This window comes from Microtus oregoni, unplaced genomic scaffold (genome assembly GCF_018167655.1).
Source record: "Microtus oregoni isolate MIOR12 unplaced genomic scaffold, Mior012 000017F_ref0000208, whole genome shotgun sequence".
NCBI classification, from domain to species: domain Eukaryota; kingdom Metazoa; phylum Chordata; class Mammalia; order Rodentia; family Cricetidae; genus Microtus; species Microtus oregoni.
This window is the reverse complement of record NW_024543076.1, coordinates 29,870,884-30,015,062: the sequence shown is the minus strand read 5'-3', so window position 1 is coordinate 30,015,062 and position 144,179 is coordinate 29,870,884.

Sequence of the window (144,179 nt, the reverse complement as noted above, 5' to 3'; positions counted from 1 at the left end):
GCTCAGCCACCCATCTCAAACAGCCAATCAAACGAGACTAAAAGTGAAAAAGCAGATTAAGGACATTTTTTCTGTGTGGCTGTGTTGTGGAAAGGGACAAAGAGATGGGGTATACTTCTTCCCTAGGCCATCTCTTTTGTTCTCGTTTGAGGGTAAGGCTTAAGTGGACAGCAAGAGATTAGCTGATCAACTATGCAACCTGCGAGAGTGTGGCCCATGGTTGTCTCACCCAAGCTTCTTCTGGACACTCTACGTCTTTCTCCAGGAGACAAGTTATTCCCCCGGCTAACACCTCATTCCCACATCCCTCGGCTTCAGACTTTTCTTCTTCAGCACAAGATTCTTTTTTTAAAAAATTATTTGTTTTTCCCATCCATACTGCAGCCTCCCTTCCCTCCTCTTTCCCCACCCTCTATCCCCACCTAAATCTGTCCCGTCTCCCTGTTCACTCCCATGGGCAGCAGCAAAACATGGCATATCTAGCTGCCTCAAGACCAAGCATCCCCTCCTCTTTTCAATCTGGGCAAGGCAATCCAGCATGAGGAACAGGTTCCTCCCAAAACCAGTCAATGCACCGGGGACAGCCCCTGCTCCCGTTTTCAGGATTCCCACAAATACACCAAGCTACACAAGGGTCACATACAGGCAGAGGGCCTAGATCAGTCACATGCAGGCATCCTAGTTGTTGGTTCACACTCTTTGAGTTCCCATGAGCCAGACTAGTCATTTCTGTGAGCTTTCCTTCAATGTCCTTGACCCCCTGGCTCCTACAATCCCTCCTCCTTCTCTTTAGTCAGACTCCCCTAGTTAGGTCCAATGTTTGGCTGTGAATCTGCCCCTCAGTCACTGGATGAAGGCTTTCCAATGACAATTGGGGTAGTCACCAGTCCGATAACAGGGCATGGCCAGTTCAAGCTATGTATCCATTGCTGCCAGGAGACTTAACTAGGGCCATCCTTGTAGACTCATAGAAGGGCAGAGACCCCTTTTCAGTCTTTTCTCTTAGCACTCTCCTCCTCTGCCCAGACCCCCAACCTGATCCCTCACACTTCCATACCTCCCAGTCCCAGTCCAACCAGGAACTTCCCTCCATTTCCCCTACCCAGGAAGATCCAAGCGTCGGTTCTTGGGCCCTCCTTGCTGCCTAGCTTCCCTGGATCTGTAGTACAGTCCACGGTTGTCCTTTGCTTTATGGCTAATATCCACTTAAAAGTGAGTACCTATCATGTTTGTCTTTTCTGGGTCTGGGTTACCTCATGCAAGATGAGTTTTTTCCTAGTTTCTTTCATTCGCCTAGCAGAAGATTCTTGTGGAAGGCCTAATTTCTTGGGGGTTGTTGTTTTAATAGTCTGATAGCCAAAGAGAGGGGCACAAGAGTCTCTTTAGAATGTATTCCTTCCTCCCAGGAAGGCCATTTACTGCATCCCTGATTCCAGGTTCTGGGATACCCAGTATTCTGAGGATGGTGCAACAGCACATGCCCATCCTACCACCTATCAGGAGAGCTTCCATTTGGTGCTTCAAATCCCCACTCAGATGCCACCTACAAGAATATTTTCTCTGCTTATGAAGAGGCAATAATGCTTTCTTTCGCTGCATTCCAACATCATTCAAACCTCCATTGTGTTACTGGTGATGGCAAAATGGTCAAGTACTGGGACACCATTATCTCCTCTCCTGAGACCGTGCTCTTACTGGCCACACTGGGTATCACTGTTTTAGGTTCAGTAGTTTGTACAACAAGGGATACCCATGGTATCCATATGTGGGGAAGTTCTGAGGATCATGAGGTCAGAGGCTTAAGAACAGTGATCTCACCCCCAAGATTAGTGGGACTCAGAGCGCTGCAGAGAGTGATTCTGTTCCTTCCATGGGTTTCAAATGTTACTCTTCAGAGAGCATTGCACTACTTAGGAGAGCAGGGTGTGAGACCCATGGGAGAGAAGAGAGTATTCCTCTGGGAACTAGGCCATCTTAGTCTTATTTCTGTTCTTAGTCTTGAAGTGATACTGAGTGGGTTATTTTGCACATCTGAGTTTTGTTTTCCCGACATCGGAATGTTTCCCATTCACTTTGCCCTAGGGCTGCTCTCCCAAGCTCTCAAAGACCTCTCCCCTCATTTATTATCAAAGTCTATCTTCCATCTTCACCAGGTATCAGCCAGGGAGTCTCAGTTTGAGGGGAATACTTTCCTTTGTTTGATGTCACACTGAGTAAGGTCAGGAAGACAGGGTTTGGCTCTGAAAACTCCGACTCTATCTAGATGTGATGTATGTGCTTATACGCTCAGTACCCAAAGTCTGAGGCAGGAGGAGAGCAAGCTCAAGACCAGCTTAGGCTACATAGTAAGATACAGAGAGATATAAATATTGATGGATAGTTCTTCAGCTGTGAGTTATGTTTGAGGTCCCTGTAGTGGGATGCTGAGAGTCAGTGAGTTATATTTATATTTGGTCTTTTTTTTTTTTGCCATGAGAACGGCCCTCCTCACAGGCCATGAGGGTGGCCACGATTATATCCAAATTTACTTCTTACTTTATCATATCTTTAATTTTTTTTTTTTGGTTTTTCGAGACAGGGTTTTTCTGTAGCTTTGGAGCCTGTCCTGGAACTCCCTTTGTAGACCAGGCTGGCCTCAAACTCACAGAGATCCGCCTGCCTCTGCCTCCCGAGTGCTGGGATTAAAGGCGTGCGCCACCACCGCCCGGCTATATCTTTAATTTTTTAACTTAAATTTTATTTATGCATATGAGTGTCTGCTTGCATGTATGCAGGTGCACTGTATGCATGCTTTATGCCGCCCATGTATGCCAGAGAGCTATATGGATTCTCTGGAACTGGAATTACATTTCTAAGCTGCCATGTGGGTGTAGGGGTGTTGAACCCAGACCCTCGGAAAAAGCAACCATTGCTCTAACCAGTGAGCCATCTCTGCAGCCCTGTTTACCATGTCCTGACAATCAAGGAAGTTGTGGAATGAGCAGGCAGACGTTTCTGTTGGCTCTTGCATCCTCTCTTCATAGGGCAAGACAGTTGATGACTTCCCAGATCCTTTCTGCATGGATGTGCTGCGGCTTGAGGAAAGGTAAGATGAGCATACTGTACGCAATGCGTCCAGAGAGACTGCTGCCACCAACATTGAGTGTTTCGGGGATGAAAGCCTGAATCCAGGGGTCCATGCTGCGGAGTGAAGGGTGTGAGGGGGCACAGGGACCATTTGGGACCCGCCAAGGATGGGAAATGAGGGGATATGCTCAAAACCCACCCCACAATGGCATGAAAATGACTTTATTTTACCTAGATCAATAGAATATAAAACATTTAACTTTTTTTTTGAACTCGGAAGGGAGAGAGATATGAAAAAGAGGATCTGTGAGTTCAGGAGCAAAACACAGATTAAAGCTACTTGTTGTATGATATAAGTCAGTAGTCTGGGTGGAAGGATAGGCAATGGGGACTTTGCTCATGGGTAGTTCTGGGCAAACACATTTCTTTTGGGCATGAGAAACTTAGAAAAGTTTTAGAAGTCACAATTGTTAGGAATTATCTTAAGATGAGCCTCTCCGCCAACTCAAATAATTCCAATCAGACCAAATTCAACTGAATCAATGCCCACGTTTACTGCGGTGCTTCTGGGTGGAGGGAAAGGCATGGAGGGAAAAGAGAGAGAGAAACAGAAGGGGGGGGCACACAAAACCCAAAGACCACCTGTTATTTTTCTCGGTGGCAGCCTAAATAGCCTGTGGGAATGCTCATGACCCTCCCTGGGGAGGAATCATCACTTGGTGGGCTTTTCTGGAGGTGGAGTCCCTACCAACACAGCTCCCATGGGAAGGGGGCTTGAGATGGAGCTTTCTGCTCCATTGGCACTCCACTGGAACCCCAAGGATGAATGTCAGGGGCTGGGGTGATCCTTCCAATTATCCCAGACTCCTTGGAAATAGGGGTGTAAGAGGGCTGGGGTCTCACTTTTAATCAAACAGCAATGTCAAGAATGGCAACTATGCTGGTCACTGAGCATCACGTGAGCATCAATTTTCCTAGAATCCTTTTCTCAGTTTCCTTAGTTCTGTTTACTGATTTCTCTTCTGTCATTGTATTTTAACATTTAGTTTATTTTTAATTGTGTTTGTGTGTGGGGGGGGGGAGTGTTCAGGGGGTGTAAAAGCCTTCAGAGACCTTAGGTTCTTCTGGAGCTGGGTTTGTGGGTGTTGGGAAAAGAACTGGGGTCCTGCACAGCTCTTAACAGCAGAGCCCTCTCTACAATCCTTCTTCTTTCTTTCTTATTTTGTTATTATAATAATGTATGTGTTTTGCTATAACAAAACACTAGGGATAATAAAATTCTCTACAGTAAGGGTTGAAACTAGGTATGGTGACACACAACTGTAATCTCAAGACTGGGATGCAGAGGCAGGAAGATGGTTACAAATTCCTGGCCAGCCAGGACTGAATAGATGAAAAAAAAAAAAGACTGGGTCTGTGGCTTCCTTGGTTGCATGCTCAGCATGCATGAAGCCCTGGACTGGATCTTCAGTGAATTATCCCCTAGGCATGGTGGTACATGCTTATAATCACAGCACTTGGCAGATGGAGGGAGAAAAAAATTCAGTTCATCCTTGGTCAGCCTTGAATACCGGAGACCTGGCTAAAACATTCAGTATCTGATAGAAGACATATCTGTGGTATTTGTCTTTATTTCAGTGAACACCATCAGCTCCATCCTTTTCCTGCAATTAGTATGTGTTTTTTTTACGACCGAATCATATTGCATTCATTGAGTATGTAAGTTTCATTTTCCTTAATGCATTCAAACTTGATGGACATAGGGACTGAGCCTAAGACCTTGGAATGATGCTGCAATAGTCTTGAGTAAGCAGGGATCCCTGGTTTTCTCAAACTTTGGTTTCTTTGTGTATTTACCTGAAGTTGATACAGTCAGCCCAATGGTAGCTGCTGTTGTAAGGAAACAGTCAAACAGTTATGTAATAAACAAATATGATTGTTTACAAATGTGTAAACTCAGATGACGACCTGCGGGACTTGGTTCTCTCCTTCTGCTTAGGGATCAGACTCAAGTTGTTGGCTTTTGCCAGAAGTGCCACAATTTCAATAATTTTGCCATCTCACAGTCCTAGTTTGAATTGTCTTTTCAGGAGCGTCCATATTGATTTTCATGGTGAGAGAGCTAATTTATGGTCCTTGTTCTCTGTGCCTTTGGCAGCATCTGTGTGTCGTTTAATGTTTTCTTGGTAATAATCTATTCTGCATGGCCGGACTTTAGTGGAGTTTCAGTTGCTGCTGCTCTGATGGCTGAAGATGCTGAACATTTTTTTTTTTTTTGCATATTGCTTGACCATTTGAACTTTGTTTAAAACACGCTTGTTCAATTTATTTGCTTGCTAATTGGCTAAAATACATATTATTTTTGTTTTTAAGTTTTCAAATTCTTCATGTATTCTGCATATTGTCCTCTGCTAGATGAGTAGCTGGCACTTCCCCCCGCCATTCTGCAGGCTGTTTGTTCATTCTGCAGTTTCTTTTGTGGCATGAAAGCATTTGATTTAATGCAATCTCATCTCTGAATTCTCACTATCACTTCTTAAGCAACTGATGGCTATTTGAAAAGTCCTTGCCTTTCAAAGTTTCCATTCTTTTTTTTTTTATTGAGAAAAGGAGAAAAAAAAAACAAGTTTCCACCTCCTCCCAGCCTCCCATTTCCCTCCCCCTCCTCCCTCCCTACGCCCCCTCCTCCCACCCTTCTCCCCCTCCCCCCACTCCTTTCCCCCTCCCTCTCCAGTCCAAAGAGCAGTCAGGGTTTTCTGCCCTGTGGTAAGACCTAGGACCTCCCACCTCCGTCCATATCTAGGAAGGTGAACATCCAAACTGGCTGGGCTCCCACAAAGCCATCACATTACGTAGGATCAAACCCCCGTGCCATTGTCCTTTGCGTCTCATCAGCCCTCATAGTTCACCATGTTCAGAGAGTCCAGTTTTATCCCATGCTTTAAACAATGACTTCTCGAATTTTGCATGCAAATGGACTTCTCGAATTTTGCATGCAAATGGATGGAAATAGAAAACACTATCCTGAGTGAGGTATCCCAGACCCAAAAAGATGAACATGGGATGTACTCACTCATAATTGGTTTCTAGCCATAAATAAGGGTCACGGAGTCTACAATAGGTGAATCTAAAGAAGCTAAGTAAGAAGGGGAACCCAAGGAAAAACATATAGTTATCCTCTTGGCTAAGGGAAGTAGACAAAATTGCCGGGGAGAAAATTGGGATCTTGGGGTGGGGTGGGTTGGGGGTAAGGGGAGATGGGGAGAGAAAAGTTAGAAGGGAAGGAGGTCGGGCCTTGGGAAAGCAGGAGGATTGGGATACAGGAAGGTTGGACAGGGGAGCACGGAACCACAATTCTTAGTTAAGGGAACCACTTTAGGGTTGGCAAGAGACCTGACCCTAGAGGGGCTCCCAGGTGCCCAAGCTGAGGTCCCCAGTTAGTTCCTTGGGCAGTTGAGAATAGGGAACCTGAAATGACCCTATCCTTGAGCAATACTGACGAATATCTTGCATATCATCATAGAACCTTCATCTGGTGATGGATGGAGATAGAGACAGAGACCCACACTGGAGCACTGGACTGAGCTCCCAAAGTCCCAATGAGGAGCAGAAGGAGGGAGAACATGAGCAAAGAAGTCGGGACCACGAGGGATGCACCCACCCACTTGAGACAGTGGAGCTGATCTATTGAGAGCTCACCAAGACCAGCTGGACTGTGACTGAAAAAGCAAAGTTTCCATTCTTTATTAGGGACTTTGATCCACTCCAGGAGTGAGAGATAGGGATCTAGTTGATTCCTATGAGAGGACATCCTGGTTTTCTAGACCCATTTGTAGCGAGATCTTTATCCAGTGCACGCTTCTGACCCCTTTGTCCAGAACGAGATGGCTGTAGCTGTGTGAGCTTACTGATAGGTCTTGCATGGGCTCCACTTTGTTACATTTTGTGCCAGTGGCATGCTGTTTTGTGACTATGGTTTTGTGGCAGAGTCGATACTGGGTTTCTGACATTGTCCTTTTGATTTGGGATTGCTTTGGCTGCTAGAGGACTTTTGGGGTTATATATGAATTTGTGATTTTTTTTCTATTCCTGTGAGCAATGTCATTAGAACTTTGGAGATTACAGTGAATCTGCAGATGATTTTTGCTAATATGACCTTTTAACAATATTAAATCTCCACATGATTGGGAGGCATGTCTGCTAGCATCTTCTGTCATTGCTTCAGGGTTTTACAAGTTTCATTGTACAGTTGGGTTTTTTTATTATTATTATTTCCTTGGGTTAGGTTTGTTTCTCCATGAGCCCATTGAGAAGAGAACTGCTTTGTGGCTCTTTCCTCGGCACGTCTCCTATTGGCGTGTGTCTGAGTTCAGTTTCTTTCCCGTTGTGGTAGAACAATGGATGGTTGATGGATCTGTGCTGCCGTCTCTCCCAGGTGCACTGCTCACCATCTTTTTCTATTATCTTTCTCTGCTGTCCCCGGGCTCCGGCTAACTTCCCCTGACCAAAAATTTACATAGTATTAGAGGAAATGCAAACGCCGAAATGATACACACAGATTGGCTCCCAGCTTGTAAAGCAATGTGTGAGAAGACAGATGTGTCTATTGCTAACGGTTCTTAAGATGTAGTTTATATTTTTTATATTTATTTCTGTATCCCTAAAAATCATTTTCATTGATCCCTTATTTGTTTAGAAGGCTTTCCAAATAAAAACGGACATCGCCAATGCAAATCAAGGGCCTGGAGATTTCTAGGCGTAAATCTTGAATAAATCTTGACAGAACAGTAGCTCTAACACAGTAAGTAGGAACCCGGTGGAGTTAATTTCCTGGCCTCTCTGAAGGTGCCAGGCTGCTGGTGGTTGTCAATTTCACACATACAATTTCTCCCCATTCAGAGCTGACAGCTTGGATTTCCCCTTCCATTGTGAGGTCTGTTCTGGTTTCTGGCTTCCTCAGGCTTGCATTTGGTAACCTTTGCCCTCTTATTTGGTACAAGGCAAAATGCCATCTTTGGAAAACTAATGTACCAGAGAAAATGGTAGCATGAAGCCACGTAACCTACTGTTCTTTGCCTTTCTGCCTGTGAAGGTTATTATTAGAAATGATTTTAGTGAATTTCAAATCCATTCAAAGTATCATGGCTTTAAATTTCTCTAATGGAAGCAAAGCTTTTGATGTTTGGGTTTTAGAAGCCTGTCTGGCTTCTTTAGAGCTCAAATTTTTACACATTGGCACAATTGATCAAAGACTGTTTTTAGGCAGAGGGAAAAGGCAATTTACTTTACCTATGGTTGTTTTGTGATCTCCACATTATTATACCTTTTTTCCCCGAACCCTCTTTCTGTTTGAAGATCTAGGTTTCCACTCACATACGCTGGCCTCATCTTCTTTTTGATCAGGCTGAGAAACCATCTGGAAACAATTGAGAGTGACGTCACAAATCCAGCATTATGATTTCGATGTAGTCTAAAAGAAGAGAAGGAACAAACGAAAGAGCCAGAAAGGTTGATTTGATCTTTAAACACAAATATCACATTACTGATGGACACTGAAGTAAGTAAGGGTTTGCCTTCGGGTCTCAATAAATATGCTGATCCTCATTACTATTAGTTATGGAAAAAACAGCAAACATTCATTCAGGGATACGGCTGAACATTGATGCCAAAGCTCAAAAGGCATTGTAGCATTGGGCTTGGCAGAGTGTCCCGCAGTTAAACGCGGGAGACTATGAAAAGTCTTAAACTGGGGCTAAAGGTCATAGGCAAGGACAATAGGCCTGGAATTTGGAAGAATTCGTACTCCACTGAAGAATTCCCAGACCACTCACGAAAACAACAGGTTGTCTAACTCATCAGAGAACACTAAACCCAAACTAAGCCCTCCACTGGAGAGCAAGAAAATGATTAGAAGCGGGTGGGGGGGGGGCATCTCAGCCAAGAGGGTGTGAGCCTAGAATTTCCATGTAAATGACTCTGACATCATAGCTAATGCAAGGAGTGATTTCTGCTTGCTTCTAGAAACACTTTGTTTCTGAAACTAGCTCATTCTGGAGTGAAATGTATGTTTCTTTTTGGCTTGAACAGTCCTTCCCCTGCCTCTGGATTTCAGCCAGAAGCCACGGGAGGTGCACAAATTCCAGGCTATACTATGGAGCTGGCAGGATGGTAAGGACTTTCCTGTGCAGAAGTCAGAGAGTAGCAACTGCAGACTTCTTTTCCTGGTCTTTAAATCAGCGGTCTTCTATTTTCTGGGATCGTTCCCAAATATAATGTACTAGAGTTGTATATCTTTTTAGTAAAGGTGATTCATATTAAAATTCCTTGAATGCTTCTTAATTTTAATCTTTGCAAAATGCCTTCTACCAATAAATTTAGTTGTTTGCTTAAAAAATTATTATGGGATCCTATGTTATGATTTCAACCTGGAAAATATGGTCAGTATACTAGTTGATGGACTTCCTTTGACCACCCAGCTGTGCCCAGAGAGGCCCCCCTCTGTTGCAGTTACTCTTCTTATTGGCCACCATTGAATTCAAGTGTGCTAGTGACATCTCTCATCCGATGCAAAGCAAATGCTTCCAGCCCTTGATTTTCTGTTGTCTCTCTTTACTTAACTACCATATACACTATATGAGACAATAAAAGCTCCTTTTTATAGTAAAAACAGCAACAACAACAAAACCCACGAGCTATCATGGGGCTGGGGCAATGTCTTGGTGAGTAAAGGGCTTGCTGTACAAGCATGAAGACTTGGGTTAGGATCCTCAGCACTCAATTCAACAAAGGGAAGAGAGGATGGCGGGGGAGGGCAGAGAGGCATAGCAGCTTGTAATCTTAACACTGGGCAGATGGAGAGAAGAGAGTTGCTGGGGCTTGCTGGCCAGCCAGACTTGCCAGATTGCTATGCTTCAGGTTTGGTGAAAGACACTGTCTTAAAACACAAGGTGGAGAGCAATTGACGAAGTCATGCAATGTTGACTTCTGTTCTTCCCATCCCTCCCACACAAATGCACACAAAAGTGGTCATATCTACAGAAAAATAACCTTCAGAGGAAGTGTGCACATAACCAGATTCTACTGCCCTTAGTTTGATGTGGGAGTTTTGAAAAGAACTTTGGGAAGACAGATGCAGGCCCTGTGCCCCTACTTCATGAATTGGAAAGCTCAGTTTTGTGAACCTATCTCAGCCTTGCATATTCTTCTCAAGACAGCACACCTTAATTGCTAACAGTTGCCAGCAATTAACCCTATCTGGGTTTAAAGGGAAAATGTCACTTAGTTTGATAAATTTGGAGAAAGATATATAATATTTTATTTAGAAATGAATTGATTTCTTATTTTCATTTAGTGTCTTTATAAATTTATATGTAAGATGTTCCTAGTTTATAAATACTGCACTTGTAGGTTGTTAAAAGCTTATAATCTCACTTGTTGCTGCAGGCTGCATTGGCTGAACTTGAGGGCCGACCAACTCAGCTATCACCCAGGCCCAGAACCAGGGCTAAGGGTTGGCCTACCCCAACATTGACCAAATCTATGAACTGTTGGAGCGTGTGAAGGGAACACATGTACACACCCAAAACAGCAGGATCTCCATGACAGAGGACAACAGGATATCCAAGAGGAGCCCAAGTGAGAGCCCATTGCCAGTGGTGGAGCAGAAGCCAGAGACCTTGAGCCAGACCAATGACTCATGGCAATGAGCCCTTGCAAGTAAAGGTGAATGGGCTTCAGGGTAAACTGTATCTCAATAGGCCACACTGCAGCTTCCACAAGATTCTTCTCCCTCCCCTCTTTTCTTTTTTTGATTTTGTTTTGTTCTGTTCTGATTCTTATAATTGGAATTGTTTAGTTCTTGTTTTTGATTTGGGAGGGGGAGGTTGCAAGGGCAGAGGGGAGATAAGTGGGAACAGAATGCATGATGTGAAATCTACAAAAAATTAATAAAAGTTAAAAAATTATAGTCTATGCAGCAACAGTTTGGATTAAGAGGACAGAGAGAATGGGCAGAATATGTTTCCCCAACTTTTATCCTTAGAACAAAATACTTAAGAAGCATTGGATAGAATGACACATTTCAGGCTTCGAGTTTCTTCTTCATTATGTATAAAATGATGTAATTCTTAAGAAAAACTTGTTATCTCATTTGTAAAGTGAGATTGTTTACAAAATTAAATATGGTACTTAGGTAATGCTTTCCACTTAGCCCATGGAAAAGGACAGGAGGCTGGTTAAACAGCAAGAGGTATTTGTGCTCCTGCGGAAATAAATTCTTAGTTCACCCTAAACTTTAGCAAATACAAAGGGAGCAAAGTAGGTAGGTGATTTTAGATCGGTCTCCCGCTGCTCCTCCAAATCTAATTTCTCAGTCTCATGCTCAGCAATGTGGCAGATCACCCCCTGTGGCCTCCACTCTTTCTCTGTTCCTGTTACCAGGGGACTAAGCAGTTCCTGGTAGCATGTCATCCTTTCCTCCCTCCTTAGACCCCCTCTAGCTTATCTCCATCCCTACATGTCAGTTCTAAGAAATAGAGCTAAGAAACCGTTCTTTCCAGCATGCCCAGAGGCTACAATTGGCAGGATCTAAGAAGCATCCCCTGCCAGATGATCCACAACTACCATATTCTTCCCTACCAGAGAGGGCAACAAAAACCACGAAACAAAACACACACCTGACAAAGACAAGACCAGGTTTTAGCAGCTAGAATTGCAATTGCCCCAAACCTATGTGCCTAGACACCAGTTTAAAAACACAATCCAAACAGCCAGGACAATAGGACTCCTCTAAAGCACTGCAACCCTGCTATAGCAGTAGGACCACTAAAGCCAAATATAGCTAAAGCACAAGACAAAGACTTCAAAATAGTCTTCATAAATATGTTAGAGGTCTTTAAAAAGGAAATAAATAAATCCACAAAAGAAATCAATGAAAAAACAGAGGAAGAAAATGAAGAAATCACTTTAAGACATGAAAGTAGAAATATAACTAACAATGAAAATCCTGAACTGAGAGATTTCTGTCAAGGAAAACTTTAGGAACTTGAACAGGAATCACAGAGGCAAGCTTCACCAACAGAGCACAAGCGATGGAAGATAGAATCTCAATCATTGGAGTCAAAATAGAAGAAATAGGTACCTCAGTTAAAGAAAATGCTAAATCTCAAAAAAAATCATGCAAAAGACTTCCAAGAAACCTAAGACACTATAAAAAGACCATAAATCTAAAAATAATAGGAATAGAGAAAAGAGAAGAAACCCAGATCAAAGGCACAGAAGATATTTTCAACATCATAGAAGAAGATTTATCTAGCCTCAAGAAGGAGATGCCTATTAAAGTACAAGAAGCATACTGAAGAACGCCAAATAGACTAGACTATAAAAGAAACCCTTGGCATACAATAATCAAAACACTAACTATACAAAACAAGAAAGAATATTAAAAACTGCAAAGTACAAAGAACAAATTACATATAAAGAAAGACCTATCAGAATAACTTTTCAGTAGACTCTAAAATTCAGAAGGTCCTCGACAGATGTTTTACAAACTCTAAGAGATTGCAGATGACAGTCCACACTATTACACCCAGAAAAATTTTCACTCACAATAGATGGAAAACAAGACATTTTATGATAAGGACAAATTCAAGTAGTATTTATTTATAGATCCAATTATATAAAAGGTGTTGAAGGAAAACTTCAACCTAAAGAGGTTAACCATATGCAAGACAACACAAGGAGTAAATCTTATCAGAACAGCAACCACCTGTAATAAGATATGATGCCAACTTCTGGCCTGTAGGAACACATGCAAGAAGATTATTGCATACATAATAAATAAATATCTTAAAAAAGAATGAAGACTGTGTAGCCATTTTAGTATCTATCCAAATAGACTTCAAACCAAACCACATGAAGACCCAACAAAGAAAGAATTACAGACTGATTTCCCTTATGAACACAGATAGAAAAATTCCCAATAAAATACTTACAAACTTGAATCCAAGAACACATCATAAAGATCATCCACCATCAAGTAGGTTGCATTTCAGAGATGCAGGCATGGTTCAGTAATATAACTTAATGGATATAATCTACCCCACAAACAAACTAAAAGAAACAACAACATTATTCAGTAGATGCACAAAAGGCCTTTGACATAATCCAACATCCCTTCATGAGAAAGAGTCCTAGAGAGACTAGCAATATAAGGGACATACCTTAACACAATAATGGCAGTTTATGCAAGCCTACAGTTACCATCTTCTTAAATGAAGAGAATCTCAAAGCAATTTTACTAAAATCAAGAACAAAATAAAGTTATCCACTTTCTCCATACATATTCAAAATAGTGCTTGAAATCATAGCTAGAGAAATGAGACAACTGAAGGAGATTAAGAGGATACAATAGGAAAGGAAGAAATCAAAGAATCCTTATTTGCAAATTATATGACAATAGAATAACTGTTCCTAAAAACTCCCCCAGAAAAGTCTTACAGTTGATAAACACTTCCAACAGAGTAGCTGGATACAAACTTAACTCACAAAAATCAGGCTTCCTATATACAAATGGCAAATGTTCTGAGAAATAATTCAGAAAAGCAACACCTTTCACAATAGCCTTAAAAAATCATATGTCTTGACATAACTCTAACCTAGCAAGTGAAAGACATGTTCGATAAAACTTTAAGACACTAAAGAAAGAAGTGGAAGAAGACTTTAGAGGATGGACTGATTTTCCATGCTCATGGATCAATAGGATTAACATAGTAAAAATGGCCATCCTTATTGTCTCTGCTACTGGGGTTATACTTAGGAAGTGGTCTCCTGTGCCCATGTGTTGCAGGCTACTTCCCACTTTCTCCTCTATCAGGTTCATTGTGGTCAGGTTTATATTGAGGTCTTTAATCCATTTGGACATGAGTTTTGTGAATGGTGATAGATTGGATCTATTTTCATTCTTCTACAGGTTGACATCCAGTTATGCCAGCACCATTTGTTGAAGATGCTTTCTTTCTTTCTTCCATTGTATACTTTTAGCTCCCTTGTAGAAAATCAGGTATTCATAGGGTTGTGGGTTAATATTGGGTCTTCTATTCTGGTCAATAGGTTGACTTCTCTGTTTTTATGCCAATACCAAACTGTTTTCAGTACTGTAGCTTTGTAATAGAGTTTGATGTTAGGGATGGTAATGACTCCAGAAGTTTCTTTATTGTATAAAATTGTTTTGCCTATTCTGTTTTTTTTCCCCATATGAAGTTGATTATCGCTTATTCAAGGTCTGTGAAGAATTGTGCTGGGATTTTGATGGGGATTGCATTGAATGCATAGATTGCTTCTGGTAGGATAGCCATTTTTACTATGTTGATTCTTCCTATCCAAGAGCATGGGAGACCTGCTGAAACTGAGAAGCTTCTATAAAGTAAAGGACACAGTCAATAAGACAAAAAGGCAACCTACTGAATGGGAGAAGATCTTCACCAACCGCACATCAGACAAAGGACTGATCTCCAAAATATATAAAGAACTCAAGATATTAGACATTAAAAATCTAAATAACCCAATTAAAAAATGGTGAACTGAACTAAACAGAGACTTCTCAACAGAAGAATTTCAAATGGTCAAAAAATACTTAAGAACATGTTCAACTTCCTTAGCTATCAGGGAAATGCAAATCAAAACAACTTTGAGATACCATCTTACACCTTTCAGAATGGCTAAAATCAAAAACACTAATAATAGCTTATGCTGGAGAAGATGTGGAGTAAGGGGACCACTCCATTGCTGGAGGGAATGCAAACTTGTGCAACCAGTTTGGAAATCAGTGTGGCGGTTTCTCAGAATATTGGGAATCAACCTACCTCAGGATCCAACAATACCACTCTTGGGCATATACTCAAAAGATGCTCAATCACACTACAAAAGCATTGTTTAACTATGTTCATAGTAGAACTATTTGTAATAGCCAGATTTGGAAACAACCTAGGTGCCCCTTAACAAAAGAATGCATAAAGAAATTATGGCACATCTACACATTAGAGCACTACTCAGTGGTAAAAAACAATGACATCTTGAATTTTGCATGCAAATGGATGGAATTAGAAAACACTATCCTGAGTGAGGTAAACCAGACCCCCCAAAATGAATATGATATGTAATCGTTCATTAGTGGATTCTAGCCATAAACAAAGGACATTGAGCCTATAGTTCATGATCCTAGAGAAGCTAACTAATAAGGTGAACCTAAAGAAAAACATATATAGATCCACCTGGAAATTGGAAGCAGACAAGATCGTCTGACAAAATTTGGGAGCATGGGGTTGGGGGCAGAAGAGGGAAGGAGAGAAGGGAAAGAGGAGGAGAGATGGGGAAGGTTGGGGAGAGCTTGAGGGAATAGGATAGTTGAGATGGAGGAAGGACAGATATGAGAGCAAGGAAAGAGCTATCTTGATTGAGGGAGCCTTTTGGGGGTTAGGGAGAAACCTGGCTCTAGAAAAATTCCCAGGAATCCACAAGGATGACCCCAGCTAAGACCCTAAGCAATAGAGGAGAGAGTGCTTGAACTGGCCTTTCCCTGTAGTCAGACTGATGATGGACTGAGCTCCCAAGGTCCAGTTGAAGAGTGGAAGGAGTGATGTTATGAACAAGGAGGTCAAGACCATGAGGGATTCACCCATTGAGACAATGTGCCTGAGCTAATGGGAGCTCACCATCTCAAATTGGACTGGGAATGAATAATCATGGGATCAAACTAGTCCCTGTGAATATAGTTGACAGTTGGGCCAGAGTTTGTGGCCAATGACAATGGCACTGGGATTTGTCTTTACTGCATGTACTGGCTTTTTGGGATCCTATTCTCTTTAAATGTATACCTTAGTCAACCTAGATGTAGTGGGGAGGGCCTTGGACTTTCCACAGTGCAGGGTGCCTTGGCCTCCCTTAAGATTGGAGGGGGGTGAGGGGAAAGGTGTGTGGAAGGAGTGGGAGGGGAGGGGGGAGAGGGGAGGAAGTGGAAATTTGGATTTGGTATTTTTTTAAAGTAATAAAAAAGAATAAAAACAAAAAGCAAGCAAACAAACAAAAATGGCCATCCTACCAAAAGCAATCTACAGATTCAAAGCAATTTCCTTAAAAACACCAACACAATTCTTCACAGATCTTGAAAAGATAATTTTCAGCTTTATACAGAATCACAAAAAGCCCAGGATAGCTAAAAACAATACAAAATATTAAAGATCCACTGGAGGTATCCCATCTCTAATCTCAATTTGTACTATGAGCTGTAGTAATAAGACAGTAGGGTATTGGCACAAAGCTGATATGTTGATCGATGGATAATAATTGAAGACCCAGACATAAATTCACACATCTATAGACACTTGAGGGTTTTTTTAAATAAAGAATTTAGAACTATATACTGAAAAAAAGGATCTTCAAGAAATGGTGTTGGTCAAATTGTACGGTTGCATGTAGAAGAATCCACACAGTCCCATACTTATTACCTTGCACAAAACTCAGCTCCAAATGGATCACAGACTTCAATATAAAACCTGATACAATGAACCTGACAGAAGAGAAAGTAGAAAATCACTTTGAACTCATCATCATGGTAGACAATGTCCTGAACAGGACAGTAGCAGCACAGGCACTAAGATAGACAATTCATCAGCTACACAACAAAGGACTGCCATCATTTGGATAAAGTGGCTGCCTTCAGGATGGGAAAAGGTATTTAACAAGTATATATCTGATAGAGAGTTAATATCCAAAATATATAAAGAACTCAAAAAACTAGATATTAAGAACACAACTAACCCAATTTAAACATGGATTACAGATGTAATAGATAATTCTCAAAAGAAACTCAAATGGTCAAGAAATAAATGTTCAACATCCTTAGCCATCAGGGGAATGCAAATCAAAACTCCTTTGAGACTTCATCTTACATCTGTCAGAATTGCTGAGATCAATAAGATAAGTGACAGCTCATGCTGGCAAGGATGTTGAATGAGGGGAACCCTCCTTTGCTGCTGAGATCCAGAAGGCTCTAGTGGACCCATGGGTGACTTGGGAGGATCAGATGACAGGGTTGAGCATGTCTTGTCCTTGACTCAACCCATGTGGGACACAGACACCAACCAAGTTAGGGGACTTGAAGCTGGTGGCCAGGCCCTACTGACCAGAATGAGAGCACCTGCTAGAGACCATCTAATTTCTCTAAAGTGTCTGTAATTATTCAAATTAGTTAGGAGTCCCCTGCTGTGTTCCTGGAGAGGCGCCAATGTGTTTACTGAGAATATACCTCAATTGATTCAGACCAGCAGTCCAGTAGGCTATCAATATTGCCTTTGTGATTCTGTCAGCTCCAGGTATTCACAGAAGCTACAGAAACTGGAGGAGTTTGAAGGGATGACTAGGTCACAGTTACTGGGAAAAGCAAAAGCCTTTAACAGTAGAGACAGCCAAAGAAGAGAGCCAGGGACAATAGACTAGCAAAAACAACGGTGGTTTCTTCCAGGGACCTGGATCTTTGAGGTTGAAGGACAGTCCAATCAGCCTGAAAATCGTGAAAAAATGAACAAAAGAGGAAGGCACCACCACATAGAACAAAACCATCACTGGGCAGTGGTGGTGCATGCCTTTAATCCCAGGCAGATCTCTGTAAGTTCAAGACCAGCCTGGTCTATAAGAACTAGTTCCAGGACAGTGAGGGCTGTTACACAGAGAAATCCTGTCTTGAAAAACCAAATAAATAAATAAATAAATAAATAAATAAATAAATAAAAATAAAAAATAAAAGAACTTAAACTGCTTAAACTGGAACTGACTTCCACAGTTCAAAGCCTTCGACTCCTAACAGTTGGCAATCCCCCAATCATACAGAGGGTCGGTTTACATCCCCCAGGACTAAGCTCACGCAACAGACGAGAGCTCAGTAAGTGACCCTCCCTTTAGACATGTTCCCAGAATTAGAGGCATTCAGACAAATACACAATGGAACAAACTATCCTGTCCTCAACCTGGGGAACAGCTGTTGGCTTTGTTGAGATCTAAGGTTTTGGTCTTGGTAGTCTGGAACTCTGTAACAGCAGCAGTTGGCCAACACGTAAACAACTCTGTAGTATCTTTGGAGCTTCTTTGTTTTGTAATATTGTCATGTTTGTTTGTTGCTGGTGTTTTGTTTTTAGCCTTACAGGTCTTTTGCAGATATGTTCTTGACTCTGGCTTCATGTTTTTATGGGATTCCTTCAACCTCAAAGATCCAGGTCCCTGGAAGAAACCACTGTTGTTTTTGCTAGTCTTTTGTCCCTGTGTGTGTGTACAGGAAAGTGTGTATCTCTGCATTTATATGTATTTCTTGTGTTTTCCTTTGGGTCTTTTTCTTGTATGATTGTTTCGTCCTATTTTAATTTGTTTGTTTTTAATCTTTTCTTATTGTATGTTATTTTATTATTATTCCTCACAAGTCTGTGTTGTTTTCTAACGAGTGACAGAAAGGGTGTGGTTCAGGTTCCGAGGGGAAATGAACAGGAACTGGGAAAAGGGGAGGAGAAATCAGAATGTATTATATTAAAAATTAATCTATGTTAGATAAAAGAAAAAATAAGAAAGGATTATTGACATTTAAAATTTTTCTAAATAGATGCATCTGAATATTAAATATATTAATTCAATACTGATTATTTAAAAGAATATATACTAAAAATTAGAAGCATTGGTCTTTAAGGTCTTCTTAATTCTTAACAATTTGTTAAGCAATTTTCTTTCTTTGGGTTTTCAGTTGCTCATATGCAAAATGATGATGCAAAGATCTTCATATATATATATATAATTGCTGTGACAAATACCATGGGCCAAAAGCAAATTAGGGGAGGACAGGGTTTACTTTTGCTTATAGGTTTCAGCCCATTATTAAGGGAAGTCAGATCCGGAACTCAAGCAGGAACTTGAAGGCAGAAGTCATTGCCGCTTGCTCATCCCAAACTTATGCTGAGCAAGCTTCATATACAGTCCACGCCACCAGCCCAGGGAACAGTGTCACACTTCTCCACAGTGGACTGGGCATTCCTACATCAATTAACAATCAAGAGAATTCCCCACAAGTATATCCACAGGCCTGTCTGATCTGGGCAAGCTTTCAGGTGTAACTTCCTCCTCAAATGGCCCTACCCTGTGTCAAGTCGACAATTTATCATTTTCTATGAGGAGGATTTAGAAATTGGAAAATGAGGGAACTAAGCTCCGCCCACGTACCCTTCCATCCCTCCATGGATTCCTTCCCAGCCCCCTTTCCAAGCATTTGCAGTTGCCCTCTCCCTCACACACTAGCATATCCAGGATACTCAGATTCAAATCTAATCTGTAGTAGTGTGAAATTTACATGCAAATCCAAGAGAAATGGAAACATTTGTCCACAAAAGACTCAGGAATAAATGTTCATTCAAAGGTTAAGGTTGCTGTTTGGGTTTGACAGTTTCTCACGAGGTCCATGTCATAACCTTGGTCCACAGCTTGGCACCATGGGAAAATGGTAGAACATTTAGATGCGGGACCTCCTATAGTGAAGTTAGATTATAGGGAGTGTGCCCCTGATGCAACATCCCAAGCCTTTCCAGTCTTCCTCTTTACCTCCCAGCTGCCACGGTGTGAGCGGTTTCCCTCAACGTGTGCGTCTACCGCAATTCGCTGATGCAAAGGCTCAAAGTGTGGGGTCATGGGATCACAGAATGAAACCATGAAAACAGTGAGATAAAATTATTCCTCTAACACTTTCATTTTTTAAAAGACAAAGTCTCGGTTTACAGGCTTAGCGGGCCTAGAACTCAATGTGTAGACCAGACTGGCCTCAAATGGCTACAAATATACAGAGACTCACCTGCCTGTGTCTCCTCGTCCTGGGATTAAAGGCACGTGCTACCACACCCTGCCCACCGGCACCTTGTCAATCTCTAGTATTTTGTCTGGATAATGCAATAACCAAAAGATGGAAACAACCTAATGTGCCTCAATTGTTGAATTGATAAAAAATAGCATAACCATACAATGAAATATTAATTAGCCATAAAGGGAATAGAGAGCTGATACATGCTTTAACATGGCTGGGCCTCGAGAACACTGCTGAGTGAGAGAAGACAGGCACAAAAGGGCGAGTATTGCTTGATTCCATTTATATAATATATCCAGAATAAGTAACTCTGTGGAGACAGGAAGTAGATGAGGGGTCGCAATGAGCTGACTGAGAAGGAGGCAGGAATGACGGCTAATGGATGTGGGTTTCTCCTGGGGCTGAGGAAGACGGTCGGAGAATTGATTGAAATGATGTTTACACAAATCTGCCAACACACCATCTGCTTTTACGGTGCGCATTTTTAAAGGGGGAATTATGTGGTGTGTGGATTGTATCTCAGTGCAGAAGCTATTTTAACAATCTATTTTGGAAGATGCCAGGGACAGAATTGTGACTCACTCAGCTCCTAGGTGAGTCTCAGAAGAACTTGTCATAGAAAACAAACAATCTAAAAATGTCTGTAAGTCAACAATGAGTCAGGGAATGTATTTCTGGAGTGTTCTATTAAGGACAAAAGAAATTATTGAAGAGGGAAGGGTAGTAGGGGGCAAATTAAATCTTTCCCTGGAAAGGTTAAGGGGCATAGCCAAACAGCTATGCATCAACTGTTACTGGGACTGCAAAAAAATGAATCTGCTTTAAGAATTCTATATACCTTTGCTCCACCTAAATTTAGAACTTCAAAGTATTTTCTTGTAAATCTTAGAAATTTTTTCCTTAATTAAATAATATTTTATTATCTCTCTCCCCCCCCCTCAGTGTGTGTGTGAGAGAGAGTGCACATGTACATATAAATACTTGCATTTCCAGAAGCCAGGAGAAGGTGATGAATCCTCCAGAGCTGGAATTACAAGTGGGTGGGAGTCACCAAATGGTGCTGGGAACTGAACTGCAGGGGCAGCAAATACTCTTATGCACTAAGGCACGTCTCCAGCCCCTCTTAAACCTGTTCTGATCTTCAAAATTTTCCACTATTGGGAGAGAAAGAGTGTTCAGCAGATATGGTCCTTTTTCATTGAAGCTTGACAACCCTGGTTCCATCCCTGGGATCCTGGTAGAGAAAACTGATTCCACAACGTTGTTCGCTGCCACACATGCAGTAATAATGATGATGATGATGATTCAAAATCTCTCTGTTACTAAGACCACCCCAAGCAATCTGTGAATTTGGAATGATATGGTTAGTAAATTTCCTCCTCTCTGCGTACAGACAAACTGTCATCAAATGTTGGCATCATTAACTTCTGGCTTAGCATTTATTTTTTTTTCACACCTACCTTACAGACTCATTGTAATGTCATTTTATTTATCTGGGTGTAGCTAGCACTTGAGAATCACCTGTCCATTAATTTCCTAAAGATCTACGGACTCTTTCCTAATTATTAGGTACCCACACTGGATGAAAAGCAAACTCTTAGGAAACCTGAGTGGTAAGCCCCATCCAACTCATATGTAAGGAAAAAGACTGAAATATAGGGAGCTCTGCTATTAGTCTTACAAAGAGAACTAGGGAAAGACAGAGTCGTGTGGAGCCTGATGTCCAGGTGGAAGCTTGAATGACCAAGCCAAACTGGACATTTTTCTTTTTCTTCCCCTCCTTGGCATCAGGGAAGGAACCACTTATCTTTAGGATTTTTCAACCTTATGGCGGAGAGTCCTGAGGATGACTTTACCTGCCACCATTCTTAATTTGTATGGTGCTGTACATCAAACTCAGTATCTAGTGCATACTGCCAACTAAGCAACATCTCTAAACCCCTTGGCATAGTTTTAGGCTGATGCCCTATGCTGCTCACTTAGTCTTGCTTTCTGGACCTCTCAGCCTAATACATATATACCTGTAACTATGCATAGTGGAAATCTACCTGTAACTATATTTAGTCCATATATGTCTGTAACTATACATAGTTGATATATACCTGTAACTATACATAGTCCATGTATGCCTGCCTTTATCTACATTTGTATATGAGTTTCATCTCCTTCAACTTCTCTTTCTTGGAGACCTATCTTCCTTTTCTTCTATGGATATGTATTTTATATTTGCATACATATTTAAATTTATAAGAGACTGAGAACATTATTTTGTGTTTCCAAAATTCATTTGAAAAGCATACTATTCTTATTACACAGTTATGCAATTTTATGTGATTTCATCAAAAATATCAAATGTAGGTTGGGTGTGGTGATGCACACCCATAATTCCAATACTTGGGAGGCAGCATCAGGCAGATTTCTGAGAGTTCAAGATCTATACAGTAAGTTTTATGTAAGCTAAGGCTACATAGTGAGACATCCTCTCTCTCTCTCTCTTCTCTCTCTCTTCTCTCTCTCTCTCTCTCTCTCTCTCTCCCTCTCTCTCTCTCTCTCTGTGTGTGTGTGTGTGTCTTTCTGTCTCTCAAGACAGGGTTTCTTTCTGTAGCCTGGGCTGTCCTAGAACTCTCTCTGTAGACCAGGCCTCAAACTCACAAAGATCTGCCTTCCTCTGCCTCAAGAGTGCTAGAATTAAAGGAGTGTTCTACACCAACTGGCCAAACAATCAAGCAATAAATAAATAAAATAAAATTAAGGAAAGTATCAAGTTCAATTTTTTTTTTTTAAAACTTTCCCTTTACACGGTGTCAGTTTTCAAGTTGTCTGTTGGTCCTGTGGCCTCACTGTCCTCAAATGGCACATGTTCCATGTTGCCTATTGCATATTGGATGGTGGGTCTCTGGGAAGATTTGGCAACTGTCGTCACCATTGGTGGCCTGGACAGGATCTGTTTGTGTGTTCATAGTTCTAATAGAAAATCTCAATCTTCTTGTGCTACTCAGACTCTAGAAGATGACTTCCAGATCCTTACTGTGGTTTTTGGGGGCTGAAAGTGGGTAGGAGAGAGGAAGTCTGGTTCTCCAGCTTCTCCTCCAACAATCTGGGCCTGCTGATCTTATTGTTAGGCCCAAATCCTCCAACAAGGAAACTGAGTCCCATATGTAAAAGCAAAGAGCCTTTATTTTAATCAAGTTTGCAAACTCAGTCTCTATGCATGTCCAATGTATTGGAATAACCAAAGAGCCCCAAGCTTAGTTAGAATTGGGCTTTTATAGTAGTAAAGGTGGGGGTGAGGGGTCTCGGAGGTTCAGGACCCCTGATTGGCTGACATTTGTCTAGGGTGTCCTGGTGAATATGCACTGGCAGGTGTTTCTATCCAGGAATTTCTTTTGAATGGTCTGCTCCTGGGTGGTGGTTGGATAATCTCAGCTTGTAGTTCTTTTCCTGCTACCAGATATTGCTTCAGAGTAAACTACTGAGACTCAGGCCTCTTATTAAATTTATCAGGGCCGAGTTCTAGTTTGGCAGGTGATAATGGTTGGAAATAAAGAATTTCCTTTGCGTGACCTGTTCATACTTAGCTTATCATGTCTGACCCCCACACTTATCCTAGGGAATCTTCTGATAACCTGGCTCCGGTCTCCAGCCACGGTAGTATGAGGGTCATCGGTTGTAAGGTGTGGGAGAACACATGTGGCTGAGCATCTTTCCAGGCTTTCAACTGTCTTTGCTTATGTTGTGTGATTTCCATCTATCCCACTTCCAGAAGTCCCCAGTGTCATGGCATTCTGAGCCCATGAGGGAATCGTATGCAACGTTAAAACAGGTCCCATCCTGCTTTCTCTCTACTGGCTCAGAAGTCATTTGTTTTGTTTTTCATGAGATGGCTCTCTCATCTGCTTTTTTTTTTCCCTCTCAGTTTTTGTTTGTTTTGTTTTATTTCTTTTGTTTTTTTTTTCTTTTTAAAGAAGGCTTTCTCTGTTTAGCCCTGGCTGTCCTGAAACTTGCTCTGTAGACCAGACTTGTCTCAAACTCAGAGATCTGCCTGCTTCTGCCTCCCAAGTGCTGGGATTAAAGGCTTGACATTTCTCCTCTTTTTAAACCTTTGATATTCGTGTTTTCTTTCCTGTCTTTTATAATTTTGCTGGTTTGTATGTTAAAGAAAATTTCAGCTGAGCAGTGGTGGCACATGCCTTTAATCCCAGCACTTGGGAGGCAGAGGCAGGCAGATTTCTGTGAATTCGAGGCCAGCTTAGTCTACAAGAGCTAGTTCTAGGACAGGATCCAAAGGTACAGAGAAACCCTGTCTTGAAAAAACTAAACAAAACAAAACAAAAACAAACATCTTCATTCATACTGAAGGCCAGTTTGGGGAGGGACAAGTAGGCTTAGATGTTTAACTCACCATCTTTTTTTCTAATGTGACTTGTGTGTCACATAAAGAGCCCGGCACAAAACTATCACACAAATATGTACAAGTTTAAGTTGTGATAAACAAGTAAGCTTGCAACATTGAGAATTGTTACTATATTTGAGACAGAACTTTGCTCTTTAGTCCACGTTGACCTGTAACCCATAATCAGCATAGCAGGTGGGCTGGCTGCAGATCTTCGTCTCTCCCCACCATTGCTCCAAGTCCAGTACCCTGACCAGTCCAGTACCCTGACTAACCTCCATCTATGTAGCAGACCACTTGTTGTGACCTCACCTCACTCTTTGCCCCCATTCCTAGGAAACTAAGCAGATTCTGGAGGAGCATCTTCCTTCCCTCCCTCCCTCCTTCCAGTGGTTACCTCAGCACCCACTCCTAGCCCATCCTATTCATAAGTGTCAGCTCTCAATGCCTAGAAACATGTTTTCCCTGGAAACCCACAGTATCTACACCCATCAGGATACCAAAAGAATTTCTAACCAGGCAACACACAGATACCACACTCTCCTAAAAACCAGAGAGGAAACAAAAACCAAGGAAGTAAACACCCACCCAGCAAAGACAAGACAAATATCAGCACCTAGATTTACAACCTTCCCAAACCAAGATGCTTAGAAGCAAGAGAAAAAATCCCTAGTCATCAAGTACTGCGGACTGGGTTATATATGATTGATTTGTTGTCCCAAAGGACCCATGGAATCCCCAAGCAATCTAGGCTGCTGCAAGTCACTCTCCACAGATTGCTAGCAACATCCCACTGCTGAAGAAGTTACTACACAACTCACTGGACGTGGAGATGTTTAACTGGTGCCCATGTAGAGCCTTTACCCTACTTTCTAGAGTCTTTTATTCAGGAAGGTCCTATACAGGCTACCAAGAGAGAAATGTAAACAGCCACAAACCCTTTGATCTATAATGCTGTCCTGTCCTCAAGATATGGGAGGGAAATTGTAGCACAAAGCTTGTAGGAGTAATCAACCTATATCTGATTTTACTTAAGGCCCACAGCACAAGATGGAACCCATATCTGACACTGCTTGGGTGACCAAAAACCTGAGGCTAGATGTCCCAGAGACCTAGGATAAAACCAAATACTACTGTTCTAAGAAAACAATTGTAGCAAAAAGATGACATTTCGCTATACCCCATAGGTCAGTGCCTTGCTCAGCCATGATCAGAGAAACTTCCTCCTGCAGCAAATGTGAACAAATATAGAGATTCACAGCCAATGTGCAGAGAGTGAGAGACCTTAGGACATTCAACCCTAAATGGAATGTTTCTATCATATCCTTCCCCTGAGGATTCAGGTAACCTAGTGGAAGAGGAGGGAGAAAGAATGTAAAAGTCAGAAGATACGGAGGACACCAAGAAAACAAAACATGATCAAAGCATGTATGAACCCGCAGCATGCACAGGGCCTGCCTGTACCAGATGCTCTCTGTATACATTATAGCTTCCAGGTCAGTGTTTGCATGGGATTCCTGAATGTGCAAATTGTGGAGACCCAACAAATGTGAGCCTATTTCCACCTTGTCTGAAGGTCAGAGAATTTCAACTTGCTAAAAGTTGTTACCAACAAGTGTAGCTACATACTCTGACCTTGAGTGTGGTTACTTGGTGTTTTGAATATTAAGATGGCCCATTCAGGTAGATCTACCCCACCCTGACCAAAGGTCAGGGAATTCTAGCATACTTCTGCTCCTCCTTTTGAATTAAGAGATTTGACATAAGGAGTGACTGTGTTCAGAATGCTTGGTTTAGGGTGGGTTCACTGCCTAAACAATAGAATGCTCTTCTCATGAATTCATGACTTGATGGCACACAGTATAGAAGCAAGCACCTGTTTTAGTTGTCCTTTGTATGGAAAATTGAACCCACGTGGATTTCCGTATTCCCTGGAACTCCCTCCGGGTACTATCCTATGTTTCTGTTTTATTATTTTCACTCACGTCTTCATTCTCTTTACTTATTTTTCTAATCCTCATGCCCCTGCCCTGGTAAGTGGTATACTTGTCGAAGCTGGTCTCTGACAGCAAATAATTGGGTCTCTGATTCTCTCCTCTTCTCTTGAGCTCTTTCCTTCTGTTTCTTTGTTTTGCTCAATTCCAATTTGTTAGTTTTGTCTCTTATCATATTTTATTATTGTCCCTTAGAGGCATGTTTGTTTTCTAATCACAGAAAGGGAGTGGATCTGGATGAGAGGGGAGGCGTGTAGGAAATGGGAAGAGTAGAGGGAGGGGAATCTTTAGTTAGGATATAGTATGTGAGGGAGGAAAATCGGGTTTATTTTCTTTTTTTATATCAATTAATTTAATTTTACATCCTGACCACAGTTTCCTCTCCTCCCATTGCTTCCCCCCACTTTCTCTTTGCCCATCCCCCAATCCACTTCTCTGTTTTTGTTCAGAAAAGGGCAGGCCTTCCATGGATATCAACAAAACTTATCACATCAACAAAAGGTATCAAGTTGCAGTAGGACCAAGCTTCTCTTCTTATATTAAGGCTAGGCAAGGATTCCCAGTATGAAGAATAGGTTTCCAAAAGCCAGCCAAAGCCTTGGGGACAGTCTTAACTCCCACTGTTAGGAGTCCCACAAGTAGACCAAGCTACAGAACTGTCATGTGTATGTAAAGGGCCTACGTCAGTCCCATGCAGGTTCACTGGTTGTCAGTCAGACTCTGTAAGCTCCTATGAACTCAGGTTAGTTGACTCTGTGGGTTTTCTTGTGATGATCTTAACCCTTCTGGCTCTTTCAATCCTTCCTCCCCCTCTTCAGCAGGATTTCCCCAAGCTTAGCCTAATGTTTGTCTGTAGGTTTCTGCATCTGTTTCCATCAGTTGCCAGATGATGTCTTTATGATAACAATCGGGCTATGCACCAATCTATGAATATAGCAGAATATCATTACATTGCCATTTTTTTTCTCCAATTGTATTTGGTTCTATCCTAGGTATCTGGGCCATCCAACCTCTGGATCCTGACCCTCTAGACAGTGTTGGGGGTGGGTCACTCTCATAGCATGGGTCTCAGGCTGGATCAGTCATTGGTTGAAAACTCCCACAACCTCTGTACCACCCTTACCCCAGCACACCCCATAGGCAGAGCAGACTGTAAGTCAAAGGTTATGTTATTGGGTTGGTGTTCCCATACTTCCACTGGAAGTCTTGCCTGGTCACAAGAGATGGCCAGTTCAGGTTTTGTATCCACTATTGCTAGGAGTCTTAGCTGGGATCATCATTGTAGATTCCTGGGAGTTTCTCTTGTTTCAGGTTTCTACCTGTCCACAAAACATTCTCCTTTCAAGTCATCTCTTTGAGAACTCTCCTACCATCCCCTGACCTAATACCTCATGTTCCCATCCTTCACCCACCCCCAGTCTACCTATGAGATCTCTTCTCTTTTCCCTTCCCAGGGAGATACAAGAATCCCCCCTGGGACCTTCTTGTTACCTGGGTCTGTGGATTGTAGCAAAACTATCCTTTATTTTACAGCTAATATCCACTTATAAGTGAATACATACCATGTTTGTCTTTCTTGGTCTGGGTTACCTCACTCACTCAAGATGATTTTTTCTAGTTCCATCCATTTGCCTTCAAATTTCCTGATATCATTGTTTTTAACAGCTCAGTAGTACTCCATTGTGTAACTGTAATATATTTTCTTCAACCATTTTTCAGTTGAGGGGCATCTAGATTATTTCCAGGTTTGGGTATTATAGATAAAGCTGCTATGAACATAGTTGAGCAATTGTCTTTGTGATAAGATTGACCATCCTTTGGTGATGTGGGAGTCCCCTCTGTGTGCTGTGATTACCATTAATGAATAAAGAAACTTCTTTGGACCATAGCAAGGCAGAACTTAGGTAGGAAGGGAAAGCTAGACTGAATGCTGGGAAAAAGAAGGGCTGAATCCGAGAGAAGCCATGGAGCCACCACCAGAGTCAGACATGCTGAAACTTTGGTAGTAGACTACTGCCATATGGTGATACACAAATTAATGGAGATGGGTTAAATTAATATTTTAGAGTTATTCAATAAGAAGGTAGAGCTAATGGGCCAAGCAGTGATTAAATAATACAGCTTCTGTGTGATTATTGTGGGGCTGAGCAACCAACAAGTGGCTCATTCCTTCCAACACTTCGGGTTTATGCCCAAGAGTGGTATAGGTGGGGTTTGAGGAAAATCGATTTTCAATTTTCTGAGAAACTGCCACACTGACTTCCAAATGGGGCTGTACCAGCTTGCACTCCCACCAGCAATACAGGAGTGTTCCCCCTTGCTCTACATCTTCTCCAGCATAAGCTGTCATTTGTGTTTTTGATCTTAGCCATTCTGAGAGGTATAGTATGGAATATGGAGTCGTTTTGATTTGCATTTCTCTCATGGCTAAGGATATTGAACATTTTAAAAGTGTTTCTCAGCCATTTGAGATTCCTCTGTTGAGAATTCTCTGTTTAGGTCTGTACCCCAGATTTTAATTGGATTATTTGTTTGTTTTTTTTTTTTTGATGTCTAGTTTCTTGAGTTCTTTATATATTTTGGAAACCAGCCCTCTGTCAGATGTGGAGTTGGTGAAGATCTTTTCCCATTCTGTAGGCTATTGTTTTGTCCTATTGACAGTATCCTTTGCCTTACAGAAAGTTTTCAGTTTCATAATGTCCCATTTATTAATTGTTGATCCTAGTATAAGTGCTACTGGTGTAAAAAAATCTATTTTCAATAAAAGGATAAAAGAAAAATTTTAATATTGGATGTAGCACCAATTTGTTACAGGAGGCCACTTGTTCTTCCCAGCCACCTAGCTAGCTTAGACCCAAAATAATCACACAGAAACTGTATTAATTAAATCACTGCTTGGCCCATTAGTTCCAGCTTCTTATTAGCTAACTCTTACATATTAATTTAACCCATCTCCATTAATCTGTGTATCTCCACATGGCTGTGACTTACTGACAAAGTTTTGGCATGTCTGACTCTGGCGGTGGCTCCATGATGTCTCCCTGACTCTGCCTCCTTTCTCCCAGCATTCACTTTAGTTTTCCCCACTTAGCTCTCTTTTTTTGCCCTATCACAGGCCAAGACAGTTTCTTTATTCATTAACCAATAAAAGCAGCACATAGAGAGAAGGACCTCCCATACCAATTGGAGGAAAAGCACAGGAACAAGAATGTATGAAGAGCATGTCTCTGTGAATAGTATTACTTAGCACTCAAAGTTTATTACATTCCAGGTGCTTCCCCAGGCATTCTGTACTTGTTTATAAAGTCTCACAAGCTCTTTGAAGCAACTGCTACACTGAATCCCATTTCATAGATGAGCAAACTGAGATATTGGTTAATAAAATGATTTGCCTAAGGTTATACAGGCATGACGAGTGACAGAATGGCATTTATATCATGTCCAGGATGAGAAGGACAAAGGAGGGTGTGGGTGAAGCCCTTACATTTACACTACAAATCCAAACTTGTGCTTCAAGGGTTACTACAATTCATATTTTGATACAGAGTCTTACTGTATAGTTCAGATTAGCCTCCAGCTTGCTATCTTTGCTGGGACTACAGGTCTGTGCTACCCAGCACACCAATGCATGACTTTGTCTCCTGCATATACTTTATAAATGGTACTCAGCATCTAACCAGCTCCAGTTTGTGAATGCTATGCCAGGGCTTTATCCCCAGCTACATTTCCAGTTCTTATATCTCTTTGTCTTTTTTTTTTTTTTTTTTGGATTTTCGAGACAGGGTTTCTCCGTAGCCTTTTGGTTCCTGTCCTGGAACTAGCTCTTGTAGACCAGGCTGGCCTCGAACTCACAGAGATCCGCCTGCCTCTGCCTCCCGAGTCCTGGGATTAAAGGCGTTCGCCACCACCGCCCAGCTTATCTCTTTGTCTTTTATGGCTGTTCATGGAATAATTATACTATCATGTATAGAAAGAAGAGTTAACATTTAGGAAAACAAGGTGTCTGGCTTTCCAGGTGAAATTCAGTTTTTCTTCACAGCTCAGATGTGGTTGGGCACAGTTGGACTTTACTCTTGCCCCAGACCAATTACTCTCAGGTGAATGAGAGCCCAAGGGCTGAGCCACAGCTGTGGGTCTGCTGGGGAGCTCCGTGGAGTCAGGGCATCTTCTCAGAGTCAACCAGCAAGCAGCTGGCACAGAAGAAAGGGAAGCTGGATGCTGAGCAGGGAAACAATGTCTGCTCTGACAACAAATGAGGATTTGTCAAAGAATGCAGACTTAAATTGAGAGCTTTTTCTTTTAACAGTTTAATGGAATTAAAGCCAAACTACTTCAGAAAAGTCTGGGATGAAATACTCTGACGATCTCCTGTTACATCTCGGAGTCCTGTTAACATTTTACATAATTATAGAATAAAATTCAAAGTTAAAGAATCTCTAAAGATCAAAAGCACAAGTGGAACAAATGACTGACTGTGGAAATGGCGGAAACATTGAGGAAATATTTTTTTTTTGATTGTGGTGGTGTTATTTTTTGTTGTTGTTTGTTTCTGTTTTTGGATAGGACCTCATCTCATTTTGTTTGGAATGGTCTCAGACTCACTATGTAGCCAAGACTGGCCTCAACCTGCTGACTCTCCTGCCTCTGTGTTCAACGTGCTGGGCACATATTGTCACACTCAGCCTACAGAATGATGTTTTAGAAACATAGAAACTTGTGCCAGTGCAATCACTCAAGGTAAAAAGCTCTCATCAAACAGCCTGGCGACCTGAGTTTAGGCCCCAGGCCCTGCAATGAAAGATGAGAATTGAGTCCTGGAAGGTATTTCTGACCTTTACACCAGCACCAAGGCACACGTGCACAAAAATATACATAGATATATTTAAATAAACAACAAATTAGACACATTTAAAACAAACAGACATAGAGACCACTACTTTTATAAAGAACAAGATCCAGTTTAAGGATAGAGAACAAGGGCTTGGGAAGCAGCTCACTCTAAAGTGTCAGCCTGGCGTCTTCAGGATCCTGATTCCATCTTTTGCACTGCACACACACACACACACACACACACACACACACACACACACACACACAGAATGGCCGTAAACCTACAGTTATTCCCCAGCAGTCCTCACTGGTGTCTTTGTCTTCTATCCCACCACAGAGCACTACATTGTGGAGTCAGGTATGGAAGTTCCACTGGCGATAAGAATAGAGCCTGTCAGTGTAGAATAATGTTAGAGAAGATTAGCAAGGTTAAACTTCTCTCGTCTTGAGTTTACGCTGTACTTCCTATGTAGTCCTAGTTAACTTCATGTCACTGACCACAATCCCTGAAGAAAATTTGCTGAAAAGGAGACAGATTTATTTTTGCTCATGGTTTCAGAGAGTCCAGTCCACTGTGGCCCAGGAAGCATAAATGGGCCTTCCTGTTCATGCCAGGAGTAGAATATTGGAAGAGATTGTTCATATCAAGGTAGTGTGGAAGCAGAGAGATAGGATGAAGCCTGAGTTGAACTACAACATGGACTGAGTTGATATATAGCATCAGTTACTAGCTGCCAGCTGACGCTCACTTACTAAAAGGTCCCACAGTTTCCTAAAACACCAGCCAACCGAGGAACAAATATGTGCCGGTGTGGTCTCACCAGGACTGGTGGTAGGATCCTATTGCTGAGGATACCACATACTTTGGTCATAGGACATGGAAGAATCATGGCTATTGACCAGAAAGCTTTCTCCCTGTGGACCAGCTTTCAGGATACCAGAAGGTGATATGTAGGCCGCTGGGGGAAAGACGCCAACAGCCTTACACAGCTGTGAACCCTGTGGACTATAACAACAACTGGCATGACAAGAGATGCCAGTGGGCACAATAGATGTATGATTGTGATGAAGTAACCAACTGCTCCTAGTTGGATACAAGACCTACTCTATAGGTACTAGTACTGTAAATATGTCTATGAGCACATAATTGGAGTGCCCACAGGCCCAGAGCAAAACTCTGTCTTCTGGATGTGACAGGACCACTACTTACATGAACTCAAAGCAGCTATTGTGACCTGCCAAGACTCTGCCCAAAATCGAGTCAGTCAATATTTCAGCATGGGACGCGCATGAGCTCCACCCCTAAATGAGCGTCTATTGATAGTTGGTAACTTTTAGAGAAGAAAGAGCCAGTTTCCTTGAAGGGAATGGCACCTGGTAGGTCGGCTAGGGGATGGGTCCATATCCCTAAATATATGAACAGCACACAATTAAATTACATTATATGCAAGCATAAAATTTCAAAGAATTAATAAAAATGTTATATTAAAATGAACCTATGGGGGCCATAAGACATTTCAAATAATTATTCCCTAGACTCTAAGGCCTGGGGATAGTGGGAAATATGGTAACAGTGCAAATTATCTCTCTTTGTAATGTTTTGACTCCTCTTTCTCCCTCTCTCCCTTTCTCCCTCCCTCCCTCCCTCCATCTCCCTCCCTCCCTTCCTTCCTTCCTTCCTTCCTTCCTTCCTTCCTTCCTTCCTTTCTGTGTTTCACATGAAGATTTTCAGTATTGATTGCCAACCTGAATGGATCAGAAAGCAGCTAAAAGGTAAAGTCCTGGGAGTTTCTAAGGGAGATGTTTGTGATTAGAACAGCTGAAGTGGAAGACCCACCTAAATGGGGAGGCACCTTCTGGTGACAGCTGAGATAAAAGATGGAGAAAGGAAGATTTGCTTTCACTTGCTTGCCTTCACTCTCACGGGCTCATCTACCCTGTTGCTGCTACTGATACATTCCTTTGCTGACATTAAGACCTGGACTGAGGATGAGCAGTTCCCCAGTACATCTCTTGGCTTTCAGTTCTGCATTGAGACTGTTGAAACATCAAGCCTCATGGACTGAGCAACTGCTGGCTTTGCAGCTTCTCCAGTGTAAAATAGACATTGTTGGTATCCTCCCATACCCTATGATGTAAGCCAATCTAATAAGTCTATTTTTGGTAGATATTCATTCTGTTGGTCCTGCTCCTCTAGAGAACCCTGACTAATACAGAATTGAACTCAGGACCTTCTCACACCAGGCAACTGCTTTATCACTGAGGTATATACTCAGCTCTAATTTTCTACAATAACATAACCATACATGTCATTTTCTTAGCAGTTCCACAATTAGTAATACTTGCTAGAAACCTGTCACTCTAAATGCCATTTCCCATGAAAGATGAGCCAAGATCTTTAGTCAAATGAACGGTTTCAGATCTGCTGTAGGTAATATATAACTCAGAGGTAGATTAAGACTGGGCTAAAAACACCACATTATTGGAATATGATTGGTGTGTAAAAAGCAGTGCACAATTAACACAAGCTACTTAAGGATTATGGATATGAGTGAACAGCCATGAAACTATCATTAAGGCCAGGAGCAAATCCTTCACCAACTTTCCTCTCGACACCTTGTATCATTGCTGTCACTATATGTATATATATATATATATATATATATATATATATATATATATATATATTTGCATGTGGTGACAAGAGTACACATTCTCATAGTAAACCTAAGAATTCTACACAGTTATCCATAGGTGCTATGCTTTAGAGAAGACTCCCAGAACCTGTCTCCTACAACTCCAGCACCACACTTGTCTGTTTGCATTGTCCAGCACCTCTCCATTTCTTTGGTTCATAGTAATTACCATTCTATTTGTTGCTTCTATAAATTTGATGATTTAAAATTCCTTCATGGGAAGTGGCATTTAGAATGGCAGATTTCTATTAAACATTACAGTTGTGGGATTTCTAGATACATGTATGGATGTTTATGATTTTCTGGAAAATCAGGGCAAAGGATGTATGTACCTCAGCTGGAAATCGCTGGGCTAATAATGTGAGTGAGGTCCTGAGCTCAATTCTGGATTAGTCAGGGTTCTCAAAGACAAAGATCCAGCCAGAAGGTGCACTTTTAATCCCAGCACTCAGGAGGCAGAGGCAGGCAGATATCTATGAGTTCAAGGCCAGCCTGGTCTACAAGAGCTAGTTCCAGTAGGGCTCCAAAGCTACAGAGAAACCCTGTCTCGAAAACAACAACAACAACAACAACAAAATTCCAACAGAATGAACATATACTCAGTGAGACTGTATGATTGCCTGGCATGTCTTATTTCATTTAGCACAGTGTCTTCTAGGTTTACTCAGCTTTGTCACAAGCATCAAGATACCCTTTTTCTAATGCTAAAATATATCATTATATATGCATACATTTCCTTTCTTCCTTTTTTCCCCCTTTCTTTTCTTCTTTTGGTGAGCCTCCTGATCCATGCTAGGCAATGCTCTATCATTTAGTTATTTCCAGCTCACAGAATTTTTTTTTTTAATCCATTTGTCTGGCAAAGGAAAGGAAACGTAGTCTGTTCTGTGTCTTGGCTATGTTGCCATGAATTTGGGAATGCATTATCTGTCAAGATCCTGCTAAGTTCCTATGGATGAATTTCCAAATGTGTGTGTGTGTGTGTGTGTGTGTGTGTGTGTGTACATTTCCACATGTATGCATGAAGGCCATATGTCATGACAGGTATTTTCTTCCTTCCTTCCTTCCTTCCTTCCTCCCTCCCTCCCTCCCTCCCTTCCTTCCTTCTTTCCTTTCTTTCAAGACATGGTCTTACTGTAAGCCTTGGCTGTCCAGAAATTTGCTCTGTAGCCCAGGCTGGCCTCTTCTTTGAATTAGCTCTTTACTTTAATCTTTGACACAAGGACTTTTACTGAACTCAGACCTTACCAATTTGACTCAACTGGCTGGCCAGCAAGTTCCTGGGATTCTTCTGCCTCTGCCTCAGCAGGCCTGGGATTACAGGTATGTGGGTTTTGAGAACAATTCAGGCCCTAATGCTTACACGGCAAACTCTATACCATTTGACCTGTCTTCTACTCCCCAAATACTGCTCTTTAATTGACAATTTCTAAGGTGATTTGTGGGTATATTGGGGACTTAATGGGCAAGTTTCTATACTTTCTTACATGTTTGGAAGTTTTGGTAATGGAAAGCTAAAAATCCATAATTGAAATCTTCTGTGAATTTCCATGACATTTCCAAGATAAAAGAGCAATTGGAACCTCCCCCCCCAAAAAAAACTTAATGACATTTCCCTACCCAAAAATGATTGTCTCAAATTTCCTTAGAGATGCCCATGTAGTTTTTGTTTTTTTTTTATTTTAGGGAAGGTCTCATTATATTGCCCTGGCTGGACTGGAAGTCACTATGCAAACTGGGCTGGCCTTAGACTCAGAGATCAGCCTCTGCCTTTTCCTGGAGTTTGTGGATTAAAGGCATGCACCACCATGCCAGATTTGTTTTGAATTTTTAAAATTGAGTGTTTTTTGAAGTATTATATTTTTGAATAAAACCTATAATTTATTTCAAATGCACTGTTTTCAGAATAAAGGTATATCTAAAAACGGCATTTTAAAATTTTATTTATTTTTGTGTTTGACTGCGTGAGACAAGGTCTCCTTCGTATGTAGCTTTGGCTGGCCTGGAACTCACTATACAGTACAGGGTGACGTCAGACTCCTACCTCTGCCTCCGAAGTACCAGGATTAAAGATTGAGTCACCACACTGGGCAGCAAACTCAATTCTAAGAGTGAGTTAAAAAGAACAATGCCATCATATTTGTCGTGAAACCCTAGAACAGAAGACAGAGAAGAAAAAATACGAAGTTCCAAGTAACAGTGATGAATTTAACATGTCACTGATTCTGACAGCTCTTCTCTTTGAGCTACATTAAAGTTACTTTAATGAATAAATGTGCTGGTCTACCCACTCCAGGGATGGAAATCTGATGAGGACCCTCTTCATCACCAGACAGCCTAAAGACAGCGACAGTGGCCAGCACGAAGGACAGGACTAGCCCAACAGCTGCAAATGACTTCTACTTTTGGTTTCAACACACCTCCTTCTGTCACAAGGACACTAGAAGGATGGAGGCTTTGGTCTTAGCATTCAGCAGTCTTACTAAAAGATTTCATTTCCTGTTGATTTCAGGGTCTGTCAGTTCCCTGCTGTGAGAAGTCTTTATTTAAAAGAAGGGAGGAGGAAGAAGAAAGAAGGAACCCTATCAGACGAGGATTGAAACCTCGAGGGTGTCTATTGAATTTTGAAGCCTTTCTTCCTTACTTCAGGAGTGTGCCTGTCAATGTCTTAATAAGGGAGACAAACCGGTTTGTAGGCCAGCACATGTGCGTTCAGACCAGAAAACTCCTGCAAAGTGGAGAAGTCCAGCCCTGCCTCAGACCAGTGCTGACCACACAGTTGGGGTCTCTTCTGGCAATGATCACTTGCAGAAGGCAGGCTGAATGTTGTCACTGCTGAAGTTGGAAGGAAAACATATTTGAAGAAACATTCATTTGCCACTTACTCCCACTGTGAATCCTGAATTCACTGTATACGTATATTGGGAATAATTCTACCCAAAGTAAATTAAGTTCTATTTCGTAATGTTGGATGACCTTGCCCTGCAATTGCAAATATATTTTTGTAACCTAGAGTGGTTTCCCGCTGGGAACACTGCTGCTATGCTTCAGTTTTGACAGTCATTAATTATTTCTATAGATAAAAGGATAAATCAACAACTTAGTCCCATTGTGCTTTGATAAACGTGAAAGCAAAGGAAGAGCTGAGAGCCATTAGTCTGGCTTTGTGAATGTTCTAAAGGCAGAAGAAAGTTGTGCAGTACAAGCTGTGCTAAAGAGACGGTTCAGGGGGTAAAAGGCACGAGGATCAGAGTTCAAGTTCCAGAACCCAATTTAAGGAGTTGGGTGTACAGTGTGGGTGGATCGTCACAGTCCTGAAGAGGCAGAAGCTGGTGGAAACAGGTGAGCCTCGGGCTCACCGGCCAAGCAGTTGGTGAGTTCCAGGCTTGTGAGAGATTCTGCTTCAAGTCCCAAGGCAGAGAAACTTGAGAACACTGGAAGCTGGCCTACCCACATGTGTGCACAAACACACATACACACATGGGAACAACAGGTGTCATGGTTACTCATTTCCAGTACCATTCATGTCTCACACCTTGGTACGTATTGCTCTCCCTGTGAACCATGCTAGTTCTTGGTCTGCTTACACTGTGACAAAGAGCCTGCATTGTCTTTGACCTGGGTGAAGAATTACCCTGGTCATTTCTTTTAGTCACTCCAAAAATCTGTTGCATAAATATTTCCAGATTGCTATGCCGCTGCACTTGTAATAACATCATTATTAATGTCTGTCCCTTGACTTGATTATGGGTCTGTTGAAGGCCTGTGCTGTGCCTTCTCTACCACAGTTATGCAGAACTAAAAGCAGAAACTGGAATATAATAGTCTTTTATAAAACAAAACGCTTTTGGCAGACAAGGTAAGCCACACATGAAAAGGTTGCAGGTTGAGAATCCCTTGGGAAAGTCACAGAGTTTTTTGTTTTTAGGTTTTGAAGTAAATGTGTAGACTTTGCCATTTGAACACCCCTAGTCTGACAATCTTAATTCTCAGATGTCCTGAAGAACCTTCCTATGTTCTGGCTATCAGAGTTTTGGACTAGGAGTGTTCCATCTGTGTTTGTGTGACACATGTATGATAAACATGTATGATAATTCAAAATATATGAATATTCAACCACAAAAAACTTACTAAGAAATGAGCATACAGTGTGAACAGACACCTCACTAAAAAAGACATGCAAATAGTCAACATGCATGTAAAAAGAGACTCTGTCAGATGTCATCAGAGAAATGCAAACTAAAACAATAATGTGATACCACTATATGCAAGGCTGATGCTTATTTTTAGCAATTCAAGCACCTAAATAGCACTTTTAGAATGTGTATCCCAGTGTTTTCACTTGTTTGGTTTGGCTTTTCTTCAGTGTGCTTTGCACACTCCAGTTCAGTTTGAATTCACAATAGCTCTGTGGTGCGGTGGACTTATTTTCTTCTAGTTTGGTGTACAGACAGACATACCCCCACACACGTGCACTTATTTCCATTTCTCTTTCTTTTTGTGTTTATAAGGGAAGAGTAGGAGGTGGATTATGGCAAATAGAATACCGAGATGGTTCAGCACAATGACAACACAGTGGAAATGAACAGAGATTGGAACGACTTTCTCTATGTTTACATCTAATGTTTTTCCTTATAGAACAAATTCTTAACTACCAGAGGAGCCCAGATTCTCATCTGAACCCACCCATTGATCAATTAAAGATTTGGAGTGGAATAATCAATTCTTCTTCTTCTTCTTCTTCTTCTTCTTCTTCTTCTTCTTCTTCTTCTTCTTCTTCTCTGAAATAACCTATTTCTTTAAATTCACATTTTTGTTGACTAACTGCATCTTAGTTTAGAGAATCTCTGACGGTTAGGCATTTCCAGCTTGCTTGGAGCATCTGGCAGTAGTAAGTGCCCATTAAACTATTGAAATTGATGCAGATTTTCTTCCACTTGGAAAGGAAGACCTTGCTTAAAGTAGCCTACAAATACAGACCATTTTACCTTCAGCTCAACAAGTTGCAGAGATTTGGTGGGCAGGAGTTATGGACAAGACTCTAGTTCTTGGCTCTCATACTGTCATGGACATTAGCTTTGTTTGTTTTTTGGATCAAAGGATGTTTTCCCTGAAGTCATGAGTCTGGTTTGCTGCTTGGAGAAAGTTTCAAAATGGTCCTCCTTTTTCATTGTGTTCAGAGAGAAAAAGAGAAAAACTTTCCTAATCAAGGAATACAAATCTTCCTTGTTAACCTGGTGTACTCGAATGATATGCCGTCCTTCCTGTAGTATAGTTTCCAGGGTCAGTCCATACACACTGAATACCTTAGATTCATCTGATAAAAATTGGGAATTGAGTTGACTTGGCTTTTGTCTTAGGGTTTTGTTGCTGTAAAGAGACAACATGACCACTCAACTCTTACAGAGAAAACATTTAATTGAGTTGGTGGCTTACAGTTTCAGAGGTTCAGTCCATTATCATCATAACAGGGAGCAGGCTGACATGGAGCTGGCTACATCTTGACCAGAAGGCAACAGAAAGTTGACTAAACATGCCTCAAATCCTGTCTTCACAGTGACACACTTCCTCCAACAAGACCACACTACTCCAACAACGCCACACCTCCCAATCATGACACTCTCTTTGGGGGTCATTTTCTTTCAAATCATCACAGCTTTATTTACTTAGTAGGGAATTGGGAAAAATACATGGATGTAAAAGTAACAGTTAGGCAGCAGCTAGAACTAGAAACCAGCGCTGTTACTGAGTGTCAGGCAAGAGTAGGAAGTCAGCAAGTGACTGTTGTTCTCTGCTGGCCACTGAATCCTGGAAGTTTTATTATTCGTCAAATAATGTTTCTATTGGCCTGGTATTTTTTCAAACTACTCCTAAGGAGTTAATACTGATCACCATTCTTGATATAAAAAGATGCTACATGGTTTCTGAAATAATTCAATTGTTCATTCATTAATTTGTCATGTTTAGACATTTGCTAAGTACGAAGAGCTTAATATACCTAAGCAATAGCTTAAACTATTTAAAAATATGCCATTTTAACAATGTAATGCTTTTAGTTTGACTTTATTGAAACTTTAGGCATGTGATATCTTATGATGCATTCAATACCATTTATACTTTTTATTATTTTTAATAAATTGGTGTCATTAACTAAATATAGTTTCAAATGTGGCTAAGCCTTTGTGAGCAAATTAAAAACTGGGGAAAATGTAGTATCATTAAAATATATTAGTATTTGCAAATAAATCATCACTTGTGTGACAAATTAAATTCATGAAAACTGTAGCTTATAGTCTGAGAGTGTTTTGTATAAGTGAACAAAATTCTCTACAGCTCAAGAGTAATAAAAAAAGATTTCTTTGTTGGGAGTACAAACCATATCTGTCTCAGTTATTGTTTTATTGCTGTGAAGAGAAATCATGGCCATCAGTACTTTTTAAAGGCAACTTCAGAAAGAAAGCATTTAATTGGGGGCTTGTTTTCAGTTTTAAAGGATGAATCCATTTTCATCATGGCAGGAATCGTGGCAGCAGTCAAGCAGACATGGCATTGGAGTGGCAGCTGATCTCACATCTGATCCACAAGCAGGGGATAGAGAGAAGAGAAGGACAGACAGACAGACAGACACACAATATACAGATTAATAGAGATGGGTTAAATGAAGATGTAAGAGTTAGCCAATAAGAAGTTAGAGTTAATGGGCCAAGCAGTCTTTTAATTAATACAGTTTCTGGGTGATTATTTTAGTTCTGGCCAGCTGGGATAAACAAGCAGGCCCTCCTCACTACAAACTAAAGCCCACTTTGCCAACTAAATTCATGTAAAATCTGACAGGTCTTGAAAAGGAATTCTAGACAAAAAAAAATATAGTTTAACACAGCTTCTTGCTGTTTGCTGGCAGCTTGCCACAGCTCCTTTAAGAGAGATTTTCCTGATTCAGCCGTAACAGGAAAAAAGCAGTGGCCATTTTAAAATGCCGGCTTTCTGGGCCAGGCTGCCTGCATGAACCTGGCTCTTTTGGGAGACGAAGCATTTGGATGGGGTTTGTGAGCAGCATGCTGCAACTTGCTTTATGGCAATGTGGATAAGCTTTGTGCCTGAAACTAGGGTGGTGTGCATGGCTCAGAGGTGCAAGCAGCTCTAGCAGGTGGCTTTCCCATGCTGGACTGTGATGAGCAAGGTAGAAGTACCATACTAATGGCACAGCTTAAGTTTTAGACTGGGCAGGGCAAGCACACAGTACCCTATTTTACCTAGTAATGCCACAGTTTAATTTTTAAGAAGAGCTCAGAATTTTAAGATGCGCTTCTGGTAATAAAATAATTACAGATATGCAATAAAGACAAACCCAGATGAGTTATAGTGTTGGATAAATGTATGTAGGCTTGGGAGAGAGAAGAAAAAGAGTATAGAGAGTTGAAAAAGAAGTAAATCGTTTTTTAAAAAAAGACTTTAAAGAGACAGAGTACAGGAAGTCATGATTGAAAGGAGTAAAGAAAAGCCATGTAAAGATGGACTACATACGGGAAGTCTGGATTATGTATATTATTCTGTTTTCTTTGGATTTTTTGACTGTAAAGGAGCTAATACAGAGAGACATTTCATTGTATGGCTGCTAAGCTAAATCAGCATGTATATTATAAAGGTATCCTGATTTCCAAATTTGGATCTAGACTATTTTGCTTTGGAAAAGAGGTTCTTCTCATTTCCACAAAAGACGAGAACCTGTGGATTACTTCCAGACCAATATGGTTTCATGGCACAAGACTCCTGAAAGGTTGCTGTGAACACCCCACAAAGAAAATACTTCGCTCAACTGCTGATTGAGATGAACCTAGCACATAGAATACACCAAGAAATACCTGATTAACAGTGTTCCCAAATAGCAGAAAGTAGTATGGACAGAGCTACATCCATATTCCCAAATATTGTCTATAATTTTTTTTTACATTTAAAGGGGGATATGCTATAGAGATGCCTTGGTATGTATCTTGCTTTATTGATGCAAATTTAAGGTCAATTTTGTTATAGTATATGTATATTTCTGCCCTTGATTAAGGTATTGTTTGTGTAGTTCATTTAAAAATATAATGTATTTTAAGAAATATAGGTTAATAGATAGTCATCTATAATAGTTAAGATTGTAGTCATGTTAGTTAGGTTTTCTAGATATATAGAGATATATTTTAGTTACTTAGGTATTCTTTAAATCTTTCAGAGACCTTTAGAATATGGCATTAAATTGTTTTAAAAATTTAGAACTTTTCATGACAGTGAGTGAGACACAGCTGCTCCTGGAAGCACTAATCTACTTCGAGAGGAAATGGACATCAAAGAGGTTCCAAAAAGTGGGGAGGGGGGATTGCTGTGGGACAATGTTCTGTACTCTGTAACTTATATTTTAAATAAATGTTGATTGGCCAGTAGCAAGGCAGGAAGTAGAGGCAGGGCAATGAGAATTCTGGAAAGAGGGAAATGCAGTCTGCAGTCGTCACCCAGCATCAGAGGAAGCGAGATTTGACTGCTTTGCCAAAAAAGGTACCAAGCCAAGTGACTAACTCAGAAAAGAATTATGGGCTAATGTAAATCATAAGATTTAGTTAATAAAAATCCTGAGCTAATGGGCCAATCAGTTTATAAAAAATGTAGACCTCTGTGTAATTTCTTTGGGGCTAAATAGCTTGTGGGACCTGGTGGGACAGAAAACCTCAGTCAACAAATGGTGCCCATGTGGACAACTGCATCCACATAAAGCCTGAGAGAGCTTGGGAAGTAATGCTATACAGAAAAGAAAAGAGTTAAGCATGGCTTATTGATAGCAGCATTTTTTCAGGTGGGCTCTTCCAGCTAGAGGCAAGCAAGCAATCTCTTTTAAGAAGGCTTCCTGTCTCAGCATTAGCTTCAAAACTCTGCAGCTCTTTTAAGAGATTCTGCCATGGAACACTTAAATGGTGTTGACGAAAAGCTGACTGCATCCTTTTTGGTGGTGGCAAGGACCTTGAAACGCCATAGAATTGTGGCAATAAACATGGCACTGGCCAGTACCTCTGCCATGAGGCTGGAATCTCAGAAAGCTAAGGAATGGACTGGATCAAGTCGTCAAAGCCATGGCTTTAATCCTAGCTATATTGCTTAGCAAATTAAAGACTCAAGTGGTCAGAAATGAGAGATATACAGTAAAGATAGATTCAAAAATAAAGAAAACCTCTAAATGGTTTACTGTGTGTTTAAAAATATTTAAAAAATATATGCAGGCTTGGGAGAGAAAAGAAAAAGGGTAAAGTCCTTAGAATAAAAAAAGAGAGTAGTTGGGTGGTGGCACACACCTTTAATCCCAACACTTGGGAGACAGAGGCAGGCAGACTTCTGTGAGTTTAAGGTGTGGTGAAAATACACCTTTAATTCCAGTTGGGAGGCAGAGGCAGACAGATCTCTGTGAGTTCAAGGTGTGGTGTCACAAACCTTTAATTCCAGCACTTGGGAGGCAGAGGCAGGTGGATCTCTGTGAGTTCAAGGATAGCCTGGTTTACAGAGTGAGTTCCAGGACAAAGATATATAGAGAAACCCTGTCTCAAAAAGTCAAAAATTAAAAATAAAAGAAATAGAGTTTAAAATAAGGCCACATAAAGATGGAAAACACACAGAGAATCTGGATAATGTATGTTATTATGTTCTTTTAATTGTTTGAATACTGAGGAAGGTATAACAGCTGCTAAAAGATATTTGTTTATAAATGTGCTGAATTAATCCAAGATAGGTATTTTGAAAATACCTTGACTTCAAAATTGAAGTCAAAAGGTATGTTACTTTGAAGAAGAAGTTTTGCTTTTATTTCCACAGGAAATGAGAACTATGGATTCATTTGGGGTTAAGAAAAATCAAGTTTGATCAAGGAAGACCACCTGAGCAATCTCCAATAGGAGTGGATAGCTCAGATGTCTGAGTTCTACATCTAGAACAGATTCAAGACTGCTGCCTGAGATGATCAATCCTCACAGGATACTCCAGTCATGACTTGATCATAATTCTAAATTTTCTTTAGGTCCCCATAAGATTATCATTGCCCCCAATCAACAGGAAATATCCTGGACAAACTACTCCCACATTACCCAGAATGGAGTATGGATATTTTCCTTTGTTTAGAATGTTGGTTACAAGTTGTTATGGATAATGGATATGGATAAGAGAAAAGCTAAACAAAGATATTAGATTCAGAATTCTTGTTCTTTAAAAAAAGGGGGTGGGTGGGAGAAGTACTGTGAAACAATTGTTTTACCCTGTAAACATTTGTTTCTTGTACTTGTTTAATAAAATGCTGATTGGTCGGTAACCAGGCAGGATGTATAGGCAGGTGACCATGCAGGAAATAGAGGTGGGACAATAAAAACAGAAGTATTCTGGGAAGAGGATTCTGCAGTTTGCAGTTGTAATCCAGACATGGAGCAAGCAAGATGTGACTGTTTCACTGAATTAGGTACCACCGAGCCACGTGGATAACATAGACAAGAATAATGGGCTAATATTTGCTATAAGAGTTAATAATAAGCCTGAGATAATGGGCCAATCAATTTATAACTAATGTAGACCCCTGGATGATTTCTTTGGTACTTAACAGTTGCTACAGGACTGGGCAGGACAGAAACCTTAGTCAACAATACTTTCATCTGATCCACAAGCAGGGGATAGAGAGAAAGAAGGACAGACAGACAGATACAGATACACACACACAGACGCAGACACATACAGAGAGAGAGAGACAGAGGCAGAGACAGACACAGAGAGAGACAGAGAGAGAGATAGAGACAGACACAGAGAGAGACAGAGACAGAGACAGGCAGGCAGGCAGACAGATAGACAGAGACAGACAGAGAGAGAAAGAGACTGTACATGATATAGGCTTTTGAAGCCTCAAAGCCTACCCCCAAGTGACACATTTACCCTGACAAGGCCACACCTCCCAATCCTTCCAAAACAGTCCCACCATCCATCTAGAGTCCAAGCATTCAAATATTTAGCTGATCAGAACCACATTCAAACCACCACATTATAACCAAAAAAGACCATGATATAGGAAAAGAAATTAAAAATATTTGATTAAGATGCTGCTAAATGTAGGTCAATGATAATATCTTTCTGATCTCATTTTTTTCTAGAATTTTAGACAACCAAATTGATTTGACAATCTTTGGCCTCATCATATGTACATATCTTAAATATTAGTCATTCTTGATGATGTATTCATTGAGTAGCCTATAAAAGATTATTTGGAGGACAAAATTGCATTTGTGTAATAAATGTTATTTCAGTATGGGAAGTATATTTTTACAGCATGCCTGACCTGTATTATTGAAATAATTCTGGTAAGTCTGAGGGAACAAAAAGTCAACTAGTAGCACTTTATACTAATTTGCCAACTTAACAATGAGTAAAAGGATGGATGCATTTTGAATATGTACTTTAAAATTTGCACACACTGTGATGCTTCTGTGTGAGTCTATTACTATGCCTCCAACCAGGAAAGTAAGAAACACAATTAGGGTCAGTGAGATGCTTTGTAGGTAAGGTTGTTTGTCAAGAGGCATGAGAATATGAGCGTGATCCCTGGGGCTCACATGGTAGAAGGAGGAAACCAAGTCATCCTCTGATTTCCACATTCATGTGTGCATGCATGTGCACACTCAACTGCTGTTGAATAACCCTTTTGGTCTGCTGTGAAGAGGTACTGTTTAATAAAGAGCTAACTGGTCAATAACTAGGCAGGAAGAAATTAGGTGGGAGAGTCAGACTGAGAGAACATGGGGAAGATGAAGGTGAAGTTCCAAGAAGACACGGGGAGAAGCGAGATGAACATACAGTGCTGAAAAAAGGTACCAAGCCATGTAGTAGAATATAGATGAGAAATATGGATTAATTTAAGTTGTAGGAGTGAGTCAGTAAGAAGCCTAAGCTATTGAATGAGCATTTATAATTAACAATAAGTCTCTGTGTGGTTATTTGGGAGCTGGCTACTGGGACAGAAAAGTTCACCTACATTCAAGTGCACGTGTGTATGTGCATATACACACACTAATAGATAAAAACAAAAATAAATCTAAGCACAATGAATAGTGGTGCTCCTCAATCAGTTCAACCACAGTACTAAACTGCATACCTAAAGTATATGACTGCTCTTATGGTGGCAGAGTTTAGGTCATCCCTTCTCTATAATGTTGAAGTATAGTTAGCAATCAAAACTAAGGAAAAGGATTTCATGGTTTGTATAGATCTCAAGGAGCCAAGCAAAGTCCAAGCTATTCTCTTTAGTGGGAAAGTTATTTTCTTTGTATACTTTTGCTGAGGGACTTAATTGACATTATCTACTGTGATGATTTGAAAGAAAATGGTTCCCAAAGGGAGTGGCAGTATTAGGAGGTGTGGCCTTTTTGCAGTAGGTGTGATCTTGTTGGAGGAAGTGTGTCACTCTGTGTGTGTGTGTGTGTGTGTGTGTGTGTGTGTGTGTGTATGTGTATTCCTAAATAAACTGCTCAGTCTGTATAATGTTACTTGTATGTATGTTTTCAGGGCTGAGTACTTAGTATTGGATAATCAATTGGTGTGCTCTCCCCCCAAAAGACAATTTCTCTAACTCTCAGTCTTTCTTGTTTCCCAAAGCTCTTTGAGTAAGGTAGAGGCCTTGTGGGCTTTTCCCCAACCACTTCAGCATGTTCACTGGTACCATTCTTGTTCAACTCCCATTTGGGTCATTGGGTTCATGAAACTTGTGTGGGTAGCTTCTGACATTACTAGAAGACACAATTTCACAGCAAACTCTCTAATTCTCTGGTTTTTATAATCCCCCCCCCCCCCGAAGAGGGACACTAAAAGAAATCCCACACTAGCTCAGAATTGAATATAATAAAGTGTTATTTATTTAGGGGTAGACTCACAGATCACAGTCCTCTTCTCAAATGGAGAATATAGCAGCTGGAAGAGAGAGCGACTGCATGCTTTATATCAGCATTTATAGTATAAGAGGCTACACTCAAGTGGATGGATAACTGAAAGGCTGAAGGATTTTCCTACAGCATCTCCCCTTTTGTTTAAATAAGAGAGTTCTAAGCCTAATACAAAATTATATACAATAAGAACAAATATCAAGTATAAAAATTAGAATTACAACCAGCATAAACAATATCAAGCAACAAATAAGTGGTAAATGTTTCAGTAATTATCCTATCCTAAGGAGTCTAAGTCTTCTATTATAAATAATTTGGCCAAGTCATGAAAGGAAAGTAACTATGACTATTTAGTCTTCAACCCCATCGAAGACCTGAGAAAAGAAATAATATTACTTGAGTAAGCAGGAAGTGCAATCAAGTAACTTTCAAAATGTGCAACAAATGACAGAGACAACTGGCTACCTGGGCAATCGCCCAATGTCTCGTTTGCAGTATTGGAGCAACCAGCTTTGACTAAGGCCTAGAGTAACTGACAGACCATTTTCAGAGGAAACAAATTTTTCAAAACCATCTTACCCTTTCTTGGCAAGATTTGACAATCTTTTTTTTTATGTATCCTGCTTGTCCTGTCCAGACACTGTGCATTTTGTCAGTGGTCAATGCATGGGAAGTTCCTTGCCCAAAGACCAGTTTTGCCGAGAAGAAAACAAGCTCCAAGTGGAGTGTCTTCAGTGCTCAACATTCTCTTGGGAATAGATTGGTGCTGCCAGGAGGAATCATGTCTCATGTCAACAGAACCCTAAGTTATTTAAATGCCATATTCTACAGCTCTTTGAAGTGGCCAAAGATTACCTATCTATGCAGAATACAATCTCTATGATTAGTCTAACTAAAAGTATAACAGATATGAATGACTATTGACCTATAATTTTTAATACCTATATAATTTAAAGACTAAGACTTCATATTAGAATATTAAACAATCTTTAAACAACTGTGCAACAAATAAGGACAATGACCTCAAAATATAAGCAATGTATAAGTATCTTGATGTAGAAATGTATATTGCAATATTGATGGAGGAAGGTCATTGGCTAATAAAGAAACTGCCTTGGCCCAGCCTTTAGGTGGGTGGAGTAAACAGAACAAAATGCTGGGAGGAAGAGGAAGTGAGCTCAGATGTCATGCAGCTCTTCTCTCTGAGTCAGATGCGATGAAGCACGTTGCCAGGTCAGACATGCTGAAACTTTCCCCGTAAGTGCACCTAGTGGCGCTACACAGATTATTAGAAATGGGCTAAATTAATACGTGAGAATTAGCCTAGAAGAGGCTAGATGAAATGGGCCAGGCAGTGTTTAAATGAATACAGTTTGTGTGTTGTTATTTTCGGGTATAAGCTAGCCAGGAGGCCAAGAGCCGAGCTATGGGAAGAGGCCCGCAGCTTCCACAACTGTTTCCTAAAATTTTAACAATATACAAAATGTCTTAAGCAGAGATAGAAGCTTGCATGTATACAATATGACAAAATAGTTTTGCCTAAGTATACAAATATTGTAGGCAAAAATATAAACATATTCAATATAATTTAAGTTTGTATCAATATACAAGAATCTATACCAATGTAAATTGCTTATAAATAATAGCTCACAAGTATTCACTCTATTGCTATTATTATTAGTGTGAGTAAGCTCATACTAATCTATTATCCCATCTAATATCTGCTTTTTTTCCCAAAAGGATCCCTGAGCCTACATAATTCCCCCAACCCTATACCATTTATAATCAACCCCTAATTGATGTCCTTAATCCTGAGGACAAACTTTGTTGGGAGAAGGGATGCTGTCTTCTAGAATTACTTTCAGCTGTCATGGGGCCAATGTTCTTTCTTTGGGATCCTGTTAAAGTAAAATGATGGTTAAGTTTCAAGTTTACTATCTAGTATAATCACAAATAGTCTCTGAGTATTCGGTACGGGTTTTCTGAGGTTTATATTTGAAGTTCTGGCCAGAATGTTGTAAAAAAGATGCACCATTTCAGCTAACCAAGTTGGAACCATCTTGAGTAGCTGGTACCCCAAACATATCTTATAGTAGCGCTATCAGCATCATGACATCATATCAACTAGGTGGAGTTGTTGTTGTGCGGCCCCATCTTCTTCCTTGAAACTTCAAAGATTACTGCAGGAAAATTCATTGTTCATTGTGGAAAACTTAAACATTATTAATACAGACATATATTCAATGAAAGAGACAAAAATAGGTATGAAGAAAAGTATTTTTTTTCTAAATTCTTTCTTCTTTTTGTCCCATGCCATGGCTCCTGATATAAGACAGAAACTCTGAATTTTTATTTTAACAACATGCTTGGATTTAGAAAAGGACAGAGCCATTGTCCAACTCCAAAGCCAGCTTTGATTTTTAAGTGAATCATAACTATTATTCTAGTTTATGTTCAGATATTCTTACCCTCAGATGGCCTGTCCTCATAGATCATAATTCTCTTTGTTTTGTGATCCTATCTGGATAGTTATTTTCTCTTTAGGCATCTAGATAGGCAGTGTCTCCTGACCTTGTGAAGATGAGTATTTTCCTGCAAAGACAAGAACAAAACCCTGTCCCAACCCTTCTGAGGTTTCCTTACCACCTGCATGGTTGTCACTGCTGTGGATGAACTGTCATTTCTCTTTCTCAAGAGGTTTCTCTTTTTCAAACAAAATCTTTATTAATTTTGATGACATCCATAACTTTTCTTCTGCTGTGAAATTAAGAGCAAAACCTCTTCCCCAATGTAGCACATCTCCTGGCTTCCATTGTGAGGTCAATACATCCTTGAAATACACTGGCTGATTTAATTAAAAAATCTTTTCTATTATCCAATGTCTCTTTGCTGTTGTTGTTCTTGTTTCATTAGCGTTAAGAAAATTCAAGGTTAATAAAGCATTATGTAATCTATTTCTGGGGGTATTTTCCATTCCTTTCTGTTTGTTTAACATATCCTTTATAGTTTGATTTGATCTTTCTATATCTGCCTGGTCTGCAGGATTGTTTGGTATACCTGTAATATGCTTCATATTATAATAAGCAAAAATCTGTTTCATTTTCTTAGAGACATATGCTGGTCCATTATATGAGATCAGATGTGTGTTATGTATATGGAAAAAGGCCCATTCCTGATTATATCTTGAACCTGTATGAATAAAGAAGTCAATTCTGTATCATCTGGTATAAATTTCAGCAATTTCAATATGCAAGATAACTCTTTCTGCATATTGTGAATTAGTAACTATATTGAGAGGTTCTTTAAAATCCCCCACTAGCTCAGAATTGAATATAATAAAAGGTTATTTATTTAGGGGTAGACTCACAGATCACAGTCCTCTTCTCCAATGGAGCATCCAGCAGCTGGAAGAGAAATGCATTACATCAGCATTTATAGTACAAGAGGCTACACCCAAGTGGGCCGTTAACTTAAAGGCTACTGGCTGAAGGATTTTCCAAACACCCTCCCTCCCCCACCTTCTACAATAGTCCCTGAACTTCAGGTGCAGGAGTGTTTTTGCAGATTTATTCATTGGGATTGGACTTCCCAATTTGGCATTTTTATTGGTTGTGGATTTCTGTAATGGTTTTTGCCTCTTGCCAAGTGAAATTTCCTTGATGAGGGGTGAGGACAATGCTTGTTTGTGGGTTTAAGGACAAATGTTTAGATTGTAATTATGAATTACGCTTGTTTAGCAAAGTGGTGGCTGTAATTTCTCCTCTAGGAGCCATGACTTCACTAGCATTGAGTAGTTGTTTGATTCCCTTACCAGGCATGGTTTTACTCTTGAGTAGGTTTAAAGCCTAAGGAGACAACTTTTGGCTACCACCAAAGTGTGTGTGCCAAAACCGTGCCCTTAAAGCTATGGTCCCATGCTGACCATCGTGTTTCATATTCCTTATGGCTGGGTAGAACTGTTGATTGGTTCTCTCCTTTGGAAGATTTCATGGCAATTCCATGCTTTTGTCTTCCTTCTTAGACAGGATAGGGACACTTAATTTTAGAAAAGTAAAGGCATAATTCCTTTTGACTCCTTAAGCTCCAATGTATTTCCAGATCATGACAGTATATATTGGAATATACATCTCAGACTTGGAATGGAAAAAATGTTCTCATGTGACTTTGACTGTCATATCTGTGGGAAACTTAACAGTAAAACTAAAATAAAGAATGAAGTTAAAAGAAAACACTAGCAGAAAAAAGAAAGATAAAACCAAAAGAGAAAAAAAGAACAAATAAATATTTAATAGAAATGGTTAGTGAGCAGCCCTCATTTCACCAGTTATGCTAATCCTCCTGTCTCCATCCACATGGTCTTTACAGTGTCCTGTTGCTCCCCAGGCCTTCTGTCCAGGTTCTTGTTCTTGTTCCTGAGCCCTAAGTTCTTGGAGGTGTATCTTAAATGCCAAGTACATATCATGAAGGGAACTTTCCTTAACTTGCCACGAAGATGTGACTAGTCACAACCCCCATGCACCAAATTCTATGAATTTGATTTTTACAATTCATTGTTGTTATTATGCAGATCTGGAGTTTGAAATCAGGCCCTTTAACATGTTTTATAAATGCTTTTCCAATAAATTATACCTATTCATTATTAATTTTCGTTAGAGGACCAGTTGATTAATACTTTTCTCCACCCAGTATTGTAAATCCCAAGGGAAGGAAGGAATTGTTTCATTATAATAAACACTGCATGTACTTTTCCTATTTTTTTGTATGTGGTGTCTCTCTATATAGCTCAGGCTGGCCTTGAACTCACAAAACCTGTCTCCATCATCAGAGTGTTGGAATCATCAGCATGCACCATATACTAACATACAAAACACTATTTTCTTGATGTTCAGTATGGTCTCTGGCAAAAAGGAGGTAAGAAAAAGATGAGAAGAAGAAGAAGAAAGTTAAAAAAAAACAAATGGAAGAAAATTAGATATAAGAAAAGCAAGTAATAAAAGATATTTTTCTTTTTAAAAACATTTTAAAAATACTGGATTTTAGCCTTTATTTATGTGAATGTGTGTGTGTCTTGGTGTGTATGCTACGTGTGTGGGGGCAACTGCAGAGGCCAGAAGAGGGTGACTTATCTCCTGGAGCTCAAGCTGCAGGTGGTTGTGAGCTGCCTGAGGGTGGGGCTGGGACAGGAACTCAGGTCCCCTGAAACAAGAGCACATGCTCTTAACTGCAGAGTTGTCTATCCAGACCCCAGGTTTAGGAAACACTTCCTTGTGTGTTTGTTGTAGTTTAATGTGTAGTGTACATGGGGATAAGATTAGGAGCACATCTGGAGAAATGAAGCATTAGAAAGAGAGACAGAACGAACTGAGCCCCTGACTGCTAAATCTGTTTTCAACTCAAGATTGTCTCAAATCCAACACGTTATAGTTTAGAACATGATCTGGTTCCAAACTTTCACTTCTATCCCAATCTCTCTCTTTACCCTTTCCTTGAAAAATTATTTATTTAATCTAATTTTTTATGGATGAGTGTGTTGTCTTTGTGATGGCTAGTTTTAGTCTAATTGACACAAGCTAGTGTTATTTTGAAAGATGGAGCTTCAAATGAGAAAATGTTCTCTGTATTAGTCAAAGCTCTCAGGAAGAACAGAACTTAAAGAATGGATATATATATATATATATACATATCACACATATATAGTACATTTGTTATATATATTCACACACCCACACCCACAGCCTTCATCCCAGGTTTTATTAGAATTGCTTATATGCTGTGGTCCATCTAGTTTAACAATGATTGTTCACAAACAGAACATCCAAGAATCCAGTACCTGTTCCGTCCAAGAGACTGTATGTCTCAGCTGGTTTTTAGCTTACGCTGTAATCCTGATGAAGCAGGCTCTAAGGCCAGGGGAGAAAGGAACTTGCTAATGAGAGCAGCCAGGCAAAGAGACCAGTTTCTTTCTCCCATGTTCTTTATACAGGCTGCTAGCAGAAAGTATGGCCCAGACTAAATGTCTATCTTCCTACCTCAAAATACCTGGACTGGAAGTGCGTCTTCCCACTTCCAATGATTTCATTAGGAAAAACAAAAAAACAAAAACACAATCCCTCACAGGTGTGCCCAGTCACTTAGTTTAATTCCTGATGTAGTTGACAACAAAGAGCAGTGATCACACCTTCAACAGATTGTAAGCACACCTGTGGTGTGTTTTCTTGATTGACAATTAATGGAGGAGGTCCTAGTACATTGTGGTTAGTGGCACCCATGGGCTAGTGGCCCTGGGTGCTATAAGAAAGCAGGCTGAACAAGAGAGGTGGAGCAAACCAGTAAGGAGCATTCCTCTGTGGTTTCTGCTTCAGTTCCTGTTTCTAGGTTCCTGCTCTTTGTTCCTTTGAGGATGTCACGAGTAAGTGAATGCCCAATGAACTCATTCATCCCCATTTGCTTTTGCTTATGGTATTTCATTACAGCAATAGAAACATATACTGAGACAGCCTGTGTTTACGTCTGTTCACAGTGTCCCCACAGAGACACGAAGAGGGTTCAGATCATCTGAAACTGTTGTTCTAGATGGTTGTAATCCACTGCCCGGGTTCTTGGAGCTAGACCCGAGTCCTCTGCAGGAGCAACAAATGCCTGTAACTTCTGAGTCCTGTCTCTAGACTCCCTGTCCTCTTTCCACTATCTCAGTCCACCCATCCAAATGCAGATAACTCTTTTTGATAGATTCACAATGCAAATATAATGAGTCATGTGTGTAGTGTCCTACCACAGATGTGGGACCCACAGTGGTCAATATTATGTTGAAGTGGTGTTGTATTTCTCATAACTTTTTGGATAAGATTAACAAATAAGTCAAAAGTAGTAAGGGAGTTAACAAGTTTGGAATGTATAGCCACTGTTCATAAAAACTGATTTAGACAGAGAATTGATACTCTTTGTTATGAAACAAGTTCACTTGCCGAATTAAAATAACCAAATCATATGGTTTACTAAACTCTTTAAAAGCAGACTATAAGAATGCCAGGGATGAGATGTGGGAGAGGCTGACTCACCTAGGATGAGCCGCAAACAGGGCAGAAGGACCACAGGCCTGATTTCTGATTTTTTTTCTCTCTGAATCGTAATTCCTTTCAGTTGATGATCTGACTACTAAAAATCCCGTCAGATGGAATTTATCCAGTGTCAACACACACACTTACTGAACCCCAAAGAGGCATATAATATGCCTGCTGCATGTTGGGGCTTGTGAAGTAGCCAGGAGAATGGCATTGGGCTTTCTTGGAATTCCTGTGTCAAGCATCAACTGGATTAGAATAAGCACGTGTCAGGTGCAGCTGAAATGGTAAAGGGTGCCCAGGAACGTAGCTTTTGGAGTTCAGGCAGCAGATCCAGGATTTGATCCTTGTTCTCTCCACCCCTTCCCCTCTAAGCACTATTCTTATTTGTTCTAGCACAGATTCCATTTATTTTGCGATATTCTGCATGTCTTAGAAGTTACTAAATTGCTCTGTGTTTAAGGATTCTTGTGTCATTATGCCTGGATTTCTGGAACTGCTCGCCTACTCATTATGTACAATTAGTACATCTTGCAAGTTTTCTCAGTGTTTAGAAGTTGCTTGCTTAATTACTGTGTGTGCTTAATCAACCTTGTGAGTTTCATCCCACTCATCTTATTTTGCTGACTTTCTACAACAGAATGAAATATTCATATGTGATATGCCAAATATGGATTATATTGTCATTTGGATATTATATGGAGGTTGAAGTATCATACATATATATGTATATATATATACACACACATATATATTTTAGTATATCTTGATGTGCATATATTCACACATGTGCACAACGTACGTGTATGTGTAAGGAAATTGCCTTTTCATTTTTTTCCGCAAATTAGCTTTATGCTCTTATGTTCCTCTATGGAGAAACATCTTTTTTCCTCTATGGTGCAGGGACCAAGCTCACTAAAACCCAAGAACTGGTGGGATTTATCACTGTGTGGTGTCTACTCCTGGAGAAGGACCAATCCCTGACATTGGATTCAAGTCAAAATGTCCATGCAAATCTTTGTGAGTTCGAGACCAGCCTGGTCTACAAGAGCTAGTTCCAGGACAGGCTCCAAAACCACAGAGAAAAAAAAAATCCATGCAAGAAATCTGATTGGCTACTTTAGGGTCAAGTGTCTATTTCTGGGCCAATTGACTGTGAGGATGTACTGACTTACATCTGCAGTCAGCATAGATCTTGTGAATCCAGAAGATGGAAATGTTGAAGAGCTGGAGAGTAGGGTGCTGGGGAGGCAATGCTGTAAGTGTCTGTCATGTCAGAGGTCCAGGTTTTAAGTTTGTTGTCAGTTTGATCACAGAAAAAATATAACAGGATAAAATTCTATAAGGATTTATGAAGGGATGTGGTGTGGCATGGCTGGGCATCTGTGGCGCACGCCTTTAATCCCACCACTCAGGAGGTAGAAGCAGGTGGATCTCTGAGTTTGAGGCCAGCCTGGTCTACAGAGTGAGTTTTAGCACAGCCAAGGCTACACAGAGAAATCTTGTCTTGAAAAACCAAAAATAAATAGATAAATAAATATAAAAAATAAAATAAAATAATAAAAATAGTACATTATTTATGCATACTTCTGTGGGGGGAAAAACTTGGGATAACGAGTTCATTGCATTTCCAGAGAAACATATAAAAACAGGAACGCTGATTTAGTGTAAAACCTGAACCAGCTAATCTGCTTTTTACAAGTGAGCTGTACCACGGAGTCTACTAGGGTGGAGCGTGAAAGTGCTAGGCTTTAATTTTGCATGTGGGTTTGAGAGTGAAAATACATGGTGAGATCATTACGGCTGCAAAAATTGCAAGTCATACAGAAGGAAGACGTTTGGAGAGGTTATACCCAGAATTGCCAGGTAACGCTGCCCCGTTAAAAGCCAGCAAGCTCAATGCTGTAGCCACGGTGCTAGCTTTTGAGCTGCACTCGACACCTACAACTAAGTATCTTTAACTCCCGTATGCCTGGAATTTTATCGAAAACACTGGGAACGCTTTCCACATTCTAGACATTCTTAACTGGTCAGCTCACCCACAACACAAAAGGGAAAATGTATTTTCCCCTCTAAACCTTTCCATAAGCGTTTGGGCGGGCTCCCAATGTCTCATCCTTTGGAAGACAAGAAGCAGCAAGAATCGTGTCTCACAATGTGATGATGGCACACTTTAGAGAACAAATTTGGGTGATTTTCCAGTTACTGAGGTGTGATATTATGGGTAGCAAAAGGAGCCAAAATTGCTCAGTCTGAGTGGAGGCTGTTAAGAACATAAGTTACTGTGTGCTGAGCTATAGTTTTTCCAGTTATAGAACTGAGTACCAGGACCATGGGGTGTGCTAGGGTGATGCTAAGATAACTATTTTGGTGCTAGAGATTTTTTGGAAGGGGGGGGATGTTCTGTGTGACCTGAGAATGGTCTATAATAGTCATTTTTTAAAACTGTGAATGAGTGAGTTTATTAAACATATAGAAGGAAAAAAACAGCAGATAGATAGACGCAGGAGGAAGAGAGTAAAACATCATCAAATCAGGAGTGGAGAACATCCAGCAGAGACAACTGTTGTAGCTTGATGGGGAGATCAAGCAGTGGGAATGCTTCAAACCAGGGGGCTTACAGCATCAAGCAGCAGCGGGCTGGGCAAGTTAAGACAGTCAGCTGCAGTTCCCTGCCAGAGCTTGCTCTCTGTGGATGAGCTTCCTGTCCCCACCACAGAGGTTTTTATCCCCTCGGCTGAACAATAGTAACTTCTGCTGGAGATATTTTACCTTTAGCTGTCCACAGTGTTTCTAATACCCTTAGCTTGCTGCTTGCTGCTCTCCCCTCTCCTGCTAACAGAGCTGGGAGGGGGGTTGTCCCTTGGAGGATACTGATACAAACATGCTATGATATGAAATGGGGGTGATGGTGGTTCTATATGATTTCCAGAGTCAGATTCTCATGTATTGTGTATGTTTGTGTGTGTGTGTGCACGTGTGCGTGCGTGCGTGTTGGAAACAATAGAACCTAGGGACCCATGGATGTTTAGCACTTGTTGTGTATTGAGCTATATCCCAGAGTCCTATTTGTGCTATTAAACTACTGTTGGTAAAGTGAAAAGATTTAGTGTTATTCTCCTACATGTGGTTTCCGTTAGAGAATAAAGAGGTAAAGAGGAATATGTGCCAATGAAAGATAAACATCTAGAATAAAGTTTGTTTGTTTTCCCCCCACAAACTGACCAAAATGGCATGGCATTATAAAATTAAAAACCATGGTGTCTGAAAGCCTGTGTTAGGCTTTGGACATGGTTGAATGTGTCCTTCCAAGGTTCCTATGCTAAAAGTTTGATCCCTAGCATAGCAGTGTTGAGGGGATGAAGCCTTTAGCAGGAAATGCTTTGTGGAAAGTAATTCTGTCCTGGGGGCATCCCTCAAGAAGGAGTCAATGGTGGCCTCATGAAGTGAACTACTTTTCTTGAGAGCAGGTGTGGTAATTTCAATGAGAGCTGTCCTCCATAGGCTCTTCTGTTCAAACACATGGTCCTCTGCTTAGTTGGTGCTGTTTGGGGGAGGTTATGGAACCTTTGGGAGGTGGAGTCTTCCTGCAGGAAGCGTGTCCCTGGGGCTAGGCCTAAATGTCTGCAGCCTGCTAGGCTCTAGCCTCCCACCTGACAAGCCTTCCTCACTACTATGGACCGTCCCTCTGGACCATAAGCCAAAATAGACTCCTGTACCGTTGCCTCTGCTCCTGCTGTCAGAATAGGACAGCAACAGAATACAATTGTTTCAGCAGCCACTAAAGAGCAAGGGCCCATCCTGTTCTTCTGCTCTGCCAGAGGGACTCTTACCCTGTTCATGAGCCTGCAGAAATGATATTTTAAAAAATGGCTTTATTTATGTCTTTCCTGATAAAAGGATTTTGTTACAACACCCCACACAGACTAGTACAGTGTGTGCACAGGAAACCGCTTTCATTACATAATTTATGGTTTGCAGCAATTAAATATGGTATTCTATGAATGTGAGCAGAAGGGCAGAGGTTTAGGTGTTCATTTGCTAATGCGTGTTACTTATCTGTGACCCTTACATTACTGTGTAAAGGAAATCAGAATTTAGGGCACAGAAATAATGATCATCAGATATTCTCGTAGAAACAAAAACTTAAAAGCATTATCTTGTTTGTCGAAAGTGGTCAGAAGACCAAGACCAATGTGGCGCCGGGTGTGGTGGTGCACACCTTCAAGGCCAGCAGTCTGCGGGGAGAGACAGGCTGGTCTCTGTGAGTTCGAGATCCTACAAAATGAGAGCTACTCATAAACAAACAAACAAACAAACGACAGGTGTAGAGATTGAGGTGCTAGAAAGATGGTTCAGTGGTTAAGAGCATGGACTATTCTTGGAGCAGACCGAAGTTTGGGTCCCAGCACTCAGAATCTCCTGAGGTTCAGATCTAAGGGATTAGATCCCCTCTGGCCTTGGGTGCCTGCACTCATGTGCACAGTCCCACTGCCCCTCCACCTCTACTTAAGATTTAGTAAAGTAAAGAAAATAAAAAAAAGAGCAAATGTTTAAAATAATTGGAAATTGCTAATTTCTGTCCAGACAACCAATACTGTGTTTGAAAAACATGCTTTAATCTTCAAAAGGGAAAAAGAAAAATACCTTGGGCAAAATTTTAAGTCATCCTTGACTTTAGATTTTTAGGTGTGTGAAAACTGTAGATATTCAAACCATAACGGATACAAGCGAGTTAGATAGTCATAACATAGATGTTTGATTTGATAATAGATGTTTCCTGACTTCCACATGAAATGTAGCGTGGTCCCTACAAACAGGCATTATATGGAAAATCCCCAAAGTCAGTTTTACCTGAGAAAGGGCCTAAAAATCAGAGATTGGGGACGGATCCCCTACAGGTGGGACCAATAGATCTCGATCTATATCTGATGTTGGCTTCTGGGTTTTTATGTTCAGGGAACACAACATTCTAATTGACCCTTCAGAAAGGTACTGAAACTGACTTCCGACAAATGCAAAAGAGAAAGGAATTTCCAAATAACTTTTCATGAAAATGCAGTCCAAAATGAGGCAGTGTATCATAAGCACAGTCAGTGGGTTTAATGTTTTTCCCCATTTTTTTTTCCCTCAACATTGTTTCTAAGTAAAAGTGCTTTCTGTATCCATGATGCAGCAGGAGACTTAACAAAATATCGATTCTTCTAAGCTTTGGCTGACTTTTCCTAGCTTAGAAAAATTTCAAAAAGAAACATGGAATCCAGAAAATGCTATAACATCAGTTTCTTATTTATTCTTTTAAAAAGGAAACTTTACAAGTAACCTGTAAAGTTTATTTCAACAGAGTTATTTTAAAATACGGTATACAGGCATAAGATAATTTTATGAGCAAACCAATTTCTACACAGAATAGTTAATATTTATAAAGGAACAAAGTTATCTTAGATTTAGAAAATATGCTTGGCTATTTGCATGGTTTTATATTCCCACTAGATTTCTTTTTTCTTTCCTTTTCCCCCCTCTTCCCTTGAAGGAAGAGAACAAAGAGATGGAAATATTTTTCCCCTATGGTTTCAAAATTTCCAGAAATGCTCAATCTCTTTTTAAGATGTTGCTGGTGTGGGATGCAATCATCTACAAGGCCTGGCATTTTCCTATACTAATGAAAACTTGGCAAAGTGGAGAATTCTGAAATGCTAAGTGAAAGGATTTGTTCTCAGTTAAAGTCGAAAGTCGTGCCTAATTTACAATTGGTTCGCGTATTCATGCTTAAGCATCTATTTTTAGATCCGCCTTTCCTTTATGGCACTGAGTTTTGGAAGACAGTTGCTCAGGCCAGCATCCCATAGCCACCTCCGTGCCTCGCAGGGTCCACACAGTCTTTCGAAGCTTGCACAGCGATGAAAATGACTGTACTAAAACCGTTTGGCCTTCATCTCTAGTAGGGGAATCAAAGCCCCATCCTGCTTGTCGTTAATTCTTTGTCATATCCGGAACTCCAGTAAAAATAGTTAGGTCATTGTCTCATCTCAGACGTGTGCCGCATTTGTGATTGCGAGCATAGCGGTGTGCCCTGCGCGGTGTGTGGAAATGCAACATGGCTTCGTAAGTCTGTGTCGGTGAACAACAGAGTGGCAGAAGAGAAATTAAGAATTCACTAACACAGCACACAGTTGAGAAAGAAAGTATCAAGCGGAGCCCGTATAACACTTTGAATTAACGCCTCATCTTTTGTAGTGGCATTTCACTTGTATTTTCATAAATAAAACTTGCCTGGGGATCGGGAAAGTAAAACAACCACACTGGTCAGCCTTACAGACCAGTCAGCAATGACACACACCTTTAACCCCAGTAGCCACACCAGTTGCCATAGAAAGTGGGTGGTGCTTGCCTTTAATCCCAGCCCTAGAGAGGGTTATAAAATGGGGAGGAAACAGCTCTCAAATACAGTCTCATTCTGAGAATCCTGGAGGCAGGATCTTCTGTTGAGAGAGACTGCTCGTTTGTCCCCGGCCACTTAGAACTGAAATAATCACTCAGAAACTATATCACTTGCAATACTGTTTGGCCAATTGCTTAAGCATATTTCTGGTGGCTTACCCTTATATCTTAAATTAACCCTTTTCTCTTTATCTGTGTATAGCCATGTGGCTGTGGCTTAAAGGGTAAAGTTCTGGTGTGTCTGTCTCTGGCGGAGGCTACATGGCTTCTTGCACCTCCACCTTCTTTCTCCCAGCATTCAGTTTAGGGTTGTATCCCTCCCACCCCTACCCCCCACCCCTGCTAACTCTATTCTGCCTTATCACAGGGTAAGGCAGTTTCTTTATTCATTAATCAACAAAAGGCTACAATGGTCTGTGCCAAGGTCCTCAGAGCAGGTCACCATTTCAGTAACTACAGATGTCTGGGAAGAATGCTCACTGCTGGGTACCCTCCTTTCTAATTCCAGTGCCCTTGTAACCAGCAGCCTGAGCTCTTGAACAGAAAGACCCGGCCTGAATGAAGGCCCTTCAGAAAGTCTTGATAGGCTTGATCTCAGATATTCTAAACAGACTGTGAGCATAATTTGCAATAAAGGACCAAGTTAATTTAAATATTTTTTGTCACATAATAATACCCTGCTTCTGGTTTTTCAATGAACTGATCAGTTTGTCTGATGAAATGTTCTGAGTTTTGACCATACACACACATAAGCCGCTTAGGTTATAGCTGGTTTTTATTAAATGATTAAAAGGGAATACTAAAAGGGGCTTAAATTCAGGTGCATCAAATAAAACTCTGTTGGAGTTGGCCCAGAAGCGGTGGCTTATGTTTTCTGGCTGAGCTGGTGCTGGAAGTTAATCACCTGTATAACCTATGGTTGAATGTAATGTTACTTCAATCAAAGCCCACTTTCTAATTTCTACTAGGGATTGTCGGGATGTAGTCTTGGCTGTTGAATTAACCTGATGCTAAGAGGCAAGTGATAGACCCATTAGAGGGAGCCTCCTTTATAGGGATCTATGCTTTTTGATTAGCCATGACTTTCAGAAGACGGGAGAGGAATTCAAAGAGGACTCATCAGGGGAGCATACGCCCCATTTAAGTTAATAGGTTCAGTGTGTGTATTAGCTTATCGATGTTGTCCAACCGAGAGAAGAAACAATCCTTAGTAAGGAAGGCAGTGAACATACTATCTTAGGGCTGGATTATTGTTTTCATCGTCTGATTCTAAGGGAAAGAAAATGTTTTCTTCATCTCTCTTGGAATATTTTTTTTGAAATTTTGGTTAAGCTGGAATCACAAGCCTTTTTAATTTGCCTTACTGTGTCTCCAGCCTTTCTCTGGGAAACTCTTACCTTCCTTTAGGAATTTGTTAACACTATTTAGATTGGCCCTAGGAGTTGCCCAAAAAGCAGACTGGGCTGTGTCATAGGTCAGAATTCAAAGAATGGGATCACAGTTCCCTCAATACACAATCTCAGTCCCTGGGCCCACCCAGCAGTAAGTGCCCTGAGCTGTTTTCTAGGTCTACCATAGGTACACTTAAAAATTATTTAGTGTATGGTAAGTGGTATATATGTGTGTGTGTTCATAAATGTATATGTGTACATGCACATGTGTATGCATTCATGTGGAAGCCATGAGTCTTCCTTAGTGGCTGTTCTTCTTGCTTTTAGAGACAGGGTTACAAGCTGAATGTGTTTAACTCACCAATTTGAATAGTCTAGGCTAGCAGGTGTGCTTCAGAGAGCTGAATGTTTTCTTTTTCCCCACAATGCTGGGATGCCACCACAGCTGGCTTTTACACAAGTATTGGAATCAGAATTCGCGTTCCCATGGTGAATGCCAGGCAGGCACTGAGCCATCTCCTCAGTTCCTCAGGTCCATTTTTCTTTTATCCTTATTATTATCTGGATTCTAACTAGGGTGTACATACTCATTTTCTGGAGAGACAAGTTATCCAAATCCAATGCCTTCTTAGCTAATGATGGTGTCTAGACGAACTGCAAATTCTATTTAATTCTGTTTAGGAAATGACTCTCTGCTACTGTGTGTGCGTGCGCGTGTGTGTATATGTGTGTATGTATGTGTGTGTTTGCGTATGTGTATGTGTGTATGTATGTGTGCGTGTATATGCATGTGTGTGTATGTGTGTGCATGCACGTGTGTATGTGTATGTATGTATGTGCGTGTGTGTGTATGTGTGTGTGCATGTATGTGCACATGTGTGTGTGTTGCAGAGTATCTAATACAGGGCCTTTCATGTGCCAGGCAAACACTCTACCATTGAACTACATCTTCAGCTCAGTGAACACAATAAAAAAAAACCATTATCATGTATCTGCATTTTTGCAGAGAGGTTTCAGCTGTGATGTTATCTGCCATGGAATGGCAATGCTGTCACAAGCACTACCTGACACGTATCCCTCAATTTCTTTTCTGAAATAAGACAATTAAGTTAGATCTTGAAATTATGTCCATTATTTGGGAAAGCATGTTATGAGGTTTTCATTAGAAGCTATGCCCTCTGGGAGTTTAACAGCTATAAACTTCCCCATGTATGTGGTTTTTAGTTAGTAGTCAGTGAACTACTAACTTTTATGTGATTCCCATCACCCACCTCTCCCTCCACTTCCTGTGAACTGAAATTATGATATAGTCCAATGGAGTTCTTGAAAAAGATGTGCTTGTTTGTATGATGTGGGATTCCCCCTCTGTACGCTGTAAATGCCATTGGTTAATAAAGAATCTGTTTCGGCCAGTGGCTTAGTAGAACAAAGGTAGTCAGGGAAAACTACACTGAATGCTGGGAGAAAGAAGGTGGAGTCAGAGGAGAAGCCATGGAGCCACTGCCAGACACAGACATGCTGAAACCTTGCTGGTATGCTATGAGTCTTGTGATAAAATATAAAATAATGGAGATGGGTTAATTCTAGATGTAGGAGCTAGCTAGCAATACGCTTAAGTCATTGGCCAAGCTGTGATTTAATTAATACAATTTCTGTGTGGTTATTTTGGGAGTCTGGGCAGCTGGGAACAAACAAGCGAAGGGCAGGTGGGAACATACAAGCAGCCTCCCTACTACATTTATAGATTTTGCTGAAGCAAGAGTCCTTCTGTTTAAACAAGCAAGAGGTGCTGGAGAGACAGCTCAGCCCTTAGGCGTGCTTCCGAGTGGTTGTGTCAGGCTCACAACCACCTGTAACACCAACTCAAGGGGATTGGATGCCCTCTTCTGGCTGTTGTGGGCACCCACACACATGTGACTCAGATACATATACACATATAAATAAAAGCAAAAATAAATCTTAAAGGAAAGAAGACAAAAATATCCCAGAAAAATATTAATTACCTGAATTCTTTGTCATGTGTAGGAAAGTACAAACTATGTGAAACTAAGGATGCACGGTAATGTTTGCTTTGTGCTTTGCTTTTGACAGCGTTTTGCTCTGTTGCCAAGGCTCCTCTGGAAGTATAGGTTCTCCTGTTTTTATTTCCTGAGTGTTGTCACCACAGATGCATGCCACCATGACATGACTGCTTTTCGAATGAGTATTTTATGTAAGAAAATCTTAAAATACTGCTTTAGCATTACAGTTAATAAGTAAATTGATTTAACAGTAAAATTTGGGTGCTGTAGTTGTAGACTCAGTTGTTAAGAGCCTTCCTTATTCTTGCAAAGGATCTCTGTAGCAACAGGCCACTTGTTGGTTTCTGGCCACTTAGGACCAAAATAATCACATAGAAACTGTATTAAATAAATCACTGCTTGGTCCATTAGCTCTAATTTTTTATTGACTAACTCTTACATATTAATTTAACCCATTTCTATTAATCTGTGTATCACCATGTGGCGGTGGCTTCCCGGCAAGATTCCAACCAGCATTTGTCTCTGGCAGCAGCTCCATAGCTTCTCTCTAACTCCTCCTTCTTTCTCCCAGCATTCAGTTTAGTTCCTCCCACCTACCTTTGTTCCCTGCACAGACCCAAGACAGTTTTTTTTATTTAGTAATGATAATTAAAGCATACAGAGGGGAATCCCTCTTTGTTCAGTTTTCACCACTTAGTTGGTGGTTTCTATTCATGCATAACTCTAGCTCAAGGGATCCAAAGTCCTTTTTCACCACCACTGGAATAAGGCACACACATAGTGTATGGGCATATGTGGAGATGAAACAATTCTGCATAAAAGAAAATAAATAATCTAAAAATGAAATAAATCTTGATAAACCTGCTGTTTATGAATGCAGTAGCAACTTTAAATAAATTGATATTTATGATAGTTTTTTAAACAATAATTTGTTTAACTTTATTTTATGTGCATTGATGTGAAGGTGTCATATCCCCTGGAACTGGAGTTGGGCAGTTATGAGATGTCATGTGGGTGCTGGAATTCAACGCCGGGTCCTCTGGAAGAGCAGCCGGTGCTCTTAACCACTGAGCCATCTCTCCAGCCCCAATGGTTTATTTTTTATTTTAAAACTATATTTCACTTGTGTGTCTGTGCACACTTTTGTCCACACCTACCAATGTGTGAATGCATGTGCGTGCCACAGTGTATGTTAGAAGTCAAGCCACACCTTGTGAGAATCAGTTCTCCCCCTCCACCTTTGTCTTCCTGGGACAGAACTGGGGTCCTCCAGGCAGGCTTGGTGATGAGCACCGTTGCTTTCTCGGCCACAGTGTCCTCCCAGGGATAGTTCTGTATGTATTAGTGAAACAGTAGACACAAAGCTTGTAGTACATCATTTAGCTTTGAAAAGTTGATGACACTGTTTGTTCAGGTACACTTCTTGACTTCTGTGAGTCTGAATAGAAGCTTGGTTATTTAAGTTAATTAAAATAATACATGGTGCAGCCCTAACAATGACAGACAGCAGAAGCAGCCAGAACAAAACCACTGCTTTCTTCAAGACCTAATGTGACTTCACCCTTACGGGAGAGAGAAAAGCTGAAGAAGTCAAAGTCAGATTTTTGAAAATATTCCAAAATTTTGCATTCATACTGCCAAACAACATTACCTGTAGGATCATCATAGTGCTGAAGATGAAATAATGGAAATAGAGTTGAATGTGTAGTTTTCTGCAAACATGTCTGAAGATGCTCCCGGCTAAAACATCACCCACTTGGAATACTTATAGTACTATTCTTATTTATTATTTAACAAATAAAGCATCTCTGAATATCAGAGAAGCAAAGCTAGCCACACCAGTCAGCTATACAAGCCAGGCAATGGTGACACACACCTTTAATCCCAGTAGCTACACTAGGTTGCCATAGAAACTGGGCGGTGGTAGTGTACACCTTTAATTCCAGCACTAGAGAGGAATATACGGCAGTATGAGATAGGAACTCACTCTCTTTCAGTCTGAAGATTTCGTAGAGGTAAGAGCTTTCTAATAGTTGGCTGCTTTGCTTTTCTGATCTTCAGCCAGAACCCTAATATCTGTCTCTCGGTTTTTGTTAATCTGGCTACAAATACTGACCACAGAAGGTGATAATCATTTTGGCTCTGGGAATGGATTTTCATCTTAGAACATTCCTCAGACCAGAAAAAGGGTGGAGCAGAATATCCAGTGGGAACCCAAGACTTGATGATGAAGAGGAAGGGTCAAGGAAAAAGTATTAAACGTTGAGTTCCCAAGGTGTTCTGGGCTGATCGCTCAGAATAGCCATCTAATAAGGTTGTAACTATTTCTGTCTGTAGTTGAAGAAGGGCTGCCTGATGGAACTGCCAAGGGGAGTGAAAGCTGCACAAATAAACTCCCCGGAGGAGAGAGCTTCACCATCTGGACCACATGGCAATGGGAATCTTGGCTTAGGCACTAAGTTAGAATAATAGGTGGAGAGTCTCGGCAGCCCTGAAGGGTGGACTGGGCCTTAGCAACGGCACAGCTATTGTGCTGCAGACAAACAACACATAATATGGGGAGGACTGGGCCAAGGGAAAGGCTTTCTGAGCAGAGCCAGAAAGGGAGTTGGCCGAGTGAGAGGCGGCTGCAAGTCTTGAGAAGGTCAGGAGGAGCCCACTGTGGATTTCAATAGGAAAAATCAATAGAGAAGAAGCTAAAAACCCAAGTCTCGCACATATTTGGAACTCTTTAAAACCATTAAAGATGAGTGACTATTTATTAAAGACCCCTTACTCTTGCCTCGTGGACTTTTCCACTTGTATAATTATGGGAAGAGAGCATAGTCAATAGGCATGAACTCCTCCTACCTTTCTAGTTCTTCCCTCCGTATGTCTTTTGCTTTTGGTTCTTTTTCTTCGAGACTTTGTCATTGTTTAGGACATTCTGTCTGTTTTTGAGGATTTGCTTTCTTTTTGTTCAAATCTATTAGGTAACCACTTTCACTACCTCTAATTAAAATCTCGACTAATATAGGGCAGCTTTTAGAAGCATTACGAACTGCTGAGAGATGCTATCAGATAAGGCAAGCTGCCCGAAAAAGATGCTGATCTGCCAAGCCAAACTGCAGGGGAGAGGCTCCAGCTGAGCTGCCTGGTGGGGACACTCTCCAGCCTGGTGGGGACACTCTCCTTCCTGATGGGGATACTCTTCTGCCTGGTGGGGATACTCTCCAGACTGTTGTGCTGCCTGCAAGTTGTGCAGTGTGCTCTAGGTCCCCAGCTTCCATGATCCATCACCCATGCTGTGGTGGGCTTTTGTTGACACAGCTGTCTGAGTCATTTCTGCTCCTAAAAGTGACTCCCTATCCATTTTTTGTAAGTAGTGATTATAAATTTAATTGGTTCACCATGTTTGACTTCAGCGATAGCCTTACTTTGGTCTGTCATTAGTTCCCTATCTGGGGTGAGGACACATTTGTTCTTATGTCCCCAGAAATAGTGCCACTGAACAATGGAAGTACAGAGATTCCCCATGTGTCCCTTGACACTGTGTGTACAGTTTTCTCACTACCTGAACCCCTCACTAGAGAGTGGATTATCCACAGTTGATGACCCGATATTGAAATCTCACTGCCACTCAAAGGCCAGAGCTTGCATTTGACTTCATTCTTGGTGTTGTTCGTTCTATGGCTTTAGACAGAGGTTTAAGAATGCTTTGTCTATTGTGGATAATAGCCTTTCATTGGCCTTGTCAACATTTTCTCTCTGCCTTTGGCTTTTCTCCTTGTTCTCTTACCAGTGTTGATCACAGAACAGGCATTGATGGAGGAAGGTCATTGGTTAATAAAGGAACTGCCTTGGCCCATTTTATTGGTTAGAAGATAGGTGGGAGGAGTAAACAGAATAGAACGCTGGGAGGAAGAGGAAGTGAGCTCAGACTCCACAGCTCTCCTCTCGGGAGCAGACGCCTCAGAGAGACACCATGCCCCGCTCCTGGGCAGACACACGCCATGAAGCTCCGACCCAGGATGGACTAGGCTAGAATCTTCCCGGTAAGACCGGTTCTCACAGATTATTAGAGATGGGTTGATCGGGATGTGAGAATTAGCCTGTAAGTGCTAGAGCAGAATGGGCCAAGCAGTGTTTAAATGAATACAGTTTGTGTGTTGTTATTTCGGGCATTAAGCCAAGCAGGGGGCCGGGGTGCTGGGAATGCAGCCCCGCTGCCCCTATTTACTACAGATTGGCGCCCAGAGCAGCGGGGCTGCGTTCCCAGCACCCCGGCCCCCTGCTCGGCTAGCTTATGCCCTGAAATAACAACACACAAACTGTATTCATTTAAACACTGCTTGGCCCTTTAGCTCTAGCACTTACAGGCTAATTCTCACATCCCGATCAACCCATCTCTAATAATCTGTGAGAACTGGTCTTACTGGGAAGATTCTAGCCTAGTCCATCCTGGGTCGGTGCTTCATGGCGTGTGTCTGCCCAGGAGTGGGGCATGGCGTCTCTCTGAGGCATCTGCTCCCGAGAGGAGAGCTGTGGAGTCTGAGCTCAATTCCTCTTCTTCCCAGCTTTCTATTCTGTTTACTCCTCCCACCTGTCTTCTAACCAATAAAATGGGCCAAGGCAGTTCCTTTATTAACCAATGACCTTCCTCCATCAAGGCATTTTAATTTTCTTGAACTCAAGCTTATCCATCCATCTTTCTTCATGTATCCTGTTGTATTTCAGAAGCAATCACAAACCAAGACTGGGGGCAGGTCTCTTTCCTTGACTACTAAAAAGCTGAGATTCCAAGTTCAAGGCCAGACTGGTTACAAGCTGAATTCAAGGTCAGTGTGGGGCAATTTAGTGAGACTCCATCTCAGAATGAAAAGCAAAGAGAGGATGGGGGATATAACTCATTGTAGAGCCCTTCTTAGTATGATCAGAAACTTAGCTTCCATACCTGTTTCTGTAAATTTATAACAACAACAACATTCTCATTCCACCCAATGATATCTAGATTTTCTTCTCTATGGGTTTTAGAGTTTTGCATCCTACACTTTGGTTAGTGAAACATTTGAGGTGACTTTTGAGGAGGGTTTAAGTTTTTTATATAGATAATTTTTATTTGTTCATCCATTTTGGTACATGGATGATGACCAGCTGTTTCAGCAATGCTCGTTGAATAGAGATATATTTTTCATCATTGTCTAGTCTTAGCTCCTTTGACAAAACTCAGTTGACTACATGTTGGTGGCCCTATTCCTGGTGTTCTGTTAAGCTCCATTGATCTATGTGTGCCTCTTTTCAAAAATTCCATGCTGTTCTTAGCCTCCCAGTAAATCTGAAAGTCATGTTTTCTACCTTATTCTTCTTCAACATTGAATTGACTAATTTTTTCTTTTCTTTTCATACATGATTTAGTTAGGTTGTTAGTATAGATAATATAACTTCATAGAATTTTGACTGAGATTCTATCTAATATGTAGCTGAAGTTGAGGGAACTTTTTTTTTATAATATATAGTGTACCTATCCATGAGAATAAAGCATCTGTCAATATATTCATTTAGATTCTTTCAGCAGAATTTTTCATCATATAGCCATATGCATGCATGTATGTATGTATCTATCTCTCATTTTTCTATCATCTATCTATCTATATATCTATCTCCCATTTGTTTATCTACCTATCATCTATATGTCTGTCTATCTATCTATCTATCTATCTATCTATCTATCTATCTATTGATCTATCTACCATCTATCTAATTTTGGGCTTAAGAAATAGTTTAGCATTTAAGAACACTTATTGCTCTTGCAGAAGACCTGGGATCAACTACCAGCGCCTCCAAGATATCTCACAAATATCTGTTACTTCAGTTCCAAGGGACCTGACACTCTCTGTTGGTCAGTCTAGGTGCCAGAAAAACAAATAATGTACATACATGCATGCAGGTAAAGCACTCATTCATACAAAGTAAGTTTAAAATATTATTTCATTTGGGTGCTGTTGTGTTTTAAATCACAAATTCTACTTCTACATTTCTGGTGAGTTGTAAGGCAGTTAATTTTCATATATTAACCTTGTGTGCTACCATATTCTCACAATTATTTGCTGATTCCTGAATTACTGTGATGATTCTTTCAGATTTTTCATAGACAATTATATCATCCACATAAAAAGAAGTATTTTTTCCTTTTGCAGTCTGTATTTATTTCATCTGTATTATTTCATTTTTTATGTCTTATTCTATTAGCTATGGCTTCTAATATGATGCTAAAAATAGTCTTAGAGGATCTATTTTTGCCTTGTCCTTAAGTTTCACTAGGAAATTTTTAGTTTCTCAGTAAATATTTTAAATGAAAGAAGTTTAATCATTGAAGTTTCTTGTGACATAATAAAGAATCTATTATCTATCATCTATCTACCTATATCTATCTATCTATCTATCTATCTATCTATCTATCTATCTACCTATCTATCATCTGTCTATCTATATCTATTTATCTATTTAACTTTAAAATTTTCACTAGGAAATTTTTAGTTTCTCAGTAGATATTTTAAATGAAAGAAATTTAATCATTGAAGCTTCTTGTGACATAATAAAGAATCTATTATCTATCATCTATCTATCTACCTCTATCTATCTATCTATCTATCTATCTATCTATCATCTATCTATCTATCTATCTGTCTATCTATTATCTGTCTATCTATATCTATTTATCTATTTAACTTTAAAATTTTCACTAGGAAATTTTTAGTTTCTCAGTAGATATTTTAAATGAAAGGAATTTAATCATCGAAGCTTCATAGTAAAGGATAGTTTCCAATTGAACTTCAAAAATATTTTAATTCTCCTACAAGTTACTATGCATATGAAAGGATCAGCCCTGATGCTCTTGATCCATTTTACTTATAATACTTGAAATGGAAACCAGCAAACAAAGCCATTTTGACTTCTTAAAGAAAAAGAATTTCATTTCCTTCCTATATGACTGTAAGTGGTGGAAAGTCAAACTGATGAACAAAACTGATGTGTCTTTGGGGTACTAGGAAGCAGCCACTTACATTTTAACAATGGCCATGGCAAACATGAGCACACATTCCTCAGACACAGAAGCTGTCCACCATGGGCTGTGTCAGGAATCCTTCCTGCTGCAGCTGGTGGCTACTGACCCTGGAGGAGGAAGGATGCTGAATACACTCCCACTTGGGTTATATTACCATTCAAAGGCTTCTTTTTGCTATTTCTGATAATTCATAGCATTTTTTCCCCATAGTAGACGACAGCTGAAGGGAAGGCTTAATGGAAAGACCTGCTTGCTTTGTGAGAGACCCACTTAAAAAGGGAAAGAGGATCAAATTTGGATAAGATCAAGTCATTTAAAGAGCTGTACATTAACTAAAATGGCAAGGAAACTCTTTTGTCTGGGTTCAAATTACCCACTTTTGCTAGTCTGAGCCATGATTCTGTAAGGATGGTATGCTCATATTCCCAGTCCAGTGATTGATTTTTGTTTCTAGAGAGGATCTTACTATGCAGCCTGGGCTGGCCTGGAACATGTCTCCAGAGTGGTGGGGCTAAAGGCATGGGGTGCCACATTTGGTTAGTGGTTGGTCTTGTAAAGACTGACAGTTGTTAATTTGAGTATGTGTAGGATTTCTCCAATTCTTAGACTACAGGTTTGCTTTTGTAAAGGCAGGTGGAAATGCAAGCAGGCCCAGAGATTTCTATAACAAACAAAACACCTTCTACATGCATGGCCCAAGAAGATAACACATGTCTCGCAACCTACATGTTTGACTCCCTTAATGCTTACCATTAAGGAGAGTGTAAAGTCAGAGCCAAAGTTTGGGAGCATTGTTATGAAAGGCGGCCAAAATCAAGACGACTTCTATTTGGATTCAATTTATGTTTACTAACTTAGAACTCAAAGGAGCTAAACGCTGGTTAGGTGACAAGGACTCCTTCAATTGACTGCCACCTGTTCACCAACTTTCTAAGATGGCTAAATTCAACAGCACTCCAAAAATAGAACTCATGTAAAAGGACCTGACATAGAGGAGTCTCCAGTCTAACGGGGTAATGAATATACATGAAAACACGCAACATCTGCTTTATCTCAATTACAACCTATCCATCTACCTTCTCCAAGAAACTTATTCAAATCAGTTTGCCTTCTCCCTGTGGTATCTGTAACTTCCTGCTGTTTTCCTGCACTTTGCCTCAGTTCGGGAGCATGCTGAAAGTGTTGACATCAAAAATCAGATGTCCACCTTTTTATTTCCTCTAGCTTCAGTTCGGTCCTTTACCCGCCACGTGTGGGGATTCAGGAAACATCATCTTTTCCTAAAGCAACAGTGGTTCTTAACTCTAAAATTCAACAAAAAGCAGTTGGAATCAATGTTGTCTGGCTGCAGCATCGGCACCTGCTGTGAACAATTTCCAGCCATTATCTCATGGTGGATGTTCATGTCATATGCTAGCATGTCTTTCAAATGAGCCTATGAGCCTCCCTGGCCCTACCTCAGACTGTCTAGCTTCAGCTTTATTTACAACACGTTTATTCTATGAATTTTATGGGCATGGGTGCTTTTTCTTCCCAACATGTTTTTGTTATTGTTGTTTTCAGATAATCTCGTTCTTTCTCATGGTGTGGTTCACAATATATTCTTCTAGACTCTAGACGCGTGAGTGCACACAAACACACACACACACAACTACACGAAAAGCCAAAGGTTGACTGTAGGTGCCATTCCTCAGGAGCTGTCCATTTGTCTTTATTGGGACAGGATCTCTCTCTGGGACCTGGGGCTCTCTGATGAGGCAAGGCCAGCTGGCTGGCAGTTCCAGAGTTCTGCCTGTCTTTACATTGCCAGCACCGGAATTATAATATTGAACCATTATTCTCTGCTCCTCCCATGGGTGCTGGAGATTGAGCTTAGCTTCTCATTCTTGTACTGCTTGCACTTTATCGAGTCATTGCTCCAGCTCCCTGTTTTTCCCTTTTAAACGAGCAGGTTTCGTTGTGAAACTGTTTTCTCTAGATTAGAATGTTGTCTTGTGGAGACAGATGGAGGTCTCAAGAGGCACGTGAAAGTCACATTGCCGTGGGGGGCCTTCCAAGAAAGAGGTTGTCTGAGCTGTAAGCAGTGGCTGAGGGAGGTGAGCCTTGTCAGTGGTGTAGCTGCCTGTAGGTAGCATGGCGGGGGGCGGTGTCCAGTGACACAGCTTTGGTGAATTGTCATTCATGCTGGGATGAACCTTGTGGTGAGGCACCTGCCCAAGTCACCCCTCACTCATCTTCTTGTAAGGAACCCCAATAAATTCATTGGTTCAATGAACTGGAGTTGAAGAGAATCTTTCTCTCATCTGTCATTGCCTTCTTTATCTAAGAAGACTAGAGATAGTCCCTCTAGGAAAAGTCACCACACACACACACACACACACACACACACACGGGTTGCTTGTAGTTCAGGGTGTTATTAAATTTTTTATATAGCCCACTGATGGGGAATCTCTGTCAGCCAATGTACTATAACGGGTGGGACCAAGTTAGGGTGTGACTTTTTGGGTACCCAGTGAAAAACACCAGGTGACTCATGGTTTGTGCTCTCTCTCTGTGGTTCCTGTGCTACACAAGCTGAGCTTGGACTTCTCATTCCTGTTTCATGAGTTTGCCCCTTATAATAATAATAAAAAAATATATAACCGGTCTATCTTGTAGCCAGCCTGGTATTTTTCGACCCCAGATAATTCAACAGCCCACAGCCAGGGCTGGCCTTCAGCTCTTGATCCACCTGTCTCAAGTCAACTTTAAAGTGATTGATTGTCACGTGGTCTGACTGGCCAATCTGCAACTGGACTGCTGGTAATGCTGCTGTGGCTTCATAATATGAACAAGAGTTCAGACAATTTTTGGCAACCCCAGTGACAAGGAGGCAGTCTGGTTGGAAGCACGAGTGGAGATAATTTCATCTTGTCACGGACATTGAATGTGACACAAATAAAGCTGTGCGCCTGCTACACATATCATAACCCTGTGTTGAAGTAATGGTGCAAGTGTAAGAGCTGGAATGCTAAGCTTGCTTCGAGGGTTTATAAACCGCAGAAGACCGGACGATTGAATTTCATGTCCAGACCCACATGAAAAGTTGGATGTGGTGGTGCACAGCTGTAGGAGGTGGAGGCACGAGAATTGCCCAGAGGCTTGTAGGCCAGCTGGCCGGGAGTCCACCATGTGGCGGAAACAATCAGAGATAAACGAGATAAAATGGCAAACTCCTTGCTGAACATTTTCCTCTGACTTCCATGTGCTCCATAGATGCATGTTTGTGCAAATACACACACATACAGAATAGTAATAATAATGATGATGATAATAATAGCAAAAATAATGTGTAGTATTTGCATCTAAAGATTTGGGGACTGATCCAATGCCCTTTGGCTACTACTGACATGCTTTTGGAATTTAGGTACTGAAACCATGTTCTATGGGAAGTGATGTCTTTGACACTGACAGGATCGTGGTGGGCGAGGGACAGCATAAGGCTATTGCTAGCCTAACACTATCAGTGGACTAGGCCGAGGGATGATACTCCCAGAAGCCTTTTGTGATTTCTGTAATTCTGTAGCTGGGTTGGCTTAGGTTAAGCTAATCTCAGCCCTCATATCTTCCCTTGGGATACCAAATCTCTCATTTCTAGAGTAAGATATAATTTCTATATGGTATAATTTACTTCTTTTAGGAATGTGGATTGATGGGTCTCAGCTTGGCATGCAGCACCACCTTCAACATACAGACTCTTCCAGGCTCTAAGGGTTCCCTCATGGCTCTTTGTGCTCGCCCTCTCTGTCCATCTCTATTCCAAACAACTACTGATTTGATTTATGCCAAGTCTAGAATGTCACATGTAAATGAAAACATATAGTATGAAGCCTTTGTGACTGTCTTCTTCCATTTAACATCATGCTTTCAGATTTGTCCTTGCTGCAAGTGTCAGAATTTCATGATTGGTTGAATCCCTTGTACTGATACTTTCTTTATTCTTTCCCTAGTTGGAAGAACTTTCAGGTGGCTGTAGCTTTGGGAAGCTCACTGAATAAAGCTGTACTTGTTTATTTATTTTCAGAGTACTGTGATTGAGCCTAGAGTCTCACATACGCTAGGAAAATGAAAACCCTGAGACCTAAAGCTGCTTTAAGCATTTGTGTGCAGGTCTGTATTTGGACCTCTGCTCTCATTTCTTTCAGATGAACACCTATAGAAGAGGCTGCTGGATCATACAATAAGCGAGCACTTAATTTCCTGAGGGAACTTAAGCTGGAAAGCTGGCTCAACGGTTGAGTATTTTCTGCTCTTCCAGGGACCTGGGTTTGGTCCACAGCACCTACACGATGGCTTGCACTCTTTTGTAAACAAACAATGTGTTTACAATGTATTCACTTAATGAGACAGATTTATTTACTTATTATTTACATAAGCCTCCATTTACTTAGTGGGACAAGCTTTTACTATGTAGTCCAGGCTAGGGTAGAACTTACTACTTAGCTCACACTGGCCTTGAACTCATGATCCTCCTGTTTTCATACCTTGAATGCTGGGTTTCACCACCACCTCTGGATAACAGTGTATTATGATAAGCAGAGGCCTTCAAAAGTTTATCACATTCTTTTAGTTTTTTTTTTCTTTGTGATCTTGAATCCCTGTCCCCTTTCCTATAAAACAGACTTGCTATAGATCACAGGCAGGTGTTGGTCTTTTTGAGACATCCATCAACGCTGTGTATTATAATGAAATGGAAAGCAGGTTAGAACATTTGTTGTGCCCTTGTTGGCAAGTCACTGAAATGGACAAGCACAGGAGTTTATAATGCCTTCCAGTGATAAAAGGTCTGCAAAAGTTACATTATTAGCCATCAGTTAAGTTGAGAATGAGAATTGTGCTAGCAGCTCCGAGGACAGAGGTGATTGTCAGATTTTCATGGAGGAAGTGGAGCCTGTGCTTGCTGATGTCACCCTTGTAGGTGACATCTGGATAGATTAAAAGGAGGTGAATGTAGAGTGACTAGTCCACTCTCCTTTGACTTTGGAAACTCAGACTTGGGGAAACACTGAGGTTCTCTTCCCTTTTCAGTGATCAAGGTTCAGTTACCGTCATATCCTTTTGTTGAAACAAGTCCTTGCTCGGCAGCCCTGAGCGGACTTGAACTAGTGACCTTCCAGGTGCCAAGTGCTGAGATTCAGGTAACGCTGTCACCCCTGGTGTATGAAGTCCAGGTTAGTACTGCCTCCATCCCTTCTCCACCAGCCAACATACTATGTATGTAACTGAGGTGCTTATTGTGTTTAGAAAGGAATATCTCCACTCTATTTCTGTGCCCTGTGCTCTAAGGCAAATAAGCCCAACTTTCCATACGACAGTTTCTTAGCTCAGAAAACACGGACTCCTGCTTCCCAGGGTTAGTTGAAAATGTAAACAGAGTGATGTCTGCAAAGCAATTCGCATGTGTGAGGTACATGGAGGAGGGGGTGAGCGTTTTCATGCCCTTAACATGAGCAAAAGCGTGGAGCAGGAAGGCAGAACACAGAGGAGAGAAGTCTATAGACACAGACAGCTCTGCAGCAAGGCAGACTCCCCCAGGCAGGGGCTGCTCCTCATTGTAGCTGCTGAAATCAGTACCTTCCCCTCGTCTTCAGTTCAATGGATGTCAGTAAAAATGGGAACATCCCACTGATACTTTGAATCTTAAGTCAGACTTAAAATGTTTCTGCTTAGCTATTTAAGTCAGTTTAAAGTTTTTAAAGAAAGGAAGAAGAAGCTGAAGCTCTTGCTAAGTTCCCATCAACAGTTCCTACCAAAGCTCTACAGCTGACTTTGTTAAAGAATCAGACACCTGGTGGTGGTGGTGCACACCTTTAATCCCAGCACTCGGGAGGCAGAGGCAGGCGGATCTCTGTGAGTTCGAGGCCAGCCAGATCTACAGAGTGAGTTCTAGGACTTGCTCCAAAGCTACAGAAAAACCCTGTCTTGAAAAACCAAAAACAACCAAATAAAGAAACACCCCACCCCCCAAAAAAAATCAAAAGCCCATTTTCTGAGAAAAACCTATTCAATTTGGATATGTAGTTGAAACAAGAAAACGGCAACGGTTTAAAAATTCTGAAACATACCGAGAAACAAATTGACAGTGTTCAGAAGACTGTCTCAGAATGAAGTCATTTAAATTGAGCATTATTACTAATGCTGCTCACCTGGTTTTAAATCATTTCAATGTAACATTCAAGTTTTCAAACTGTATGTGAAAATATTGTGTCTAGCTAAAGATGCTCATGAATGAAAAATAACGACATTTATGGATATGGAAACCACACGCCAGCATAAGGAATTCTCTGAGTGGGCTGATAAAAGTAGACATTGTTATGCAGGAGCAACCGCAACTTCAACTCCTTCCACGGAGCTCCTGTAGTAAAACAGTCAGCTGATACCTGTTCAGCAACTGGTGTGTACTTGCAATTTTGACCACGATTTCCATAAGGAGGAGGGGAAGGCGGAGAGTAGGGAGAGTGAGAGGGAACAAGGAAGGGGAGGGAGAGAGGGAACGAGCATGTTTTTCCCTTTCAAAGCTCTGGAGTTCATGCTCACTGCCTGCAGAAACAGTGGTGCAAACCTCTTGAGAAGAGCCTGTTATAAACCTAAGACTGAGCGGAACGATGTGACGAGATTCCCTGTCTCTAAGCCTCTTAACAGCCTCTGTAGTGGGGAATCCAGCCTTGTCCACAAAGATGGAGCTTGCGGCCCAGGTCTCATTAGGAAAATAGAATCAGTGACTGTTCCCATGCCTCTTGCAAAGCCACCAGTCTCTTCACCTGGCCAAACAGGGCTTGTGACGCAACAAGAGAGATGGCAGCTGAGCATTTGCTGGCCTTGCTGCTAGTGTTGGTCATTCTCAGTTCCCTCTGCTGAGAACCCTGTGAAATAGGAAGGGAAGTGACTGGCCACAAGGGAGTCTCTGAGTCTCTCTGCTCTCTAGGAAACCTGTTGCCATCTCACAAAAGGCAGCTCCTGGGGCCGGAGAGTGTCTAAGAGCTTTCACTGCTCTTCTGGAGGACTTGGTTCAGTTCCCAGCATCTACGTAGAGTGACTTACAGCCATCTGTAACTCCACCTTCAGGGACTCTCACGACTCTGGCCTCTGCAGGCATCAGCATGCACCCATATGCAGACACACATCCACACATAATAAAGAAAACAATATTCTAGAACGAACACCCCGAGAAACCTTACTTAATGCCTTGCACGTCTTACAATTGAAAACTTAGCCAGAAAACAAGCAAGTGGACTGTTGTCAATTAGCAAGAATTAACCATGGAAAAGTGACGGGGTTCAGGAAAATGATTGACGTACTATGCCGACTCCCTTCCCGAAAGCATTGTGAAGGACCAAGCTCACCAAACTGTTTTTAAACATAAACACGTGCAGATCACAGAATTTAGAGACTATAAAAAAATGCAAACGGGTTCTGAAAGAGCATCCTTCCCTTATCTCTTTTATTGCTATATAAGCTTCTAAATGCTAATAAAACAAACAGATCACCAAGTAGCGCTTTCCCGAAAGCATACTCTATCCATTACAGCATCCTGAAGAGACTTGTCTGAAGGTTATAGCTTTATAAAAAGGTCATTATTATCAGCTCAGCCCCTTCCCTGAGAAAAGCCTTTGGTCAGCAGGCTGTCCTCGTCTCAAGCTCAAAGTGGGCTGCAGCGAAACACGAAAGGCACTTTCAGGTACCAGAATGTTGCTTCTCCTACATGGAAATTCCAGAAGACTAGAAACCAGTTTGAAAGTTAAACTGGTTCTTTTTTTTTGGGAAATAATGACGAGATTAATACAGAAAACACCAGCCAGAAAAAAGCCAGGGTCTAACTCATTCCCCCAAGGTAGGAGAGGGGAAATTTCTAGGGAGATTGGGTTTCGTTTTTTGTGTAATTACACACCCCATTGAATTTAATTATCTTGTAGTTAAATTCCTACAAGACAAATGTCTCCTTGTTATATACCGTCATTTTCCTTGTGTAATCACATTTTTCTTGACTTTTTTTTTCCTTCAGGAGAAATCGTGCTTTAGGTAATGTTCAAAGTAAGGTAGGAGACGAGAGCCACATTTGCCAAATGTTTTCATGGCCTATTTTCCTGCACTTACTTTACGTGAAAAATCAACCCTGATTCTGTTGTTTTTTTGTTTCCGTGTCACGGGTCATTATTCTCATCTCACCTAGCTTTCAGTGGCTACTGTTGGGCTATTTCCAGCCTGGTTATTAGGTCCTTCCAAGGGTCAGCTCCTGCCCAAGCCACCCCACTGTGCTGGCTGTGCACGGGAAAGGAGGTGCAGCCTGCAAAGATTGAATCCAGGAGCAGGAGATTGCAACATATCTCGAGACATTCTGGAACTTTTCTCCACAGGCGTTTGACAACTTCATCTGTCTAAGTCAGGTCCTAAGTAGATTGTTGCCAAGTGTGGTCATGGGAAGAATGCTGCTAGGAGACCTGTTTTCTCTCTAGGTGCAGCTGGGCCACTAATTTGCTATGTGACACGAACATCCACTCAGCCTTTAGCAGCACGTAAAAGCCCCTCTCCTGTGCAGACTGATGACATGCTTCTTCTTCTTCTTCTTCTTCTTCTTCTTCTTCTTCTTCTTCTTCTTCTTCTTCTTCTTCTTCTCCTTCTCCTCCTCCTCCTCCTCCTCCTCCTCCTCCTCCTCCTCCTCCTCCTCCTTCTCCTCCTCCTCCTCCTCTTCTTCTTCTTGGAAAGAATTTTAGCAAGGTAGGTTTAAAACAAGTCTTTCTGAGTCACTCAGCTTCGTGATTAAAGAATTTGTTCACGTGCAGTTGCTTGCCCTTTTCGGGCCTCAGTTGTCTTATTTGTAAAATTTATACTTCCCAAATTTGATTGACACCTGCATGGGAAGTGAATGCAAAGCCCCGGGTGCAGTGCCCAGCCAGCTGCTGGGCGCCCTGTGTGGTATTGCTGCCCAGAGGAGAGAGTCCAGGGGCCAGTCCACACTATCACAGGATCTGCTCTGCTTCCTTAGTCTCTCTACTGAGAAGGCTGGTCTTGCTGGTCTTGCCTACCTCAGAGTTCTTTAGTGAATTAAAGTACATGGACGTGAAAGACCCCTTCCTCACACTCTCATGTGCCAGCACTAGAAAGAATGTTCTAGAATGCAGCGTTGGTGTGACCATTTGTCAGAGACTCCCAGTTTTCTTCAGCAACTGCCATTCATTAACATGCATGTCGTGAGCTGTGAGCTCCGGTCTTTCCTAGATTCAAACCAGCATTTCCACCCACCTTTTCTGTTGCCAATGGATTCACAGCACAGCCCCTTGCGTGTCCCCACCCCTCCCCAACAGTGTTTGGTTCTAGATCCATCCCAGTGACCTGCTCTGGTAAGCAGACACTCCAGCACTGAGCTTACACTTAGTACTCACTCCAGTACTGAGCCCCCCTTCACTCTGTGGTGTGTGATTTGCTCTGAACTCATGAACTCTCTACAGTCTTACCTGGATGTCCAGTGCTGAGTTATCACTCTCTACTCTCCTCTGATGCAACAAACTGCTGATATCTTTATTCCAGAATGAACAAAAAACCTGGGTATGGTTATCATCAAGCATATTCTTTGAAGAAGAATAGACTTTTATCCATCTTTGCATCCCAAGATGCTAGTAAAATGCAGTGTTCAGCATGTCTTTGATACTTAATAAGTTACCTTTAAGTTCATTTTATTTGTTTCATTATTCTGGTGCTAGTGATTGAGCCCCTTATACATATGAACTCTCTGTCCTATTACTGAACCATTTTCCCAACCCCGTGATGAATTCTTTTTAAAAAGAAAGATGGAAAACATGTAAGTTATTGTTTTCAAACTTCTTTCTTTCTTTCTTTCTTTCTTTCTCTCTCTCTCCCTCTTTCTTTCTTTCTTTCTTTCTTTCTTTCTTTCTTATCACTCTCTTTCTGTGTGTGCAGGTGCTTATATACGCATATGTGAGTGTGTGTGAAGGTTAGAGGTCAATGCTGGTGGTCTTCTTCTGTTGCTCTCTACCTTAGCTTTTGGGACAGGGTCTCTCAGTGAGCTTGGAGCTCACAGACTCAAGGGCCCTCCTGCCTTTGCTTCCCCACCTCCTAGGACAGTGGGTGTGTACTGACAGGTCTGGCCTTTTCCTGTTCCTGTGTGTGCCGAGGACCTGATCTCTGGTGTCCATGCTTGTACATCATGCCTTACTAATTAATCTCACCGTAAGAGACAAGCCCATAGTTATTTCTGCAAAAATCAGAAAGAACAAAAGAAGCCAGCAGGGTCACAGCTGCTGGGAACACGCTGCTCTATAGGTTTACTATACCATGAGCTGATACTCAGGGTAAGAAGGGAGCCTCTAAACTAAAGAATCAAACCACCGTGTATGAAGGGCACCTACACACTATCAAAATAACCAAGTGGAGAGCTTTTACTTTCTACTGGTGTGTATCAGGAATATGGAGATATTCCTGAGGAAAAATCGTTAACTAATTAAAAAATGAATTAAGCACGCCTGGGAAATCAATTTAAGGATTTTTCTTGGTTTGAATCTTAATGGAAAAACCATAACTGATTTTTTTTTAATGATTTGAAAACCAACTTCAGTTAGCTGTCATGGAATTTCAATGTAAATGGCTAAAAAAGTAATTACCAACTTTTGATGAATGGGTGATTGATGGGAGGGGAGGGATGTGGCAGATGAAAAACAGAGCCAAGTTTTAGGGTTCGGAAACTTCTCCGACACGATAGGCAATGACGCTCCCTCCTGACTTTGGTTCTTCTATAGGACTGAGCCTGGTAAAGTCCTGGGATCATAGCCACCACGGCTCTCTTTCTTGTCCGTCCGTCACAGCTCCAAATATTTCTGCTGCCTGATCCTTCAACTTTCTAAGTCTTAACTGGCCAGTGACCCAAGATGACCTAACTCCCTGGGATGTTTTTCCTCTGCATTCTCTTCTGGAGTTTTCATCAGCTCTCCAATAAAGCAAACTGCTAAACAAATCCACCCTAGGGTGCTGTCCTCTCAGCAAGTGAACCACGATGCCTTTCTAAGGGGTAGAATTTCAGGCACTGCAAGGAAGCGAAGTGTGGAATTTCATGCCTCCTGCAAACAATGCCATCCTGGCTGCCTTTTCAGGACCTCTCCACTGCACTTTGTTGTCTCAGGGTTTCTTGTCAGTCAGGACACAGAGAAAGATGGAGGAAACGTTGCCTGGAGATGTACTGGGGGAAGACCCAGTAGCGAACAGTCACACACAGGAGGTAAAAATGGCTTCCTGCCAGTGAGACCAGAGCTGGCGCAGTAGATGCTAAAATCACTCAGAGAGTGCGCCTGAGCATTTTCCTCAACAGTTGTAATATTCCTGGAAGCCCAATATCAACACTACTGTCGTACACTTGAGAAACTTGCTCTTTTTACCTTTCCTTGTGACAGGCATAATGAAAACACACACTGAGCGTTGGTTTGTTTTGTTGGCCGGCTGTAGAGGATCCTGTTTGGTCACTAAGCCATTAGCGGTTCTCTTACTGGGGCACTTTAATTGCCGAGGGTTTTATGAAAGAAGGATGCAAAATCACCGTGAAGAAGAGCTCCAGGCTAGGGTAGAGCCACAGGTTTGAAGTTGATGGTGCGCGAAGCCATGGGAAACCAAGATAGAAGCAATCATTGTCTAGAGGCCCAAGTAATCTCAATTATCCTCTAATCCTGAGTCTCGCTGTTTGTATGACCCTAGAGAAATCCTCTTCTGTAGGGATGAAGACCTGGCAGCTAGGAAGAAGTGTCGCTAGTGGCGCGCTTTATTTTTCTAGTATTATTTGGAACATCGGACGGTTGGATGCCCAAATGCAGAACTCTAATTGCTTTTGAAAGGAGAGAGAGCCGGGCGATGGTGGCGCACGCCTTTAATCCCAGCACTCGGGAGGCAGAGGTAGGCGGATCTCTGTGAGTTCGAGACCAGCCTGGTCTACAGAGCTAGTTCCAGGACAGGCTCCAAAGCCACAGAGAAACCCTGTCTCGAAAAACCAAAAAAAAAAAAAAAAAAAAAAAAGAAAAGAAAGGAGAGAGAGAGGGAGGAGAGAATTGGTTGATACGGAACTGGATTTTTCACCAGACCGTCTTGCTGAAGAAGCATGTGCTATCCTGGTGGCCACTGTCCCAGCCCTGCACATTTGTTTTGTCTAGCCCAACCCTCTTGCTCCTCTCTCACCTGTGATGGTCCATGTCTGGCTGCATTTTCTGATTCAGACATCTATATACATCAGTTTCATTATCTGTAAAAGACAGAGTGAGCAGTATGGGAAACTAGCTCCCAAATACAATTCATTAAAAAAATAACTTAGAAATTCAATAAATACATTTTTTTATAGTTTCATTCATGTGGATTCTGATTCCCCCACCCCCACCCCAGCGAGGATTAGAGTCCCGTTTATATCATTTTTAAATCCCAGGCTTTAAAGTTCTACCAATTCAACAAACCCTAGATTTTGAGCTTGATAATTCCTTTTCAGGTCAGTGGTTCTCAATGCATTTTTAACTTGTGGTGTAATTATTAAATCCAATTAGCTACTGGGTTAAATTAATTTCAACCAGACTTGGAGTATTGCCGTTAACACCCCCCCAGCCTTCGATCTGAATAGGAACAAAGGGAGCGGGGAATGACTAATTCCCGTCCATCACATCTACATTAAAGTGCTTAAAGTGCCTGCTTCACGCAGCAGGTAAATATTCACCCAGCCTGGGCCCCAGAACTCTTCGAAAGCCAGGCGGGGAAGAGAAGAAATTCTTATCGATGTGCTATTTGAGTGTCAATAACGGAAAGGGACAAGAAGGACACACAAGGATCAAGGGTCTTCTGGTAACAGCTGCATTTTACATGGGCCTTTGAAACACACGTTAAATACACTTTCTTCAAAACATGAGACAGAAAATACAGGAAGGATTTAAATTTGATGCAGTAGGGTCTTGAACAATTTGGCGCAGGTCTTTTTGTTCTCTCGGCTCCCCCTTCAAGGTATCACAGTATGAGTGAAGGCAGGGGCCTGGCTCCCACTGCCTAACCCCACAAAACGCTGTTGACTGATGCTAGGGACAAGAGGCTTGGGGAGCTGAGCGGTTTCTATGGAGATGGGAATTAGGGAGGAAGTGCTTTCCTTCTCATTATTCTCCATCCTAATAGGGACAATTGCCACCATTTATCTTTTTCTGAAAGAATAAGGGCATCTTTGGGAACAATAGCAAGACCTTGATTGAAATTGTTCCTTGTTAAATACCCTGGAGCAGCCGCTTCCTGCTTTCTGCAAAGTAAATCATAAGTTCCCTGACCACCCCTCTGCTACAGCTCGCTGATTTTGAGTTTTGCCAGAGAACAGTCACAAAATCCATATTGATTTGAGTTATGTTTTATGACATTTCACTTAACCTAATAATATTCTAGCGTTGAGACACACCCTAAATACTTATAACAATGCCAAACAAAATTCATATTTAACATGTAGGCAAAAATACTTTTATTTATATCTAAAAAATATAACCTTCATTGCTATTTTTTTCTGGTGGAGAAAGATGACTATACACATTTGTGGTGAGCAAATGTGTGAATTCAAGTAATCATTAAAAAATACAAATCTTCCAGCTTTCTCCTCTGTATTCCTTGTCAAGTTTTTTTTTTGCCTGATATAGTTAAATTAAATAGAAACAGGAAAAGCAAAAAGATAAGAGTTATAGTAAATTTTACAGCCCAGAGTTAATCACGGTTGTCATCGTGTTGATCTTTCTTCAGACTGTTCTTAGCCTGTATGTATTTGCACAAAGACGAGTGGGTGGTTCATCTGTTATATTTCATAAGAATAAAGCAAGCTGTATAGTCATGGCCTTTTGTTGTTGTTTTGGGTAGTGACTGTTTGGTAATTCATTCATTATATCACTATACAATACTTGATTTAATCCTATTTTTCTTTTTAATTCTGGGTATTTTACTTGCCTTCCCCTTCCCTGCTCTTTATGCTCTTTTCTTTCCCCCTTTCTTCTCCAACAAGACTGCTGTAATTAGAAATTTTTTAAGTAATTTAGCAAGGACCAGCTTTCATTATAATCAAATGTGTGTGAAGGCTCACTCCCAACATGCTGAAAATTCTGATGAGAGAAAGAAACCATCTTCTAATAATGACAGAGGAAAAAGTAGTAAATTCTGTTCCTAGTGGCTCCTCCTTGGGTCATTGTCAAGTTCAGTTGACAAATAGAGATAGATTTTCTTAAGTTTGCACTGAGAATTTTTTGAATGTTTCTAAGCGCTGCTTCAATGAAATCACATGTCCTGGAGGAGACTTTCAGTTACAAGTTCCTTAGTGAGTCCAGCAAACCGGGAGACTTTGTGGCCCACTGCTCAGGAGGAACCCAGGCTCACAAGACTTCTGCCATCCTAGTGAGAGTCATCTTTCCTTTATCTTCGGAAATGAGACATTGTAAAATGCGGAGCCGACAGTACTGTCTGGAGAGGAACTGACATGTTCGTCTGCTGTCCTCGTTGTTGGCATCTGGCCTTTACGGTGTCTTTTGTACATGTAGGCCAGTAACTCCTGGGAGTTCAGTGAGACTCACGGTGGGCATGCTCCAGCCTTTACTGAGTGGGCATGTCCCACCTGTGACTGAGAAGATAGCGCTGTCCTCTCTACTTAGAACAGAACTTAACTGCAGAGAAGGAAAGAAGGCAATAGTGCTTTAACAACTATGGATGCCCAGGGAACCCTGTGAGTGCTTATCTTACTCAATCATGCCATCTTTATACGGAGGAACAAAGGTAGTCCTCTTCTCTTTCGCATTCTAGCCATAAACTGAAAAGAGTTCATAAAATATTGAGATTAAAATATAAAAACAAATCATTTATTTTTTTTTAAAAAAATGCTTTACTATTCTTGTGTGTACACATGTATGTGTGTGTTACATGAAAGAAAAGGCAAAGAAAGAAAATATATGGAAATCAGAGGATGGTTTTGTGGAATAAGGTATCTCTTTCATCTCTTTCCCAGCTTGAACTCAGGTCTTCTATACTGAGCATCAATCATCCTGGCCCCAAGACCTCTCATTTAGGTTTGTGCAGTATTCCATTTCTCTGAACAAGTTCTTAGTGCAAATCAGGTCACTTTTTAGACTGACCATGTGTTAAATGATCTATTGTTTTTTTTTTCTGGTGTCGGACAATATAAAAATGATAATCAGGATAATTATTTAAGAGTTAAAAATGTTTTTAATGATGTCCTGGAATGAGAACATCCCATTGCTAGCTTGTTGTGGTGGTGCACACCTTTAGTCCAAGCGTGTGGGGGGTAGAGGCAGGCAGATCTCTGTGCGTTTGAGGCCAGCCTGGTTTACAAAGTGAGTTCTAGGCCAGCCAGGGTCGCATAGTGAGACTCTGTCTCAAGACAGCTATGAAAACAGCTGCGGCAAGGACGGCACATGGATGGGAAGAAAGGAGAAAGAATCACGCCTTAGTGCCTTTGCTTCTGTGTTTGAACAGAGGCTCCTATGGCGTTTCGCAGTGTCCCCACGAATTACGTAACCAGCTGTGCCGGCATAGTCACGTTTGAGAGGCCCTGCATATATCCCCTTGGCTCTACCTGCTCACTGATGCCGCTGTGAACTCATTTGCTTGGGTTTTAATTTAACTCCCTTCTGTCCCCCAAGGCAGAGGCTTGAAATCTAGGACTGTGATGTGCGTAGACAAAAATACACTCTTGATGCTGTTGTTATAAGTATGTGATAGACTCCAAAATAACTCCATTTCTTTCTTTCTTTAGTTATTATGGGTAGGATCAAATCCTGGGCCTTGTGCAAGGTACTCTACTTTTGAGCTACATTTCTGGTCCCAGACTGTATTTTGAAAATGATTATAGAATATCTTGTACCATTTTAACCAGTTATGAACTCATCAGGGACAGAATGGGACCAATGCCATTTATAGAGCCTATACTTCTCAGATTACCGAGCCTCTTAATCTGAAAGTTCAAAAAAGTACATATTTTTAAAAAATTATTAATTAATTAATCATGGTATGTAGGTCTACTCGTGCATGGAGTGCGCATGTGTCTGCGAGGCAGGCCGCGCACGTGGGGAGGCCTTCTAACAACTATGCTGAGTCGCTTTTCTCCTTATGCCATTGTGGGTTGGGGTGGGGGGGATCAAACTCATGTTGCCAGACTTGTTCTGTGTTCCAGTTTGCTTCTCTGTGACTGGGATAACACTCTGATCAAAACCAACCTGGAAAGGGAAGGGTCTTTCTCCTCACACAGTTTTATAGTCTATTAAGGAGGGAAGTCAAAGTCGGGGCTCAAGGCAAGGGCTGGAAAAAGAAACCAAGGAGGAACGCTGCTTCCTGGCTTGTCTCCCTGGCTTGCTCAGCTACCTTTCTTCTACAAGCCAGGCCCGCCTGCCCAGGCTTGCTGCCACCCACAGTGCTCTGGGCTCATCTCATCGATTAGCAGTAATCCAGAAGGTGCCCTAGTGGCATAATCATAGGCCAGTCAGATGGAGGTAAGTCCTCGGTTTAGAGTCCCTTTCCCAGGTATGTTTAGGTTTGTGTCAAGTTGACAAAAAGTAGCCCGCACTAGCAGGAGGAGCCTTTGCTGACGGCAGCATCTCACCTACCCAGATGGGAGAGTTTCATATCTATGCTTATTCCCCGATATCTGTGTGCTTTCCTGCGAAATGCGAGCCACTACGCCTTTAACTTTCGAATCATCTTTTTTCTTTCTTCGTTTTATGAGTGTTCGTATCTCTCAGTCTGTGTCTTAGAAAGGTAACGCTTTTTTCTTGGTGGCCGTTCTGAAGTTCCACGGCTCTCATGGTGTGTGTGTCCTGGTGACCGCGCTAGAGCAGGCTTGGAGGAATATTTCTAAACAGAAAAGCTCGCTGCTCAGGTGGAAGTTTGTGGTGAGCCTGGGAATTCGCAGGAGGAGAGCAGTTAGAATGCCTGGAGCCCGAGGAAGGGGATCCAGGAAGGAGTCTGGGGCTCACCCCCTTGTTCCACTCCTAGATCTGCAGCCGAGGCTGTCGGGAACTCCCTTTTGGTGGATCTGTATCCCCATCCGGTAGACCTGTATCCGGTCTACCAGAGCCCTGAAAATGCTTTCCCGAAACTGACAACCCAGGTCTTAAGTGAAGGATCTTACTGGGGAGTGTGAGGTTCTGCGAAGCGAAGCGGTGTGTGTGTGTGTGTGGGGGGGGGGGTGATTTGTAAGAAAACAACCCAATCTGAGTGACTTTCCAAAGTCTCAGGTAACAAAGCTAACTCGTTTCTACAAGATTTCCTGATCTGCCTGACCTCAGCTTCAGGAGCTAGAAGCTTGGGTGGGTGAGATTGGTACAGCAGGTGAAGGAAGGCCCTTGCTGCCAAACTGACAACCTGAAGCGGATCCTGGGACCTCTAAAAATTGTCCTTTGACCCCTGTATCAACTGCCCCCTACGTGCAAACAAGCAAACAAATGTTTATAAAAGGGCAGGCGATATAGGTGCTTTGTTAATTTCCAAACGCTTCTATAGTTCAAGGACACTGCCTGGCTGTGTTCTCAGCTGGTAAAACTTGGGTTTTGATGTTACATAATCAGATCAAGCGGAGCCATTCCCCTAGAAACTAAAGAGATGAGGATTAGAGCTAGCTGATTTTCAAAACAGTCTTAGTGAGCATCAGAGACATGGATATTAATTTTTTTAAATGAAAAGTAGACTGTTTATCGCACACAAAGGGTCATTTGTGTGGCTCAGATCTATGCTAATCTCCATTCCAAATCGCTTAGCAACTGTTACTTGGTTAGAGAGTCTCACAGTTCGGGGAAGAAGGGAAACTTTCTGAACAGGCTGCAGCAGGATTTGCAGTTGGGGATATTAAGTTACCCAAAGGAGAAAATAAAAAGTTACAAAATGATCGTTTGCAGCAAGTTGAATTATCCTTTAAATGACATGAATTCTTGCTGAGTTGTAGGAGTGTCTGTCGTGGGGAGAGGCAGAAAGTGCAGAACATGGATCTAGTTTATGTGCTAAGGAGGATTATAATCTGGGAGAATTCAAATGTATGCGCTTAGAAGTAGGAGAATTATAATATTTTATAGGGTGGAAAATTTTATTTCACACATTTGAAAACTTTACTATGTTTATCTGTCTGTCTGCTGGTCTAATTATCTGCTGTTGAGTTAGATATATTTATCCAAACATCATGTTCACTTTCTATACAATAACTATATAATTTATTTGTTTTTCTTTTACAGACAGGATTTCAGCTATAATTCTAACTGTATTACTATTTCCCATGGGTCTGAGACTGGCCTTGAGTTCATGACAATTCTACCTTAATCTCTAGCTCTTATTTATTGACTTAAATATTATATTAAAATGAATAAATTATAATTTTACTGTAATGAAGCAAACCATATCAGATATGCAATAATAAAAAATACTTAAAAACATTGGGAAATTTTTAGGAAAAATATATCTTGCTAATATTAAACTAAGAGAAAGGAAACCATTAAATGCATGATACTGTGGATTAAAAATATAATAGCAGAGGCTTGGGAAACAGCTCATTGGTTAAGAGCTTGTTGTACACACATGAGATCAGAGTTTAATCACTGGTACCCATGTTGAAAAAAGCCAGGCATGGTGGCATACACTTAATCCCGGTTCTGGGTAGTGGGAATGGGGAGGCCCCTGGGGCTTGGTGACTAGTGAGCCTCACCAAATTACCAAGCTTCAGGGTCAGTGCAAGGTCTTTTCTGAAAAAGTAAGGTGGTGTATGATTGAGGAAGACACTTGAAATAAATCTCAGGCCTTCATACAGAAGTGCACATACACACTGGAGCACCCATATATCCAGTAGCACGTGTGTAAATGTGCAATGCATGCACACACTCTATATATATAGTGTAGACATATCTCATATGTCATAGCATGTTCTAAGTAAATATTATTTAAATAAACAGATCATTGAATAAGATGAAAAAGCAAAGGAGAAATTCTTCTCATCTTATTTTATGACATAGGAAAGGCCGGAGAGACGCCTCAGCAGTTCAGGGCAGCACTGACCTTCCAGAGGACCTGAGTTCAATTCCCAGCAGTCACTCTGAGACCTACAAGTATTTCTAACTTCAGTTCCAGGGGGATCCGATGCCTGCTTCTGGCCTCTGCAGGCACTATATGCACCGGATGCATGGACATACGTGAAGGTAAAATGCCCATACATGTAAACTTATAAAATAAAATAAAAACCAGGTAGGAATATCACAGGGAAGGAATATTTTGATCTGATTATGCTTAGAGAATTGTTATTGGTATTAGATTCTTATATGTGTATTTTCTATGTGAGCATTTATGTGAATATATATATATATCATAATGTATTATATATGTATTATAATCATGATGGGTTTAGTACAAAAAGTGAAGATGCTTAACATTTACAACTTCTGTGTAATCCCACAAATACACAGTAAATGACATCAAGCATTTGATTATCTCAGCAGGTGCAGAGCAGTCATCTGATAAAATCCTTCATTCTCTCACTATGAAAACCCTCAGAAACATTAAAATACATGTTTTTTTCTTTCCTTTAAATTGTGTTTACTTACTTATTTACTCATTGAGTATGTGTGTGTGTGTAGCGTGTGTGCATATGAATGCAGTACCCAGTCTCACAGTACAGATGTGGACGTCAGAAGACAGCTTGCAGAGATCTGTTCTTTCCTTCTACTCTGTGGGTTTTGGGGTTCTCCCTCCGGTCATCAGTCTTGGCAGCAAGCCCCTTGCCCACTAAGCCATCTCACCAGCTTATCAGTGATTTATTTTTTTTTTTTACTTGATAAAAATAATTGAGAAAAGCTCTAAAAACAAGTCCTGTACTGGTGGTGAATAGAATTCCCTTTGCCTTCAGGAGCAGGAATAAAGAGCTCATCTGTTATCATACTGGAGGTACCGGATACTTATGGTAAGACCAGAAAAAAGTCATCTGGATTAAAAAAAAACCAGTGCATTATGATAGTTACAATTTGCAACATTTATACATTTTTATATTTAAAATTTTAAACCCCAAGAAAATCTAAGAGAATCCAAGAGACTCGTTAGGGCCAATTAGAGAATTTAGTAAAGTGAAAATGAATTATCAGTATGCAAAGGTTCATTGTATTCATGTGCTGTAAAAAATGGAATATGATCTGGCAGGTTTTACCTTGTAACAGTAACACATATTATAATATACTCAGGAATAAATATAATCAAAGATATGGAATGAGGATTTCAGCCACTAGGGAAAAGACACAAATAACAAAGACGTCCCTTGTTTTGCTAAGATGTCTGTAGGCGTGTCGGGTAGCTCAGCAATGTCCACGATAACCTGCCCTTTGTACCTTTTTGTTCTGCCGTGTCAAGGCTGTCTTTGTGGACACACGATCTGTAAACTCACACAGGGCTCACACACCCCCAGAAGGGCCCATTGCTTCACTGCTTTGCTGTGTCATTTCAAAGTCTTGGTAATTTCATTTTTCAACTCTGATTTAGTTAATGTAGTTAGAAGAGATGAGGAAACACACGTGAACAGAGGCACTATGTGTAGTGTGGGTATCCATCATTCCCTGCCGCTTCATGTGTGTAGTCTTGGCCATGCTCCATGAGCACTGAGGTCTATTGACCCCGGAGGCATGGACCTAGCAAGACTCGGGGTGAGCCTGAGTCAATGTGGTACCAATCTCAGTAAGGCTGGAGGTGACAGCCCTGGGAAGCTATACTTTTTATTTGGACCAGAACTTCCTTTGAACACATGAAGAATGTTTGAACACATGAGGAATGCCATTCTAAGAAATGTAAACAACCCAGGACACTTATCATGCCCTCCCTTTTTTCTTTTTCAGAGTTTATTAACTAATTATTTTATTTATTTTACATCCTGATCGCATATTCTCCTCCCTTCTCTGCTCCCGTTGCCCACCCACCATGCCTTCCTTCTACTTCCCGTCCCCCCCACTCCCGTGCACCCCCATCCACTCCTCCTCTGTCTCTGTTTAGAAAGGTCCAGGCCTCCTATGGGTATCAACAAGACAAGGCTGATCAAGTTGAGGCAGTACGAAGCTATCCCCCTGCATCAAGGATGGACTACAGCCAGCATGGGGAATAACGTCCCCAAACTCAGATCAAGGGCTAGGGGCAGATTCCATTGCTGGGATTCCCCTCCCCAAACAGATGAAATTCCACAACTGTTATGCATATACAGAGGGCCCAGCTTGGTTCTATGCAGGTTTCTTAGCTGTTGGTTCAGAGTCCATGAGCTTCCAGGAGATCAGGTAAGTTGCCTCTGTGGGTTCCCCTGTCATCACTGACCTTGGCACCCTCCCCAACCCCTGTCTCCTATAATCCCTCCTCATTCTCTTCAAAAGGACTTCTGGAGCTCAGCCCAGTGCTTGGCTGTGGATCTCTGCATCTGCTTCCATCAGTAACTGGATGAAGGCTCTCTGATGACAATTGGGGTAGTAAATCACCAATCGGATTAGAGGAGAAGGCCAGTTTAGGCACATTCTCCACTATTGCTAGGAGTCTTAACTGGTGTCATCCTTGTGGATTCCTGGGAGTCTCCCTGGCACCAGGTTTCTCCATAACCCTGAAATGTACCCCCACCCCCCTCAGCCACCCCATGAAGACTTCTCTTCTTTACCTTCCCCCTCCATCCTGCTTCTCTTCTTTTATTTCATTTATGACACAGTGGGCTTCAGAGACTGCTCAGTCAGTATAAGCTCCTCCTGTCTTTCAAGTGAAAAGATCTGATTTTGACTTCCCATAGCCTATAAAGATGCTGGACATGGCAGTGGGTCTTTGTAATCCCAAAGGATTACAAGGGAGATGGAGACAGAACTCTTGGGGCTCAATAGCCATCTGGCCTTGCCTAATTGTAGAAACACCATCTCCGAGTAGGTGGACGATACCTGAGATTTCCTCTGGCCTCCACTTGTGTGCACACAAGGGCACATGCACCAATTCCCACCCCCACCCCCCATTAAAAAATGACGGCATGGAGGAAAGGCAGCTCTAGGGTAACGATTGTTCCCTTTCTTTCCCGTCATTTCCATTTGTCAGGGATGTGAAGATAAAGGGTGTTGGCAGGATGTGTGCTCATCAAAACTTGAAACCGTGTGGGTGGGTGTGGTGCAGTGTTTCCACAGCTGGGTGAGAATGAAATAGGTATGCACGCATGAGCCGTGAACCATCAATAACGCACCTTTGATTCTTCATATTCACCAAATCCTCTTCTACCGTGTTTAGCAGTGGCACCAGGGGCCAGTGACAAGGCTCAACGGATAATGGCATTTGCTGCCAAGCCCGATGATTGAATTTCATCCTTGGATCCCACTTGGATCGTGGGTTAAAGCTGACTCAGGCAATTTGTCTTTTGATTTCTACATGTGTGCTGTTCACGCACACACATACACCAAAATAAATAAACAATAGAAAAAAAACTACATAGTTAAAAAAATTTTTTCAAAGCCCAACAACTCGGGTCTGGGGCAGGAGATTCAGCTTCATGATAGAGTGACTACCTCCATACCAAGGCCCTGGGTTCCATCTCCAGTATTGCAAAAACCAAACAACAAATAAAACACAAATCAAACCAAGAAACTGGTATTGCACAACAGAGGGGAAACTGCTGAAATTTGTGCTAAAAATTGATACTTAATTTTTCTTTTCTGAAAATCTTACATAGAAAATGAAGCACTATGACACACGAGGAAAGGATCCATAGGGGAAATGAAAAGGTTTGTATCGTACTACTTTTAACCAAACTTCTTTCTTAGAGGTCCAGCATTTTCATTTTTGGATTGAGCAATTAGGTAGCCAACCCTGTCTGTTACCTCAGCTTATTGCTCGTCCTTGTGTCCTCCCTCTATTGCAGTCATTCTGAAATGGCAAGAGAGCTCTCTGACTGGAGGCCTCAAATCTTGTAGCTGAGGCAAGAAAAGAGTGGGAGAACTGGTGACCGTGAGCTTTTGTGTTTTCACGGCCTTGGCCTTTCTGAAGAATTTCACAGCCTCTCCACAAGTAGTTCGCCAACTCTGGGCCCCACGGATGTTTTCAGCTGAGAAAAAGAAAGGAACAGGAAGCATCTGGCAAAGAGAAATAGAACCAACCAATCCAACATCTGGCAGAAAATACCGTCTGAGCAGCTGGGCAGCTTTGTCCTTGGCAGGACCAGGTAGGCTTCGGTGGCTATCTATAGCCAGTGTCCGTTACAACCGATTTGCTCTGCTTTGGCTGTTTAAAGCAGATACAGACGTGTAAACAAATGAGTAGGGCTGTCCTCCAGTATATACTTGCCTTGTAAAAATAAGAAGTGGGTCAGACATGGCCCACGTTAAACACTTAGCTAATTCCTGGATTAGCTTTTATATTGCTTTGATTAAGAAATGTCAGGCTAAGGGAGATGGTACCCAAGTACAGCTATTCACTAAATGCTTACAGTGAAGCTAGGTGAGTTTGTTATCATGGAAGAAAGCAATTTGTTGGGGCATCTGATAGCAAATATGACATAACAATGAAATCTCAATTTAAAGGAAAAGGGCTAAAAATGTATAAATGATAAGCCTTAATGTAAAGCTAAAATTTCTCCCATATTTTACAAATCCTCTGCAATTTCAGTCAAAGTTCCTGTGGAATTTTTTTCTGAAACTAATGTGGAATAACAACCAACAGGAAGGATTTTTAAAAAGTGTAGACAGTTTTAGAGATGTCTGGTGGATACACTGGGGATCCTGACACAGCTCATGGTGATATTGGTCATGAGGCAGAAACTAAGAGACTGAAGTGAGTTCTGGTCTAGAACAAGAACTAATAAAACAGAAAAGAATCTTCAGGACTAGATGTGGCTGTGTGTGTCAGAAGAGCTGGGGAAAAGGATAAATGTCACATTTCATCTTTCCAAACCTAAACAGTAAATGCCAGGAGAATTAAAGACAAGCACATGAAGAAGAAAAGAATAGGTGCTTTTCATAGAAATGTAAACTGGAATGTTAGTGTCACATGTGAGTTACTTCCTCGGGTTCTTTGGAGGTCTCAGAGAACCCAAATTAATATAGATTATTGCTATTTCTCTTGGTTGCCCACCAGAACAGAATGGTAAGATCCTATCTCTGAAGACACCACACACTTTGGTCACAGGATGTGGTGAAATCAAGTTGGTAATAATCAGGAAGCTCCATCCCTATTGGCTAATATGAACCAAGAATCTTCATCCCCATTGGCTGGCACTGACCAAGAAGCTTCATCTCTTGTAGGGCCGATGGGTCTACCCCTGCTCCTGGGTTCATTTTGAGGACAGTTTCTGGCCAGCCAGTGTTTCCTGTTTGTTCCTGTGCTCCCTCTGCCCTGTCTGGTGATTAGCTATAGGGCATTGTTACTCCATCTTGGGTGTGGTAATTTTCCACCTGCCTGCGGGGTATTTCATTGTGCAGCAGCTAGGTATTTAAGGTTTTTCCTAAATTTGAATAAAGGGCATTTGACTGATCTCCTTTCAAATGACCCAGGTCTCTTCTGTGTTCTTACAATCTCCAGGTCCTTGCCTGGCTCACAAATAGTACAGTGGTCCGTGAATGCAGAAGTTACAATCTCTGTTGGCTGGTACTGACCAAGAAGCTTTATCCCTATTGGCTAGTATTGGCCAAGAAGCTTCGTCCTTATTGGCTGATACTGACCAAGAAGCTTCATCCCTATTGGTTGGTATTGACCAAGAAACTTCATCCCTATTAGTGAGCTTTTATAGTTTTATCCAGTTGTGGACTCTGTGAGATACAATAACAACTAACCTGGCAAGAAACTCTGATACAATCATAGCATGAATGTTTTGAGGTTAGTTACTTTGCTAGTGGACTTAAGGTCTGCTTCATAGTAGGGAACTCATCTTTGGTGCTATACATTTGGCCAAGAACCTGTGAAGGGGGAGGGGTGTCATAGGCCCTAGGGGAGATGTACTCTAATTATTTTGCTAAGTAATGTATTATCAAACTTTAGTAGACAAAATGGTCATCAGAATTAAAGTGCGAATGCATTCCAGGGAGTGGGGGATATTAGTAAAGCATATAATGAAAAAACAATTCAATCTGGAATATATTAAAACCATTGGATAAAAGTGGGTGAATGTGAACCAGAGATTTTCAAAACCCAAGAGTCTCACAGCATGCAAAATTGATTTCTGTCTCCGCACTGTTGGAAACCAGAAATAGAGCAACCAACCGTATCCTGTTTTTATTCATCTCTGGTTTCCCAAGACAGAGTCTCACTCACTCGTGTGTGTGTGTGTGTGTGTGTGTGTGTGTGTGTGTGTATGTGTGTGTGAAAATTCAGGAGTTATCAAGCATGTGGAATAACTGAAATTCTCTTTCATTGCTGATATAATTTATAATAGCAAATAATTAGAAGCAATTTATCCAGCCAAATAACATTTTAAATCTCTATATCTGCCAATTATCAGATCTCTATAATCAGCCAATTATAAACCAATGAATCTATCTACTATCTACCTCTTCTGCCTATGTACATATCTGTGTCTATACATATACTATAATGTATACATAGTGGTAATATTCATATAATGAAATTTCAGCTATTGAAATAATGAATTTGAGTTACAAGTGCAAAAAAATCATGTCTAAAATAAAAATATAATGTGGTAAGACAAATCGTTGCAGAGTGCTAAGGATCTTATGACATTATTTACATAGAAATGTAAAGTCTCATAACCATAATGTATTTGTATTCTTCAGTGTTGTGCAGGAGTTTCCTCCAAGGCTAAAACCTTTCATCTTGCAGAGAAACTTTTTTGTTTTGTTTCATTTTTGTTTTTAATTTTCCAAGACAGGGTTTCTTTGTGTAGCTCTGACTGTCCTGGAACTAGCTCTCTGTAGACCCAGCTGGCCTTGAACTCACAGAGATCCACCTGCCTCTGTCTCCTGAGTGCTGGGGTTAATTAAAGGCTTGTGCCACAACTGCCACACATAGAAAAACTTCTTAAGATCATAAGATGTAATGGAAGTGAAACAACAGAATATTTTAGGACAAAAGGTGTAGAAGGAGGTGGAAGCAATAGGAAATCCTGTGGCAGGAAGTGAGATGCTCCATCCTGCAGGGAAGCTCCATTAAGACAGGAAATAAACAATTCAGAATAGCTTAAGGAAGTTCCTGAAACTGACAAGATTCTGTAGGCTCCTTCCTCTCCCAAAAGTATATGAGCAATAAAGACTGCTGAGAGTCACTCTCAGATAACCTGAGCTGCCTGGAAGAGGGTTAAATCAACTGGGCTACCTGGACAGGACAGTTTCCAATCTGTTGATCTGCTTGCAGGTTGTACAGTGTGCCTCAGGTTTCTAGTTTCTGTGATCTGTCACTCATGCCGCAGTGGCCCTTAGTGATTCTCTTTTGAGTCCTTTATGTTCCTGAAGTAGCCCCTTACCCATATTTCTGTAAATAACCCAATAAAACAAACTGGTTTGTGGTCAGTTCCCTACCTGGGGTTGGTGTGGGAGAATTGTCTGTATTCTATCAATCATGTTATAAATAAACGCTGACTGGCCAGGCAGGAAACATAGGTGGGAAAACAAGACAGGAAGTGGGAATGATGTAATGAGAACAGGAGAATTCTGGGAAGGAGGAAGTTGATTCCTCCCGCTCCTGCCTAGACCACCGAAGCAGCAGGATGTGAGCTGCCTCATTGAAAAAAGGTACTGAGCCATATGGCTAACATAGATCAAAAAAAATGGGTTAATCAAGATGTGAGAGTTAGCCAGTGAGAGGCTAGAGCTAATGGGCCAATCAGCTTTATAACTTATAGAGATCTATGTGTGATTTTCTTTGGGGCTAAACAGTTGTGGGGTACCGGGCTGGACAGAAACCCCAAACAACAAGCAGGCCTGCTCATGTTACATGGGGTCAGTAGATTCTTGTTCTTGGCCCCTGTAGGGAAAGTGGCACTCAACAATCTGCATTTGTACAGTGTAGAAAAAAATCTACACTGAAAGAGGAAACGCAATTGTTGACTAGGGTTATGAAATGGGCTGGGAGCAGAAATTTGTTCCATTCTGTAATGTTTATTTCTGAAACATAAAAGATTGAATGCAAATATTGCAGAATACTAGATTTGATCAAACTAATTGGAAAGTACACAGGTGTGTGTGTGTGTGTGTGTGTGTGTTTGAAAATACTTCATAATATAAATTTTAACTGGTCTCTGATGGCTGCCTTTGTTGAGTTTTATTATTTTATAAATTTCATGTTTTGCTATTTCCTTACATGCAAAACTATGCAGATGTGAGCCTTTTTTTTTCTTCAGGCATTAATCCTTGCTGGGACTGCAATGTTCTCAAAGCTCATATTGGCAAACGTGTATTAATTGCTTTTCTTGCCTTAGTGACCTGACCAGAGGCAATGTAGGGAAGGAAGAGTTTATGCCTCCATCATGGCGGGAAGGCCCTGTGTAGGAGCGGGAGGTAGCCTTATACGTTGCACCTGCATTCAGGAAGCAGAGAGCAGACAAGAAGTTGCACCAGGCTAAGAAGACTTTGCTAGCCATTGATTCCTTCCTCCAGGGAAGCTCTACCACCTAAAGGTGTCTGTATTCTTAATCAGCACCATTAGTTGGGGACCAGTTGTTCAAATGTGTGAACCTTTTGGGGACATTGTGTGTAGAAACTATAATACTAAATGACTAGTGTACCAAGAATCCTATCACTCCCAATAATTCAGTAATATGGACATGTTTTTTGCCTTAAGCCACAAGAAGGATTCTGGTGGGACCAAGGAGCAATGACAAGGGCTGTGATACTCTGAGCACTGCTTTAAGGCAACCATGTCCCAAATCTTTGTTTTCTTGACCAGACCCCACTTTTGTAATTTCTGTTCTCCAGATTCCACATGGTTCTGCACTAACCCTGAGGCTTTCCTAGAGCTGTAAGTTTTACAGCCTCCACCTGAAGGCTCCTGCTCTCATGCTCCACCTTTAAGTGAGGGTGCTATACTACAAACTCAGCGTGGGTTGGCTCTGACTTTGTCATGTCCTTCAAACTTCTTCAGCAGGCTGTAGCTTTGGAATTGACTTGTATTTGTTCCCAGTATGCACCACAGCATGAATGTCAGGGCCATTCTTGTGCATGTCTTTTGTGCTATCATGATTTTCCTCTTTTCCTGTTTATAACTACCCCAGGGAGGATGATGAATCATTACTCACTTTTACATACACCTCTAAAGAAAGTGCTTGAGTAGACAGCACCAGAAACAGCTACAGCAAAGGGCCAAGGTGTGATGGGGAGAGAGGGAATTAGGCAACTAATTACTTAATAAGGAAAATCAAAACAAACTCATGCCTGACAAGCGATCTTTTCAAAAGGAGCTTGAGTGTGGGGATGCTGCTCAGTTGGTAGAGAGCTGGCCTAATGTGCTTGAATTCCTGAGTTCAATCCTCACCATGACTCAAAAGTGGCCATAATGGTACATCCCTGTAATCCTAGAACTGGGAAGGTAGAGGCAGGGAGATCAGGAGTTCAAGGGCAATGTGGGCTGCACAAGACTGAGTGTCAAAAAACAATATATAAAACTCAATGAAGATAGTAGCCAGGGTTCTTCAGTATAATTTCCCGTTAGAACAATAACCTCAAGGTAAGGTTACATTGGGGGAACGGTAAAAGCTCAGTTATTCTGAAGGATTTTAAAAGGTGCAGAGATTGAAATGTGTTTTCTTTTCTTTCTTTTTTTTTCATACCAGAACTATTGGTTGTGAGATAATTTATTACCTGATAGTTAAGACAACCACTGCGTTCAATGTTACTTTGTTTTGTAAGCTAGAACTGTTAGGGTCCATGGAGCATCCCACAAAACAAAGACTGTCACTCACAAATGCAGTCAGCAAGAGTGCTGTTTATTCCAGCAAGCTAGGGTCTGCCAATCAGACAACAAAATGGCTGCGACCTCCCAGAACAGAGCCCACAGCCTGCTTTTCTAAGCAGCCAGGAGGGGACTAGGTCATTCTGAACCTGGTTGACTTGGGTTCCTCTTCCTGTTTAACAGAATACAAAAACTGAAAGAGAAACTAAAGGGAAACAGCCTAGGAGAGCCTGGGACCAGGAGAAGCCTGGCCTTGGAGCTAATGTGGCCTCTCAGAACTAATTGTAGTTCTTTGTGATTTTACATAGTTACTTGTATTATACTGTACTTTATGGTTTGATTATAAAATTGCATGTAGTAATTTTGTTTTTTTCACTGCTAAGAAATGAACCCAGGGCCTTATGTGTGTAGACAAGTACATTACTACTGAGCTACTTGCTCAGTGCTTTTAATTTTGTTACAACTCATGGTCTCACTACATTGTCAAGTCTAGACTTGCTTGTCACCTCACCTCAGTCTCTCTCACATATTGTCTAGGCTAGACTTGACTTCACACCCCCACTCATTGTCTAGGCTAGACTTGACTTCACATCACCTCAGTCTCCCTCCCTCACTGGCTAGTTTAGACTTGACTTGTCACCTCACCTCAGTCCTCTAAATAGCTGGAATTATAAGCAAGCACTTCTGCCCATGCCCAACTACCCCTAGTGGCCCTGTTCTCCTAAGTGTTTGGTCTGATGTACTTGTAATCACCATGGACAGCTTTGTTTCAGCCACACCCTAAATTGATTTTACTAGAAAATCCATCAGATTGCATCTCATCCATGACTAAAACTCACCATTTCAACCATTTCCCTCCCTGGTATGAGCCACTACTACAGTCTCCAGAATAACTACAGTACCCACTCTCTAAGCACCTCATCGCCTTTGCCCACAATCTTCTAGAACTATTAACTACACAGTAGCCAGACAGAAGAGATCACATCTCTCCTTGTTGCAAACCTACCACTAGATTATTATCTTACCATTAAAGGAAATCTTAACATCATCTCCTTCCAGGCTACTCTGGGAGACCGGCTTCCTTGTTCTTTGTCAACCATGTGAAGCTTCTGCCGGTAATCACAGTCCTTTAGATACCTGGATGGCTGTTTCCTAACTTTCTGCAGGTGTCTTCTGAAATGTTGTACCATCATCAAGCGTTTCCATGGGGAATTAGTTATCTAACAGCATATCACTTCTTACTCTCCCTCCACAGAATTCTATAACCCCCACCATGTTTTACATTTAATAACACTCCCATCTCTTGGCAAATTATGTGTTGTAGTGTTCTTTATTTCTCATAAGAGAGAGAGCAGAACCCCATATGACTAGAGTGGGAGGTCAGTGAACCGTGTGAAATACTAGCTGTATTATCAAGTCATTTCCCTCATTCCCTACTAAAAACATTGTGTGTGTGTGTGTGTGTGTGTGTGTGTGTGTGTGCGCGCGCGCGCGTGTGCAGTCCAATAGTAGAAGTTGTTCTGTGGCATGTATTGTTTGGGCCTTGGGAAACCCATGGCTCTTTTCCTCATTAGTTGGCAGAGAAGCAGGTGGATTTATTGGCTCTGAAGGCAGCAAGCTGATTGTCCTTCCTGCCACTCCCACTGAAATCTCTGGGAAGCATAAAAATTGATGCAGTGATCCAACAACGCTGAACAACAGGGCTGTCAAATCATAGATTGCTAGACACACAGAACTTCGCTAACCACAACACAGATGGGGCCAGGTCAACAAGCCATTAGTGGCTGACACATACTTTGAAATTGCTGAAAAAGAACAGCAGGACCAGACAGGAAAAGGTTAGGGCGCCCAGGTGTCTTGCTTGGAAGCTGACTCTAAAGAGCTTTTTGCCAATAAAATAAAGATGAAATATAAAAACGAACATTTCCAAAGATTAAGACCATTTTATTACATGACTTAACACTTGGTTCCAGGCAACATACTCCTTCATTTTATCAAATATCTTTGTCTGTAAGGTGAAGTTATAATTTGAAATGAGTATTTTATATAGTAGATGTAATAGGAGTGGCTCCTTAAATGAATTTTAAGTCTTATATTCTCTGGGTGTATTCTGGATCACATCCTTGCATCAGCTATGTTTGGTACTTTTGCTGGAGTTGTGTGAGAATCTTAAGATGAGAAGAGATTTCCCATGATACCACGACTTTGGACTAATTCAGAGGGGAGGCTTGCTAGAAAAGGCCTCCTATCCGTGTGGCCAACATTTCTTGTGGGTGGTCATGTCTGTCTCCAGAACAACTCCCTGGAGGAAACTCCTGTGTGGATACATGGAGTCTCATGCCTAAGAACAATTGGTCTGGTGATTTCTCATTACCCTCTTGCAAGTCTTAATAATAACTTTACTGATGTTTTCTAAGTGTAGCTGGAGAGGTCAAAGATGCATAAATGTGAGATAAGGATATATATATGATGTAAGTGCCTATTGCTCATTCACAGTCTTGTAGCATTTGCACTTAGGCTAAGCCAACCCCAGAATATGCTTACCTTCTACCCAGGGCCTTGTTCTCAGAAGGACTTTTATTTGTTTTAATGTTCTGCTGCCTCAGTCTTAAGAGCTGTACATGTGGGAAGTTGGTTGTTTTCCATGTGAAGTCTGATACCCACAGAACCCTAGCACGGCTGGGCACATGTGATAGGTAAACTGTGTACTCACCTGAATATAGTCTTAGTTAATGCTCCATGAGTACAGAGGCCCAGTGGAACCCATTGCGTGAGAGTTAGTGAGACTCAGAATACAAGTGTGTTCTGTTTATAGCTGAGCCTACAGACAATATGGCAACTCCAAGAAGCCATTCTGAAAAGCGTGACCAACTGGGAAACACTAGTGTTTCCCTTCTTACTGTTGTGAACTGGATCGTGCTTCCCTAAAGCTATATGTTGAAATCCTCACGCCCCACCAGTACTTCGGGACATGGAGACAGTATTAGTAGAAATAACTGAGCTGCATGAGACAGTTAGGTTGATTGATGGTTACTATCATTATATGAAGAGAAGGTGAACTAACAGATGGTAACTGCTGAAGAGAGGGGTAAGGTTACTTCCAAAACAAGGATAGCAGCCTACAAAGAAAGCATGCCTGTCAGTATCTTGGTATAGACTAGAAGCCTCCAGAACTCTGGGAAGTAAGGGCCCCTTATTTCAGCCCCTGAATTTACAATGCTTTGTCACGCCAGTGAAGCAAACTGACACACTTACCACATCGGGTCTCAGTATGGGCTGGTTGCTTACTGCAAATGGCCACACACTGTGTATTAGTTCATTCTCTGAAACTCGGATGAACTACCTGAGGCTGGATGTTGAGGTTTATTCAGCTCTTGTTTCTAGTGAGATCTCAGGGAGTCTGGCAACACTGGCAGGGGCACGTGCAGGAGGGAGTCCTCTCATATCATGACAGGAGTCCAGAGAGACGTGCCACATAAGGACTACACTAATCTCTTCCAAAAACACACCCCCAATGGACTAATGTCTGTCTCCTGGTTGAAACTACCTCTTGACATCACTACACAGTGAAACAAGATTCCAACATGAGCTTCAGGGGAACAAAGTGCAAAAAAAGAGGAAACTACAAAACAGAAGAAAAGGGAAGCAGAATTTTCTAGTATTTCTTCCTCTCTTATTTGCAAGATGAAGGTTGAGAGCATGATTAGAATGTATGCGATCAAGGAACAAAATGGAATCAGCTGCACTGGTTTAATACGGCCTGTCCACTGCTTTGGGAAGAACAAACTATTACTCATTTGTTGGCTTTCAGAAAAAAATTACAATCTCTAAATGATGTAACAAATGTAAGTTTATCCCTTAGCAAGCCCTTACAGCTGTGGATGACCGACTATTTTAATTTAAGGTTACACTTATATAATACAAAATAAATCAAAATAGAAAATTCCCCTTAAAGCAAAGAGTACTGTAAGCAGAGGCTATTCATTGGTTTCCTGGCTGCCCAACCCAAAATAATCACACAAAAAACTCTATTAATTAGAGTACTGTTTGGCCAATAGCTTAAGCATATTTCTAGCAAGCTCTTACATCTTAAATTAAATCATTTTTTATTAATTTGTGTATCACCATGTGGCTGTGTTTTACCAGTAAGATTCCGTCTGGTGTCTGCCTCCTGTAGTGGCTACATGGCATCTTTCTGACTCTGATTTTTTCTTCTTCTATCTGATTGGAATTCCTGCCTTATTCTAGTGTGCCTTATTAACCAATAAAAACAATAGATATACAGAAGGACTTCCCACATCAGAGTACCATGTTAAAGAAAGCAATCTTCATAAATGAATATTTGGAAGTTAATAGAAGAGGAGTGGAAAAAAGGAATCGTCTCAAGTTGCTCTTTGGTGATGAGACTTAGCTGCAAAACAAAGAGAATTTTACTTTATTTCTGTGATGTGCTTTTGGTGACTTTTCTCAGAAATGTACTTTGCCTTCCTGTAGAGATATCTTGTTTGTACTCTAATCAATAAAGCTTGCCTGAAGATCAGAGGGTGGAGCCAGCCACTAGTAAACCACAGAAATCTGGAGGTCTGCACAAATAGCCTTGTACAGACAGACAGGATGTAATATGCCTGGAAGGAGAGTGGAAATGATAAGGTGGAGTGGAGAGAGGAGCTGGGTCTCTTTTTAGACAGAGAGTCAGAGAGGTAAGATCTCTAGTGACTGGCTGCTCTGCTTCTCTGATCTTTCAGCTTTTATCCCCTAATATCTGTCTTCAAGTTTTTATTATTAATACCAATTAGAACTTGTGCAACCCTTTCCTTTCTTATTCATAAACAGTACCCTCTCTGCTGCATTGTTTATGTTAGCAGATGCCTCTACCTTGTGATTCATGCTGAAAGGCCGTAAGGACAGAAGTGAAGCAAGCTCTCTTGGAATCTGTTGTATTTATCTGTTAAGAGGGCTCTTCTACATCTACCTTGGAACTCTGAGGCAGGTCAATATCTGGTTCCATGTCACCTCCTTCTCTTTTTCACTTCTCTCATATCTTTACTTCCTTTTGTTGGCTTGGTTTTCTCTCTACATGATTCTAGGCAACACCAGGACATTGGAGAGCATCTGAAAGTTGTTTATCTGCACACTGTAGCATTCTGCCTGGGCTGGGACTGGCATCTAACCAGTGCTGGCCAACTTTGCCTGTGCATCTTGAAGGCATATCAAGGACAGCCTGTTCAATGCCAAATATTATTTCTACTTTTAGCCCTACTCTTCCTCTTCTAGTCATCTTTGCAGCTAGGAAGCGCTGAGGTAAGTGTTATAGCTCTGAGGGGAAAGGTATCCCCAACATGTGCAGTGATACCTTGAGTGGAAAGGAAAAGGTTTCTGCAGGGAAAGGTTTCCTGGCAGTTGGGAACCACAAAGTCACACTGCACAACAAACCTCACACAAGAGTTTCTTTCTGTCCAATCTTAGGCTTATCTTTTCCTTCCACTTAATTTCTCTTGAAAGTAATGAGATGATTCAGTCATCTCCTTGTCCTCCTCCAGTTATCAACATCATCATCATCATCATCACCATCATTACCGCCCCCTCTTCCTCCAGCATCATCATGACCATCACCACTGCCCTGTCCTCCTCCAATCACTAGCATCATCACCATCTTCACCACTGCCTCTTTCCCTAATCATCATCATTATCATCATGATCATTGTCATCCTCATTGCCCTCTTTTCCAGTCATCATCATCACCATCATCATCACCATCACCACTGCCCTCTCCTCCTCCAATCATTAGCATCATCACCATCACCACCACTGCCTCCTTCCCTAATCATCATCATCATTTCCTCCTTCTCTAGTCATTATCATCATAGTCACCATCATCATCACCATCACCACTGCCCTCTCGTCTTCCAATCATTAGCATCATCACAACCACCCTCTCCTTATTTTCTTCTCTTCTGCAGTAAAGAATATTTCCTCTGGCACCTCTTATATTTGGCTCTATCTTCAGATGGGTCTTCCCTAGGCATGCCTTAGTGCCTCTAGAACTCATTGCTCTGTTGAGATTTTATGGTGATTAGCATAGAAAGCCCATTACTTCCTTCTAACCTATTCAGTAATTATGTGTCTCTTCCTAGAAAGTTCTTGTGCATCGACTGTTATTTTGTTCTATCACACTTTTAGTCTGGCCGGGCGGTGGTGGCGCACGCCTTTAATCCCAGCACTCGGGAGGCAGAGGCAGGCGGATCTCTGGGAGTTCGAGGCCAGCCTGGTCTACAAGAGCTAGTTCCGGGACGGGCACCAAAGCTACAGAGAAACCCTGTCTCGAAAAACCAAAAAAAACAAACAAACACACTTTTAGTCTGGCATTGAAAATAAAACAAACAAGTATATTGGTAAGTAGTTTCTAAAACTGAACTGCTGTGTAGAGAAATGTACAATGCTGTGTGTATATTTAATTCAATAGCGAAAATTGCTAAGAAACATGTTCAAGATAGTAAACTATAGGAAATAAAAACAAGGACAAGCGAGAACATAGAGTAAAAAAATTTAGATCTGTAGCAACATGTTATTCATCACAACAACCAAAAGCATGTTTAATCATTCAACTGAGAGTCAAGCGAGAAAGAATTTAAGTATCTACTAATATTTTATGTGGGATCCCATGTGTGACTCAGTTTCCATATGGAGTCCATTCTGACTTATAAGTCATTTGTGTTCAAGCTTGCCTGCTTTGCTTTTTCCAATAACCTTGAGGGCTGTGAGAGACTTCTGATTTAGCTCATGGGAAAGAGCATTTTGCCCACGAGAAAAGAACGCACTACCTAGTAGAAAGAATACGGCTGACGCCAAACTTCAGGAACATTCAGATAGAAAGCAAGGCTGCTTCTGAGCTGCAAGCATATGTTAGAGAGGAGGCTGCTCACTCAAGGACAGGAATGGCCTTGTGGTTAGATACTGACTGACTGTGCTGTGCTTTGTTCTGCTTTTGTATATAAGCAAGCTCTGAAATGAACTTGAGACTCATCAGAATAATCTGGCAGTCCCCTGAATCCATCCTGTGTTTTCTGCCTCAGTTTCTCTCAGTCTAAGGTTTCTTTGGCTTCAATGTCCCATCCCAGACACCCCCTGCTGATTTCTGTCGGAGCAGGCTCCAATGATTTTGATTATGATATATATATATATATATAAACTATATGGCATGTGCAAATTTAATTTTTATTTAGTCATAAGTCTCATTGTAGATATTTTAAAAATAACTAAAGAGTAATTATTCTATGAATTATGCCTTTCAAATAAATGTTATCAAGTTTTATTTGCTATCGAGTTTTATCTTAAAAATATGGGAAGCTATGAGGCTGTGAGCACGGTAAGAGAGAGAAGGCTTAAATCCAGACCCTTTTTTGTTTGTTTGCTTGTTTGCTTTGCTTTTTGAGACAGGCCCTTGCAATGTAATCCAGGCTTGTCTCAGACTTGCCGTACATCCTAGGCTAGCCTTAAACTCACCTGCTCTTTCTGAATTTACCTTCTGCCTGTTGGGATTACAGGTATGTGCCACCACACCTGAGCCAAAAATGATGCTAACGCATAAGGATGAGTCTGGCTTTTGTGAGTGGGCAAACTGTCCCTTTTTCCTGGACATTCTCTCAAATAGCTGAGGGGGACCTTCCGTAAATGTCAAGTCCCTGGCTCTGGTAAAAGTCTTGAAGTAATGTTTTAGTTCTCTGTTACCATAACAAAATACTCGGGGCTGGGTATTTTGAGGAAAACAAACAAGCAAATACGAAACAGGTGTGTGTGTGTGTGTGTGTGTGTGTGTGTGTGTGTGTGTGTGTGTGGAAGCCAGAGGTCAACCTCAGGTGTCATTTCTCAGAAGCTATCTGCCTTGTCTTTGAGACAGGTTCCTTCCTGGGCCTTGTGCTCATTGATTATGTTAGCCTGCCAAGTCAGCAAATCCCAGAGATCTTCGGCTTTCTGCCGCCAATGCTGGGTCTACAAACATATTTACCATCATGTCTGTCTAAAAAGACTTGTTTAGGAAACAGTTACAGACTTGAAGTCCAAGGTTGAGCATCCTGTCTGTTTGTGTTGGGCAAAGGTCTCTGGCTTCATCAAAACATGGCAGATAGCATTGAAGTATGAGGGTACATGTAAGAACCACATGGAAGATAGGAACCCTGAGGAATCTGGGACCATGCTAACCCTTCTATCAATTCATTGTCTTGGATGCTGACAAAGGCCTTCAAGAATTACATTAATCCCTGCTGGCCTCATCTTACAAAATGCCCTTGCTCTGTTTCCTGGTTCCTGCCGGGGGCCAAGATCCCTCTCACCCCTCAGAAGGGTCTTCAGGAATAGGACCTGGCTCCTCCTTTGCCAGGGACCTCCCCAACCGAAGGCCTATCTCTTTGATTTAATTGTAGTGGGGCGATCTGCTCTCGGTGTTGCGCCCGGTCCCTTCAGCCTGCTTCTGCTGCCACGACGGTTCCCGCTGCCTGCGGCCTGTGTCCTCTGCTGCCGCTCCGGTTCCAGCCGGTCCCAGCCAGTCCCAGTAGGTCCCCGCCGGCTGCGGAGGGCGTCCTCCGGCCGCCTCCTGGGTCTGGAAAAGCCTGGGATAAAACCGGACTCTCTGAACATAGCGGACAATGAGGACTACTGAGAACTCAAGAACAATGGCAATGGGTTTCTGATCCTACTGCATGCACTGGCTTTGTGGGAGCCTAGGCAGTTTGGATGCTCAACTTGCTAGACCTGGATGGAGGTGGGGGTTCCTTGGACTTCCCACAGGACAGGGAACCCTGATTGCTTTTCGGGCTGAGGAGGGGGGGACTTAATTGGGGGAGGGGGAGGGAAATGGGAGGCGGTGGCGGGGAAGAGACAGAAATCTTTAATAAATAAATAAATTTAAAAAAAAGAATTACATTAATCACATTTTTGATAGTACTCCCAGGGTATTGTTCACTAGTCTCCACATCTTAAAGGCTCCACCTCCTCTAAACATCATAATTGGGGTTCAGACTTCCAGTGCATGAACCTTTGGGGGAGGCATTCAAACAATATCCTAACCACACCAGATATAATGCAACCCTTCCCGCTGGTGTTGCCTTACTCCTGTGAGGATCCAGAGGGAGCACTCTTGTCAACTCCTAAGCAAGAGATAGACCTTGGAAGCTTCTTAGATTTAGGCTGCTTCTCTTTCCCTTACCTTTCTGCTAAACTAATGCGATTCCTAACCTTTTACCCGCACTCTGACTAGGGATTCTATTATGCCACAAGATTCATGGGCAGGGGCTGGCAGTCAGCCCACTTCCTCTTACATAAAGTTGATTTTAGCTCCTCTTTTTAAAAAAGTGCCTCTCGCTCATCTCTCTGAAAGGCTCTAACCCAGTCCCAGGAGCTCTGGATTGACTAGGTTTGCCACAAGAGGAGGCAGCGTCATCATTGTTCAGTTAGCCGGAAGAGGGGCTGGCCAATCCTGGTTCGCTCTGGAAGTCCCAGCAAGGTATAAAGAGGGTTCCTGAATGTGGAGGGAGGAAAGTGTTAGTTCTCAAAGAAACCAGGGACAAATGGCTGAGGGATCAATTTAACAAATCAAAGTGAATACTGGCAGCCAGGCTCTCAGCCTTATAAATATGTGTACCAGAGTCATCATGACTGGCACACCATGCCCCCACCCTGAACCTCTCCAGCCCAGAGCTTCATTTCCCTTCCCAAGCTTCTCTGACTCCTATATAACCCAGCCATTTTGGCTATACATCCTGGTCTCTTGGTCTCCTAGATCCTCCACGCCCACTCTAACTCTTCTTCCAGCCTGGCCCCTTACTAATGCCTCTAGCTCTGCTCCTCCTCAACCAATCCTTAGAGCAGTCAGGTCCTTTTTTTTTTCTTTCTTTCTTTTTCTGTTTGGAGAACGGAGACAGAGGCAGAGAATCAGGGTAATGCAGTGGAGAACGCCCTGTTTGTTCTGACTTTGAAGACTGAGGGACATAAGCCAATGACTGCGAATGGCCCCCCAAAGCTGAAAGAGAAACCAAGGAAGTCCATCTCTATTGAGTCTTCATTACGGAAGGAAGTTAGCTCTAGTAACTATCATATGGAAGTCCTTATTGTTTCAAGTCCCAAGTCTCTAAGGTTGTTGTGCTGGCTAGTTTTTTGTTGTTGTTATTTTTGTTTGTTTCTATTTTTCGAGACAGAGATTCTCTCTGTAGTCTGGGATATCTGGGAAGTAGAGCAGGCTGACCTTGAACTCACAGACGTCTGCTTGCCTCTGCTTCCCAAGTGCTGGGATTACAGGCATGTGTAACCAATGCCTGGCATTGGCTAGTTTTATGTCAAACTGACACAAACTAGAATCATCTGACAGGAGGGAGCCTCAGTTAAGATGTCTCTATAAGATCAGGCTGTACGCAAGCCTGTAGGATATTTTCTTAAGTAGGGTGATTGATGGATGAGGGTCCAGCCCACTGTGGGTGGTACCATCCCTCCGCTGGTGGTCCTGGGTTCTATAAGGAAGCAGGCTGAGCAAGCTAGTAATCAGTACTCGTCCACTGTCTCTGCATCAGCTCCTGCCTCTAGGTTCCTGCTTAAGTTCCTGTCCTGACTTCCTTCGGTAGTGGGCTACGATATAGAAGTGTAAGCCAAATAAACCCTTCCCTCCCTAACTTGCTTTTGGCCATGGTGTTTTATCACAGCAACAATAACCCTAACTAAGATATGTATGGCAATTTCTTACTACAGCAATACACACACACAATCCACATATAACCTGGATTAGAAATGGTTCACTTTCGTAAGAACCCTCTGTGTAGCTTCCCACAGTAAAAGTCTACCTTGAAGTTTCCCACACACCATAGATAGCTAACCATCTTACAGAGATGGATCTGTTCTCATTTTCTTTTCAGGAACTGCAATTCCATGGAAGAGTTTCTCTGTCTGATGTCTCACGCCTTGATTCTCTGTACAGCTGGAAGCAGTAAATTGAGGCAATTTTTCTGCAGGCTTCAGAATTCACCTGGTGTCTTTAATGTCCACTTGGTGTCTCTTGAAATTTGAGGGGGAGGAAAAAAAAGTTACTTTTTGAATGGTGAACACAAACACTACTGGTGTATGTATTTGATTTTATTTCTAATTAGTCTCCTGAAGGACTGGGGAAAAAATGAAGGGAACAGATGTTCTGCAAACTTTTTCTGGAGAATGTAATACAGTAAGAGAGGACACTGGAGAGCCATCCCCCCAGGACCACACCTGACCTGTGGAGCAGCTGCAGCCTGGGTTTGAAGAACGCCGCAGACAAAGGTCACAGGGGCCGTCTTGGTCAGTAGATAGATTCTATCCCATGGTGCCGTTTCTGCCCCAACATGTGTGAGTAAACATGTCTCAGAATGTTCCTCAGCATCATTATTTATTGTCCGGGGGCGCTGCCACAAAAAAAGGTCACTGTAATGAGAGAAGTGCAGGCATGCCAATCATGTGGACTACCAGAACAGGAAAGTCACCTGTGACTTTGCAAAAAGCAGTCTGAAAGCTACGCTTGCAACCACAGCACATTCTTCTGCTTCCAGAACTGTGAATGGCCTGTGGGAAGGTGTTCGCCTGAGTCTCAAGTCCTTCGCTTCCCATCCTGAGATGTCAGCATCCAGCAGCAGGTACCGTTCCCAAACACTTCAATGGTGGTTTCTTCCCAGCCTAGCCTTGACTCTGCAGTTAGTGGGCCTCCCTTCTTGTGCTGCTCCTGCCCAGGCTGGGTCCGTAGGAGACCAATAACAGTCCCTTCCCAAGTCTGCATTGATGCTGCTGAACCTGCTGCTCACTCTCGGCCTAATTCTTGCTGCTTGGGCTTGGTGACTGCCCACTTGTGTTCCCTCCTATTTCCTTTAGGTCAACACATTTGTCTTGGATTCTCCGTCTGTGACTGCTCTTGTTGGTTATGTTATTGTCTTTTGTTTAACTGTCCTACTCCAGAGGTCACCATGTGCTGGACTTTGTAGTAGACAAATGAAGAATATTCTGGCATAGTCTCGCTCTCTTGGTAATGATACTATCTGGTCATTGTGAATGGTGCCAGGTTCACTAGTATGTCAGGTTGCCATAACTGAGTTCCATAGATGGGTGCCTTAAGCAATAGAAATGATATTTTTCTCACAATTCAGCCTGTTGGAAAGGCAAGGAATAAAGTTATGGCTGACTCAGTGTCTGCCAGGTCTGCCTTCTCAAGGCCTGTCCCCTGAGCATTTGTGGAGAAAACGAGAGAATAAACTCCCTGATGACTCTTCTTATAAGGACACGGTGGTAATTAGAATGTAATGGCCCCCCATAAACTCATGGGAGTGGTATTATTAGGAGGTAGACGTTGTTGAAGTGGGTGTGGCCTTGTTGAAGGAAGTGTGTCACTGTGAAGGCAGGCTTTGAGGTTTCATAAATGCTCATGCCACACCGGTGTCTCAGACCATTTCGTCTTCTCTGTTGATGAAGATGTAGGACCATTTTATTTTGTAATATTTTACAGTTTATAATTTTGAATGTTTATGTTATTTGAGCCATTACAAAACTGTGAAATAGAATTATTATTATTACTATTTAATTGAAAATTTACACACCAATTCCCACTCCCTCCCCTCCTCCTGCTCTTTCTCCATCTTCCTCCCACCCCCAATCCACTCCTCAGAGAGGGTAAGGCTTCCCATGTGGAATCAACAAAGTCTAGCACATGGCTTTGAGGCAGGACCAAGGCCACTATTTTTAGGCTGAGCAGGGTATTCCTCCAAAGAGAATGGGCTCCAAAAAATCAGTTCCAGCAGTAGGGATAAATCCTGGTCCCACTGCCAGTGGTCCCACTGTCCCAAGTCATATAACTGTCACCTACATTCAGAGGGTCTAGTGTGGTCCTATGCTGGTTCCCCCACTGTCAGGCTGGAGTCAGTGAGCTCCCATTAGCTCAGGTCAGCTGTTTCAGTGGGTGTCCCCATCATGGTCTTGACCCCTTTGCTCATAATATTGCTCCTCCCTCTCTTTGACTGGATTTGGGGAGCTGAGTATCTCTGCATCTGCTTCCATCTGTTGCTAGATGAAGGTTCTATGATGACAATTTAGGTAGTCACCAGTCTGATTGCCGGGGAAGGCCAGTTCGGGCACCCTTTCCACTATTGCTTAGCATCTTCTCTGAGATCATCCTTGTGTATTCCTGGGAATTTTCCTAGTGTCAGGTTTCCTGCTAGACCAATAATGGCTCTCTCGCTCAAGATATCTCTTTCCTTGCTCTCCCTCTCTCTCCTTCCCCCATCTCTACCATCTCCTTCCCTCATATTCTCTTCTTACCCTCTCCTCTTCTCCCTTCCTCCTTTCCTTCTGCCCTCCCTTCTCTCCCATTCCTATGCTCCTAATTTTCTCAGGAGATCTTGTCTATTTCCCCTTCCCAGGGGGATCCATGTATGTTTCTCTTAGGGTTCTCCTTGTTACCTAGTTTCTCTGGGATTGTGGACTACAGACTTGTTATCCTTTGCTTTATGTCTAATATCCACTTATGAGTGAGCACATACCATGTTGTCTTTCTGGGTCTCAGTTACCTCACTCAGGATGTTTTTTTCTAGTTTCGTTCATTTACATGCAAATTTCAAATGTTATTGTTTTCCAGTGGCTGAATAGTACTCTATTATGTAATTGTACCATGTTTTCTTTATCCATTCTTCAGTTGAAAGTCATCTAGGTTGTTTCTAGGTTCTGGCTATTACAAATAATGCTGCTATGAACATAGTCAAGCAAACATTCTTGTAGTATGGTTGAGTATCTTTTGGGTATATGCCCAAGAGTGGTATTGCTAGGTCTTAAGGTTGGTTGATTTCCAGTTTTCTGAGGAATCACCATACTGGTTTCCAAAGTGACTGTACAATTTTATACTTCCACCAGCAATGGATGAGTGTTCCCCTTACTTCACATCCTCTCTAGCATAAGCTATCATTTTTTTTTTAATCTTAGCCATTCTGACAGGTGTAAGATGGTATCTCAGAGTTCTTTTCATTTGCATTTCCCTGATGGCTAAGGATGTTGAGCACTTCCTTAAGTGTCTTTTGGTCATTTGAGATTCTTGTGTTGAGAATTCTCTGTTTAGTTCTATATTCCATTTTTAAATTGGATTATTTGGTATTTTGATGTCTATTTTCTTGAGTTCTTTATGTATTTTTAAGATCACTTCTCTGTCTGATGTGGGATTGGTGAAGATCTTTTTCCATTCAGTAGGCTGTCTTTTTGTCTTATTGGCCATGTCCTTTGCTTGCAAGAGCTTCTCAGTTTTTATTTTATTGCTGCTCTCAGTGTCTGTGCTACTGGTGTTGTATTTAGGAAGTTCAAGGCTACTTCTTACTTTCTCTTAGATGAGGTTCAGTGTGGCTGGATTATTGAGGTCTTTGATCCATTTTGACTCTGTGTACATGGGGATAGATATGGATCTTTTTGCATTCTTTTGCATGTTGATATCCAGTTATACCAGCACCATTTATGAATATGTTTTCTTTTTTTCCATTGTATAGTTTAGTTCCTTTTTCAAAAATCAGGTGTTCATAGATGTGTGGATTAATACCATGGTATTTGATTTGATTTCATTGGTCCACCTATCTGTTTTTATGCCAATACCAAGCTGTTTGCATTACTGTAGCTTTATAATAGAGCTTTATGTCAGGGATGGTGAGGTCTTTGGAAGTTCCTTATTGTACAGGATTGTTTGCTGTCCTAGGTTTTTTTTTTTTTCCATATGAAGTTGAGTATTGTTCTTTCGAGATCTGTGTTGGGATTTTGATGGGGATTGCAGTGAATCTGTAGATTGCTTTAGGTAGAATAGCCATTTTTATTGTGTTGATCCTACCTATCCAAGAGCATGTGAGATCTTTTCATTGTCTGGTAGCTTCTTCAATTTCTTTCTTCAAAGACTTAAAGTTTTTTTGCCATACTGGACTTTCCCTTCCTTGTTAGTGTTGCCCCAAGGTATTTTTTATGTTATTTGTGGCTATTGTAAATGATGATGTTTCTCTGATTTCTTTCTCAGTCCCTTTATCATCTGTGTTTAGGAGGACTACTGATTTTTTGAATTGATCTTGTATCCTGCCACATTACTGAAGGTGTTTATCAGCTGTAGGAGTTCCCTTGTAGAATTTTTGAGGTCACTTATGTATACTCTCATATAATTTACAAATAGCGAAAGTTTGACTTCTTCCTTTTCAATTTATATCCCCTTGATCTCCTTTTGTTGTCTTATTTCTCTAGCTAGAACTTTGAGTACTATGTTGAATAAATACAGAGAGAGTCTTGCTCCTGATTTTAGTGGAATTGCCTTTTCTTTCCATTTAATTTGGATGTTGATTGTCGGCTTACTGTATATTGCTTAGTCCTATGAACTTTCCTCTTAGAACTGCTTTCATAGTGTCCCATAGGTTTGGGTATGTCATGTATTCATTTTCAGTGAATTCTAGGAAGTCTGTAATTTTGGTTTTATTTCTTCCTTGACCCAGGAGTGATTCAAATGAACACTGTTCAATTTCCATGTTTTTTTTAGTGGCACAAGCCACAACATTGTACTGTAGTCACTCAGCCATCTTTTCACAAGTGGCTTATCAGAACCATGGGATCTGGTGAAGGTTAAACTAAAAGACAAGACTTTTTGGCATTGTTACTTTATAAATAAAGTGACGGTCCTTTGCTGTAGATTTTTTGCTGTAGCTGACTTCCTTTTCTGTTACATATTTGGGAATTAATTCCTATAGTTTGGAACTGTTTTGTGTAAACAGGTTCCCACTGCCAGGCCTTGTTCCTCTCTCCTAGGTAAACTCAGAAATCTGCCTTCCTGCAATTACCTTTATCAGCAGGCATCTGGCGGTCAATACTTGGTGTCCAGGCATAGAGCATCCCATTTAAGATAGTCATAGATATCCATGGACATAGAATTACTACCTGCCCAAGCTGCTGTTCCAGTTTTACCTCACTTAAAAGATTCCTAACTGCTTACACGCACTTTCACCTCAGCTTTCTGATGATATCAATTCAGGAAAGCTATGACTTCTGTTTTACTCACAAAGACCACAGTAAAGGCAACTACAGCGTGACAATGGGGCTGAACTGAAATGAAAATCTATTAAACTGCCATAGACTTTTTTTTCTGTCATTTCCTTCCTAAGTCTAAGAATGTCTAAGCCTCAGACGGACAGACACGATTTTGTTGTAGTCCTTACTCTCAGATGGAACTCCCTCTAGCTCAGGCCAACCTGAAGCTTACCATGTAGTCCACGTTAGCCTTCAACATTTCAGACCTGCCTCAGTCCTTTCGCTTCTGCCTCTCCAAAGTTGGGATTTCTGACAGGAGACAGACATGATATTATAAATTAAAAAACAAGTGAGAAGCCCATGTGTTCTGCATAAAGAACAACATCCAATGAGATGCAGAAGACAGGAAGGCCACAGATGTGAAGGACTTTGACATAGCTGTACTTTGGAAGATTTGAAAATTTCCTTCCTTCTTTACTTTCCTTTGTTTGTTTGTTTTGCCCCGTGGTCTTACTATATAGTCTTGGTCGGACTAGAACTTGATATGTAGACTGAAATGAGTGTGAACTCTGCTTCCAAAGTGCTGAGATTAAAGGTGTGCACTATGCCAGGCCAGTCTGTCTGTCTGTCTTTCTTTCTTTCTTTCTTTCTTTCTTTCTTTCTTTCTTCTTTCTCTCTCTCTCTCTCTCACTCTCTCTTTCTTTCTTTCTTTCTTTCTTTCTTTCTTTCTTTTGTGGCAGACTTCTCGACCGGCGACGAAGAATGACCACCACATCAGGATTCTACTCAGAACACGCTTTTACTGGAGTGCCCTTGATTGATGGGGAGCATGGGACAAGAGGGCTGGAAAACGAGGAACAGGAAGCGGAAGGGCAGGGAGCGAAGGGGAGAGGCAGCAGGAAGTGAAGGGACGGGGGGGGGGCGCTTAGCAGCCACTTAAATAGGGAATTGGCACATGGGTCGCCCTGTGATTGGCTGCCACCAACAGCTGCCACCAGACTGCATCGGGATAGGTTCAAGGATCCTCATCCACCTGCGGGAAGCGGGGACGCGCAGATCTCAAAGCCATAGCCAAATATGGAGTTGTTTATTTCCAACAAGACAGGATGTCGGCGCCATCTTGTAATGGCGATCCTGTCCGGCTCACTACATTCTTTCTTTTTCTTTCTGATTTTTTCGAGACAAGGCCTCTGTCTTTCAAATGCTGGGACTAAAGGCATGAGCCACCACTGCCCCACCTTTCTTTCTTTTTGAGTTGGGACCTTGCTATGTAGCTCAGACTGTCCGGAAACTCCTAGTCTTCTCACCTCTGTTTCCAAATGCTGGGGTTACAGGCATGTGCTCTGGCTCGGGTTACAGGCATGTGCTTTTCTAGCTGGAATTACTGGCATGTGCTCTGGCTCCTGATTTGAGATAGTATCTTTTACCCAGAGAGAATTTTGTTTTTATTTAGATGAAGTTTGCTTTTCTGGTATACATTTGTTTGAATGAGTTTTGTGTATCATAGTGTCTTGGATCTCTGTTGTTTCCTCTACTACTAAATGAAATGGAAGGACTTGCCACACAAACAGCATCTTGAAGCTGCTTATTGCCAAACCCCAAGACTACCACAGTTAACACAATTCCTTCACCAAAGGGTAGAAGACCAAGCTCACCAGCATTCATGTTTGGTTGGTAAATTAAATAATTCTTTGTGGAATTAAAGAAATCTTAAAGAAACCCATTTAACAGTGTATTAATAAAGTTTTGTGAGTCATTTAAATCTTAATCTTAACTCCCCTGTTACTAAAAGGGTCTCTGTAATTGAAACAAATGTTTCCCTAGAGTTTATGGATATAAACTGGCTGTAGCAGACAAGAATCCTACCTTGATTTATCCCTGTCTGTGGATGAAAATGTGACCTCCCCTCAACTTCCTGCTACTGCAACCTGCCTCCTTGTCTTTCCTGTCATTATGGACTGTGGCCCACCGGAATCTAAGCTATAATAAAGACCTTCATCCTTAAGTTACTGTTGGTCATGGTAGTTTTTCACAGCCACAGAAAATGACTGCCATACCATTGGCCACAATGAACACAGGCAATGCTGTTGCTCTGATTTTCATCACAGCCATGAATACACTCTGAAATAAGCAGAAAATGGATAAGAAAACAATAAAGATCCAAGAAGTGAGTCCCCAAAACAATCTTTTCTAGTGAAGTTGAACACGTGCTGATTCCACAAGTGAGTGTGCACACACGTAGGTGCTCACACAACTTTCTAATAAAACGTCTGGGCCAGACGGCAGAGGAATTTTTCACGTTTGGTTTCTAAAGCTGTATTTGTTATTATATGTTTATGGATTCCTAAAAACAAATCTAAAAAGATGCTGTCATATATTTGGGATAGACAGAAAGACGGTTGCACAATTGCTTGGAAAATATTAAAGACTATTTACCAGTTCTGTTTGCGTATGTATCTATTTATATTTAGCCTCATTCTAAAAATAATATGAGGTGGTAATGAGAAGATTGCCATTAAGTCAGTTCAACTGAGTGACTGGTGAAAATAGAAATGGTATATTATACAAAGAAAACCACGCAAAGCACTAATGTCAAGCCATGTGTTTCATTTGGGCTGAGAGTCACTGAATTATTCCTTAGAAAAATGACATCTAAATGCTGATGATGTTTCTATATTAACAAAGCTTCCCTAGCTTTGAAATGGTCAAATTTAAAACAAGGCAGAGTTCTGAAATACAATCAAAGTAAGTCCCGAAGCTGCAAATATCGAAGTATTATAAACTTTTCAGTGGCCACGACCATCAAATGACTGAGATTTCAATATTCCAAATTTTTGTGAAAAAGAAGTGTTTTTTTTTCTCCCCTCAAATAAGAACTTACCTAACAAGGAAGAGAAAGTGTTAGTCACCATTTCATTTTTGTAACAGGTACTTGAGTTACATCAGCCTATAAAGAGGGTATGCTTATTTTGGCCCCAAATTGGAGGTTTGGTCTACGGTCAGCAGTGGGGCTGTTTTGGGGGCCTGTGGGAAGGCAACCCTTCTGGGCAATGAACATGATGGAGGATGCTGCTTACCACTTGGTATCTAAGAAGCTGAGAGGAAGGGCCCGAGGTCTCACTATCCCCTTTAGGGCACCTCTTAGTGTTTCTACCACATCCCAGTAGATCAAGCCCTGGACCAAGCCATTAACATAAGGCCTTGAGTAACTAATGAGAGCGAGGAACACAGGAGTGTATATGTTAGAGATTTATGACCTCTTCAATATGCAAACCAATAGACAAAAAGGTTTAGAACTCTTATTTGTCTTATTTGTATATGCTTTTGTGGAAGACATCGTGGGAAGTTTTGGGAGATGTTAAAATGGGAAAAAAAGAGAAAATGTTTCACAGAGATACTGGAAGTAAAACCAAGTTCTGACAATTGGCAGGTAGATCCTCCCAAGGGGAAGCTTGTGCCACCAGTCCCAGGGAATCACACTGTGTTTTGATGCTGACTTCATTTGCAGATATGAAGGTAAGGTAGTAGACATGTGGATCTGAATCCTTCCAACCAGTTCACTGCCTTGCCAGCAGTTAATGCTAGCAGAATAATTGTGAGGAACATCTGTTTGGATAGGAAGCCTGGCAATGAATTCTTTTTGGGGTAACTGCAGATTAATTCTCTTCCTGGTGAGATTTCCTGAGACTGATTTTGTATGTGAGCTTAAGACAGTCTACTGTTTGACCAAATGCTGTGTTATTACTCATTCATCAGCAAGCCAGGATTTGTTTGGGAAATTAAAATTTGTTTTAAGTCTCCAAATATGAAAAACATTTAAAAATCATTATATGTTACTCAAATACTAAACCTGCGCCATCGTTTTTTTCAAATTGTGTCCCATGGTCAAGTGAATTTGGTAAACATTCAGTATAACCCATATTTCTACCTTCATAGTCACAAAGCATGCATTAAAATACAGAATGCTGTTAGGAGTGTTGAGTTTTCGAACCTGCTTACCATGAGGTTTCTCAAGTTTACTGAAGAGACAACTTTCAAAGTCCAGCTATTAACATGCTGCGGGATGCTGAGCTTCTGCAGAGGAGTAGGATCCCCTCTTCAGGGACAAACGGTGTGAAAATGGCAGGATACATTTAGAAAATTATATGTATTACAAAGTGTTAGGTAGGTGACCTCTATCACACATGCTGTCTTGGGTCTCAGGATCCCCTTTCCCTCATGGTGGTGGTTGTGGAAGCTTCGCTTCTCTGTAACAAGAAGGCTGTTGGAGGTAAGTGGACACGACTTCTTCAAGGGGGGTGTGTGGGGATAAGGGTCACATTCCATATCTCTGACTATGGTCAAGGTGAAAAGTGAACTGCTTTGGATTTTTCTTAGGGAACAATGCATAAACCTGAGACTTTTGTTTTGAGAGCCAAAGGGACACCATTCTTTTTTTTTTCTTTTTAAGATTTACTTATGTAGTGGCATTTCATTTGTATTTTGATAAATACAGCATGTCTGAAGATCAGAGAGTAAAACAGCCCCACTGATCAGCCTTCCAGACCATGCAGTGGTAGGCAACACACACCTTTAATCCCAGTAGCCACACTAGTTGCCATAGAAACTGGGCTGTGTACACCTTTAATCCCACAACTAGAGAGGATTATAAAACAGGAAAAGACAGCTCTCATGAAGAATCTCATTGTGAGATTCCTGGGGTCAGGATCGCCATTTCTGTCTGAGGTTGAGGTAAGAGCCAGTAGCTTGCTGCTTTGCTTTTCTGGTCTTCAGGTTGAACCGTACTATCTATCTCTGAGTCTTTATTAATCATGCTTCATATTTATTTATTATGTATACAGTGTTCTGCTTCCATGTATTCCTGTAGGTCAGAAGCAGGCAAAAGAATGCATTATAGATGGTTGTGAACCACCATGTGGTTGCTGGGAATTGAACTCATGACCTCTGAAAGAGCAGCCAGTGCTCTTAACCTCTGAGCCATCACTCTAGCCCCTGGGATGCTATTCTTAAATGGGACCAGGAATGCCCTGTATAAGATGGAAGGTGAGGTCCACACCTCCTCTCTGTGTGTTCTGGACCACTCAGGGTTGACAGGGGAAGAAGGAGTGGTTGTTGCTCTCCTGGCTCCCTCAGATAATAACAAATATAAACAAAAAAATCTGTAGATACAAAAAAGGTGTATAATGGGAATGGGAAGACAGCATTCTGGATAGTGCTAAGTCCTATAATATGGTACTGGTCAGCTGGAAAACTGTTAGAAAGACAATGCTGGCTGGTTAGAGGTCACAGTCCATCGCAGCTTTCCCTAAGATCAACAATATGGAAACTCCCTCCCTCCCCAGCAAGCGTCTCAACTCTGAACCAGATGCCTGTTTCTTCTTTAGCTTGCCCTCAGGGAAGATGGTCCATATAGAATTCCTGAAAGCCAGGGGCTCTGGTACTGGGAGATAGGAGAGGACAGATGCCCCAGGCATTGTTCTCCTCCTTTTTCTTCTCTGTTCTATTTGGGTCTCTGCGAGGTTGAGTAGTGCCCATACTAGAGTGGGCAGAGATTCTTCAGTCGGTCAAGCCTCTCCCCACAGATCCAGAGAGCATGTTGACCCGCATCCATTTGCCCCATCAAGTTGACACTTGAAGCTTGCCCATCACATTCAGGGACAACTCTTTTTTAATTCAATTTATTTTTTGATTTTGAAACAGTGTCTTATTATCCCACTCTGTCATTGAAGTCATTATTCACACCTTCCCCCCCCCCACCTTAGAAGACAGCTATTTTAGATGAAAGATTTGAATGAGGCATGATGCTCTTAAGATAAATGGAAAGATTAACTGCTATCAGAAGAACAACGCCTAAAACCTAAAGCCCATTTTAAAATAGAAAAGAAAGTCAGGAAACAGAGTTCCTAGGAGGCCCTAACTTGAAAGATGGTCTGAATTTTCAAATGTGGTATAAAGGTGAGAAGAGTAGAAATTAGAAGCTAGCCTGGGGTGGCATTATTCATGTGGTTTTATCCAAATCACCTTTTCTAACTTCCGTTTCCTCAGGCACGTGGAACGTTTTTTTTGGGGGAAGCTCACTGGGTTTCATTGATTACCCAATGCAACAAAGCCTACTCATGGGCACTGAGGTTTGGAAAGATTCTTTGTGTGTGATTGTGACCAGAACCTAGAATTGTACACTAAGGAACAACATACTGGCACTCCTACAGATTGTTTGTGGCTGTGAAGTGAGCAGAGAAACAGGACATCTCAGTCTAAGCTCTACAGGTCTGTTCCTCCTCACTCTAGGAGAGGGACATCTTTTGTCTGTGTCTGGAGGCTCGAGACAATCTGCTGAAACTAGACTACGATGGGGAGCAAGAGAAAGAGAAGCCAACAAACTGAGAAGTAAGCTGTAATTGTTAGGGACAGCCATATCCCAGAGGCTGTCCCGATAGTTCCATTCTGACTTATGTGTGGTACTGTTACAAGAAGCTCCACTCCTGGTGGCGACACTGAACTCTTTCTTGGCCAAGACTTTTCTACCCACTGTGTGTAGTACATACCTAGGATGTTACTCATGTCTTTGCCTAAGTACTTGATCAACAGCATTAGTGACCACTCTAAGTTGATAGATTCTGTCTCAGTTACGTTTTGATTGCTGTAATAAAACACAAAATTTTATTTTATGAAAGCAAAGCAAAGAAAAACATTGATTTGGCTTATGATTTCAGAGCGTTAGAGTCTAGGATGGCAAGAAGAAGGAGCAGCTGAGAGCTCCCCTCTTGATTCACAATCACGAGGCTAAGAGAGAGAGAGAGAGACGGGGACTGACATGAATCATTTGGAACCCTGAGGCCTGCCCCAGTGACACATCTCCAACAAGGCCACTCCTCCCAATCCTTCTAGAACAATTCCACCACCTTGGTATGAATTAAAATCTAGTAAGATTTAACATTCAAGTTTCAGCAGTTAAGTGGATATATCTGTAACCTAATGAACAACCTGTTTCCCACTCTGCCCTTCCCTATTCTCCCACGCCACTCTCTTCTTCCCCCCTCCCCGAACACTGATCCTTCCTATTTTTCTCACTTATTTGATCATTTTCTACTCATCTTTTGCCTTTGTTGGGATCCTGACTGATATCCTGTATCTAGCATTTGTCGACTCCTTGTTAGAGCTGCGTGTCTGTGCAGAGGGATGAGCGAGGACTGAGAGTAACTGCCTGACTCCTGTGTTTGACTCTGAAAGGAACGACCATGTAGGGCATGGCTGCAGTGCACCAACAAATCTAAAGAGCACAAAGGATTCATCTCAGGTCAAGATGAGGGAAAATGCTAGGCCACCCAAAGCACAGTAGCTGGTTTTCAAAAGTTCGTTGTTACCAAATAGGGAAGTTCTGTCTGATAGCGGTTTACAGTCACCAACTGTATGCACACAGAGTGATACATAATAAGATGTTGGCAAAAATTATTTTATTTGCCTTGTGTTTAGTTTACTACCGGCCTCAGGTTCTATTGTTCCTGTATTTCCAAATGGAACGATCTTTTCCCAAAGGATTGTTTTTGTATTAGAAGACTGAAAATTTTCAGTTAAATTCTGCAGACTGTGTGAATTTGAGATGTAGAAATAAAGATTCCTTTTTTATTTTTTAAACAAGTGTTTCTGGACAGCTTCAGGTCAGATCCCATTCCATAGTCAACACTTTGGCTACACTGCCAGACTTTGGCGTTTCAGCTTCCTGCAGTACAGATACAGCAGAACACACATCTTTAAGGTGTTGACGGCGTCCAATGCCTGAAATGTACCAGGTGCTAGACTCTGAGGTTACGGGGTAGAGCACATTTCCTGTCTTCCATGAACCAATATCTAATTGCTTTTTAACATTGGACTGAAGATGTGTTTCGTGATTGCCCACAGAGACTGCACACTGGAGAGAGGAAGTCTGAAAGCCGTGTGGTCCAGTGTATGCTGGCTGCTACTGCCTGCGAGGCCTGGACACCCAGACTCACAATGAGGGTGTGTGTGTGTGTACAGATTTGCTATTCTTATTGTTATTTTCAGATTAGGTATTTTAGATTGAAGAAGATTTATTCAAATAATTGATCTAGGATAGTTGTAATTTGAACCTGGGTCTGTTAAGAAAATCAGTTGTGAAGTTGAAATTATTTTTTTTCCTGCAGAGAGAAGAGCTCGAAATCTAGAGCTCTCATGAAAGTAAAAACATTGTGCAAAGTCCCTAATTTGGTTTTAACTATCAAAATATTCTTGGTGAAAAGAACCTTGAAGACTGTATTTATAGTTTGGTTATAGTCAATAACAAGGCTTTAATCACTTGAGAGTAGAAAAAAATGAGGTTATTTTCACAATATTTGGCAGTTAACAATATTTTACTACAGAAGACTGACTCGTCCCTTGGCATAGCAAATATAATATGGAATGTGGTATTGAAAAGCAGTTTCATAAATAGACAATTAAATAAGAATATCCAACTAAATAGCACTTCCAGAGATTTAAAGTTACGAACCAAACTTTAACCTAGTCAATAAAATGTGTTCTAGCTTTCTATTTTAAAAATAGGATTTAATTGAGTAAAGTAAAATCAATAGGCAAAATTATACCACTAGTGTTACTGAAATTGTGAGCTGCCAAAGATAATCGAATTTTTTTCTGGGGTTTGCTTAAATGTTCTGCTAACAGGCTCTGGTGATATGGTTGAAGGTTCAGATGAAAACATACAATTCCTAAAGTATTTAAAGGCCAAAACTTTCTTTCCCTTTTGAAAAGTCACTAATTTATGTTATTTTTGCTTTAGTTATGAAGGTTCCTTATGCAAGACTTTATTGCATCACCCCTTTTTCTCTAATATGATTCTTATGTACTTTCCCTTTTGGGTACAAGGAGATGCTTGTGGCATTAATTGCCATCTTAACTTGTTATAAAACCTGATGGATACTGGACAGGTCACAGTGATGTTAGTGAAAAATAATTTATTTCATCAAAACTGGCAAAGAGAAAGGATTTGACAAATAAATCAGTTTGTCCTTTCTTTCTTTCTTTCTTTCTTTCTTTCTTTCTTTCTTTCTTTTTCTAAAATGTTCTACCAATTAAATCTTTCCCAAACTTAAAACTATTTCTGAGCTATCAGGTATTTAACTGGTATAGCATGTGGCAACGGTCGCCTTTAGTTTAGTGGACATGGGGCAAGAGGTAGCAAGATGCCTAACAGTGTCAGTCACGGGGCGGGCTGTGCAGGAGCCAACTGTATTGGTGGCATCTTTAACTCTGAGGTTAGGACAGCACCTTGGGAGCATGGAGCAGACTGCAGTGGGAGAGTTGCATCTAGCTAATCAGCACAGACTCCCTCCCACCCTGGCCTATGTTCTTACCCTTCAGCATGTGCTGGTTAGAGCCTATTGAGTGTATGGGATTCTGAGCGCTCCAGCACCCTGCTCCAACAGTCCTGTGGTCTGTGCATAGGCTGCGGGGCAGAGCTCTTTCAGACCCTGGATCCTCTGGCCTGGTCTCGGGGTGGCACAGACACTACCCTGTCCTTTTAGAAACTGTGGCTTTCTGTTATGCTTCAAATGAGAAGCAGAGTTAGATGATTTCTTTCTTTCCACAGGAGAGTCCCCCTCTTTGTCCCCTTTGGTTCATTCTGTAAGTAAATAAAGCGAAGTGTTGGCAAACACTTTGGAAAGGAGGTATCCCTTTCGTAGGCTAAATTGATACAATGTATGAGTCTGTTTCTTCTTTTTCATGGTTAAGAGCATTTTATGTTATGAACAGTGATCCAGTTAGGAGAATGAAATGTTTCAGGGTAAAAATGTCTAAAGAAGTGGGATGTGCGCGTGCACGTGTGTGTGTGTGTGTGTGTGTGTGTATGTGTGTGTGTGTGTGCATGTGTGTGTACGAGCATACATGTGGGCATGTGTGTTGCTAAAACTTAATTCAGTCCTTAAGTTTTAGAAAGATAGATTTTAGCCTTAAAAAGAACAATATCAATAACAAGCTGGGATGGCCTAAAAAATTCAGGGCTGTCAGAATAACTTTGTTCAATTATGTGGATATGATATGCAAAAATGAGAACGTTCACCGTGTAATCTTTGCTCTAGATAGTCTACAAAGGACTGACGGGCTTCATTTGCCAGGAACTGAGCGCGGTAATTAAGCAGCTGATTTATAAAGCGGGGAAGGAATTCTCGTAACTATTCAACACAAAGCAGATCTTCCAATACAGAATGATTTCCATCTTGCTCCTTACATGACAGCATGCTTAGTCCAGAGCCCTGCCAGCTCATGCAGCGTGTTTGCCTATTTCCCTCCGATGTGAGCAGGTTTGTGATCTAATCTAGAGCTTTATGAAAATACGATCCTCAACGTCCGTGGGCCTGTGCTGCCTCTCGCAATCAGGTACTATATCCATTTCTCCCCAAATGAATCCAGCGGAGTTGATTAAACATGCTCCTCATATTGCGTCATCAGCACTCACGAGTTCATTCAGTTATGAATGGTTTCGTGCGTATTCTGTTCACAGAAAGCCTGGCTAAAATTATGCATTGTACTCATATATTGGATTTGAAGTGAGTGCTTTCCGGACTTTGGGTTGGAGGTCTGTTTTCTTAGTTGCATGGAAAGCTGTAGCGACTTCATGCGCAGCAGGGCAGGGGAACTTCTGAGGAGCACAGACACTTAGAAATTCAACAGAACACTCATCTGTCCCCTGGTTCCCCACTGTGGGAAAGAACAAGAGACTATTTGCAATGTTCAGGAAATTCTTTCTGATGCCTCTTTAGTCATGCTTCTGTCGAGAGTTTCAGTCATTTTCCTGTAAATGATTTGAGTTAGTGACAGGAGAAAGACTGATCCGTGGACTACAAGCCACCAATTACCCGATGGCCCCTAGGTCATAGGACTTCTTCCCGACTCTGTCATGTCTCTCCTAAAGTGGGGCAAAAGGGACTGGAGCCAACTATTTTTGCATGACCCATCCCCGTTAGCCTCTCGAAAGGGAGCACAGGACCCCAGCAGGGACCTGCATAGAGCGTACCATGTGTGAAGAGGGAGGCTATCACAGATTCATTCCACTGTCCACTACTTGGCTTTGGCAGCTCACAGGCAACATTTCTCTGGCAACCTTTCTAGCACCGATTTTATGCTAGAGCTGAGACGGAGACGGCGGCAGGTGTAAGCAACTCAACAGGAATGAGAAAGGAAGAAGGTGGTGAGGTGAAGGCAGAAGGCCAGTGGGTAGGAGAACAATCACAAATAGAGTGCTTAAGCTATCATTTCAGGATCTGGAGAAGCGCCTTTCCTAGATACACCACTCCTGGGCATATGCCCAGAGGACTGTACATCCTATCTCAGAGATACGTGCACACCCATATTTATCGCTGCTCTGTTCACAATAGCAAGGACATGGATTAAGAGTAGATGTCCATCAATAGAAGAATGGATAATGAGAATGTGGTACTTAAACATAATTGAATTTTATTCAGCTGCAAAGAAAAATTAAGTTGTGAAATGGATGTAACTAGAAATTGTATTGTGTGATAACTCAGCTTTAAAAAGACAACGCATGTTCTCTGCTATGAAAGTCCTAGTTTCTACACACACACACACACACACACACACACACACACACACACACACAGAATGTGTGTAAGTAGAGAGCTGGAAGCTAGAAAGAGTCCCATGACAGCAGTGCGGAAGGCTTCAAGGGAGAGAGGAGGACAATGGAGCACATGTAACACTAAAGTAGGAAGGAAAATTCTGGAAAGAGAACAGGTGAGGAGAGGGTCAGGGTCATGAGGAGAGCAGTAAGTTCTCTTAGTATCAAATAAAGACTCAGAAGGTATGGAAATTCTACAAGAGAACCTGTTAGTTTGTATGCTAATTTCAAATAGAATTTAAGAAGCTCTGGGATTCTCTTCAAACACCTCAGCAGAGCCACAGAAAGTAAATCACTGGGGGATGTTACAGAGTGTTGCTGCTTATATACCTCCACTGTCACGTGTCTGTCAGAAGATCCCTGGGCACATGCTCAGGCTGCAGTAGGGTTTAATCTTATTCTCCTAACACCGTGGCTTTTTAAAAATCATGCCCTAGTTTGCAGCTCCTAGTGCAGCTGTTGTATCGGAAACGTTACTGGTTATTGCATGCTCTGTGACTACAGTCTTCACTTCCTGACTTCAGCTTGAGCTCTGAGCTACTTATGTTAACCATTTTGGGGCTCCTGGTTTCCAACTAAGGTTGCCCAAAAAATCTTAGTCATGACCATGAAAATCAACCAAATAGACCAACTGTGCTGGTCTAATTAAACGCAGTTATCTATTGTATCTTCCAGAAGATTTTGGATCCATTAAGATATACTTGCCTAGTCACCCCACACTCCACTAGGCTTCTCAGAGGCAATGGATGACATGATCTCTGTGAGGTCTCAAAAGATCTTGAAACTTTACTAAATGAACGTTGCCAAGAAAGGCATTAAGAGTTAGGGGAAGGGCTGGGCCGTGGTTGTGCACACCTTTAATCCCAGCACTCAGGAGTCAGAGGTAGGGAGATCTCTGTGAGTTTGAGGCCAGCCTGGTCTACAAGAGCTAGCTCCAGGACAGGCTCCAAAGCTACAGTGAAACCCTGCCTTGAAAAACTAAATCAAAACAACAACAACATCAAGAAACAAGCAAAAAAAGTTAGGAGAAAAGGTCAATAAGATGGCTCAGTGGATAATAGCTGTTGATGCTAAGCCTGATAACCCAGCCTATGACTTCCAGGCATGAGCTTAGACATGCATGCTCTCGTACATATACACATACACTAAACAAACAAACAAATGTGTTAGGAAGAAACAAAGAAGGTAGATTTTTGTATTCACTCAAACAGGAGAAACTAGCAGTTTCCTTTGCAAGAAATAATATCAAATAAAAATAGTATATAATCTGTCTTTTAATAAAACCCAGTGCTACTAATATGAATGCCTAAATATAGGCAGTACCAATTATGTATGTTAATGGGAGACTCTACTTATTCTTTCTTCATTAGAAGTTTTATTGTGTGTTATTATTTTATTTATTTTTGAGGCAGGGAGAGAAGGGAGGGCTTCAGTGAGACAGAAGATGTGAGACAGTGAGGAGGAATGAGAAGGATGAAAATGTTTCACACGTACCTGTGTGAAATGACAACTACATAGAAATATGAAAAGGGTGGAGTCGAGTAGAAGGTGACTAGGTTGTAGGAGTTCATTCTCATGAATGGAATAGTGGTGTCTCTTGGAGATCTTGAGTGGGATTGGAATGGGCACCATGTGGCTGGATGGCTATAAAGTGAAGTTTTCTGCTCTTCTCATCTTTGTATCCCCCCCCCCCCATTCCCCACTCCATCTAGAGACTTTGAGCAGAGCTGAACATATGCCTAAACCATTCTCTGGTTTTCTGAACTATGAGCTAAATAAACCTTACATTTAAATGTGGCTACCTTCAGGTACTTTGTTAAACAATATTAAGGAGATTAAGAACATTTTACAACTTTTATTTCCCATGGATCACGAAGGCAAGCCATAGCTTTCGAATCTAATATTTAAGTTATTCCCATTGTGACAAGTGCTTTCATTCCCTCTGTGTAGGCAGGACAATGGCCATTAAAAATGTGCACACCCTTGACCCTGGAACCAGTGACTTTGTTATCTTATGTGGCAAAGTGCTCTTTACTGATGGGAACTAAGAAGGTACACCTCAGTGGAGAGACTCTCGGGTGGCTTTGAAAGGTAGAACAGAAGAAAAGAGAAGTCAACCAGAGCTATGCAATGGAGGAAAGGGAGGGGCCATTCAGGGTCCCAGAAGATGTGGTGTACCACTGCTGGCTTTGAAGATGGAAGGAAAACTCCATGATCAAAGAATGCAGGCAGTGTTTAGAAGCTGGAGAAGACAAGACAATGGAATGCTCCCAAACCCTCAGAATAAGCATGATTCTCTGACACCGGGAAGCAAAGGACATTAGCCCACAGACACACATTTTCCCACTCCCTTCATCTCTTAGGCTTTCAGATCAGTTTCTAAGTATTGTTACCTCATCACCATTGTCCTGGTCATTGTCATCTGCCCTGTGATCATCATTGTTGTCACAATCATGCTCTTCATGGACTGCTGTAGACTTCATTCCTCAGTGTTCCACAACAATCGGCCAAGTGTGCACTGCTAGCATCTCTTGCCAAAGCCAGTAACCAAGTTCTGGAACAGGAAGTTGTTTTCACAGCCCACATACATAAGGGCAGGATCTTCTTTGGGCGAAAAAAGTGGTTTCAACTTTTTCAGTTGGCAGACACTATAATAGCATATTGTTTAGTTCCATATAAGTTTTTTTATGATGGATCTAAAAAGACTAAGAAGAAGAAACCCTCTCTTTTCAATGATGAGCTTGGGCATGCATAAGTGGTTATTAGCAGAGTGAGCAAGAGAGAAAGGCAAGCCATTTATTTAAATGGAAATTTTAAAAGTACTCCAAAGTTCTGTGCATCCAAGTGTACACGCACCATGACATGAGTGATCCCGTCTTATTGTTGTACAACGCGCCGTTCTTTTGCTCAGAGGTTATTTAGATTCTCTGTCTGATTTTGCATCCAAAAGCTTTTGTTGCTTTGATGAAAGCATTTTAAATTTTTTTCTTAATTGTTTCAAGATCAAGTTCAAGTTATCTAGACATACAGTGTGCTTCCATCATCTCAAAAAATTGGCTGAAAACACATACTCTGATCTTAGAGCACTGTAGTCATTAAAATTTCCCAGGGAATACATTTACTGGATACTGTGTCCTACTGGTTCCAAATGTGTAGATTCTGCAAGGCCTGGAGGCTTGGGAGGCCATTGTGATGTCACAATGCTAGGTAACGTGCTTGGGAGAAATCCAAAAGGCATGGCCATGGTGTGGAAGCTTTGAAAGGTGACCCATGGAACAATCTAGAAACTCAGAAAACTGCAGGTTAAAGAAAATTTTATGGCAATAAAGAAACATAAAGAAAGGAAATCACTGGGTACAGACAGACACAACAAAAGAGAGACTAGAGAGAATCAAAGTACAGCTTTTGAGAAAAAGAGATGATACAGTAGACAATAAAAATGATAAAATCAAATTTGCTGTTTAGGATGAGCTAAGCTAAACTTAAAGCGGATGCTGGGCTGGGGCTGCCCGAGTGTGGATGCTGCACTCTGCCAATGTCCTCCCTCCACACAGCCACCACGCCACCACTAGCCTCAACACACTGCAGAAAATGTCGGGGCTAGAAGGGCCAACTAAGAAATAAAGGCTGTTGATGGAAAATGTGCTGTTCCTATTGACTCGCTTATCCAAACAGCTTGGAGACATTTCCATAGTGCAAATCCCTCTCACTTTCAAACTCTTGTTTCACCCAGTAAGAAAAAAAAATTACATTAAAGGATCCAGGAAACATAGTTTCTTGGCAGGAATTTTCAGCTCATTATGCGATAATTAATACTAATCTGTAGGTTAAAAAAACAAAAGAGCAAATCCATTTCTTTTCTTCCAACTTTTAGATTGCTGCTCTGCCAAATACTCAATAAAATAAAACAGCATCTTTGCTTATTTTTCTGAGGCTATAAGGCAAATAAAAAATTTCACACCTCCACTAAGCAGATCTATACATTTTTTGGTTCTTGATGATAAAAGTTTATTACTGTTGGTAAAATTGCTGACATCACTAAAACACATTGCAACAACTGGAGCCCCCACAGCCTAGAAAAACAATGCAGATGGTTTTAAGTATTGGAAAGCTCTTAAAAATGTACACCCTTTGTAGCTTCATCCTGATTGGTTTATTTAACAGGTGACCTCACTAGCAGAGGTGATACTTTGTTTCATTTCTGACCTCTGATATGCCAGACTCATTGAGCGTCTCTGCAGCAGCTACTTTTCTTCTCTCTGTGAGGATCGTCAGGCAAGAAACAACTGAAGGTAAGGTTAGTCTGCTCTCCATTGCCATGGGGGGTCCTGTCCCCCATGGCAGGAAGGCAGGGGCAGCAGGGGTGTCCTCACCCTGCCCCTGGAGCCGGGAAGCATGAGATGAATGTGAGCACTCTCTGGAAGCTAAACCAGCATATGCAATGTGAACAGCACAGCCTTCCCCAGCTCTGGGCATCCTTCTTGGGAATCTGTGAAACTGAGGGTGCTCCTGAGGGTCCCCGAACACAAATAACCACTTGAATAGATTGCCATTCACTTCATTGAGTTTGGGAACATGCGAGGAAGAACAGATCTGGGGAAAGAGAAACTGTCACTTGTGAACGCACTGAGATGAAGTGCTTGGGAAATATCCGGTAGAGTTGTCCAATAAGTCTGTAAAACCATGATAGCTGGCTCGTGCCTGTAAACCAACACATGGGAGGCTAAGGTATGTGGGTCATGAGTTCAAGGCCGTCTGATGAAATGGAGACACTGTCCCCCCCTCCCCCCCAAAAAAAAACCAACAACAAAATAAAAACAAAAGGCTCAGGGTGTGGGGAGGAACAGCAGGAGAGTTGGCATAGAGAACTTAGAGGTAAGAAGCACTTGCTGTTCTTCCAGAGGTCCTGGCTTTGATTCCCAGGACTAACGTGGTGACTCGCTGCTGTCTGTAACTCCAGTTCTATGGTTCTGGCCTTCTTCTGACCTCCTTGAGCTCCTGTACACACGTATTGTACGTGCACACACTGAGGTATATACAGTAAATACATGTCATTCTAAAAAGCGAGGGTGAGGCTGTATCTCTGTGTAGACTATTTGACTAGGATTTGGGTTTATTTTCCATTAACACACACACACAAACACACACACACATGCAGACAGAGACAGAGAGACACAGAGAGAATATGGAGGAGAGAGGGCTAAGCCAGAGTTATGAATCTGGGAATTGGGACTATTAAATAACTAGAGAGGTTATTTAAACCTGTGTGTAAAGATGATGCTATTCAGAGAATTAAAAAAAAAAAAAAGAGGAGTTAGGAAGAGTGTTTCAGAGAATGCCCATCTTTAGAGGTAGGAGAATCCACTCTCTGAAATCCTGAATGACAAGAAAGTAATAATAGCACCTCAAGAGTCACTCAGGGAGGAGTATTCTGAGAAGGCAATACTACCCACCAATAACCAAAGTTACAGAAAGACTAAATCAAGTTTGCTTTAAAAATAAGGGCTTTGGGAGGTGGGGTGGTGGCCTGGTTGGTGAAGGGCTTGCTCTACAAACACGAGTGCCTGGGTTTGGATCATCAGCACCTACAGGGGAAAGTCCCTGAAATCCCAGTGCTGGGAGGATGTGCGTGTGTGAGAGGAGACAGACAGGATGGTCCCAGAGGATCGCTGGCTCATCTACCACTTAGTGAGCTCCAGGCTCAGCCAAAGACCCTGTTTCAGAAATAAGGTAGAAAGTGACCAGGATGGTATTTGAAGAAGAGCCCTGGATCCTCATGCTTGTAAACATGTGTTTATAAATACCCTTCCACCACACACACACACACACAAACACAGACCCTATCATCTCTAATTTATAGTTAAAAAAAATAAATTAGAGGCACAAGATTATTTGTGTATGCCTCTCTCTCTCTCTCTCTCTCTCTCTCTCTCTCTCTCTCTCTCTGTGTGTGTATGTATGTGTGTGTGTATGTGTGTGTGTATGTGTGTGTGTTTGTGTGTGTGTGTGGTGGAAGGGTATCACAAACTGAGTATGGCCATCCCAAGCTGTTCTTATTGAAGCTCAGAACTTGGCTGTCTTGATTCTTCCTGGCACCTCTCTACATGTCTAAATCACCACACCGGCTCCCATTGCTCCCTGACACGCCTCTACATGACCACACCAACTCCCTATGGCTCCCTGTCAAGTTCCTTTATCAAATTTACTATGCATAGGTCTGCTCTCTGTGGACCCTGCAATCTCGCTCAGAAAGATGCTAGCGTTTGGCAAGGAGTTATGTTACAAACGACAGCTGTAGGAAGCTATGAGTTATATCTTTCTTCTCGTGATGTTGTTTGATGTACAAAGAGCGAAGTCTCATTGCAGGGAACATGTATTCTGTAAGAGAATAAAGGAACAATCTGTAGTGTTTTTATTATGGTTCCAATCTGTAGGTTATGTAGGTTATGATGACAGGAATTTTTTTTCTTCCAGATGCAAGCAGGATGACAGAGTTAGACAAAACTGGAAAGCAAATGAGTGTTGAAGCTCTGCCTCTGTCCCCTGTGGGAGGAGTGGTGAAAGATTTACAGGAAGCTAATTTGAGAGGAAGGAAGTTCATGGGATGTTTCGGGTGGGATCCTCAGCAAAAGAAAAGCTTTAAAATAAGAAGGTGGTGAAATGATGGGTGTCACCCGTGAGCTAAGAAGAGGAATTGGTTTCTGGGAAAGAAAGCATTTTTAGGGGGCAAGTTTGGTTCTGCTGGACAAGTCAACATTGCTGGACTTAGCTGGCAAAGGTTTCCACGTTAGGAATTCAGGTGCTGCTCGGAAGTGGTTTCCAGGATTGACATATATATTTCAGTTCTAATGACTGTTGATGAAGTTCTGTGAGTACTTAAAACTATAAAGCTCATGACCACACCAATGGTGTGGGCAAGGAAAACAAACATTTCCTAAAACTGGCCACCTGGCTTCTGTGAAACAATTATTTCTGGTATCAGATATGAAAACCTTATATTTAAGCATGTTAATCCATTCAAGTCATATCTTTTCTCAAAATATACTTGTTGTAAGGAGCGGTGGGCTGCGTCCCACCACCCCAGCTCCCAGCCACCTGGCTAGCTTATGCCCTGAAATAATTACACGGAAACTGTAGTTCCAGCCTCTTATTGGCTAGCTCTTACATATTGATCTAACCCATTTCTAATAATCTGTGTAACACCACAAGGTGGCTTACCAGGAAAGATCTTAACCTGCGTCTGTCTGGAGTGGGAGAATCATGGCGACTGCCTGACTCGGCTTCTTTCTCCCAACATTCTGTTCTGTCTACTCCGCCTACCTAATTTTCTGTCCTATTAGGCCAAGGAGTTTTCTTTATTAGTTAACCAATGAAAGCAACAGATAGAAAGATGACCCTCCTCCCTCATATACTTACAAGAATTTCCAGGGAAAAAGAGATAATTTGAACCATTCAAACAATTTAAAACAGTTCCAAGGCATTTCCATGGTGGAGCACACCTTTAATCAAACACTCAGGAGGCAGAAGCAGGTAGATCTCTGTATGTTTGAGGCCAGCTTGCTTTGCAAACTGATTTCCAAACCAGACGTGGTACATAGTGAGACCCTGTTTCCAAATGTTCCAGGAATCTGTGACTTCTTATGAAAATATTGGGCAACTTACAACTAACTTATCAATGATGCAGTCAGACTTCCCAGAATTGAGAGCATCCACCTCTGAAAAAGATTTACTGGCTTGGATTTCACCATTGCTAATTATTTTGTAGCATTAGGAGATGAATTCCCATCGAAATTTCCCAGCAGATAGTAAGGTCATTAAGGAACGGGGACATTCTTCTCTGGTGAACTGGCAGTGCAGAATGAGACCCATGCAGCCCAAATACATCTCGAGCTGTCCACAGATTTCAGATGTCTGTTGCTAAAGTGAGGTGAAATAGCAATGACTCAGTGCACAGAGTAATATTCTGATGTGATGGGCTTTCTTCAGGATCTTCTTCCTTAGTAATGCGGTTGGCAAGGCATTCAAAACTCTTCTGAGGGGTAGGGTCTGTAGTTTGGTGGCTAGAGCTTCTGTTTAGCCTTCCCAAGGGCCTGGGTTCTACCCCTTACCGCAAAACTTGCTGAGTAAACTCTTTTTGTTTTTGTTTTTATTTTTGAAGACAGGGTTTCTCTGTAGCTTTGGAGCCTGTCCTAGAGCTAGCTCTTGTAGACCAAGCTAGTCTTGAACTTAGAGATTCACCTGCCTCTGTCTCTGAGTGTTGGGGTTAAAGGTGTGTGCCACAATCACCCAGCTTGCTGAGTAAACTCTTATTTGTTCTAAACATTTAATACTATAGATACAAATTTTAATTCTTTTTTGAGACAAGGTTTCTCCATGTAGCCCTGACTGTTTATGAACTTACTCTGTGATAGGCTACCCTTGAACTCAGAAATCCACCTGCCTCTTTCTCCTGAGTGCTGGGATTAAAGGACTGCTATCATTGCCTGGTGAAATTTTAGTTCTCAATTGTAAGATATACAAATAAGCAATGAATTAAAGTATTATATAACAAACCGTGTGTCCAGCAAACATTATGTCTTGTGTGTCTGTGCTAACCATCATCTGCAAGCACACCTGCTTCTTTGTAGGTAGAGTCTTAGCTTTCTATCACTGTGACGAAATACTTAATATAAGCAATTAAATGAATTTGGCTCCTAGTTTCAGTCTGTGGGTTCATGGATTCTTTGCACTGGGCTGGAGTAGTGCACCATGTCATGGCTAAGGCATGTGTTTTAGGATTGCTTCACCTATGGCCACCAGAAGCAAGGAGAAGGAAAGGAAGGAGATGATCTTATAATATACGCCGCCAAGAGCAAACGTCCAGACTCCACCTTCCTTCTATTTAGTCCTTACTTCTGGGGGCTCTCCCATCTTCTAACAGTGCCATATGCTGCTGAGCAAGCCTTTGTGAGAGAGCCAAGGTCAAGATCCAAACTACAGCAGGTCTTACCCTGTAAGTTAAACGAGCAAGTAGTAGATGGGGTGGAAACAGAGTCATCATATTTCCTTATTTATCGTAGAAACACAATGTTCATCTTTCTTTCTTACACTAGAAGGGTGTTAACATCTTTCACTATTCTTTTCTTGTTAATTCATTATGTTACATTAGTCAATATGTTATTTTTAAATTTTTAACAAATATTTTTTTTTAACAAAGACTTATTTATTTTGAGAAAGGGTTTTCAAGAATTGGGTTGATTACAAAAGTAATCAATAGTATCAATTTTATATTTTAGTTGTGAGTCTATTTATTAATGCATGACCTATCTGTCTAGTCCTACACTGTCAACTTTAGACAGCATATATTCAGACAACAAATATTTTTCTAGAGGATACATTTGCCATGCCAGATCTTATGCTTAACAGTGCCTTGTTACATTTGTTTTGGAGCCCCTCACAGTACTCTTGAGTAGGCTGTAACACAGACCTCTGACCCTAAGCGTCTCTCAAATGGCTACAGAGACTGCCTTTCGACCAGGGAAACAATTACTGAAGCCACATATAAAGGTGTCGTCCATGCACAGCAAGACAGTATTTTGGTGTCACATATCTTTTTTCATTGCTATGTCATGAAGACGTATGAAAATTAAAAGCAAAAAATTATAGGGTAAGAATTTATAAAAACAGCTAGGGGTGTGGAAAGAAGTGGAAATGGAAGGCAGTTGTGTGTCTGCTGACAGGAATTAGTTACTCAGATCGGGAAAACAGTGAATGTTGCTGAAGACAGTAGGTGGGGAAATAAGGTGATAAGATTTCCAGACCCACTATATGCCCAAGAGTCATCTTCTTCCTCTTCAGCTTCTTTCTCACTATTGCTGTCTTCATCATCCTCTTCTTCCTCTGCCTCTTACGTCGTTCTTCCAAGATTCCAACCAAGGGAAACAGACACCAGCAGGGTGGAGCTGCCAATAGCTTTTCCCCGCCTCCCTGGCCCCATATCCACCTTCTGTCTCCCTTCCTATAGTTCTAGCCTGGTCACCCATACGTTCATGGTCACCATCTTTAGTTGGCCCGTCCTCTGTAGTCATCTTTGCTCCCTGAACACTACCTTCACAGCAATCTCTCCTCTCCTCACGGAGCTGCTGCTGGCTCTTTTTTGGGTGTATTGTTGTTTTTGTTTCCTGTTTGTTCTAGTCATTTTCACTTTTTTTCCCAGAAGAGAATCTTGTTTTTGTTGTAACATCCTTCTTAATTGATTTAAAGTCATATATCTAAGGCTTCGAAGATCTTCAGTGTCCCCCCTTTTGTCCTTTCATGAGGGTGCTTCCCCATACACAAAGGTGTTTAGAAGGTACCACAGACTGAGCAGACGGAGAAGGAAGAGGTGGGCAGGGGAGGGTAAGGGAAAGGAGGCTAATGTCTAAAAGCCAGCCAGCAGTCAACTGTGCCATCCTCTCTGCTAGGCATTTCTCTTGCTACCATACTGAGCAATGCAGTTTTGCCATACTATGTGAAGATTGCTTTCACACTGGACTTTTAAAACAAAACTTTTGTGGCTATGTGTATGATGTGTGTGCACATTCGTGTATGTGTGTATGTTAATTAAAGGACAACCTCAGATGTATGTTTAGTCTTCCACCTTTCTTGGGACAGGGTCTCTTTGTTGTTTAGTGTGTACACCAGGCTAGATGACCTCGGAGATTCCAGGGCATCTCCTGTCTCAGCCACCAATCTTCTCACAGGGATTCTAGAGGTGCATTATGGTGCCCTGCTCTGTGCTAGTCCTGGGGGTTCAGATTCAGGTCCTCGTGCTTATATGACAAGAGCTTTACACAGTGTGCCATCTTGAGGATTCTTCATCAGGTCTCTTGACAACAACAGCGTTGGGATTTCCAGTGAATATACAGAAGATCATGGAGCAAGGGTCTGTCTGATCAGTCACATTGCTGGCCATTACATATGATGACCAGTACCCTCGACAAAGCTGGAAAATACACCCCAAGATTAAAAAAGTTATTCAAGCAATGTTTCATTAACTTATGGATTTCAATTAATTTGCAAGCAAGTATAGGAAGAAGAGCTTCCCCTCCCAGAACCACGGGGAGCTCACGGCTGCAGCCTGGCAGTGCCAGAGCAAACTTCATTCTTCCTCAGAGCCATGGAGAGCTCACAGCCACAGCCTGGCAGTGCCAGAGCAGGCTTCATTCTTCCTCTCTACAGAGTCACGCAGTTTACATGGACAGATTCATCAGTTACCTACAAAACTTTGTCTTCTTTTCACTTTTGGAAGAAAAAGGTGATATCCTTCTTGTCGGGCTTGCTATCCAGGTAGCAATAGCATATTGCTATTACTTTGCTGTGCTGTGAATTTTCCACCTAGATGAAGGCAGGCCGACAGATGTATGTGTCTCAGCCAACATATCTCAAGTTTAGTGTTGTTGTAGAATATTATTTTAACTAGGCAAAGATGCGTTACATTTTTTTGCGCTGCATTTGTTTAATGATGTAAGGATGTGTGATTAATCGTGTAAAGATATGTTGCATCTGTTTCACTTTGCCTGCCTAAGGCACCTGATTGGTTTAATAAAAAGCTGAATGGCCTGCACCCTTCTCCCTTGCTCTATGTGACAGGATCCTTCTGTTCCGCTAGATCACTTGACAGATTGCGTAATTTCTGTGTCCCTTGCTAAGACTGTCCCTTGGCTCTTTATCACTATGGGGTGCTATTCCTATGTGTTTCCTTAGACCTACTGCTGGAGCAGAAGCAGGAGAACTTCCATGGAGCTAAGGAGAGACGGTGGAGCTTTGACGTAATAGGCAGTAGTGGAGCAAAGGAGAATGGCAACATTGGGGTTAAATTTAGCGGTAGAAGCCATGGATCTTGCTGGAGGGTTATATATGGGAGGGGAGGGGTGTAGAATGATTGTGGGAAATTCCTAGGTTTGGGTCTGGGTGACTGGGAAAAATGTGATGATTTTTCCCCCTTAAATTCACTAGACTTTTTTAAAAAAAAAATACCAATCCAAATTTCCACTTCCTCTCCTCCTCCCACTCCCTCCACATACCCTCCCACCCCACCCCCATCCAATCCCAAGAGAGGGTGAGGCACATGCCTTGTGGAAGGTCCAATGCCCTCCCAACTACATGTAGGCTGAGCAAGGCATACATCCCAAGAGAACAGGATCCTAAAAAGCCAGTGCATGCAACAGAGACAAATCCCCGTGCCACTGCCACTGGCACCCATATGCCTCAGCCACATTCAGAGGGACCAGTTGGTCCCATGCTTGTTCCTTCCCAGTCCAGCCAGAGCTGGTGAGCTCCCATCAGTCCAGGCAAACTGCTTCAGTGGATGAGCCCTAGATGCTCCCGACCTCCCCACTCACACTCTCATTCCCTTCACTCTTCGTCTGAACTTTGGGAGCTCAATCCAGTGCTCCGATGTGGGTCTCTGCCTCTGTTTCCATCTGCTGTTGGGCGAAGTTTCTATGGGGATATTTAAGATAATCATCAGTCTGACTACAGGGCAAGGCCAGTTTGGGCACCCTCTCCTCTATTGCTTAGGATCTTAGCCGGGGTCATCCTTGTGGATTCCTGGTCTTGCTAAGCCTATAATGGCTCCCGCAATCAAGATATCTCATTCCTTGATCTCATCTGTCTTTCTTCCACCCCGACTATTCCATTCCTTCAAGTTCTCCTCAACCCTCCCCTTCTCCCCTCCTCTTCCCCTTATCCCCTTCTTTCTACCCCCTGCCCCTATGCTCCTGATTTTGTCAGGTGATCTTTTCTGTTCCCAATTTTCAGGTGGATCTATATATAATTTTCTTTGGGTTCACCTTATTACTTAGCATCTCTAGGATCATGAACTATAGACTCAATGTCCTTTGTTTATAGTTAGTATCCACTTTTGAGTAAGTACATATCATATTCATCATTTTAAGTATGGATTACCTCACTCAGGATAGTGTTTTCTAATTACATCCATTTGCATGCAAAATTTAAGATGTTATTTTTTTACCGTTGAATAGTACTCTAATGTGTAAATGTGCCACATTTTCTTATCCATTCTTCAGTTGAGGTGCATCTGGGTTTGCATTCCCACCACCAATGTGTGAATGTTCCCCTTATTCCACATCCTCTCCAGCATAAGCTATCATTAGCGTTTTTGATCTTAGCCATTCTGACAGGTATAAGATGGTATCTCAGAGTTGTTTTGATTTGCAGTTCCCTGATAGCTAAGGATGTTGAATGTTTCCTTAAGTATCTTTTGGCCATTTGAGATTCTTCTGTTGAGAATTCTCTGTTTAGTTCGGTACCCCCATTTTTTAATTGAGTTATTTAGAATTTTACTGTCTAATTTCTTGAGTTCTTTATATATTTTGGAGATCAGTAATTTGTCTGATGTGGGGTAAATGTGGTGATTTTTAATGGTCTAGGGAAAGCCAAGATGGAGTGAGTTTCACTTTTATTTATTTATATCTGGTATGCAGTGAGGTGGAGAATCAAAAGCAGAATTTGGACATCATTTTGAAAAGCACGCCACGTTAGACACAGGAGATCAGGAAGGCCACTCAGCACACCTGTTTGGACGCCAGGTAAGGACTCCCAGTGGGAGACAATGACTTTGAAATTCATTGGCTCACTCATGACTTGAAGAGGTCCAGGGCTGTTGGCTTCCACTGTGAATCCTCTAATGCCCCTTCCACTGGGAGAGAGACACAGATGGAGAGGAACTGGCTTCAGAAAAAGTCCCAGGAAGCTCCAAACTGTTGCTGTTTGTTATCGGTTGTTTCCAACATATTTCTTACACTTAGGTGGTCACTTTTCAAAGGATGAAGCTTCTATTTTCTAGAATTCTCAGTCTCAGAGAGTTTGGGATTATATATCCCATACAATTTAGTACTGGTGTGCAGTGATTTCTTGCCACTGCTTTCTGAGAAGCTTTAAGCATCTTAAGAGACCCATAATTTTCCTTTTAACTTCTGATGTGAGAAGTCTGTTGATAAGTCTTAATCTGCTAATTACTATAGCTTTATTCTGGTTTCAACATGCTGGAAAATGCTTAAATTTGGTGCCATTAAGGGAAATGCTTGTCGTGTCTTTTTATGCCCCTCTGTTCTCAAGGCCTTTATAACACAGCAGCAATGGCTTCTCATCCAGGGACGAGCACAGACACTGTTAAATGGGGTCTCATTTGGCTTTCCAGCCTACTGTCCCTTCTCTCCAGCTGTCAGCCCTGCCCAGGGCACCAAGCCTTCCCCAGCATGCTCACATCTTGTTGAAATGTGGGAATGTAACAGGCAGAATATGTGACATCTGAGAGAGAGAGAGAGAGAGAGAGAGAGAGAGAGAGAGAGAGAGAGAAGGGGGGAAGGAGAGGGAGAGGGAGGGAGAGGGAGAGAGAGAGAATTCATAGGTGACTGTGATGTTTAGTTATTTGTGACTTAAAGGGGGCAGCTAAGTAGTGGAATTCATAATTACTCAGGGACCCGGGATCAACCTTCAGGACTTCAAAACAGCTCTCCAAATGGCAGGATTTTGTAGGGAGTTTTTTTCCACATGGATTTATTTAAGATCCTGTTCTCTCTCTCTCTCTCTCTCTCTCTCTCTCTCTCTCTCTCTCTCTCTCACACACACACACACACACACACACACACACCTTTGAATACTTGGGTTAGTCATTCTGTTTGCTGTGTTTGCCTTTCCCCTCTCCATATGATACATTTATAAAATATCTAGAGAAAAGAGCAAAACTTAGTTGATAACCTTGGAGCAACTTCTTCTTTGGAAAGCATCCCACACTCCTTGACACCAGAAATAAGTGGAGGAAGTGAGACCCAGCTCTAACTCCCCTTGTCCTCTGCCAACACCAAAGAGACAGCACTGAGCTGTGCCAGCAGTGAAGGCCTGGCTGGGGCTTAGCTGGTGCTGTTGGCTCCCACTATGAATCCTCTAATGCCCCAGAATGCTTCATTTTCCACTTTCCTCCTGATTGTCTTCCCACTGAGATTTAGCAGAGAAACCCACACATTGCCAGAGGATCCTCTACGATTACTGGATTTATGGGGTGCGAACGCAGCCCCTGGGCCAGGCCATCAAAGGAAGAGGGCTATTCAACTATTTTAGAGTTTGTGGGTCTGCAGAAGGAAATGGTCTAGATGGCAATTGTTTATTACCAAGTGGGACGGAGTACTGGCTTCATGAGGGATACAGGGCTTACCCAGTGAGGGTGATTTAGGGTTTGCCTCTCACTGCATGGCTTTCTAAGACGCCCAGTGAAATCACGGCCCCTGATCTGCTGATGAAGGGCGGTCCTTTTTCCTGCCTCATATTTCCTACTTGGGAGAAGATGTGAATTAAACTCAGATGTTTAGAAATATAAAAATCTCATCTGCTGAGAGGACTTTGTCTGGGACAAAAGCCAGTGGGATCTCTAATTCTGCTTTGTATTTGCATTGTTTACTGAGGGGCTTTTGGGGTAAGGATATAAAAATTTATTGAAGAACATTTCTGATATATGTTTAGGAAAAATTTCTTCTCCCCTCGCCTCCCCTCCCCAGTAAAATGCAAAAATTGTGCTGTTCTTCACTAAGTCTAAAGCTGTCTAAATTCGCAGATCAGAATCCATAGTCACAAGAGATTGCTCTACTTCGATATCATATTCTGCCGAAAAGTGATCCTCAGACAGTGTGACTGTCACAGAAGGAGGGGAGCTGAGCTTGTCTTTTGTCCATCTCTCCTGGTTCATCCCAGTTATGAAGAACCGAGTCATGTAAGCAAGTACCGTTACAGGAAAGCATGTCGCAGTCTTGCAAAGACTTCTCTTTAAGTGTTGAGGGCAGTTGCGTTCACGGTTGGAACCCTGCCATTTACATAGGCTTGAGTATGTAAAATCTTACAGGTTTTGTTGCGTGCCACAAGTCAATGCAGGAGTCCCCTGGGATGTGTGATCACACTCCGCTCCACTCCATTCCACGGTCTCCTTTTCTATAAGGCTTCCTGAAGATGTGGGATGATTAAGTGCACCCCACCCCTTCAGTCCCCAGTAAGGACCCAGGGAGGGGGTATTGGGGGGAGAGTAAGGCATCACCGTATATCCACAACACGTGTGGAATAACACTCACAGAGCACTATATTTAGAAGGGATAATAAACAATACGCCAGTCTTCACCCTGCTTTTTTTTTGTGTGTGTGTATTTAAGCCAGATATCTCCATTCGACAAGATATCTGAATATATTTTTCATCAAAAGTCTAGGCAGAAGATTATTTAAAATATTCACCTGTGAAAGCAATGCAACATCTCCAAGAAGTAGAATACCAAAGATGATTGTTTTATGTCCCGTCCAAAGGAAATATGATGTCCACGAGGTTCTTGAATATATCTCACTGTGACCCTCCACAGTTCTTCCCAGTCGTTGGCTTGGCTGGTGGTGGAAGGCGGCTGGACCAGAATGCAAAACTGCAGGTGCTGGCCTGTGTGCTTCCCCAGGGCCATTAGCATCTGCCAAAGCCTGAGAGTCAAAGGGATGGGGATAGCTTTTCGTGTCATTCCTATTATTTCAAAAAACGTTCTTGCTTCTGCCAGTTCCCAAGCTTTTTAGATAGCTGTTAGAAAAGTAGCTGAAACTCTTTCTTTTGTTTCCCATTCAGTTCAGGCACACACACACACACACACACACACACACACACACACACACTTATCAGTTCCTATTCAAAGTGGGCAGTTCTCCCAAGAATTTGCAACAGTGTCTCAAGCACACTGCTACCATGGTGGCTCTCATTAACTAATTATCAAGGCTCCTGTTTTGCACCTAGGCAGCGCTGTACTGAGTAGATGCTGTCCTCTCACTACTTTTTACAGAGAAGATGATGCTTAGT